At 39.3% G+C, this 123944-nt stretch overlaps 4 protein-coding genes across 69 annotated transcripts; 2 read left to right on the top strand and 2 right to left on the bottom strand.

Moving 5' to 3' along the window:
• Window positions 1–19619: 19619 nt before the first annotated feature.
• CLHC1 (clathrin heavy chain linker domain containing 1) lies at window positions 19620–73924 on the bottom strand. 32 transcript variants are annotated; one of them, XM_085019273.1, is made up of 12 exons: window positions 73614–73924; window positions 68799–69055; window positions 63822–68699; window positions 59805–59938; window positions 54038–54239; window positions 53811–53923; window positions 53345–53429; window positions 51897–52003; window positions 35453–35627; window positions 28068–28270; window positions 21789–21968; window positions 19620–19930 (listed from the first exon to the last, which is right to left on the bottom strand). In XM_085019273.1, exons 3-12 carry the CDS (start codon window positions 64016–64018, stop codon window positions 19734–19736), a joined length of 1593 nt encoding a protein of 530 aa, XP_084875399.1. In that variant the 5' UTR covers window positions 64019–68699; window positions 68799–69055; window positions 73614–73924; the 3' UTR covers window positions 19620–19733. The 32 variants fall into 32 exon arrangements, 27 of the variants coding, with proteins under 27 accessions (XP_084875399.1, XP_013851612.1, XP_020943191.1 ...); XM_013996158.3 differs by having other exon boundaries at window positions 63822–64009; XM_021087532.2 differs by having other exon boundaries at window positions 19620–19885; window positions 63822–64009.
• Window positions 73925–74315: 391 nt separating this feature from the next.
• Window positions 74316–76912, top strand: RPS27A (ribosomal protein S27a). The gene is made up of 6 exons (XM_003125136.6): window positions 74316–74348; window positions 74446–74510; window positions 74980–75034; window positions 75454–75539; window positions 75902–76033; window positions 76729–76912. Exons 2-6 carry the CDS (start codon window positions 74463–74465, stop codon window positions 76876–76878), a joined length of 471 nt encoding a protein of 156 aa, XP_003125184.3. The 5' UTR covers window positions 74316–74348; window positions 74446–74462; the 3' UTR covers window positions 76879–76912.
• Window positions 76913–77660: 748 nt separating this feature from the next.
• On the bottom strand, window positions 77661–118915 carry MTIF2 (mitochondrial translational initiation factor 2). Of its 35 annotated transcripts, none has more exons than XR_014841924.1 (18): window positions 118658–118915; window positions 117506–117591; window positions 111101–115342; window positions 110331–110654; window positions 109852–110020; window positions 107817–108042; window positions 107348–107459; window positions 100264–100435; window positions 98832–98992; window positions 97816–97992; window positions 95281–95420; window positions 92311–92435; window positions 87704–87806; window positions 86368–86620; window positions 84904–85044; window positions 82847–83011; window positions 78632–78772; window positions 77661–78098 (listed from the first exon to the last, which is right to left on the bottom strand). XR_014841924.1 is itself a non-coding variant. In XM_085019205.1 (18 exons), the coding sequence occupies exons 7-18, from the start codon at window positions 102573–102575 to the stop codon at window positions 77926–77928; spliced, it is 1893 nt and encodes a 630-aa protein (XP_084875331.1). In that variant the 5' UTR covers window positions 102576–102665; window positions 107348–107459; window positions 107817–108042; window positions 109852–110020; window positions 110331–110654; window positions 111101–115342; window positions 117506–118915; the 3' UTR covers window positions 77661–77925. The 35 variants fall into 35 exon arrangements, 21 of the variants coding, with proteins under 21 accessions (XP_084875331.1, XP_084875326.1, XP_084875332.1 ...); XM_085019205.1 differs by lacking the exon at window positions 87704–87806 and adding exons at window positions 87241–87445; window positions 102536–102665 and having other exon boundaries at window positions 117506–118915; XM_085019200.1 differs by lacking the exon at window positions 87704–87806 and adding an exon at window positions 87241–87445 and having other exon boundaries at window positions 117506–117748.
• Window positions 118916–118988: 73 nt separating this feature from the next.
• On the top strand, window positions 118989–121178 carry LOC100514282 (prolyl-tRNA synthetase associated domain-containing protein 1). Its single transcript, XM_003125134.7, has 2 exons — window positions 118989–119100; window positions 120664–121178. Exons 1-2 carry the CDS (start codon window positions 119017–119019, stop codon window positions 121093–121095), a joined length of 516 nt encoding a protein of 171 aa, XP_003125182.3. The 5' UTR covers window positions 118989–119016; the 3' UTR covers window positions 121096–121178.
• The last annotated feature ends 2766 nt before the right edge of the window (window positions 121179–123944 follow it).

Genomic DNA, 123944 nt, shown 5'->3' with positions numbered 1-123944 from the left:
ACTTTCTTGTGGACCACGGCTGGTTTAGTTAGATAATCCAGTAGATAATCCAGGCATCTACTGGGTGCCCACGAAGGTGTCCTACTAGGAAATGAATGGTGTAGGAGGGTTGGTTATTAACTGACAAAGGAACAACAAAATGTCACACGCTCGGAGGAAATGGGTCCAGGACAGGGAGGCAGGACTAACTGAGGAGGGTTCTCCTTCAGGACAGGCTGCCAGAACTCTGAACTTCCCCACCATGCAGGAGGACCTCTTCTTCTTACCCTGAGGTTAATGTCCTGAGAGGACAGCCCCAGGGTTATTTTTTTGTTTCGTTTTTTTGTTTTGCTTTTTAGGGCCTCACCTGCAGCATATGGAAGTTCCCAGGCTAGGGGTTGAATTGGAGCTGCAGCTGCCAGCCTACCCTACAGCCACAGCAACTTGGGACCCGAGCCACATCTGCAACCTACACCACAGCTCTTGGCAACACCAGATCTTTAACCCACTGAGCAGGGCCAGGGATCAAACCCATGTCCTCATGGATACTAGTCGGGTTTGTCTCCACTGTACCGCAACAGAAACTCCGATCCCAGAGTTTAATAACCAAGCCATGTGTGCCTTTCTCCACGCTGGAGCCTAGCCTCCTACGTCCCTAGCAAGCAGAAGTTACGGAAAATGCAAAGTCTCCTCTGATGAATAGCATCCTATTAGCCCTGCTGATACAGCCCTACTGAGTGTATGCATCACACCTGCCTCTCTTCCCCTTTCCCTACCTCACAGAATGGGAAAGGGTTTTTCTGCTGAGCCCACAGCTGATGAGCTTCAAGGTGTTACATGACATTGAACACTGCATGGTTGCCATGGCACCCTGCAAGGCCACTCAGCTTCCTGTGCACACCCAGCCTGCAGCTTTTTAGGCAAAAAAAGGCAGAACATCATTAAGACTGGAAATAATGAGCAGGAGCATTGAAATCCCCCTTCAACCAATATATTCCTCATCGACCTCGACAAGCACCCAGCTTCCTTGTGTGCTCCCTGTCAACCCTGGAGAGCAGAGGTTAAAATAAAACCTCTAACAGGCAGGACTGGTGAATGGAGAAGAGCACTCAGAGCACCCTGCCAATCCATAAGGAGGAAAATAAGTCCCTGGCTCATGGCAGGTGTGCAATAAATATCTGTTCAATGTGTAAATGAATGAATAAAGGCAGCATGAGTATGTTTAGGCCTCTTGAGGGCCATTTACTGAAAAGACACAGTTGGTATTAATAATTGGTACACGTGATGTGTCATTTTCTGCCTTCCAAAATGCATTCTTGTGCTATCACACTTGGTCTCTGCAGCAAGAAATGGCACTAGGGCTGCTGGGCTGGGAAGTCATTTCTATCATGCTGTTGAGAAAACTAAGGCACAGAGAGGTGACCGAGCTGAGTGACCCAGACCCTTGGGGGAAGTCACTCCTGGGCGGGGAAGCTCTCTCCCACCTCCTCTGACGGCTCAGCCACAGGCCCTCCCCCACCCCCGGCAGGAGACTCGGGTGTGCGCTGAAGTTCTGTCCACGCCTCCACTCACTTGACGTCGATGATGAAATATTTATTTGGTGTAAGACCTTGCCCTTCAGATCAGATGGCCACTCTGGTCTGGATTTCCTTACAATAAAGTAGACCCGTTGTCAGTGTCTGCTGCCTGCTGCCCCCAGTTGCTGAAGGGCCGTTCCAGCTTGCACCTGAGCCATGGAGACCAGCTCCCCACCCCTAGCCTCTGGCAAGGAAGCAGAACCACCAGGAGGAGCCCTTTGTCCCCAGCCACAGCCCCTCCTTAGGACACATTGGTTTCTGGGTTTTCTGCTTCCCTTTCCTCCCTCAATGACAGCTCCTGGGAACCAACCTGATCTTCCTGCAAACCACTGCCACTGCCCACAGCAACCCACCAGATTCTCTCCCTGTAGGACTGCTGTTGAACCAAAGACAATCTTCTTACTTTGGGGAAACATTCAGGATAAAAAGCACAAACTGCACAGGCTGAAGAGAGTGGACAAATTGCCCACAGTCACTGTTGCAGGGACTTCCTGTCAGACTAATGTCTAGAGCCCCTTCGGCCTTAGGCTCCTAGTGATGGGTTTCAAAACACTTCCCTCTTCGCAGTTTACCAGCCCGAACACGCCATCAGGCACGTGTGTGCCCTGCACACGAGTTCTAGTATTCTGAGGAGCCCCACAGGCTCAGCCTGCTATAGAGTAACTTGGAGGATTAAATGAGATAACATGTAAGAAACGATATGAATGTAGCTAGAGGGGAATCAGGTTAGTTGTCAGTGCAGGGTTTTTCTCCATTGACTCACCTCCCTTGAAGAAGTCACCATTCCGGGCACCCTTGTGGGCCAGCTTTTGGTTTGGTCAGTGGGAGGCACCAGCAGGAATAAGGGGCAGGGATTTCCTCGCCACTCCTCCCTGCCAGCTGCCCTAGGTCTGGAGGCCCTCTCTCCACAGCTCCAGTCCCACAGGGTCAGGCACCCAGACTTCAATCTTCCCTCTGCACTCGGGCCTGAGGGGGTAATGGCTCCCACTGATACAAATCTCTGGGTATCTCAACATTCTATTATGTTCCCGTAACTCTGCCCGCGGCTCGGTTAATCCCTGTATTAGTCTTTCTATTTGAAGCACCTGAGATAAATTGTTTCCCTGCCAGGCCCCCAATGGATAAACTCAGAGACATCCACATCTGTGTCTAATCAGCTGAAAGGGCAGCCTTGGCCTCATTCATCACTGGGAGCAGAGAAATGACAGTGTCCTCGGCTGGTTAATGTATCTTCAATGCAGAGCTTCCAAGCCCCCCAGTAGAGCCAGCTGGCCCTCGCTGCCTCTTCTCTTCTAGAGGCAGTGGCCTAGCTGCACATTCTTATGAAGCAGCTCAGCGTGGGCTGCCAGCAATCTGACATCAGGATGGAAGAATACAGAGGCCTCAGAGGTTCTGCATTTTCTGGAATCTAATGATTCTGCTGACCCTCTGGTGTTTGGCAACAGCAATTTCAATTTCAAGATGCTTAAATCACTTCTTTGTTCTTTCTGCTGTGTAACTAGGGCATCACTATGAGTCTGAAGCAATTGCTGTTTGGGGTAGGCGTCTTTTATTGGGGGGAGGGAATTGTGTGGCTTGTTTTGGTGTTTTCCTTTTTCTGGAGAAGTAAAACCATGCACTTGGGAAAAGGGCAAGTTTGTTTGGGATCTTCTGCAGTAGGTCCACAGCTGACCCCCTTCTTCAAATGGTGCTGCTTCTGTCCTTTCTAACCTTACTTCCTCTTCTGGCTTCAAGGTGGGTGTCTCGTTAGGGAGCTCAAAGTCCTCTCCTCTTCTTTTCTATTTACCTCCCTCCAACTTCCAGGTAGTTGTATGCTTCACTGCCAAATGCCATTCAGGACATGCCCATTTATTGAAGGCTGGCCAGGTGCCAGGTGAGACACTGGACACCAGGGAAACAATGGTGACCAAACACTGTCCCTGCCTTCCAGGACCCGACAGCATAGCAAGAAGGGAAGAAAAAGTTCAGGGAATCAACAGGAGCACCCGGAGGGGGAAGAGGAGAGGGGCTCAAGGAGAGGGGCTCTGCCTCCTGACTCTGAGCATTCTAAGGCCCAGATCAGGTTCACAGCTAGCCTATTTTCCACACCTCAGAGGAAATGTGCTTCATAAATAAGTAACCACACCTGAGTTACTATGCAAATAAGCTCAGCTCAGCTCTTAAACAGCCAGGTTCACTTTTCCACTAGCCTTTCCGCTCCAGCTTCTCTGCTCTGTGCTATATTTATTCTGTGCAACCCATTTATCACAGTCTGTCATTACTGAAAGAGTGCCATCCTGGAAAAGAAAGGACAGTTTGAAGGGTCTTTACCTGGCCCCCCCTGAGCCCGAGTTCCTTTCAAGGGCCAACATTTACCCTGGCTCCCTCTGGTGCAAAAAACAAACAAAAGACAAAGGCTATAGAAAATACCAACAGTGATAATTAAATCCATTGAGACTGAGAAAAGGGGAGGGAGGCCAGTAGAAAGAAACCAGCAGGAACCCACTCTGGCTGCAGTGGACTCCCAGAGCATTTCAAATGCAGCTCCACCCAGCTCCAGATTCACCTTCACTCACATTACAGGAGAGCCTCACAGGCAGAAGCTAGGAGCAGCTGCAAGAGGGACTGTGAAGAATTTTCTAATTTCAGTTCAGGTTTCCAAAATGGTCTGGGGATTCTAAACCTCCACTCCCCCACACTCTCTAGACAAGGCCATAACTAATTCCCCACCTTGCATTTATTTGGGAAAGGAGGCTCCAGTCTTCCTTGTGGGTGCGATAGGAAGTGAAGACAAAGTAGGGAATCTGGCCCTCTTTTAGGTCCCATTTTCCTTTGTGAAAATCCTTCAAATCAAAAAGTCACTGAATACACTAAGAGATGTAGGGGATCACTTAGTCCAGTGAGCTCTCCTCGCTTTAGACAACTAATTCACTATATATTTTTCTTCCTTTTTGGCCGTGTCCATGGCATGTGGAAGTTCCTGTGCCAGGGATGGAACCTGCGCCACAGCAGCAACCCAAGCTGCTGCAGTGACAATGCCAGGTCCTTAACCTGCTGCACTGCAAGAGAACTCCTTTAGACAGCTAATTGAGAAAACAGGCTGTGATCAAAGTCTCACAAGCTCAGGGCTGAGCTAACCCAGGCTCCAGGCCAGCCACACCACTATCCTGGGAATTCATGCACAAGGTATTGGCAGAGGGGAGTACATGGCCACTAAGGGAATAATGGAAAAACTCCAAAGAAGAAGAAATCAACTGACATTTAGCTTGCCATCTAGGCTGGCTGTCACGAGGCTTAAATTGGAAGCAGGTGAATGCCTGATGAGTGCTAAAGGAGGGAAGTGAGGGAGGGGGGAAAGACATTTCAGAAACAACAGAATCTGACTCTGCATTTACTCTGTGTACAGGGGTGGCAAGGGTAGGACAGGGAACAAGAGTAAGAGACATATGTTCCTGGAGGAGGGACAATGCCTCTTCTATAAATAATAAAGGGTAAAGGCAAGTCTCAAACACAAGTAGAAGATAAGGAAGACTGCCTGTGGTGAACACAAAGATGCACCCCCAAAACCCCTTTCCTGAATGGAGGGTTTATTTCCCCACTTGATGGGAATGCTGCTGGAAGAAGACCCCCAGCTGCCAGCCCTCTTTGGGGAGTACCTGGGCTAAAGGAAGCTGCTCTGCCCAAGGTCATGCATTCTTCAGGTGGCAGCCCCCATCCAGTGAGTCATCCATAGGCGTATAAATGGCCGGGCCCTCTTACCCCAACTGGGGACACTTGAGAAGAGCCATCCCAGCCTCAGAGTTTTCTATGTGGTCTACTGAGTTCTTTGCTGGGATTTCTTCAGAGCTCACCTTCTCCCTCTGTCCAATCCTACTTTCTCCCCAGCCCATCTTGGTTGATACCAAAAGCGCCCCCTAGCGAGCAGCCTGTACACAAATCTCCAATCTCAGAATCAGCTTGGGGGAACCCAAGTAGCAACACCGCTTATCTAAGGAAAAACACAGAGCTCCACTGAAGGCACAGAGAGAAACTCCATCTGTTGAATGTGGCCAAGTAACTCACAACTGGGAAAGCACATGGCCCAAGCCCTGATTTAGAGAATAAAGTTAAGGCTCTGTCACCTCATCGCCATTCAAGAGCAAGAGCAGTGAGACTCAAGAAGCCATTCTTTCCCTTGCAGGACCACAGCCTACCTGAGGCAACCAGCCAGAATCAAGTTCAGGCAATTTTTAAAGACCTTTAGAGAAGATTCCAAAACCACCCTTGATGGTAAAGTTTATAAAACTTAATTATCAGAAATGTTGCCCTGCAATAGATTTAAATTCTTCACACCTTGTACATATTAAGGTTTTCTGCTATCTTAGGTAGAAGGAGAAAACATAAGCTTCTTTGTTTAATGACACTTCATGATTCATCTTCAATCTTCAAGGTGAATGATCCTATTTCCATCAGTTTTTTTTTTTTCCCCAAAAGGTTATACTTTTGATTCTATCATCATGTCTGTGGCTTTCTGTAAAGGCCACAAAGGAATCTCTTTCAAATCTTGGTCAATTTAACGGCTATGTCAATTTCTCATCTATTGGAGTGTGTTTTGTCATCCTGCATGGCAAATAGCAAAATAACAAGGCAACCTCTATGAGCCAGCAAGGACACTGTCCTTGATTTCTACTCTTCAAAGCTAGCATTCCCATAGCCTCAAGAACCCAACAGAGCCTCTAACAGAGAGGTAAAAAAGGATCAAGAGGTGGAAAGAGGGAGTTCCCTGGTGGTCTAGTGGTTGGGAATTGGCACTTTCACAGCTGTGGCCTGGGGTCAATCCCTAATCTGGGACCTGAGATTCCACATCAAGCTGCTGCACCTTGTGGTCAAATAAAAACAAACAACAACAAAAAAGCAAAACAAAACAAAAAACTGAATCACTTTGTTGTAAAGCAAAAATTATCACAACATTGTAAATCAACTATATTTCAATAAAAATTTTAAAATAGGGGAAAAAAGGAGGTGCAAAGAAAAAAAGGTAAACCCAAGGCCACATGGTTCATGGGAATAAAGAGGCCACTGTGCTCCCCAATAATGGGGAGGGGGAAATTCTGCAGAGCTTAAACAGAGGCAGGCAACTCACGTTTGGGGCTTGTGCACTTCTGCCTATGAGAGGAATCTGAGCACATTAGTTAATTATTTCTTGCCAAAAACCCTTGAGATATTTAGATTTCTGAGTAATGAAACGGAAGTGAAATAAGCCCTATTTTATTTGCTTGTTTCCCTGCACTTATCCCAGGAGGCTTTCTGGATCTGTATGGTAGAAAACAATTGATGTAGAAGAGAGAAGTAAAGGAGGTACATTCGCTTATTTGGCTCTCTTTGATCCACCAAATAACTATTATGCATTACTGTGCATTAATAGAGTTTTTATACTCTTTAGGAAAACACACCAGGTCTTTTCAACCATTTGGCAAGGCCTGGAGACATTTCTGCTGATCCTGACTGATTGTTTGGGAGCAGGGAGGGCTACCGCCCTCTAGTGGATAGAAGCCAGAATGCCGCTTAACATCCTGCAAGGCAAGGACAGTAGCGTCCAAACTCAGCCCTGGGATTGAAAAAGTCTGACTTACAAATAATGCCTTGTCCTCCTAAATGTATTTATTTCTTCAGAAAGCTTCAGGCATTGTTGTATCTCCTCCTCTCCACACCCAAATGGCCTGGAGAAACTATAAGCTGCTTGACCGACAAGTTCACTTTTTTTTTTTTTTCCATTTTAGGGCTGCATCTGCAGCATATGGAAGTTCCAAGGCTAGGGGTCGTATCTGAGCCACATCTGCAACCTACACCACAGCTTACAGCAACACTGAATCCTAATGGATACTAGTTGGGTTCTTAACCCACTGAGCCACAATGGGAACTCCTTCACTGTCTTATTTTTGATGGAGCTAGAGCTGAGGAACAAAGACAAGTGAAACCCCAAATGTGAGGTAAAAGCAAGTTTGACCTTGGCTCATGGACTTTGTGAGCCCAAAAGCCTATGTGGATCTGTGAGCAGATAGGTTGAGTCAGAAAATAACAAGGAGTTGTCAATTACTTCCTAGGTCAGGTTCCTATTCAGAGGCACCAAGAGATGCCTCTTGCTTTCAACTGTCGTAATCTCATCTCCCTACTTTGAATCAAGGATCGAACACTATGGGGAGTGTCTGTTGTGGCTCAGCAGGTTAAGAATCTGACTAATATCCATGAGGATGTGGGTTTAATACCTGGCCTCAGTCAGTGGGTTAAAGGATACAGCATTGCGTCAAGGTGTAGTGTAGGTCACAGACAAGGCTCGAATATGGCACTGCTGTGGCTGTGGCATAGGCTGGCAACCCCTAGCCTGGGAACTTCCATATGCCACAGATGTGGCCTTAAAAAGATAAAAGGAAAAAAAAAAGGATTGAACACTGTGTAAGCAGAATAACCAGGTACTCTTTAATTGGTTTTGAAACCATCTCAATGCTTTTGAGAAAACAGAAGACAGACTCTCTGCAATCTGGCACTAAATTGACCAGCCTGGGATATTTTTATGTATACACTTCTTACTTTTCTGAAAAATAGACTCAAATTTTTTCAAAGCTTAACTTTTAGTATAAGCAACAACTTTGTAGGCAGCCTGTGCTTCAACCTGGAATAGCAGAAACAGTGAAGTTGGCCAGGCCACAAGGGCCTGGTCACTGGATAATGGGGAGGATCCCACTACAATATGGCCTTTGAAATGTTTTGAAAAACAATCTTATGTCTAGAAAACAAAGCCCTCTACCCTAGGCCCAAACGCACCCCACCCTCATTCCTACTTAAACGGAAAAGCTTAAAAAGAAAAATTTAAAACATTTCAATGTAGAGTAACTTTTTTTTCTTTTGTGTTCTCTAAGAATACAAATCCTCCAAGAGTAGTCCTCAAGTAGGCTTCTGGGAAGATGGCAGATTAGGGAGCACCAGGAATCTGCCTCCCCACCTTGAGGACTCTTGCACCGGCAGAACCTGCCAGATATAACCATTTTAGGACTCTGGAGTCTACTAAGGGATCACAACTTCCCAGGGAAGGTTTGGACAGTAAAGAACAGTTCATTTTGGTCAATTTTAGCTCTTAGTACAGTAGCAGCTACCCATCCCACACCACTGGGCCCATGGCGGGCGGCTGTGCACCTGTTCCTGGAGAAGCCTGCACATAGCTTATAGGAGCCAGGGTGGACAAGAAGAACCCTGTGCTCCAAATACAAGGGACCTGCGCTCTAAACACTGATTGCTGCTCCTGATCTCAAAAAAGAGATGCTGGGCGTTCCCGTCGTGGCGCAGTGGTTAAGGAATCGACTGGGAACCATGAGGTTGCGGGTTCGATCCCTGGCCTTGCTCAGTGGATTAAGGATCCAGCATTGCCATGAGCCGTGGTGTAGGTCGCAGACGCAGCTTGGATCCCGCATTGCTGTGGCTCTGGTGTAGGTGGGTGGCTACAGCTCCGATTAGACCCCTAGCCTGGGAACCTCCTTATGCCATAGGAGTGGCCCAAGAAATGGCAAAAAGACCAAAAAAAAAAAAAAAGAGAGAGAGAGAGATGCCAACAGGAGCTCTCCTGTGGTGCAGCAAGTTAAAGATCTAGTATTGTCACTGCAGTGACAATGGTTCCTGCTGTGATGCAGGTTCATCCCTGGCCTAGGAACTTACAAATGCAGTGGCTTTGACCAAAAAAAAAAAAAAAAAAAAAGGAAAGAAAAAAAAAAAAAAAGATGCCAACAAAGAGATGTTGTTGCAACTCCCTCCATTGTTGCAAATCCCTCCCGCCTCTTGCTGAAGTGACTTTCAGGGGATTTAAAGGACCAGCACTTGTTCTTTTCCTCCTTCCATTTTTCTTCTTTTCCTTTTCAGAGATGAAAAAATAGGACATTCAAAAACAACTCTATATACAGGTGAAATTAGAAAGTCATCATGCACACTCAGAGAAAAGTGTAGGCCCAAAAAATATCTGATAAGTACTTAAGTTTACCTTTGAAACAGATCCCTACCATAGACACAGCCTACAAAAATAGAAGAGGGAGGGGAAGGAGGAGGGGAAGAGGAAGAGGAAGAAGAAGAGGAAGAGGGGGGAAGGGGAGAAGCGGGGGGGTGGAGGGGAAACCCAGAATATCCAGAGTTCCTATCATGGCTCAGCAGGTTAAGGATGACAGAGCATCTGTGACAATGCAGGTTCGATCCCTGGCCTCCCTCAGTGGGTTAAGTGTTGCTGCAGGCTAAGGTGTATCACAGATGTGGCTTGGATCCCACATTGCCATGGCTGTGGCATAGACCTGCAGCTACAGCTCCAATTTAATCCCTAGCCTGGAACTTCCATATGATGCAGATGTGGCCATTAAAATTAATTAATTAATTAATTAATTTTTTTAAAAAAACAGGAAATCCTGGGGAAGGGAAAGAAGCTGATTTCTCGAGTTACCAAGTTATTACATTCAAATGTCCAGTTTTCAACAAAAAAAAAATCACAAGGCATATAAAGAAATAGGAAAGGAATTCAAAGGAATAAAACAGGAGTTCCCATCGTGGCTCAGTGGTTAACGAATCCGACTAGGAGTCATGAGGTTGCGGGTTCGATCCCTGGCCTTGCTCAGTGCGTTAAGGATCTGGCGTTGCCGTGACCTGTGATGTAGGTAGCAGACACGACTCGGATCCTGCATTGCTGTGGCTCTGGTGTAGGCTGGTGGCTACAGCTCCAATTAGACCCCTAGCCTCGGAACCTCCACATGCCGCAGGAGCAGTCCTAGAAAAGGCAAAAATACAAACAAACAAACAAACAAAAAAACTGATACCAGATCTACCAGGCAAAGAAAGATAAGCAAATGATGGCTGAACAAAATGGAAATATCAATAAAGAGAGAAAACCTAAAGATAAAACAAAAAGAAATTCTGGAGTTGAAAAGTACAATAACTGAAATGAAAAATTCACTAGAGGGATTCAAAGGAGTCAAAGGATTTAGTAGCAAATAGAACAATGAAAATATCAAGTCTGAGGAACACAAAGATAAATAACTGAAGGAAAAACACAGCAGGAGGGACCCGTGGAACACCATTAATAGGAGGACCAACATACACACTGTGAGGGTCCCAAAAGAAGAGAGAAGAAAAAGATACACAGACTACTTGATGAAATAATGGCTGAAAACTTCCCAAACGTGATGAGAGACACGAAATAAACATCTAAGAACTCAGGGAATTCCAAACCAGATGAACTCAAAGAGATCCACAGTGAGACATACTATAATCGTAATTTTGAAAGCCAAAACCAGAGAAAATCTTGAAAGCATCAAGGGAGAAGTCATTCATCATATACAAGGGATCTTCAATAAGATTGTCAGAAGATTTTGCACCAGAAACAAACGTGGGAGGCCAGAGGTAGTGCTAGTCAAAATGGTAAAGGGAAAAATAACTGTCAACCAAAAATCTTAGATCCGGGAATTCCCTCTTTGGTGCAGTGGGTTAAGAATCTGACTGAAGCAGCACAGGTCACTCCAGAGGTGAGGGTTCAATCTCCAATCCAGTGAAGTGGTTTAAAGGATCTGGTGTTGCTGCAGCTGTGACTCAAATTCAATCCCTGGTCCAGGAATGACATATGCTATGGGTGTGGCTATCAAAAAAAAAAAAAAAAAAAAAACAATCCTAGGAGTTCCCGTTGCAGCACAGCAGAAATGAATCCGACTAGTGACCGTGAAGTTGCTGGTTCGATCCCCGGCCTCACTCAGTGGGTTAAGGATCCGATATTGCCATGAGCTGTGGTATAAGCCGACAGCTGTAGCTCCGATTCGACCCCTAGCCTGGAAACCTCCATATGCCGCAGGTACTGCCCTAAAAAGCAAAATCATCATCATCCTAGATCCATCAAAACTGTTCATCAAGAGCAAGGGAGAAATTAAAACATTCTAAGGCAAAGAAAAGCTGAAAGAGTTTGTTACCACTAGACCTTCCATGAAATAAATAACTCAAGGAGTCCTGCAGGGTGAAATAAGATACTAGACAGTAACTCGAAGCCATGTGAAGAAATAAAGATTTCAATAAAGGTAAACATATAGGCAATTATAAAAGTTCGTATTATTTTAACAATGATTCGTAACTCCTTTTGTCATCTACATGATTTGAGACAATGTTTTTTAAAATTATTAGTCTAAACACTAGTATTTTTGCGACTTTGGTTTGTAACTAAATTTTGTTTTCTATGTCATTTAAGAGACTGATGCATTTAAAAGAATTATTAGTTTATGGTCTGGGGCACAATGTGTTTAAAGTTGACATCAACAACCAAAAGGTATGTGGACAGAGCTGTTCATTGAGCAAGGTCTTTTTTAATTTAGTATCATTTTAAAAGTATAGTATAACTGGCTTATTTCATTTAGTATAATAGTGAGAGCAATCCTGATTTTCAGTGTACTGTGTAGGATAAACAGAACACATCTACAGACTAAATCTGACTTACGGGCCACCAATTTAAAACCTTTTTCCTAAATTCAGGAGGCCAAATTTAATTTCTTGTTTCCATTAACTTTATTGCTTTTGGGGGAGGGGGGGCACACCCACGGTGTATGGAGGTTCTCAGGCTAGGGATTCAATCGGAGCGACAGCTGCTGGCCTACACCACAGCCACAGCAACATCAGATCCGAGCCACATCTGCGACCTACACCCCAGCTCATGGCAACGCCGGATCCATAACCCACTGAGCGAGGCCAGAGATCAAACCCGAAACCTCATGGTTCCTGGTCAGATTCCTTTCCACTGCACCAGGAGAGGAGCTTCTCCATTAACTTTAAATGAAACTTTTTGAATGGTTAAAGAAAGTAAAGCCCTACCACAGCTTGTCATTCAGAAAAAGCTACCACAGAATGCCTGATTTCCTGATGCCCTGGCACTGGAAGGCAGGATTCTTTAACGTACAGGTGCAGCTACTATATGTATTGCTTGTCCAGAATGGAGGCCAATTTGATTTCTTTTTTTTTTTTTTTTTTTTTTTTGTCTTTTGTCTTTTGTTGTTGTTGTTGTTGCTATCTCTTGGGCCGCTTCCGCGGCATATGGAGGTTCCCAGGCTAGGGGTTGAATCGGAGCTGTAGCCACCGGCCTACGCCAGAGCCACAGCAACGCGGGATCCGAGCCGCGTCTGCAACCTACACCACAGCTCACGGCAACGCCGGATCGTTAAGCCACTGAGCAAGGGCAGGGACCGAACCCGCGACCTCATGGTTCCTAGTCGGATTCGTTAACCACTGAGCCACGACGGAACTCCCCAATTTGATTTCTAATGGAAAAGAATTTGGAAAGTAAAAAAGGCATAATTTGTGTGTAGAAAGAGGAAAAGATACATGCTCCTTAAGTAAATTTGATACCTTTTTCTCTGGCACTAAAGAATTCATTTATCGCTATTCTTCAACACTACCACCAGTAAAAAGGCAGTATTACAGTTTTTAAAAAGAAATTGCTAAGATAAATTTTGAACATTTTCCTAAATGGTTCCTTGTTTCTATTCAATTAGCCTACACAGTACTCCAAAAACCAGGATTACTCTCACCAAACCTACAATTCCAGCTTCTGATAAGTTAATTCTGAATCCATAATACTGCATGATTAAATTGTCTGGAACCTATCACAATTTTTCCTTCTAAAAATTCCCTACAGGAGTTCCCACTGTGGCTCAGTGGAAATAAACCCAACTAGTATCCATGAGGATGTGGGTTTGATCCCTGGCCTCACTCAGTGGTTTAAGGATCCAGCGTTGACATGAGCTATGGTGTGGTTGCAGAAGCGGCTCGAATCTGATGTTGCTGTGGCTGTGGTGTAGGCTGGCAGCTGCAGCTCTGTTTCGACCCCTAGCCTGGGAACTTCCATATGCCACACTTGGGGCTCTAAACAAACAAACGAATAAATAAAAGTCCCTAGATCTCCCTATGTCTGACTCTGAAACATCTCACTCATTTACAGTAGGTCCAGGCCTCTGCAGATACTTGAAAGTGACCCTTTGTTTGGAGTCTAAGAAAAGATCATCAAGGAGAAATTGACATGGATTCCCAAGATGTGGAGGGTACCTGTAGATAACTGACAATAAAAAATAAGCAAAAGGAAATTGCTACATCAATAATAGCATTTTTATAATGCACCAATTTTTTTAAAATTCAAGAACACAACAAATTGCAACTACAAGCAAATTGACAACTTTCTATGGTTCAGCAGTACTATGGTTTAATTTAGTTAAAATGCTGTTTTTTCAGAGAAGGAATGAAAAAAAATTATGAGCTTTCTGTAAAATGGAGAAAGTTTAAAAAATAATCATGAGGGCTATACATTGATTTTAACTTATGCTTTAGCAATCTAACAGAATTAAAAGCAATTGAAAAAAGGTATTTTAATCTGTTAAGGTTAAAAAAGTGGTGGAACATAATGGTTATTTCTTAATTACTCAGGATATTTTTAAAAGTTCCAAATGTTAAGAACATTCTTTCATTAAATATATTTTGGAAAATCTCTCAACCTTTCCAAGTGAGTGAAATTAATGGAAATTCATTTTGATAAATGCTTGACCAAAATAATTAAACAAAAATGTAACTAGTGAAGTTAACTCTTAAAAACTCTGGAAGAAATATTTTCCTCCCTTCCACTGGTATGGTGGAAAGAACACCTAATTTGAGTCAGAGAAACTGAGTAAACGTGGTCCTTGCTTTGTGATCTTCAGCATGTTGCTTCGCCTTCTAAATTCCCTTTTCGGAGTTCCCGTTGTGGCGCAGTGGTTAACGAATCCGACTAGGAACCATGAGGTTGCGGGTTCGGTCCCTGCCCTTGCTCAGTGGGTTAACGATCCGGCGTTGCCGTGAGCTGTGGTGTAGGTTGCAGACGCGGCTCGGATCCCGCGTTGCTGTGGCTCTGGCGTAGGCCGGTGGCTACAGCTCCGATTCAACCCCTAGCCTGGGAACCTCCATATGCCGCGGGAGCGGCCCAAGAAATAGCAAAAAGACAATAAATAAATAAATAAATAAATTCCCTTTTCTTTACCAGTGAAAATGGGGATAATAATTATTTCACAAAATTGTTGTGGGGAATTAATAAGTATATTAAAATAGTTAACAGTGTCTGGCACACATAAAACACTTTCAAAATATTTGTTCTCCTCTTACATGGCAGGCAAAGAGGTGCCTTGTATGAAAGTGAAAAAGGCCATGGGATATGAATAGGTAGAACACAGAGGACTTTTAGGGCTGTGAAACTAATCTGTCTGATACTATAATGGTGGATACATGTCATTATAAAATTGCCCAGTGGGTTAATGATCCAGCTTGTCCAGTTCCATTCACCCCCCCCACCCCAGTTCTCAGCAGATGTGGCTTGGATTTGATTCCTGGCCCAGGAACTTCCATATGCCACAGATGTGGCCAAAAATGAGAGGGGACCCTTAATTAATTAATTAATTTAAAATTTGTCCAAACCCACAGAATGTACAACACCAAAAGTGAACCCTAATGTAAACTATGGACTTTGGGTTATAATAAGGTCACTGTAGGTTCACCAATTGTAACAAATGTACCTCTCTGGTGGGGGATGTTGACAACAGGGGAGGCTGTGCATAGGTGGGGGCAGAAGGTATATAGGAAAACTCTATACCTTCTCAATATGGCTGTGAACCTAAAACTGCTCCAAAAAATAAAATCTACTTTTTAAAGCCATGAGTTTAGAAAAATATGACGAGTTTTGGCTATTTCTAACCCAATGGAGAATATCTATTATAGCCCTCATGAGAACAATGTCATAAATCAAACATTAATACTGAAAATTATAGCTTTAGTATGACCTAACACACATCCATCAACATACAGCCTCAAAAATAAAGCAGGAATCCAAGAGAAATGCACACATATGTTTGTATATAAGACATGTACAAAAGTGTTGATGAAGGTACTGTGTGTATGTCCCACACTGGAAACAACATAAATGGCCATCAGTGAGAGAACTGTGGTATACTTATTCAAGGGAATAGTAAATGATGATGAGAATAAACAACACAGGACATGAATGAACATCATAAAAATAATAAAGAATTAAAGAACCAAACACACACACACACACACACACACACACACAAATACATTAAGTTATAAGCAGTCAGGATAGTGGCTATCTCTGAGAGGGGAGAATAGTGACTGAAAGGGAGCTTCTAAAATTGCAGAGGTGTTCTGTTCCTTCACCTGGGAGTTGGTTACAAAAATAGGTTGACTTTGTGAAAAATTATTGAACTTTGCGGTTATAATTTGTGCACTTTTCAGAATGTATTACCGTGTACGTGTATATTTACCAATAAAATTTACAAAAAAAAAAAAAAGAGTAAAGCTAACTCACAAGATGGACATTAAAAGTCCAGCCTGGTATATTCATTCAACTGAAATTACTTTTGTACCCAACACTGTTTAATTTTGGTGATACAATGGTAACTGTTATGGGTTGAATCATATGTGTCCTCCCAAATATCATACCTTGCAGCCCTAAGTACCTCAAGTTGTGACCTTATTTGGAGATAGGGTCTTTACAGAGTTAAAATGAGGTCATTAGGGAGGGCCCTCGCTGAGATGAATAGTGTACATACAAGAAGAGGACATTTGGACACAGTCATGCATAGGGAGGGATGACACAAGGAATATTGAGAAGATTGCCACCTATAAGCCAAAGAGAGAGGCAGAGGCCTGGAACAGATTACTCCCTTATCGTCCTCGAAAGGATCTCACCCTACCAACACCATGATTTCAGGCTTCTAGCCTCCAGAATGGTGAGACAATATGTTTTTGTGGTTAAGCCATTCAGTTTGTGGTCCTTTGTTTCAGCAGTCCTAGCAAATTAACACTGTAACCCTCCCCCATTTTCCACACCTCAAAATGTGCTATCCTTGCCATCAATAAAAAGTGTTATCCCTAACCAAAACCATAATAATGGCAATAAAGGACAGCCTAGAAAAGAGAAAAGCAGCGTAATTAAGGAAGTCATAAAAGGCTTCCCTGAGGAATTTTTAACCAAGCTAAGACCTGAAATAAAAGAAATTATTAACTAGGTAAAAAGAAAGGGATGAGCCTGCTAGGTAGAGAAAAACAGCCTATTTTCAAGCCTCTTACAAAAAGAACAGAAAAAAGGCAAGTGTCTGGCTGAAATTAATAAGTAATATGGTAGGAGATGAAGGTGGAGAGGCAGCTGAAATGTAGATTATGCAGAATTTATTAGGCCATGTTAAGGATTTCAGACTTTGCCTCAAAAAGCAATGATATTTAGTGCATGATAACATGATGAAATGTGACATACGCAGCATCACCTATGAAGCATCCTTGCCAAGATAGCTGAACCTAAATCTAGTCAAGTCTTTTTAGCTAACTTCCATTTACAGGAAATATAGGAAATAGAAAAACAAGTTACATAGTACCATAAGAAAGCAATTAGACAAATCTACAATGTGAAACCGCAGCAACAACCAAGCCAGTCCAATCATTCAATGGCAAGAGAGAAAAAAAGAAATGGGAGGAAGAATATACTAGAAGCAGAGATACAACAACCAAACAGGATACATGAACCTTGTTTAGATCCTAACAGGAACAACTCAACTGTAAAAGGGCATTTTTAAGCAATTGGTAAAATTGAATATAGACTGGATATTAGATGATACTAAGGAATTATTATTAGTTAATTTTAAAAAGATGCTGTGTCTTCTCACTGAAGTCGTAATCTTGATAGCAGAGACCATACACAAAACAAGTATACAGAATATGTCATTGATGCTGAAGTTGTCTCTTGGTATTTAAAACTGAGGCAGAAGGTCAAAAAGCACTGGGAAATCATTTGTACCTTTGTAGAGTTACTGAATTTTTGAGTTGTAAATGACAAGAGGTATTATCCAGTCAAAATTAATTTATGAGGAAAAGTACCCAAAGCTAGATTGTGGTAACCGATCTAGAACAAAGGCTCCTATGCCACGAGGTTCCTGTATCTTTCAGCACAGCTTAGAGGAAGGTTCTCACCACTTTCAAACGCTACATAGCTCACGAGTCAACTCTCCTTCCTTCCTCCTTCCCCCACTTGACTTTATATTCCTGCTCTTCCTCTCAACTCCATCTCCAGGCATTTTAATTTATATTCACTTAACAAGTTTCACTTTCCTTGAACGCTACCAAAGGCAATGCTAACAAAGAAGAATGAGCAGAGGAAAAACATTTTAAAATCAAAGTATAATTAGCAGTAATAACAACAACAGCTGCTCTGTTTCAAACTTTTTCCAGATTTATGTATGTACTTTATCCCCCTGGCTTTCTGGAATATTTTTTTCCAAGTTCTGTCTGTGGATACACAGTAGCTTTCTATCAAACATACAAGACTCAAAGAAAAAAATGGTAAGCCACTGCACATAAAGAATCAATGCTGGAAGTTCCCATGTGGCACAGCAGGTTAAGGATTCAGCGTTGATGCAGCCATGGTATAGGTCACAACTGAGGCGCAGGTTCAATCCCTGGTCAGGGAAGTTCCACATGCTGCAGGTGTGGCGAAGAAAAAAAGACATGCTACAGAAATACCCTCTCTCCTTCCCTTCCTTTTTTCCATCCTTCATCCTTTCAAAAACCACAGCTAATGTGAAGGCCAGAAATAAAAATACTGTGAGTTGTTATAATCCTTTTACTTATATTGCTTTTAAATTGTGCACGTGTATTACTTTTCAAAATATTACATTTTAGGAGTTTCCTGGTGCCCTAGCAGTTAAGGATCTTGTGTTGTAATTGCTATGGCATGGGTTCAATCTCTGGCCCAGGAACTTCTCTGCATGCCAGGGGCACAGCCAAAAAAAAGTTATCAAAATACTACATTTTAGAAAATTGAATTATAATTATCTAATACTGTGTTTTGTGATATATGCAAAACTTGAGAACTTGGCCAGTACTCTTCTGGATTTATAAGACCAGCAACCTAATATTAGTATAAACAGATAGCTTTATATAGGCAATGAGGTGTGTTGTATCAAATACTCCAAAGAGGGATAATTATCCAAGTACAAATGGATAGATACGTTGGACTTCATAGGTAGAGGGATATGTGTTTATGGGATCTGTTACATCGAAATAAGAGTTATCCTCTATTAAGTTCCTCTATTGTGTAATACACCACACATATATATCACTAAACCTTTAGGGGAGGTATTACTGCCCATATTTTACAAAGAAGAAAAGGAAGAATTTGAATTTGAATATGAAGCAGTCTGATACCAAGTTCACATTCTTCCCTTTTAAAATAAAATATATACATTCGATTTAAATTTAGGAGAGTAAAACATGCTCTTTTATTCTTTCTAATAGCAGCTCATTTTTACCATGTTCCCTGATCAAGGCTGATATTCAGCTGGTACATTCTGGTGTGGCATAAGGGCTAAAAGCTGTTCTAATTAGTTAGGTAGCTATTCTGTTTGACTGGTGCCCATGCCATGCTGATCATCAAATATTCTGAATAGCACACCTGTCCATGACACAGAACTCTGAGTTTTTAATCAAATACTTACTTGAGACATTTGAAATTATTCAAAACAACTTCTTATGACATTTTCCATGTCTACAAGTATCCGGGTCTACTTCTTTGCAAAATTTGACTGGAACTCTCTCTGGATAAGAACATGCTGAAATTCCCAAGTTTTATAGAAGAAGCTTAACATTCATGCATGAAGCACAGATTTGAGTAACCAGTACAAAATTACTATACTCTGGGTTTCCATTAGTGAGTTCAACTGTGAAATGATATCCTGCCCTTGTTAAGTCAGGCTTATAGCATTTGATGTTTGGGAAATAATTTTGATAGGATACTACCCACGCCTTCTTCAGTTCTTGCTATTAAATTCGATCACCAGAAAGGACTATATCTAGATAGATGCCCTTAGGTAGAACTGCCTAAACTGAGATTTACAAAACTTTCATTCTTGGATTTTATCAAGATTCAATATACAAAATTACCATATAGGAAAAAAGGAAGCAATGGTATAAATATTTCAAGGATAAATCTAAATGTTATCATAACAAAAGCAGCATGACTTATTTCTGAACTTTTACATGCTAGTTTATTTTTAAGTTAGTTATACCAAGATCAGTTTGCCCAACCAATATACATAAAATGTTGCACAGGCTCCCTCAGCTGGTTAAAATGTAGAACTACCAAAAAACATGCTGCATTAAGTTGACTGTATCATCCTCTTCAGAAATTTCTGTAACTCCAGCCTGAGATCGAAGAACGGACATGATGTCATTAGACAATTTGTCAAAGCCATTCTGTAAACATATATTTGCCACTTCTTGCCACTTTTCTAGGGAGCAAAATGGATCATTTATCATAAGATGTTCAATTGCATCTGAGGAAATAAAATACAATATTTTCGTATAGCACTTATTTGATAATCTATACTTAGCAATTGTTCAAATATAGAGATATTATTTCAACTCAGTTATTATTAGAACTGATAAGTGTAATGTGCAATGTGGAGTGCCTAGTTGAACTCATGGTGAGTACTCAAGTATTAGATCTTTCTTCTCCTCCTTTTCATTAAACTTTTCATGTCTCAATTCAACTCTCCACCATTTCTCACACTCCCTACTCCCCTACTCATCTCCTTCTTGGTAAGGTCAACAGATGTTGAAGGTTAGAAGAAAGGCAGCTCAGAAATTGAAGGATGTAGGCTCAGCCTTATTCACAGAGTCTATAAGGCACCACAAGAAACTATCAAATAAACAAGGGCCTAACAGGTTATTTTCATGATCCTTCGAACACTTTTATAAATGTCCCAATAGTGCATTCTAAGGGTTTAAAAAAGGTCTCTGCCAAAATCTCCATTGTATCTCTAGATAGGGACCTCTTACTGACAGAGCTTCTATAACAGATATTTTTCTAAAGGAAATAAAAGATTTTATCTATTAAAGAAAACTAATGATATTATTTACTTTTGAAAGTCAATTATAGTGACCCTCTTTGGGACTATTTATGGTACTCATTTATCTATTACCTGAATTATTTATAATACTTCTGATGAAAGAGGGTCTCTCTTCAGGATATTGTAATCACTATTATTTTATTTCTACCATTATTATTCTATCAAATAAAATATTTTAGTTGATATCTGCAATGATCATTTCTAAATTTTTTTCCCAAGTATGTTTTCATGTAGTTTACTATTCATTTTTTGGCCCCATGTGAGAATTTAAAATCAAGTTGTCTGCTCGAATTTCTATATTGAATTAGAGAAAGGAAAGAAAAAAGTGAGACTAATTAGTTATTCTTGATCCCACTGCAGAGTTAAGTTCAGAGTAAATATGTGTAAATACATTTTTTGGTTTAGGACTAAAAACATAAAATTGGCCTAGACGTTTAAATACATATATATAGGGAGTTCCTATCTTGGCACAGTGGAAATGAATCTGACTAGGAACCATGAGGTTGAGGTGAGCTGTGGTATAGGTTGCAGACACAGCTCAGATCTGGTATTGCTATGGCTGTGGTTGTAGGCCAGCAGCAACAGCTCCGATTAGACCCCTAGCCTGGGAACCTCCATATGCCGCGGGTGCAGCCCTAAAAAGAGAAAAGACATATATATATATGTCTTAGGGTTAGGGTTAGGGTTAGGGTTAGGGTTACTAAATATACACATTAATATATATAAAGTTTTTAGAGTACTTAGCTATTATAATTATTATGATGGCCCCTCAAGCTTTATAAAGAGTGTCTCTTTATCCCAATCCTCTCAAGAAATACATACTCTTGGGAGTTCCCACTATGGAGCAGTAGAAATGAACCCAACTAGGATCCATGAGGATGCAGGTTCCATCCCTGCCTCACTCAGTAGGTTAAGGATCCAGCGTTATCATGACTGTGGTGTAGGTTGCAGACATGGCTCAGATCCCAAGTTGTTGTGGCTGTGATGCAGGTGGGCAGTTACAGCTCCAGTTGGACCCCTAGCCTGGGAACCTCCATATGCGGCCCTAAAAAGCAAAAAAAAAAAAAAAAAAAAAAAAAAAAAGAAAAGAAAAGAAAAGAAAGAAATATATACTCTTGCCAACATAATATTTTGACTTGGTAATCTTTATATTTATAAACTCCTAAAGTTAACTCTTGACAAGAAGGAACTCTTAGGAAGTTAACTCAAGCATAATAATCTTGAACCTTTCCCTAAATAACCCACTGGTATTTTTTTCACAACAAAATTTTACTTTGCTTACCTTTCCCACCTTTATTTATTTCTTGAAGTAGCTTAATGCCAACTTTTTTCATATCTACAGAAAACAGGTAAAGTAGAGCAAGACCAAAAGATAAAGATGGTGGTTTCCCATTCCATTCTTTAGTGAGACACTGGATTAATTCAATGTGGGGACATAACTTTATTAGCTGCATCAGGTCATCTGAAAGCAAAAAGGAAAAACTATGTCTCAACATCCTAATATGATATTATCAACTAAAAATTCAGACTAGCCAATCAACTCTCTTTTTTCCAATCCTTCCAAAGCCCTCATTGAATTCAACCTTACTATCTCCAATTAAAAAAAAAAAATCATGCTCAGCATAGCAAAAAACAAAGGAAAACTACCCAAACAAAGAGTACCAGGAAAAAAATTTATCAAAGAACTGTTATGAAAAGAAATGTGGTATAGGAGTTCCCGTCATGGCTCAGTGGTTAGCAAACCCGACTGGCATCCATGAGGACTCGGGTTCGATCCCTGGCCTGGCTCAGTGGGTTAAGGATCTGGCATTGCTGTAAGCTGTGGTGTATGTTGCAGACAAGGCTTGGATCCCACATTGCTTTGGCTCTGGAGTAGGCCAGCAGCTACAGACCCCTAGCCTGGAAACTTCCATATGTCGCAGGAGCAGCCCTTAAAGACAAAAAAAAAATCAGAAATGTGGTATAATAAAAAGAATCAGGTTGACAACCAGGAAATGTGAATTCTAATCATAGGTCCACAACTTAGTGTTCTGGATCTCAGCTTTTACATCTTAAAGAGCTAGAATTGGTATCTCCAATTTCTAAGCTTCCACCTAATACTACATTATATTTGTCTATATCTTGTTGCTCATTTTGAAGTCAACTTCCAGTGAGTATATCTTTCTTTCTGTGCCTTGCACAGAAAAGAAACTCAGTAATTTTTTCCTAAAAGTATCAAGTATTTAGAAACTCAAAAATGAAAATTTTAAGAAGCTATATCTATTTCAAGTAGCTAGAGGTTAAGCCATATGAAGTGGCCTACTTGTGACAATTTTTGACTTCAAAAAAAAGGAATTCCATATAATTTAATCTATATAGAATCTATAGTTTTATCACTAGGTAGTCTAAAGCTACAATCATGATTTATATTCTTAAATTTAAAAACTTTGTGTTAACTTCCTAAATTTTTTAAGCAAAAATATTCTTCTTGGGCCACAACAGAAGTAATTTTCAGAATAATTTCTGAGAGTCTTTCAACAACTACCATAAACTCTAAAAGTTAATACAAGGTAATCTAGTGTTTATTAAACAATACTTATTGCACTGGGAACTTACATATATTATATTACTACATTTAATATTCAACATAAGTCAGATACTATTACTCTCACATTACAAGTGAAGAAAACAGGCTTAGATAAGTTCCCGGAATTATATACATAGTCTAAATTAGAACAGTTCATCTGCCCCCCCAGACCATGACTTTACAATCTATGGTGCTGCTCCTCCAAAATAATAAATATGTATGTGTGTGTGCATTGTGTGTGTGTATGTATATATATATATATGCATAGACATACCGAGAGAGAGAGAAACAGAGAGAGAGAAATAGTAAAAGATGAAGGAATAGAATATAATTCTATATCAATAAAGTCATATAATTTTTTTTCTTTCTATGACATACCTACAGCATTTGGAAGTTCCTGGGCTAGGGGTTGAAAGAGAGCTGCAGCTGCTAGCCTATAACACAGCCATGGCAACACCCATCTGAGCCGCATCTGTGACCAAGGCCGCAGCTTGCCGAAACACAGGATCCTTAACCACTGAGCAAGGTCAGGGGTTGAAACCATATCCTCACAGAGACAACGTTGGGTTCTTAACCCACTGAGCTACAACAGGAACGCCCAAATAATTTTTTTAAACTTTCCCTGGAGAAGAAGTAGAAGCTTATGATTTGGGTCATTCAATCTGGCCTCCACTAAGGTGAAGCTATGAATTATATAGTAACGCCCAGCCTCCAACATTTCGTAACTTAGCCGTTTCTCTCTATTTCATTCAATCAAGTGTTCAAATACCCTTCTCCATTAAATGATTAGCAAATTTTTATTCAATTAAGTGCAAGAGATGGTCTCTGACTAATTAGAAAGAACAAAGTTCAAATCCTATGATCTTACCTCTTTGCTTACAACACTTCAGAATCCATTTCCTTTCCTTGGTTTGACATATTATAGTCATTATTTATCTCATATATGTTCTGTTCGAATAAGGTTATAATAATCTATATACAACTAGAGTATTGTTTAACTCACAAATACCCAGAACAGTGGTTCTCAAAATACGACCTAGGGTCAATAAACACAGAACTATTTTCATAAAAATACTAAAATTTGCCTTTGTCATTCTCATTCTCTCACAAATATACAGTGGTATTTTCCCAGAAGCTGACATATCACAGCAGACTGAATATGGGATCAGATAAGGGAAGCCAGCTATCTTCTATTAAACTAGGGATTTGCAAAAATATAAAACAATGTAACTCTTTTCCTGAAATTGTTTAGTTTGAAAAAGTTATTTTTCATAAAAATATTTTATTTATGACAACATAGTGAGTTTATTGTTGTTATTTTAAAGGAAAAATAACTAATGAATTTGCGCCATTTGCAGCAACATAGATGGACTTGGAGAGCATTTTGCTAAATGAGGTAAGTCAGACAGAGAAAGACAAGTATTTCATGATATCACTTATGTGTGGAGTCTAAAAAAATATGACAGGAGTTCCCGTCGTGGCCCAGTGGTTAACGAATCCGACTAGGAACCATGAGGTTGCGGGTTCGGTCCCTGCCCGTGCTCAGTGGGTTAATGATCCGGCATTGCCGTGAGCTGTGGTGTAGGTTGCAGACGCGGCTCGGATCCCGCGTTGCTGTGGCTCTGGTGTAGGCCAGTGGCTACAGCTCCGATTCGACCCCTAGCCTGGGAACCTCCATATGCCGAGGGAGCGGCCCAAAGAAATAGCAAAAAGACCAAAAAAAAATAATAAATAAATAAAATAAAAAATATGACAAATTAGTAAATATAGCAAAACAGAAGCACACTCACAGATACAGAGAACAAACTAGTTGTTACCAATAGGGAGAGGGAGGGGGGAAGGGCAATATAGGGAATATAGCCAATATTTTATAATTTCTATAAATGGAGTATAATCTTTAAAAATTGTGAACCACTATATTATACATCTATAATTTAGAATACTGTACATCAGTTATACTCCGATAAAATTTTTTCTCATTTAATTTTTAATAGGATAAATATCAAGTGATATAACCCACATAGATAAAAGCTCTTTGGGATCATCAGCACTTTTTAAAAGTACAAAGGAGATCTGAGACCAGAAGATCGGAGAGCCTCAGATCTAGAATAACCCAGTTTCTAGGCTCAGATTCTAGACTTCCAGGTCTAGAATGTTACCAGATAGGTACATTCACTTGTTTAATGATAATGGAGAAGGTTAATGAATAATTTCAGGCTTTATTCTAGAAATCAATAGAGGGGTTAAAAAAGAAAAGAATATTTCCTCTTAAAACAGATTTTCTATTAGTCAGATTTATGCTTTTAGAACAAAACACTTTTTTAGGACTTTACTATTTGTTTTGCTTCTTTGACTTTAAATGTAAAGATGATAGTCTAAATCTAAAACATTTTCTTCTGAAACCAGAAAGTATTAGCAAACTGAATCTGTTCCCCGAGGCCAAGGATGATACTTTGGAAAGACGAGGTTGTTTCTTATTAAAAAGTAAAATAAACAAAGTAATTTTTCAAATAGTCTACCCCTTAAGCTTAATTTTTCTCAGGTTATTATTTTCATCTTATGATATTGTGCTAAATAAATTCTGATGATAAATATCAAGGTTCTAATTAATATATATACTTTTTGTCTTTTTGTCTTTTTAGGGCTGCACCGCAGCATATGGATGTTCCCAGGCTAGGGGTCTAATCGGAGCTGTTGCTGCCAGCCTACACCACAGCCACAGTTATGTGGGATCTGAGCCGCATCTGCGACCTACACCACAGCTCACGGCAACACCGGATCCTTAACCCACAGAGCAAGGCCAGGGATCAAACCCATAACCTCATGATTCCTAGTCAGATTTGTTAAGCACTGAGCCGCAATGGGAACTCCAAGGTTCTAATTATATTGGAGTGTTATTATTTCTTAAATTTTTACAATATACACTTGTCCTTTGGTGTCCACTGGGGATTGGTTTTAGAACCTCCTGCAGATATAAAATCTGAGGCTGCTGGTCTCTTATATAAACAATCTGTTTTACAAAATGGCATAGTATTTGTATATAGCCTATACACATCCTCCCATGTACTTTAAATCATCTCTAGATTACCTAACACAATGTAAATACTATGTAAATAGTTGTAAATGCAATGCAAATGTTATGCAAATAATTGCTGATGCAGAGCAAATAAGTTTTGGTTTTTTCAGCATTCTGCAATTTTTCTTCCTCATATATTTTCAACCTGAAGTTTGTTGAATCTATGGATATGAAATCCATGGATATGGAGGGCTGACTGTATATTTAATTATTTTATAGTGTACTGCTCTACTGGAGGAAGAGAATAATATAAGTCATTCATGTCGCCATGTACTCATGTGAGGCAAATTTTACAAGCAAAAAAAGAAAGCTCTCATTTTAGTCAATAAAAATTCCAAAAGTAGGAGTTCCTGTCGTGGCGCAGTGGTTAACGAATCCGACTAGGAACCATGAGGTTGCGGGTTCGGTCCCTGCCCTTGCTCAGTGGGTTAATGATCCGGCATTGCCGTGAGCTGTGGTGTAGGTTGCAGACGCGGCTCGGATCCCGCATTGCTGTGGCTCTGGCGTAGGCTGGTGGCTACAGCTCCGATTCAACCCCTAGCCTGGGAACCTCCATATGCCGCGGGAGCGGCCCAAGAAATAGCAACAACAACAACAACAACAACAAAAAGACAAAAGACAAAAAAAAAAAAAAAAATTCCAAAAGTAATTAAAACACATTCCATCTAATGTGTTTAGTCTAAACCCTGACTAAAATAAACTGATGGAAAGATGCTGAATCTGTATAACTTAGATAATAATAATGAAATATATAATTTATTCAACAAATGTTGGTAGTAACTACTCTGCCAGATTCTGTTCCATTGCTATGAGTATATAAGCAAATTACTTACCTCTCTGTGCCTACAGCCTCTCTGTAGTTATTTTTCATCTATATAATAGGGATAATAACAAAATGTACTTCAGGAGTTCCCACTGTGGCACAGTGAGTTAAGAATCCTTCAGGGGCTCGGGTTGCTGAGAAGGAGCAAGTTAAATCCTTGGCCCAGCGCAGTGGGTTAAAAGATCCAGCATTGCTGTAGCTGTAGCTTGGATTCAATCCCTGGCCCAGGAACTTTCATATGCTGCAGGTGTGCCCAGTGTGACATTAAAATTAAAAAAAAAAGTACTTAATAGAGTCAACATATGGATTAAATGAGAAGGCATATAAGAAGCTGAACTATTCGCTATTATTACATTAATAGTACCAGGTATGCTGTTATATAATAAATGAAAAAATTAATAACTTTAGAAAATAGATTCTAAGTACAAGTCAATTTACTCTTTGAAAATGATCAGATTCACAGCCATAAAAGATTCTTTTTCCTGGAAAAATATAACCAAAAAGTGCTATGTTTTGTTCCATCTTGCAGTTGCTTAGAACCCAAATGCACAGCTTGAAAAATCAGGATTGACAAAGGCCAGGGGTCTGGGGATATGCCAGGACTGCCCTATATTAATGTTACTGCTGAACCAGACTGTAGTAAGAGATCAGCTCATTCAACTAGGGTTACCCTAAGGCCAACGATTCTCTCAGATCATTGCCTAGCTGCAACCTAGATGTTCCAGACTTTTAAAATCAACATTACTTCACTAATTCTTCATTTCTGATGTTTATATAATAGTTCAGAACAATATGTATGACAAAGAAGTTCAGGGTTTTTTTTAATCCTTTAAAAAGCATGGTCTAAATATCTGCAAGTTTACTAAATGTTTATGTATTGAGGATATATATATAATGTATTTGAAGGTCTAGCATCAAAATTAATCTGCTTCAGCTTTATCTGTGTTCACTAAAAATTACAAAAGAAATCTACTTACTGGTATATATAAAACAAGCTTTATAATGTAAATCCAAACTACTACTTATTACCATGGGTGAAATTACAATTCAAGTCCAAAATTCCAATGTATACAAATAAGTCAGCTTTTTTACTTACCCGAAGTAAAGTCCTTGAATTGTTGTATATATTCCATAGCCCCATGAATTTGACCCTGTTTACACAGGCAAAGAAGTGCTTTCTTATGCAGGCCACATTCACTATAGATAATCTGAGCTAAAGCCAGGCATTTGGACTTGTTATAAGTATCCTGCTCCCCATAATCAAAAATCACATCTCCAGCCTCCTCAGAAAATGTCAGCCTAGAGCAAGAAGATCAATAGAACAAACATCAGTGAGTTCTTGATGAGTGGATGAGGATGAAATGTTTGAAAATTTAGCGCAGTAGAAGTGGATTTTCTATGGTTTATAAAAATTCCAAGTTAGTAGACAATTCATGAAATTAAACATATCTAAGATTTAGAACAGGAACAAAAACAATCAGCATGCCTTCCTTTGAGGGAAATCATTTTGGTGAAAATGAGCTTAACTTTTAAAAAATCTACAAACAAAATTAACTCTCTTGGAGTTCCCTGGTAGCCTAGTGGTTATGGATCCGGCATTGTCACTGCTGTGGCACAGATTCAGTCCCTGGTCTGAAAACTTCTGGATGCCATAGGCATGGCCAAAACAAACTTTCCTAAAGAGACTGGTGGGATTTAAACTTTAAGATAAACAAAAGTTCTCTCATAATTGAGGCACTCAAGGTTCTTATTTGTTATCTAGACTCCAAAACCCTATAGAATGCAAGAACTAACGAAGTGTTGGTTAAAGATGGTGACAAAAACTTTAGCTCAAAATAAGTGACAAATCTTGCAGGCATTTGTACTAAAAGGAAAACAGAGAAAGTGTGACCATAATGTTTTGTGGGGTTTTTTAAAAATTGTTACAAATCTGTAACAAATGACAGGGGGAGTATATGGATATAACTGTGTCTATTAGGAGAGACTTAAGAAGCAGTTTGAGATGGTTCAATTGAATAGATCTCACTTTTCATCAATTTTAGTGCACCATCTTCATACACAATTGAAAGGAACCATCTGTACTACACAGTGATTCTACCTATCAGTACAAGCCAAAAAACATTTGAGTATGATTAAAGATATCACTTCTAATTACTGGCTATATTGACATGGTGCTTTAGCTACATTTTTAATTAACAGCTGCAGAATAACAACAATCACATAATATTAGTATCTGTATACATATAATAAAATGCCAATAACATTAAAATGAAACCCTAAAACACCAACAAAATGTCTCTACTGAAAATACTGAAGTAGATAAAGTCCTCTGTGGGGTGGACAGCAGACAGTTCTAAAATCAAGAGGCAGCTTCTGTGTACAAATCATTAATTTAGTCAGCAACTCCCTGGCTTCCACATTTCAATACCAAATTATTGGTTTGGGTAGTCATTATTTCAGTTGTTGTAATGACTGTATTACTGGAGCAGCATGAAAATACCAGTAATTTAGTATTTATTTATCTTGTTAATACCATTATGTTATTATTTTTAGCGGTCATTCTCACATGCTGTGCCACCTCAGAGATGGCCAGAGTTGAGACAGGTTGCTCTATCTTGACTTGTCACTTTCCAAAAGGATGATGAGAAGAAAGAGTAAGATTTTTATTTATTTTTTTAGGGCCACACCTGTGGCATATGGAGGTTCCCAGGCTAGGAGTCTAGTCGGAGCTATAGCTGCCAGCCTACGACACAGCCACAGCAACGTGAGATCTGAGCAGTGTCTGCGACCTACACCACAGCTCACGGCAATGCCGGATCCTTAATCCACTGAGCAAGGCCAAGGATCAAACCCGCAACCTCATGGTTCCTAGTCAGATTCGTTTCCGCTGCACCACTACGGAACTCCAAGAGTAAGATTAAAAAGAAAATTATCCAAAGGGAGGAGGAGGATCAAGCCCCAAAAGAATGGAATTGGCCCTGAAGGAAAAAGGGGGAAAGAAAAACAAGGATTCTAGCCCTGGAGGTAAAAGGTAGTCAGGTACCCTAGATCAGGCTGGGAAATGAGCCTAGGAACTTCCCTCCCCTTTTTCCCCTAATGACCTCATCATACCCTCTTTATGGACCCCTAACGTCCCCTTCTTGTCTCTCCCCTCCCTGGCTTCCAACACTAAGAAGGCATTTTCAGAGACTTCTGAAAGTGAACCTGAGACCGGACTGGCTCTGGAGAATACACAAGACATAAATAAAAGAAAATATGTCATGTCATGTTTAACTCTACTAGTAAATTAAGGCATATCTGATTATAAACCAGACTGCAGACTTTTAAAATTCAAAATAAAAGTAATATATAACTACTAAATCTATGTAAAATATTCATTTACTGTTATTTTATAGGATTAGGTTGCAAAGTTAATATTTTAGAGGATATTTTTTCCTTTTAGAAGCAATGTTAGGAGTTCCCCTGTGGTGCAGAAGCTTAAGGATCCAGCATTGTCACTGTAGCAGCCCAGGTAACTGCTGTGCTGCAGGTTCAGCCTCTGGACTGAAAATTTCCACATGCCACAGGTATAGCCAAAAATAAAATAAAATAAAATTTAAAATAGAAGCAATGTCTGAAATTTAGAGACATTAATACCTGTCAAGCATCATTTCTTAAATTTAAGCTTTGTGGTTCAAGTAATTAGACTTTTCCCAGGTAAGAATAACTAAGAGAGCCAACTTTAGACTATAATCCAGGCTGCTTTAGGCTGGTTCTGTGCTGAACTTTAGGAAAAGGACTGAAGAACTTTTTAAGGTAGCTATGCAGTAGAGGCCCAGGTCATCGGAGTCAGAGATCAGGAGACAGAGGCTAAGAATAAAGAATGTAATTTGCTGTGAGTATTCTGTTATACCTGGATCCTTAAAAGTAGTGGTATTTTAATAATTTATGTGCTCAGGGAATGCATAAGAGTTTAAGTTCTTACAACTAAGAGAAAGAATGGGCCAAGTGCATGTAAGAAAATTTATCTTGTCTGAAGTGTCTTTGCACTAAATAACAGGCATTAGTAATTAATGAACAAGCACTTTCTGATGATGTTCTCACGCCTGAACCATTTCCAGTAGTACCTGACAAGTACTTTCCCTGACTATCCAAAATCGTTCAAGGAAATGTCAATTTGAAATGGGTGACAGCAGGTAGCAGTATGCAAACTTGCCATCTTTATGTCTAGAACATTTCTAAGTCATGGACTTGTTATTTAGGGATTGCTTACATTTGTCCATCTACTCCCTTATGATATGATATACATCTTAAAGATGAGAACTATAACTACCCTCTAATATGTAGTCTATGTCCCTATGAATTTAGATCCAAGTAAGCACAGACCTTATGCTGAAAAACAAGCAGGCCATGGCAACTAGAGCGATGATAGGGAGGCCTTTCCTCACTCTGCCTTCCAGTACTCACAGCTTAACCCATGCCCACACAGACGCAGCAAAGGCATCTGGTATCTATTCCAACTAATCTTCATATGCTGGTAGACAGTTTTGATGCCTCACCCGGCTCCCCTCTACTAGACCAGTGCCCCTTCTCCAGCTAACTATTGACAGCTCATAGCTGCTCCTTTCTCCAAAGAATTGCTCTCAGCTGACTGGAGCCACCTCACCCAGGAAATTATTCCTATTTTTCAAACCCCTAGTAATCTAGAGCTAACGACTGACTAATAAAGGATACAAGAAGCCAGTCCCATAGCGAAGGAGAAACAACTCTGAAGTATGGTTTATGCTCCATAGTTCTCTCCCTATAATACTGGCTAGTACTAGACTTTACCTGAGTTTACATCCTTGCTTGGCTCTTTCCCTGCCCCCCATCTCTCACTCCTTCCCTCACCAAACTTCCCAAGGAGGAGTAAATGACACACACCCAAACCCAGATATCACGCTCTCTTAAAAGGAATAGGGAACCCAAGTGTCAAGCATATTCCCCTTTGCTCCACTGTCTAGCAACAGTCCTACCTTCTCATGATAATTAGTCAGGACCTCCAGACTCAAAGAGCCTAAAATTGCAGGGATGGGAAGCACAAACTTGCTGACGATTAACTTTGTGTGTCAACATGATTGGGCTGTGGAATGCCCAGATATTTGGTCAAATGTTATTTTGGATGTGTCTGTGAGAGTGCACTTGAAGAGAGGAACATTTTAATGGCAGAATGAATAAAGCAGATTGCTCTCCTGAATGTGGGTGGCTCTCACTCAATCAGTTGAAGGCCACTGTACAAAAAGGATGACTCTCCCTCAAGTAAGGGGGGGTTCATCCTGCCTGACTACTTAGCCAGGACTTCAGTCTTTTCCTGCCTTTGGGTCTCAAAGCTGCCAGCTTTTGGATTTGAACTTAACACCATTAACTCTCTTGAGTTCCCAGAATGCTGACTGTAGATCTTGGGACTTCTCAGCCTCAATAGTCATAAGAGCCAATTTCTTAATTGATATACAATTTTTCTGTTTCTCTGGAGAATCCTGACTAATACACTCTCCAAGCATGCTCCTGGGAGTGATACTGAGCAGGGCCACTCTTTATTTCCCAGACTCAAGTATTCTATATGTTGGGAATACAGCACCTATAATTACACTTCATCCTGAGAATGTTCCTCCATCATCCTAAGAGGGAATAACAAACTGGCATCACCTGGACACCACCTAAACTTCCCATGAACCAAGTTTGGAATTGTTTTTCTTCCTCTGACTGGTGGTCTTAGGTAACCCACCCTTGCAAGAGCCCAAAGGTGTGAGCTGTGGAGGTAGTATCCATCAGGCAGCAGTAGTTAACATGGGGTCTGGGCCACCTTTTTTTAATTTTTTTGGCCTTTCTAGGGCCACACTTGCAGCATATGTGGAAGTTTCCAGGCTAGGGGTCAAATGAGAGCTTCAGCTGCCAGCCTACACCACAGCCACAGCAACACCAGATCTGAGTCACATCTGCAACCTATATCACAGCTCATGGAAATGCCAGATCCTTAACTCACTGAGCAAGGCCAGGGATGGAGAACCCACATCCTCATGGTTACTGGTTGGATTCTTAGCCTACTGAGCCACAACAGAAATTCCCTGGGCCACCTCTTCGTAAAGCTTACAGGTGTGCTCTGGATCTGCTTGAGGATGCATCTTGGTTGTACCTGATTTTGGATTGACTTTTTTGAGCCCACATGACCTTATGACTTGCTGAATCCATCAGAATATAGTTAATGATGAGCATTTTGTGTTGTACAGTCAGTGATGTTCCATGGATAAATACTCCCACTTTAGCAGGACCCAACAGCTGTTTTTCAAATGGTACATTACTGTCTGTTACAGGTGCAGATGATCTACAGAAATATCTCTGGGTAGTCCCATGTCAACTAAACACTGTTAGTGGGTAAATCAATAACCATGGTTTGATAAAAGCATAGTAATCACAGTCATCCTGCCAGATAAACCATCAAGACCAAAAGAAGTATAAGAAGAATCTAAAATGGGTAATGAAGGAAAAAGATAATGAGTACTAGTATGTGTGAATCTCAAAATAATTATAAGTGAAAGCAGACCAAGCAGAAAAAATATACAATGTGTGATTCCATACATATAAAATTCTAGAAAATGAAAACTAATCTAGAGTAACAGAAAGTAGATTAGTGGTTATCTAGAGATAGGGAGGGGGATGGAATGAGGTGGTAGAAGGAAAACGGCATTACAAAGGAAATATCTGAGGGTCATGGATATGTTTATCATCTTGATTATGGTGATGATTTCATGGTACATATGTCAAAATTCATCAAAGTGTACACTTTAAATATATATGGTAATTATATGTAATTATATCTCCATAATGCTGTGGGTTTTTTTGTTTGTTTTGTCTTTTTAGGGCCACACTCATGGCACACAGATGTTCCCCAGCTGGGGTTGAATCAGAGCCACAGCCACCAGCCTATGGAGCAATGCCGGATCCATAACCCACTGAGTGAGGCCAGGGATTGAACCCGCATCCTCATGGATATCAGTCCGGTTCTTAATCCACTGAGCTACAACAGGGACTCCCTCCATAATGCTGTTTTTAGAAAACTCATCAAATTTTACGCTTTAAATATGTATAGGCTATTGTATGTAAATTATCATCTCAATAATGTTGTAAAAAAAATTACAGCCCTAGCACCTAGCAACAAGGGCTATCGTTCATCCCACTAACCCTCCTCTTATATGTTTCCCCAAGAATTAGGGCCACAGAATTCTGGAGAAGCTGTGCCTGGATGGAGTGAACTTAATGTGAGAAGCAAATATATCTGTATCATGCAAATGGATAATTAAGGCAGATAATGTTTTGGTGTCCTTACTGGCCCAGCGTAGCCTTCCCTAATGGCTCTAGGTATTGGCCACCAGTGGCTCACAGGTCCTTTCCTTCCATAGGGAACTGCCCTTGACTAGTGGGAGCCACCATGCTCAGAAAGTTACATTCTCCCACCCCATCCAGGCAGTCTTCTTGACTGACTGACAGAGAAGCATGGAAGGCTGGCCCCTGGCCTCAAGGGGGAACGGCTCTGTGATATGTTTTATGCTTCAGAGCCATTCTTCTATAATACGGCCAAGGTTAGAATTTGCCTGATGTCACATCCTTCCTTGGCTCTTTCCCCTTCCCTATCCTGCTTCATTCAGTCCCTTTTAGGATTTTCTTGAGAAGCCCTCCTTCTATCAATCATGTACACCATAAACGTCTATGCACCGTTAAGTGGTCATGAATCATCTTGTCAATTCCCAATCCAGGCTCATTGTGACTAGCCTCATTACTCCATTCATGAATGCTTAGTAACTAGCTTCTGAATTATTAACTGCAATAGAGGTCTGAAATAAATGCTTAAGTAATTTATTGATAAGAAAATTACTAAAATTTTAGGAGTTCCCATTGTGGTTCAGCAAGTTAAGGACCTGACATAGTGTCCATGAGGATGCTGGTTCGATCTCTGGCCTCACTCAGTGGATTAAGAATCTGGCATTGCAGGAGCTTCTGTCGAGGCTCAGCGGTTAACGAAACTGACTAGTATCCATGTAGATGAGGGTTCCATCCCTGGCCTCACTCAGTGAGTTAAGGATCTGGCATTGCCATGAGCTGTGGTGTAGGTTACAGACGTGGCTCAGATCCCACATTGCTGTGGCTGTGGTGTAGGCTGGCAGCTACAGCTCTGACTCAACCCCTAGCCTGGGAACCTCCATATGCCATGATGAGGCCCTAAAATAACAGAAAAAAAAAAAAAAAGAATTGGGTGTTACAGCTTGGATCTGGTGTTGCCATGGCTATGGCATAGGCCTGAAGCTACAGCACCAATTTGACATCTAGCCTGGGAACTTCCATATGTCGCAGGTGAAGCCATAGGGAAAAAAGAAAGGAAAAAAAAAAAAAGAAAATTATTAAAATTTTGAGAACAAAAACTTTATTAACCAAATTTCAAAATAAAGTTAAAAGCTCAGTTTTGCTTACCTTTCTTGGGTGACCCAATTGATAACTAAATCTAAACGTTTCTCAGATAATCCACATTTGATTCCTTCCAGAGTTAGTTCTGCATCAACAGGATGTCTAAAAGCATGACTTATGCTAAAGATAGCTTCAAAAAATAAGAGCAATGGGAAAGGTTTTCCCCTAATTTTTCCAACAGCTATAAAAGAGAAAAAAGTTTTTGATCAATTTTAATTAATAGTTCGCTTTTTCTTAATATTATTTTAATGTCATTGCATTTTCTAAAAATTTGTATCTAAAATTATACTTTTATAATGTTAAAGTTTATGGATTAAACTTTATATTTTGGATAATGACTAAATATCATACACTATGTGAAAAGCAGAGTGATATATATGTAGATTCTTTTTTTTTTTTTTTAATAATGTGTTTGAGCCTATATGACTATTAGGCTAAAGCAAGCAGATACAGGAAGGGGTAAACATACTTAAAAAACAGGGCAACCCCAAATCAAAACATAAAATTACATTCACAAACACTAAAGAGAAAAGTACACAAGCAGAAAATAAATGGAAATCATCCAACCAAAAAAAGGAAGGAAGAAATGGGAAACATAGAATCAACTGGAAAACAGGTTTAAAATGGAAATAGATACATATTTATCAATAATTACTTTAAATGTCAATGGACTGAATGCTCAAATCAAAATACAGAGAGTGGCAGATTGGATCAAAAAGCAAAAACCTACAATCTGCTGTACACAGGAGACTCACCTCAGGGCAAAGAACACATATAGATTGAAAGTGAGGGGATGGGGAAAGATATTTCATGCGAATGGACAAGATAGGAAAGCAGGAATTGCAATACTCATATCAGACAAAATAGACTTTAAAGTGAAGGCCATAAAAGATAAATAAATAAAATTAAGTCCATAAAGAAAGATAAAGAAGGACACTATTTAATGGTAAAAGGATCGATTCAAGAAGAGGATATTACAATCATCAATATATATGCCCCTAATATAGGAGCACCCAGATACCTACAATATAACAGACATAAAAGGAGAAATTGATGGGAATACAATAATAGTAGGAGACTTTAATACCCCCCTCACATCAATGGACAGATCCTCTACACCAAAAATCAATAAGGTAACAGAGATTCTAAATGACAATAGAAAAAATTAGACTTAATTGACATTTTTTGGACATTACATCCAAAAAAATCAGAATGTATGTTCCTCTCAAGAGCACGTGGAACATTCTCAAAGATTGATCATATACTGGGACACAAAGCTAATCTCGACAAATTTAAAAGTATAGAAATTATTTCAAGTATCTTCTCTGACAACACTGACATGAAAGTAGAAATCAACCACAGGAAAAGAAATGAGAAAAAACTATGTACATGAAGACTAAACAACATGCTACTAAAAAACCAATGGGTCAATGAGGAAATCAAGAAGGAAATTAAAAAATACCTCGAGACAAATGATAATGAAGACAAAACCACTCAAAATCTATGGGATGCTGCAAATGCAGTGCTCAGAGGGAAGTTCATAGCAATACAGGCTTTCCTAAAAAAAGAAGAAAACTTTCAAATTGACAACTTAACCCACCACCCAAATGAATTAGAAAAAGAACAAACAAAACCTAAAGTCAGCAGAAGGGAGGAAATCATAATGATCAGAGAGGAAATCAATAAAATAGAGATTCAAAAAAAAAAAACCAGAAAAAAATCAATAAAACCAAGAGATGGTTCTTTGAAAAGGTAAACAAAATTGACAAGCCTCTGGCTAGACTCACCAAGAAGAGGAGAGAAAAAAACCCAAATAAACAAAATAAGAAATGAAAAAGGAAAAGTCACAACAGATACTGCAGAAATATAAAACCATGAGAGAATACTATGAACAACTGTATGCCAACAAATTTGACAACCTAGAAGAAATGGACAACTTTCTAGAGACTTACAGCCTGCCAAAACTGAATCAAGAAGAAACAGATCAACTGAACAGACTGATCACTAGAAATGAAATTGAATATGTCATAAAAGCACTCCCCACAAATAAAAGTCCAGCACCCGATGGCTTCACAGGTGAATTCTACAAAACATACAAAGAGAAACTTATACCCATCCTCCTTAAACTTGTCCAAAAGGTTGAAGAAAGAAGACTCCCAAAGACATTCTAGGACACCACCATCACCCTAATGCCAAAACCAGACAAAGATACTATCAAAAAGAAAACTATAGGCCAATATCTTTGATGAATATAGACACAAAAATTCTCAACAAAATTTTAGCCAACTGAATCCAACAACATATAAAAAAGATCATACACCACAACCAGGTGGGATTCATCCCAGGTGCACAAGGATGGTTCAACATACACAAATCAATGTCATACACCACATTAACAAAAGAAAAGTCAAAAACCACGTGATCATCTCAATAGATGCAGAAAAGGCACTTGACAAAGTCCAACATCCATTCATGATCAAAATTCTTACCAAAGTGGGTATAGATGGAACATAGCTTAACATAATAAAGGCTACTTATGGCAAACCCACAGCAAATACAATACTTAATGGAGAAAAGCTGAAACCCTTCCCAATAAAATCTGGAACAAGATAAGGATGCTCATTTTCACCACTTTTATTCAACATAGTATTAGAAGTACTAGCCACAGCAATCAGACAAACAAAAGAAATAAAAGGTATCCAAATTGGAAGAGAAGAAGTAAAATTGTCACTGTATGCAGATGACATGATACTATATATAGAAAATCCTAAGGATTCAATCCAAAAACTACTCGAACTGATCAACAAATTCAGCAAAGTAGCAGGATATAAGATTAACATTCAGAAATCAGTTGCATTTCTGTATATTAAAAATGAAATACCAGAAAAGGAATACAAAAATACAATACCTTTTAAAATTGTACCCCCCAAAAAATCAAATACCTGGGAATACACCCAACCAAGGAGATAAAAGACTTCTGGCTGAGAACTATAAAACATTCATCAAGGAAGTTAAAGAGAATTCAAGGAAATAGAAAGATATTCCATGCTTCTGGATTGGAAAAATTAATATTGTAAAAATGGCCATACTACCCAAAGCAATACACAGATTCAATGCAATCCCTATCAAATTACCCATGGCATTTTTCACAGAACTAGAACAAACAATCCAAAAATTTATATGGAACCACAAAAGACCCAGAATTGCCAAAGCAATCCTAAGGAACAAAAACTGAGCAGGAGGCATAACTCTCTCTGACTTTAGCCACAGTAATCAAGATAGTGTGGTGCTGGTACCAAAACAGACATACAGAACAATGGAACAGAACAGAGAACCCAGAAATAAAACCAGACACCTATGGTCAATTAACCTTCGACAAAGGAGACAAGAATATAAAATGGGAAAAATATAGTCTTTTCAGCAAGTGGTGCTGGAAAAACTGGATAGCCATATGTACATCAATGAAACTGGAACACATCCTCATACCATGCACAAAAATAAACTCAAAATGGCTGAAAGACTTAAATGTAAGACAAGACACCATCAAACGTTAATTCTCTGACATTAACCTTACAAATATTTTCTCAGGTCAGTCTCCCAAGGCAACAGAAATAAAAGCAAAAATAAACCAATGGACTGAAACTGACAAGCTTTTGCATAGCAAAGAAGACCATTAAAAAAAAGTTACAGAATGGGAGAAAATAGTTTCAAATGATGCAACTGACAAGGGCTTAATCTCTAAAATATACAAACAACTCAACAGCAAAAAAGCCAATAATCCAATGGAAAAATGGGCAAAAGACCTGAGTAGACATTTCACCAAAGATACACAGATGGCCAAAAAGCACATGAAAAAATGCTCAACATCACTGATGATTAGAGAAATGCAAATCAAAACTACTATGAGGTACCACCTCACACCAGTCAGAATGGCCATCATTAATAAGTCCACAAATAACAAATGCTGGAAAGGTGGAGAGGGTGTGGAGAAAAGGGAGCCCTCCTACACTGTTGATGGGAGTGTAAATTGGTAAAACCATTATGGAAACAAGTATGGAGGTACCTTAGAAAACTATATAGAGAACTACCATATGACCCAGTAATCCCACTCTTGAGCATATATCAAGACAAAACTTTCCTTGAAAAAGACACATGCACCCGTATGTTCATTGCAGCACTATTCACAATAGCCAATACATGGAAACAATATGAACGTCCATAGGCAGATGAATGGGTTACCAAGATATGGTGTATGTATATATAATGGAATTCTACTCGGCCATAAAAAAGAACAAAATAATGTCATTTGCAGCAACATGGACGGAACTAGAGACTCTCATACTAAGTGAAGTAAGTCAGAAAGAGAAAGACAAATACCATATGATATCACATATCTGGAATCTAATATATGGTACAGAAAAGAAAATCATGGACATGGAGAACAGACTTGTGGTTGCCAAGAGGGAGGGAGTGGGATGGACTAGGAATTTGGGGGTAATAGGTGCAAACTATTGTTTTTGGAATGGATAAACAATGAGATCCTGCTGTATAGCAGTGGGAACCATATCTAGTTACTTATGATGGAGAATGATAATGTGGGAAAAAAGAATGTATATATGTATGTGTGACTGGGTCACCTTGCTGTACATTAGAAACTTGACAGAAGCGTGTAAATCAGCTATAACGGAAGAAAATAAAAATCATTAAAATAGAAAAAATTCAAAGTCTAAAAAAAAAGAAAGAAAAGAAAAAGCAATCCAAATATAACACCAAAGACAGTCATCAAACCACAAGAGAAGGGAAGAAAAAAAGACCACCAAAAACAATTAACAAAATGGCAATAAGAACATACATATCAATAAGTACATTAAATGTAAATGGACTAAATGCCCCAACCAAAAGACACAGACTGGCTGAATGGATACAAAAACATGATCCACATATATGCTGTCTTCAAGGTATCCACTTCAGTTCTAGGGACACATATAAACTGAAAGTGCGAGGATAGGAAGAAAATATTCCATGCAGACAGAAATCAAAAGAAAGGTAGAGTAGCAATACTCATAAGACAAAACAGACCTTCAAATAAAGAAGGTTATAAGGGACAAAGAAGGATATTGCATAAAGATCAAAGGAAATTCCAAAAAGAAGATATAACAATTGTAAATATGTATGCACCCAATATAGGAACAGCTCAAAGAAGAAATTGACAACAACACAATAATAGTGGGGGACTTTAACACTCCACTTATGGAAATGGACAGATCACCCAGAGAAAATCAACAATGAAACACAGGCCTTAAATGTTGCATTAGACCAGATGGACTTGATATATATTTATAGAATATTCCATCCAAAAGCGGAATAACATTCTTCTCAAGTGCACATGGAACATTTTCTAGAATGGATCACATTCTGGGCCACAAATCAAGCCTCATAAATTTAAGAAAATTGAAATCATATCAAGCATCTTTTCTGACCATGACACTATAAGACTGGAAATCAACAACAAGAAAAAAAATTGCAAAAAAGCCCACAAACACTTGGAGACTAAACACATGGTACTAAACACCCAATGGATATCTGAAGAAATCAAAGAGGAAATTCAAAAATACCTAGAAGCAAACAACAACAAAGACACATCACTCCAAAACCTATGGGATGCAGCAAAAGCAGGTCTAAGAGGGAAGTTTATAGCAATACAAGCCTACCTCAGAAAACTAGAAAAATCTCAAATAAACAACCTAACTTTATACCTAAAGCAACTACAGAAAGACAGACAAAACCCAAAGTTAGCAGAAGGAAAGAAATCATAAAGATCAGAGCAGAAATAAATGAAATAGAAATGAAGAAAACAATAGTAAATATCAATAAAAACTAAAAGCTGTTTCTTTGGAAAGATGAACAAAATTCATAAACCCTTAGCCAGACGCATCAAGAAAAAAAGAAAGAGGACTCAAATCAATAAAATTAGAAACGGAAAAGGAGATTTTATGACAGATATCACTGAAATACAAAGGATATGATCTACTATGAACAACTATACGCCAATAAAATGGACGACCCAGAAGAAATGGACAAATTGTTAGAAAAGTACAATCTTCTAAGACTAAACCAAGAAGAAATAGAAAAGATGAACAGACCAATCACAAGTAATTGAAATTGAAACTGTGATGTAAAAACTTGCAACAAACAAAAGTCCGTGACCAGATGGCTTCACAGGAAAATTCCATCAAAAATTTAAAGAAAGAGCTAACACCTATCCTTCCGAAACTATTCCCAAAAACTGCAGAGGAAGGAACACTCCCAAACTCACTCTATGAGGCCACCACCACCCTGATACCAAAACCAAAGATACCACAAAAAAAGAAAAGAAAACTATAGGCCACTATCACTGATGAATATAGATGCAAAAATCCTCAAAAAAATACTAGCAAATTGAATCCAGCAATACATTAAAAGGATCATACACTGTGATCAAGCAGGATTTACCCCAGGGATGCAAGGATTTTTCAATACTTGCAAATCAATCAGTGTGATACCCCATATTAATGAACTGAAGAACAAAAACTATATGATCCTCTCAATAGAGGCAGAAAAAATTTTGACAACACCCATTTCTGATAAAAACCCTCCAGAAAGTGGGATTGAGGAAACATACCTCGACATAATAAAGGCCATATATGAAAAACTCACAGGTAACATCATTCTTAATGGTGAAAAGCTGAAAGAATTCCCACTAAGATCAAAAATAAGACAAGGATTCTGCTCAAACCACTTCTATTCAACATCGGAGAAGAAAAAGAAATAAAAAGGAATCCAAATTGGAAAGGAAGAAGTAAAACTATCACTATTTGCAGATGACATGATACTATACCTAGAAAATCCTAAGGACGCTGCCAGAAAACTGTTAGAGCTCAATAATGAATTTGGTAAAGTTGCAGGATACAAAATTACTAGTCAGGTTCATTACTGCTGAGCCACAATGGAAACTCCTCAAATTAATTTCTATATACTAACAATGAAAGATCAGAAAGAGAAACTAAGAAACAATCTCATGTACCACTGTCTCAAAAAAAAAAAAAAAATACGTAGGAATAAACCTATCTAAAGTGAAAAAAAGAACTGTACTCTGAAAACTATAAGAGGCTGATGAAGGAAATCAAAGATGATGCAAACAGATGGAAAGATATACCATGCTCTTGGACTGGAAGAATCAATATTGTCAAAATTACCATACAACCCAAGGCAATCTACACATTCAATGCAATTCCTACCAAATTACCAATGGCATTTTTCAAAGAACTAGAACAAAATATTTTAAAGTTTATTTGGAAATGCAAAAGACCCACAATAGCCAAGGCAACTCTGAGAAAGAAAAAATGGAGCTGGAGGAATCAGGCTCCCTGACTTCAGACTATACTACAAAGCTATAGTTATCAAAACAGTACGATACTGGCACAAAGACAGAAATATAGATCAATGGAACAGGGTAGAAAGCAAAGAAATAAACCCATGCACCTATGGTCAACTAATCCATGACAAAGGAGGCAAGAATATACAATGGAGAAAAGATAGCCTCTTCAATAAGTGGTGCTGGAAAAAGTGGACAACTACATGTAAAAGAATGAAATTAGAACATTCTAACAATGTACTTAAAAAATAAACTCAAAATGGATAAAAGATATAAGACTGGATAGTATAAAACTCTTGGAGGAAAACACTCTCTGACATAAAATGCAGCAATATATTCTCTCAGATCCACTTCTTAGAGTAGTGATAATAAAACCAAAAATAAACAAATGGTACCTAATTAAACTTAAAATTTTTGTACAGCAAAGGAAATCCTAAACAAAACAAAAAGACAATCCATAGAATAGGAGAAAATATATGCAAATGAAGTGACTGACAAGCAGTTAATCTCCAAAATAAATAAACACCTCCTACAGCTCAATATTAAAAAAAAAAAAAAAATCCAATCAAAAAATGGGCCAAAGACCTAAACAGACATTTCTCCAAGGAAGACAGAGAGATGGCCAAAAAGCACATAAAAAGATGTTCAACATCACTAATTATTAGAGAAATGCAAATCAAGGAGTTCCTGTTGTGACTCAGCAGTAACAAAGCCAACTAGTATCCACGAGGATTCAGGTTCAATTCCTGGCCTCGCTCAGTGGGTTAAGGATTCAGCATTGCTATCAGCTTCAGCATAGGTCACAGATGCAGCTCTGATCCTGAGTTGCCATGGCTGTGGTGTAGGCCAGCAGCTGCAGCTCTGATTCTACCCCTAGCCTGGGAACTTCCATATGCTGCAAGTGTGGCCCTAAAAAGCAAAAAAAGAAAAAGAAAAGAAAAGAAATGCAAATCAAAACTACTATGAGGTACTATCTTACACCATCCAGAATGGCCATCATCAGAAAGTCTATAAACAATAAATGCTGGAGAGGGTGTGGAGAAAAGAGAACCCTCTTACACTGTTGGTAGGAATGTAAATCGGTGCAACCACTATGGAAAACAATATGGAGATTCCTCAAAAAACTAAAAATAGAATTACCATATGATCCAGCAGTCTCATTCTTGGACATCTATCAGAGAAAACCATGACTCAAAAAGATACATGCACCCCAATGTTCATTGCAGCACTATATGCAATAGCTAAGATGAGGAAACAACCTAAATGTCCACTGACAGAGGACTGGACAAAGATGTGGTACATATATACAATGGAATATTACTCAGCCATAAAAAGAATGAAATAATGGCATTTGCAGCAACATGGATGGACCTAGAAATTATCATTCTAAGTGAAGTTATCCAGACAGTGAGACACAAACATTATATGCTATCACTTATATATGGAATCTTAAAAAAGGATACAAATGAACTTATTTGCATAATAGAAACAGACTCACAGACTTTGAAAAACTTAAGATTACCAAAGAGGACTGATTGAGAGGGAGGGAAGGACTGGGGCTTTGGGATGGAATCTTCTAAAATTAGGTTGTGATGATGGTTGTAGGACTATAAATATAATACAATTCATTGAAAGAAAAAAATTTTTTTTTCTTTTTAGGGCCTCACCAACGGCATATGGAAGTTTCCAGGCTAGGGGTCCAATCGGAGCTACAGCTGCCAGCCTATGCCACAGCCACAGCAACATGGGATCCAAGCCATGTCTGAGACCTACACCACAGCTCACGGCAACATCGGATCCTTAACCCACTGAGTAAGGCCAGGGATTGAACCTGCAACCTCATGGATCCTAGTCGGGTTCGTTAACTACTGAACCACAAAGGGAACTCCAAGAAAATAAATTTTTAAAAAGAAATATAGTATGTCTATCCTATGGCATAGGATAGACATCTAGAGCAAGAGAATAGAATAAGAGTCTAGAAATAAACCTCAAACACTTACAATCAATTGATATCTTACAAAGGAGCCAAAATAATTTAATGGGCAAAGAAAAGGTTTTTCTGAATTCTCTAGTGGCCTAAGGAATTGTCACTGCTGTAGCTTCATCCCTAGCCTGGGAACTTCTGCATGCCATAGACATGGCCCCAAAAAATAATTGTTTTTCACTTTTAAAAATTTTTTAATTTTTTCCCTATAGTTAATTTACAATGTTGTACCAATTTCTAGCGTACAGCAAAGTGACCCAGTCATACATATATATATATACATTCCTTTTCTTATATTATCTTCCATCATGGTCTATCCCAAGAGACTGAATATGGTTCCCTGTGCTATACAGTAAGACTTCATGGCTTATCCATTCCAAATGCAATAGTTTGCATCTACTTAACACAAACTCCCAGTTCATCCCACTTCCTACCCCCTCTCCCTTGGCAACCACAAGCCTGTCCTCTATCTATGGGTCCATTTCTGTTTCTGTTTAGTAGCATATTTTGTTTCTGTTTGTGGCATATTTTAAATTTCACATACAAAACTTTTTAAAAAAAATATTTTTCAACAAATGATGTTAAGAAAACTGGATATCCACATGCAAAAGAGTGAATTTGGACTTCTACCTTGCACCATGAACAAAAGTTAACTTAAAGTAGATTATAGACCTAAATGCATAAAACTTCTAGAAGAAAACATAGGATCTTAGGTTAGGCAAAGAGTTCTTAGACATAACACCAAAAGCCTAGCCATAAAAAGAGAAGACTGGTAAATGGGACTTCATCAAAATTAAAAACTGTCATGCCTCAAAAACACCAACAGTAATACAAAATTATTAGTCAATTATACTCCAGTAAATTTATTAAAAAAGAAAAAAACCAACAAGAAAGTGAAAAGACATGGAGTTTCCATCGTGGCTCAGTGGAAACAAATCTTACTAGCATCCGTGAGGACACAGGTTTGATCCCTGGCCTCACTCAGTGGGTTAAGGATCTGGTGTGGCTGTGGATGTGGTATAGGCCAGCCTCTACAGCTCCTATTCAACCTCTAGCCTGGGAACCTCCACATGCTGTGGGTACAGCCCTAAAAAGACAACAACAACAACAAAAAAAAAAAGTGAAAAGACAATCCAGAGCGGAAGAAAATACTTGCACATTATCTACTTGATAAGAGATTTTTATCTGGAATAAAAAAGAGCACTTGGCAACTCAATAATTAAGAACACAAATAATACAATTTTCAAATGGGCAAAGGATAGAATCCAGAAATTCTACTCCCATGTATCTAACCAAGAGAAATAAAAACATATCCACACCTAAACTTGTACAGAAATGCTCACAGCTGCATTATTTGCAACAGCCAAAACATCAAAACCCAAATGACCATAAAGTGATAAACAAAATTCAGTATATCCATAAAGTGGAATTTGTATATATACATGCAATTTGACCATAAAAAAGGGATGAACTATTGATACATACTACAGCACAAATAAATTTTAAAAACATTATGCGGCGTTCCCGTTGTGGTGCAGTGGTTAACGAATCCGACTAGGAACCATGAGGTTGCGGGTTCGGTCCCTGCCCTTGCTCAGTGGGTTAACGATCCGCATTGCCGTGAGCTGTGGTGTAGGTTGCAGACGCGGCTCGGATCCCTCGTTGCTGTGGCTCTGGCGTAGGCCAGTGGCTACAGCTCCGATTTGACCCCTAGCCTGGGAACCTCCATATGCCGAGGGAGCGGCCCAAAGAAATAGCAAAAAGACCAAAAATAAATAAATAAATAGATAAATAAATAAAACAAATAAAATAAAATAAAAACATTATGCTAAGTGAGTGAAACTAGTTACCAAAAACTATTGTGCAATCCTATTTACATGAAAGGTCCAAAATAAACAGATCTATATAGAGAGTAAGTAGATCAGTGGTTACTCAGGGTTTGGAGGGGGAGCAGTAGAGGATGAGGAGTTAATGGATACAAGGTTTATTTTTGGAATATTGAAAATGTTCTAAAATTATATGGTAATGGCTATACAACTCTGTAATTATAGTAAGTTTATTAAATTCTGTGGCATTTTTCCCCAGGAAAGCAGTACATTATATTAATATGCTAGAGGACCAAAAAAAAACAAAACAAAACAAAAAAACATGATCATCTCAATAAATGTAGAAAAAGTATTCAATAAATCTAACATATATTCTTGAAAAAAATTCTTACCAACCATAAATAAGTAGAAGGGAATTTTATCACCCTCAAAAAGAGCATCTATGGGGAATTCCCGTCGTGGCTCAGTGGTTAACAAATCCGACTAACATCCATGAGGACTCTGTCCGATCCCTGGCCTTGCCCAGTGGGTTAAGGATCTGGCATTTCGGTGAGCTGTGGTGTAGGTTGCAGATGTGTCTCAGATCTGGCGTTGCTGTGGCATAGGCTGGCAGCTACAGCTCCAACTGGACCCTTAGCCTGGGAACCTCCATATGCTGCCAGTGCAGCCCTAAAAGACAAAAAAAAAAAAAAAAAAAAAGCGTCTATGAAAATTCAACAGCTAATATCATACTTGATAATGAAAAACTAAATGCTTTATCTCTAAGATAAGAACAAGTCAAGGGTATCTTCACCACTTCCACACTTCCACTGAAATGGAAGATCAATCCAGTGAAGTAAGAAAATAAAAAGAAATAATAGGTACTCATAATAGAAAGGAATAAGTAGAACTCTTTATTAGCAGATGACATGATCATCTATGCAGAAAATTCTACAAGATCAATATACAATTCAATTGTATTTCCATGTACTAGCAAGAAACAATTTAAGAAATTTAAATAAAAATTACAATAGCATAAACAATAAAATATTTAGGGATAGACCTGACAAAGGATGTACAAGAACTAAACAGTGATTTAGAAAATCACTTAAGTAAACAACAACAAAAAACCCACTTAATTACCTGTGCTCCTATGTTCCTTATGAAAAAATAAATGCTTTGTGGTACAAACCTCTCTGTCACCACATTCTTCAGGCTTTGGCTATTTTAGAATATGCCAATTTAAATCTCAGACTTATAAAAGTTACTGGTTTAACATCCAAAACACACCGTGTCAGCATTCATGATATAAGAACACTTTTGGGAGTTCCCATCGTGGCTCATCAGAAACGAATCTGACTGGTATTCATGAGGACGCAGGTTCCATCCCTGGCCCCACTCAGTGGGTTGAGGATGCAGTGCTGCCATGAGCTGTGGTGTGGGCTGGATCTGGCATTGCTGTGGCTGTAGCCTAGGGCAGAAGCTACAGCTCCAATTCCACCCTAGCTTGGGAACTTCCATACGCCCAGGGTACAGCCCTAAAAAAAGACCAAAAGGAAAAAAAAAAAAAAGAATATTTTGCAGTGTAACATGATTTGATAATCGCTCAGTTTTTAAATTGTAAATAACTGGAATGGTTCCTGACTTCAAGTCCAGTGAATAAAACTATAAAATTATACTCCGCTTTACCATGCACTAGGATGGAATACTGAAAATCGTGTAGCCAAAAATATGAGATAGACCAATTTGCACCCAATTCATAGACACGCCATCTCTATAAATACATGCTTGTATACACTATGTGTAAAACAACAGATTTTCTGTGTTCATTTTTTTGCCTTTTTTTTTTTGAAAACTGTACCCTCGGCATGTGGAGGTTCCCAGGCTAGGGGTCCAATCAGAGCTGCAGCTGCTGGCTTATATCACAGCCACAGCAACATGGGATCTGAGCCACATCTGCAACCTACACAGCAGCTCATGGCAATGCAGAATCCTTAATCCGCTGAGCAAAGCCAGGGATTGAACCTGCGTCCTCATGGATACTAGTCAGGCTCATCAATTACTGAGCCAAGGCGGGAACTCCTCTGTGTTCAGATAACAGTAAAAAGATATGCTTTTTTCAAATTGTTGAATTTAAAGGATTTTGGAGAAATTTATTTCAAATAAGCTACACATATACGACATCAAAAATCTCCACTTAGGGAGATCCCGCCGTGGCACCTTGGAAATGAATCCAACTAGGAACCATGAGGCTGCAGGTTCGATCCCTGTCCTAGGTCAGTGGGTTAAGGATCCAGCATTGTGGTGAGCTATGGCACAGGTCACAGATGTGGCTCGGATCTGGCATTGCTGTAGCTGTGGCGTAGATCAGCAGCTGCAGCTCCAATTTGACCCCTAGCCTGGGAACTTCCATATGCCATGGGTGTGGCCCTAAAAAGCAAAAAAAAAAAAAAAAAAAAAAAATCCACTTAGCAGTTCCTATTGTGGCTCAGAAGTAACAAATCCAACTTGTATCCATGCGGATGTGGGTTTGATCCCTGGCCCAGCTCAGAGGGTTAAAGATCTGGCATTGCCATGGCCTGTGCTGTAGGATGCAGATGAGGCTCAGATCTGGCATTGCTGTGGCTATGGCTTAGACAGGCAGCTGCGGCTCCAATTAGATCCCTAGCTTGGGAACTTCCATATGCCGCAGATGTGGCCTTAAAAAAAAAAAAAAAAAAAGGAAAAAAGAAAAGAAAAAAAAACGAAACAAAACAAAAAATTTTCACTTAGAACTAAAATAGTAAAACAACGTATTCCTTATATTTGTAAGTTACACCTAGTATACTTTCCCTGTGTTTATACCTCTGCATTTCCTTCTGGGCTTCTCATCTTTTAAAAATGCAGCTCAGGTGTTCCTGTCGTGGCACAGTGGTTAACGAATCCGACTAGGAACCATGAGGTTGCGGGTTCAATCCCTGGCCTTGCTCAGTGGGTTAAGGATCTGGTGTTGCTGTGAGCTGTGGTGTAGGTTGCAGATGCAGCTCAGATCTGGCCTTGCTGTGGCTCTGGTGTAGGCCGGCAGCTACAGCTCCGATTAGACCCCTAGCCTGGGAACATCCATATGCTGCGGGAGCAGCCCTAGAAAAGGCAAAAGACCAAAAAAATAAAAATAAAATAAAATAAAAATGCAGCTCAGTTTTAAAATAAAAGAAAATTTTGCAGAGTTCCTGTTGTGGCTCAGTCGTTAGTGAACCTGACTAGTAGCATCCATGTGGACATGGGTTCAATCCCTGACCTCACTAAGTGGGTTAAGGATTTGGCATTGCCGTGAGCTGTGATGTAGGTAACAGATGTAACTCGGATCCCACGTTGCTGTGGCTGTGGCGTGGGCCAGTGGCTGCAGCTCCAATTTGACCCCTGGGAACCTCCATATGCCACCAGGCAGCCCTAAAAAGACAAAAGACAAAATAAATAAATAAACAAATAAATAAAATAAGTTTAGAGTGTGATTCTAAGCAACACTCAGTAAGTATCATCAGTCTGGTACTGGTGAATTTCTCCGAATAAAGTCCACATACCTTGAAAATGAACAAAGTTGGCTGCTTTCCAATTTCACTGGTAATTATATCTACTTAAGCATTTATTGCAAGCACTGACTTTTACTGAAACTGCAATCCATACTTTGAGTAGCCCAAATCAAGGGGAGAAGGATAAATAAACCCAGGTATATAGTTATCACTTTTAACATACTGATTTCAGAGCTTATCCAAAGAAAGAGTTTCTGGGTATTTGTAAGATGTATAAAAAATTTTGAGTAAAATATTAAACATTCCATGTCAAATAAAAAAGAGAACTGAACACTAAAAACTACAAAATATTTCTGACAGAAATTTTAAAACACCAAAAAGCTGGAAAGATATACCATGCTTATGGGTTCATTGCAACAGAAAATCCAGTATTGATCAGTGTCTGTTCTCCCTAAGTTGAACTACAGATTCAATACAAATCCCAGCAGGCCTTTTGGTAGAAAGTTATGAGTCTATTTCAAAAATGTAAACAGAAATACAAAAGAACCAAACCAAATTTGGTAAAGAACAAAGTATGAAAACTAACACTACCTGATTTCAAGACTTACTATAAAGCTACAGTAATCAAGACAGTGTAGTACAGCATCGAGATAAAAAAATAGATCATTTAAATAAACCTACAAATATATGGACTACTGATTTTCAACAGAGATACAAAAGCAATTCAGTGGAGAAAGCATTTTTAAATAAATTAACCTGGAACAACTGGATAGCTGTTAGCAAAAAAATAAAATAAACTTTGACCCATACCTCACACTGTATATAAAAATTAATTTAAACTGGATAGAACTCAATGTAAACCTAAAACTATAAAATCCTTAGGGAAAAAAATAGAAAAATCTCTGAGGATTAGGCACAGATTCTTAGGTCAACACTAAAAATCTCAATCCATAAAAGAAAAAAAACTTGTAAATTAGATTTCAACAAAATTAAAGATTTCTACTCAATAAAAAAAAAGAATGAATTCTTGATAGATGCAATAATATAAATGGACTTTAAAATAATTATGCTAAGTGCAAGAAGTCAGTCAAAAAAAGAATACCTACTATACGGCTCTATTTTATAAAATTCTAGAAAATGCAAACTAATCTTTGATGACTGAAAACAGATCAGTGGTTGCCTGGGTACTGGAGGGAAGCTGTGGAGGGAGACAGATGGGAGGCATGAGAAGCAGAGAGAGAGAGGGGTCACTGAGCAGATGAGGGAAATTTTGAAGGATACATACATCAAAACTTAACAAACTGTATACTTTAAATACGTCTTTTGAGGGCCACACCCACGGCATATGAAGGTTCCCAGGCTAGGGGTCTAATCGGAGCTGCAGCTGTGGCCTACACCAGAGCCATAGCAATGCCAGATCCCAGCCAAGTCTGCGACCTACACCACAGCTCATGTCAACGCTGGACCCTTAACCCTCTGAACAAGGCCAGGGCCTGAACCCACATCCTCATGGATACCAGTCAGGTTGGTAACCTCCTGAGCCAAGATGGGAATTCCCATAATTTAATTTAGAATACCTAATCAATCAAACCCTTAATGTTACAGGTAAGGAAACTGGTAAAAGCAGAGATAGGGCTGGAGCCTAGATTTTATTTCCCAATTCAATGCTCTTCCCATTCTATCAGGGAAAAAAAGTATAATCAGCATACATATACAAGGTTCAGAGAGAAAAGCTTACCCTTAAATTTATTCATTGTTCCAATATTTTGAAGAATTCTTCTAGGACTGTTCACTGCAAAATAAACTGCCTTTTCATATTCCCCAAGTGAGATTAATTCATTGAACCTATAGCCATTCCATTTCATTATATAGTAATACACGAAAAAAGTAAAGAAAACGGATTAGAAATGTCCGATACTAAACATAGTAGAATAGTAATACAGAAAAGCAATTATACTAAACCATAACTAGATTTGTTCACTCTGTAAGATATTCTTTCACTTCTATAATATTCTGGGGATGGGTTGTTTGGTTTTGTTTTCATTTTTGGTTTTTTTTGGAGTCTCAGCCAGGTGACTTGAACCTGATCTTGGACTTTATTCCTGTAATACTTAAGAGCAAGCCATAGAAAATGGAAAGAACTTCAAGTGAATTTATAACGAGCTCAGATTTTTTTTCTCTCTCATATCATCTCCAGAAGAAAAGGAGTACCAGGGGAGAGGAAGGCAATCTGCTTAAAGGCTCAGCCTAGGGGAAATATTAACCAAAAACAAAAATTGCCAAGCCTAAATTGCTCTGCCAGCAATCAGACTCCCAACTGACACAGGAAGAAATGATAACTTAACCTTCTAATTCTCTGCCTAGGGCAAAACGTCTCCAATTCAGTCCATAACTCACAATTAGTCAAACTATGGAAAACAGGATTTACGGAGTGTTGCAAATGAATGCAGAACCCCAGAGAAGAAAAATAGCACCATAATATTAAGCAAAATACATAAAACCTTTATCTTCAACCAGAGTTTTTCTCACATATCCAAAGCTGGTAGACATAGAGAAGTATATACAGTGCGAGGAAATACCCAGTCTTTGGTGTCCCACAAAATGATTTTTATTGTTTCTTTGTACCATACCAACAAGCAAATCAACAGTTGAAAACTATTTAATACATAGACTAGGAATATTACATATGTTCATTATATATTGGACTCATGGCCTATGAATTAAGCTCTTAAAGAATACAGTCTTAGATCCTCTATTATACCTATACACTACTATACAGTATATATAATAAGCATTAAGGAGAAAGATGCCTTCTTAATATGTCATAGGATGGCAATAATGAGGAAAAAAGGATAACCTAACTTAAGAATGCTCTCAAAAACATTTTGCGTATCAAGTTGATGGTTACGGAATACAGGAAAATATAAATAAAACTTAAATTAACACTACAATTTACCTCTGTCCTCTGAAAAGTCTCTTACATTATCAATCTGGTATTTTCCCCACAAAGAATCTATTATTTTAAATTCTAACTTATTTTCTACTTTATCTACTAGAGCAGAATTTTAAAGATACAAAAACTAAAGATGCTAAGTAAATGAAAAATATTTAGTAAGTATTTAAATAAATATTAAATAAATGCTACAACATCTTAACAAAGAAAATCAAATCTTTTTAAATATTTACCTTTCAACATAGTAAAGCAAAAGTTCAGCTTCTTTTGCCTTGCCAGGATCATCTTCAAGGATTTCCTCAACGATGCCTTGTTCATCTATAAATATTGAAAACACCACTAGATGATATTTAAGGTTATCAATCAAAAGAAAATAATAAATATATAAATTTTAATACCAAAAACTTAATGATAAGGTTTCTAACAGCACCAACTGCTTCCTAAACTGAGTGGCTTCCCTGTCCCTTTCTTCCTTATCTTCAGGTACATTTTCAGGTATTCTCGCCTTGGCTAAGTCTACTGTACCAATTATTTGTCAGCTGTTGAAGGAAGAAGCCCATAAGGTAACACAGACCTAACAGAAAAATGTACGTTTTTGCTTTCTTTACCTTCAGCCTAGGGAAATTACCACTGTTTAGCTTTTTTGGGGAAAAAATGTTTTCCATTATTCACATTAATTAAAAAATATAGGTCATCTACCATGAAAATCTTTAGTTTTCCGAATTTGCTCCACAATGTCTTGAAATGATCTGCTCATATCAGATTTTATCCACAAAGTAAGTGCCTGTGAAATAATCTGCAGTCCTTGATGACTATAAAGATAAAAAATAGTAACAATATACTGAACCTAAAATCAAATAGTGGAATATTGGAATAAACACAAATAAAAGTTTCAAACTTGAAAAATATATATTCAACTTTCATACCGAAACTGTAATTCTTTGTTCAGATTTTCAGCTAAATCTCGACGTTCTAATACCACAATCATCTCCTCCTCTAAATCTGCCTTCCTCTGAGCTGGTACATATTTTTTTGATATAAGCTGTTCAACTTCTGCATATTTATCTTCAAGATGTTTCAAGTATTTAGTGAGAGCATCTAAATTGACAGATTCTTGGAGAGTCATACCTAAGGGAAAAGGAAACAAATAAACAAGCCAAGCCATGTGTGGGACTCTTGCGCTCAAACAGCAAGTTTTAGCGAAATAGGTCAGGTGGTTGACTATGTTAAGAAATAATTAAGAAATGGTAGCATGAACTTGTAAGATTACTGAATATCAACAAAATTAGCATACATTTTAAATGGCTGGCAGTTTTAAACAAATCATCAATGAAGACTTAAGACATTTTCCTGGATTTCCTGCTGTGGCACAGTGGGTTAAGGATCTGACGGCAGCAGCTTGGGTCACTTTGGAGGCGCAGGTTTGATCTCCAGCCCAACAAAGTGGGTTGAGGATTCAGCATTGCCGCAGCTGTGACCTATGCCACAGCTGTGGCTCAGATTTGATCCCCCTGGTCTGGGAATTTCCATAAGCCAAGGGTTCGGCCAAAACAAAAAACAAAACAAAAACTGTTCAAACCTTAGCATTTTAAGAAAAAAAAATTTAATGACTTCATCACCATATCTTGCAATCCCCTAAATATCAATTATACTTAATAATACCAAGAACTTCTGCCTAACAATTCAGGATTTCTGCTGAATGATTTTTCTCTAACCAAATCTCCCATTAGTCTACTACAGCGAACCCCAAGGTAATCTTATTTATTCTCTCCAATGCAGAGTTTACATATGCCTGCCAAATTTTCACTCCTTCAACAGACATCACAGAAATACAAAGGATCATAAGAGACTACTATAGGCAACTATATGCCAATAAAATGGAAAACCTAGAAGAAATGGACAAATTGTTAGAAAAGTACAATCTTCAAAGACTAAACCAAGGTGAAATAGAAAAGATGAATGGACCAGTCACAAGTACTGAAATTGAAACTGTGATTAAAAAACTTCCAACAAACAAAAGTCCAGGACCAGATGGCTTCACAGGAGAATTCTATCAAACATCTAGAGAGGAGATAAACCTATCCTTCTGAAACTATTCCAAAAAATTGCAGAGGAAGCCACACTCCCAAACTCATTCTATGAGGCCACCATCACCCAATACCAAAACCTGACAAAGATAACACAAAAAAAAGAAAATTACAGGCCAATTTCACTGATGAACATCGATGCAAAAATCCTCAACAAAATACTAGCAACCTGAATCCAGCAACACATTAAAAGGATTGTACATCATGATCAAGTGGGATTTATCCCAGGGATGCAAACGTTCTTCAATATCTGAAAATGAATCAGTGTGATACACCACATTAACAAACTGAAGATTAAAAACCTTATCATCCTCTCAATAGACACAGAAAAAGCCTTTGACAAAAATCCAAAACCCATTTCTGATAAAAACCCTTCAGAAAGTGGGCCTAGAGGGAACCTACCTCAACCTAACAAAAGCCATATATGACAAACCCACAGCTAACATCATTCTCCATGGTGAAAAGCTCAAAGAATTCCCACTAAGATCAGGAACAAGACAAGGATGTCTGCTCTCACTACTACTATTCAACACAGTTTTGGAAGTCCTAGCCACAGCAATCAGAGAAGTAAAAGAAATAAAAGGAATCCAAATTGAAAAGGAAGAAGTAAAACTATCACAGTCTGCAGATGACATATACTATACCTAAAGAATCCTAAAGATGCTACCAGAAAACAGTTAGAGCTTATCCATGAATTTGGCAAAGTCGCAGGATACAAAATTAATACACAGAAGTCAATGGCATTTCTATATACTAACAATGAAAGATCAGAAAGAGAAATTAGGGAAGCAATCCTGTTTACCATCACATCCAAAAGAATAAAATACTTAGGAATAAACCTACCTAAAGAGACAAAAGACCTGTACTCTGAAAAGTATGAGACACTGATGAAAGAAATCAAAGATGACACAAATAGATGGAAAGACATACCATGCTCTTGGACTGGAAGAGTCAATATTATCAAAATGACTATACTACACAAGGTAATCTACAGATTCAGTGCAATCCCTATCAAATTACCAAGGACATTTTCCGCAAAACTAGAACAAAATATTTTAAAGTTTGTTTAAAACTAGAACAAAAGACCCAGAATAGCCAAAGACATCCTGAAAAAGAAAAATGGAGCTGGAGGAATCAGGCTCCCTGACTTCAGACTATACTACAAAGCTACAGTCATCAAAACCATACGGTACTGGCACAAAGAGAACTATATATCAGTGGAACAGGATAGAAAGCCCAGAATTAAACCCACACACCTACAGTCAACTAATCTATGACAAAGGAGGCAAAACTATACAATGGAGAATAGACAGACCCTTCTATAAGTGGTGCTGGGAAAACTGGACAGCCATATGTAAAAGAATGAAATTAGAACACTTCCTAACACCATACACAAAAATAAACTCAAAATGGATTAAAGACCTAGATATAAGACCAGATACTATAAAACTCTCAGAGGAAAACATAGGCCAAACACTCTTTGACATAAACAACAGCAACATCTTTTCAGATCCACCTCCTAGAATAAAGAAAATAAAAACAAAAATAAATGAATGGGGCTTAATAAAACTTTAAAGTTTCTGCACAGCAAAGGAGAGCCTAAACAAAATGAAAAGACAACCCACAGAATGGGAGAAAATGTTTGCAAATGAAGCGACTGACAAGGAATTAATCTCCAAAATTTATGAACACCTTCTTCAGCTCAATACCAAACAAACAACCCCATCAAAAAATGGGTTGAAGATCTAAACAGACAATTCTCCAAAGAAGACATGCGGATGGCCAAAAAATACATGAAAAGATGTTCAACAGCACTCATTATTAGAGAAATGCAAATCAAAATCACTGTGAGGAACCACCTTACACCAGCCAGAATGGCCATCATCAAAAAGTCTACAAACAATAAGTGCTGGAGAGAGTGTGGAGAAAAAGGAACCCTAGTACACTGTTGGTGGGAATGTTAACTGGTGCAACCACTGTGGAAAACAGTAAGGAGATTCCTCATAAATCTAAAAAAACAAAATTACCATTTGATCCAGGAATCCCACTCCTGGGTGTCTATCCAGAGAAAACCATGACTCAAAAAGACACATGTACTCCAGCGTTCACTGCAGCACTACATGCAACAGCTAAGACATGGAAACAACCTAAATGTCCATCAACAGAGGAATGGATAAAGAAGATGTGGTACATATACACAATGGAATATTACTCATCCATTAAAAGAAAAGAAATAACGGCATTCACAGGAACATGGATGGACCTAGAAATTACCATGCTAAGTCAAGTCAGTCAGACAGTGAGATACCAACATCGAATGCTATCACTTACAAGTGGAATCTAAAAAAAAGGACACAATTAACTTCTTTGCAGAACAGATAATGACTCACAGACTTCGAAAAACTTATGGTTTCCAAATGAGACACATTAGGAGGTGGGGGGACGCATTGAGGATTTGGGATGGAAATGCTATAAAATTTGATTGTGATGATCGTTGCACAACTATAAATGTAATAAAATTCATTGAGTAATAAAAATAAACAAAATTCACCACTTAAATGTATAGTTTAAGTATATAATTAAATGTATAGTTCCGGAGAGTCATTCAAAAAAATAAAATAAAATAAAATAAAATAAACATGGTGGATTTAAAAAAAATTTTTTTTCAGTTCTTTCCCTCTCTCACACAGTCCTCTCTATTCATTATATTTAAACACACACACACACACACACGCTTCAAATGACTTCCCTTCTCATTCAGACCAATTGTTGACTTCAAAGGTATACCTCAAAATTCCCTTCCAGATATCATCCTGGATTAATCCTACTCGATTTCCCTTACCCTGTTACCTGCAGTGACCTAAGCCACTGCAGTGACAACACCGGATCCTTAACCCTCTGTACCACAAGAATCTTCTTCTGTACCACAAGAAGATTCTCAGCATTTAATCAATTTGTCAGTTATGGTGTACTTATTCACATGTATCTTATTTGTATTCTGCTAGTCATAATTTTATATTTGAAAGTGAATCTAGTCCCTGCTTCCACCAAATATAGGATGATCATTCAACCTCAGTTAAAATCCTTCAGTATGGAGTAGTTCATTATCTCAAGACATGGCTTCTTCCATTGAAATCAAATCTGACTTCCTAAAATTTCCACTTATTGATTCTGCCTCTGTATAAACATTAGTTGGAATCTTTAAAAGTTCTGAGTACACTTATCTATTCTCAAAGTCTTTCTTTTCTCCAGGATAAATTCCAGGATATACTCCAATTTCTTAAAAAATGGCTTAGCTGAAAATGAGGAACCAGAGAATGTTGACATCAACACAAAGCAACAATATTCACTACGGAGTTCCTGTTGTGGCTCAGCACATTATGAATCTGACTAGTATCCCTGAGGATGCAGGTTCAATCCCTGGCCTTACTCAGTGGGTTAAGGATCCAGCGTTGCCGTGAGCTGTGGTGTAGGTCACAGGCACAGTTTGGATCCTACATTGCTATGGTTGTGGTGTAGGCCAGCAGCTACACCAATTTGACCCCTAGCTTGGAAACTTCCATATGTCACAAGTGCCGCCCTAAAAAGACAAATACATACATATATACTTATATTCACTATATATATCACCAGAATTTAATATACCACAGTTTTTTTCATATACACTATGGGTTCTCAAACTTTATAAAGTGCATCAGAATAACCTGGAGAACCTGTTAAAACACTGAACATTGGGCTCCACCACTACACACACCCCAACTCCCATCCCTGGAGTTTCTGTCACAGTAAATCCGTAGTGGGACCAAAAATTTGTGTCTCCAACAGGTTTCCAGAAAATGCTGATGTTGATATAGGAACCACACTTTAAGAACCACTATACTATACTTTATATAATCCAGGCAGACTGGAACTCTTTTAATTTTTTTATTTTTTGTCTTCTTAGGGCCACAACCGCAGCATATGGAGGTTCCCAGGCTAGAGGTCGAATTGGAGCTGTAGCGTATAACACAGCCACAGCAACACTGGATCCAAGCCATGTCTGTGACCTACACCACAGCTCACGGCAACACCAGATCCTTAACTCACTGAGCAAGGCCAGGGATTGAACCTGCGTCTGCATGGATACTAGCCAGATTCGTTTCTTCTGAGCCATGCTGGGAACTCCCTTGAACTCTTTTAATCTTTTAAGGTTAAGTTTTCTCATTCTCTTGTACGTATCTAGAGACCAGGCTAAAGTTGTTTGTAAAGTCTGGCTAAAGTCCTGGTACATTTGGAAAATATACATATGGTAAAATATATTTTAATTTTTGTAATAGGTAATAACTGGAAAGAGTTGGACTTTCTCTCAAATATTTTATTATTTATAGAGCTAAGTTTTATTTGGGGCAAAATTAGGACTTAAGCCCAGAAGACAACATCTCAAACAACCCTAAGAAAACTGCTCTTATTTGTTTATTTATTTATTTATTTTTTGGCCTCATCCACAACATATGGAAGTTCCCAGACCAGGGATCAAACTCACACCACAGCAGTGACCCAAGCCACTGCAGTAACCCTCTGAACCACAAGAGAACTCCTCTCAAATATTTTAAGTAAAATACTGTACCTGGAATAGGTTTTGAAGGATCTTTGCAGAAAGTACAAGATTGTACTTCTTTTGCGTCATACTCCGCCCTAAGTTGTTTAATTTCATCTATTTGCAATTGAATCTTTGAGGAATTATTTTCAATATGCTTCATCCTGTAAAACATAATGGCTTTTTTATGTTTCTTTCAACTAATTTAATTCCATAATCATACAATTCAAAGTAAAACAGGTTAAATTACTGCTTCATTTTGGCTAAATATCCTTTTGTACCATTATTAACTTAGGTGGAAGTTTATAAAACAATGACCAGGAAGGTAACTAACCTCATAAGTGAGGAAAATTTTTCTTTCAAGGCATCAATAAAATCTTATACTGCCTATGATTCATAACCTTACTGGAAATTTTTGTTTGTTTGTTTGTTTGTTTTTTGTCTTTTTCCTATTTCTTGGGCCGCTGCCGTGGCATATGGAGGTTCCCAGGCTAGGGGTCGAATCAGAGCTGTAGCCACCGGCCTACGACAGAGCCTCAGCAACTCGGGATCCGAGCCGCGTCTGCAACCTACACCACAGCTCACGGCAACGCCGGGTCGTTAACCCACTGAGCAAGGGCAGGGACCAAACCTGCAACCTCATGGTTCCTAGTCGGATTCGTTAACCACTGCGCCACCATGGGAACTCTGAAATTTTTAATGTTAAATAATCTAGCCACAAAGTACTTACTCCCTCTAGTTGAAAAAGACCTTCACAATTTAAAAATTATTTTTGTTAAGTAATTGTATCAGTTTCCTGTGGCTGCTACGACAAATTACCACCAACTTGGTGGCTTAAAACAACAGGATTCGTTTTTTCACAGTTCTGGAAGCCAGAAATCCAAAATTAGTTTCATTGGGCCAAAACTTCTGTTTTCAGAGTTATGCTTCCTCTAGAAGTTCTAGGAGAGAATCTGTTCCTTGCCTCTTTCAGCTTCTGAGGGCTGCTGGCCTGCTGTGGCTGCATCTGAGGCCACAATACCTTCTCTCCTTGGGCTTGTGTCAATGTTCCCTCTACCTCTCAGCTATAAGAATACCTGTAGTGGCATTTAGGGCCCACCTAAATAATATAAGATAATCTCCCTATCTCAAGATGCTTAATGTAATATGTGCAATGACCTCTTTTCCAAATAAAGTAACATTTACAGGTTCCCAGGATTAGGATCTAATTGGGGGGGGGGGGGAACTATTATTCAATCTACGCTATCAATTTTGATCCTAGAGTTTGAGGAATGATAGCACAGAGTTCATCCAGAAAGTGGGGAACTGAAAGACCAAGAAGTAGAGATAAACTTCTTCTAAGCCTTACTTGAAATTTATTTCCTAGTTTATCCCCAATATTTTGGCCCAGGGAGGAAATAATACATTTAATATTGGTTAGATACATAAATGTCATGGGGTTTTTGGCATAGTTAAAAACAAGCCTGTTGGTAGATAACTGCTGCCTGAGTCTGATTGTAGAGAGCTCTTGGTAACTACAGGTGGCTCAGAGTACGATCTTGCAGTATTTATGAAAATAAGAGTGACTGTGGAAATAAAATATCCTTGGTTTTCACCCAAATAGTTCTGCTTTGGGAAAAAAGATATGTTAAAAGTAAAGAGACTTTCAAAAAAATTGAGGAGTTCCCATCGTGGCGCAGTGGGTAACGAATCCAACTAGGAACCATGAGGTTGCGGGTTCGTCCCTGCCCTTGCTTAGTGGGTTAACGATCCGGCGTTGCCGTGAGCTGTGGTGTAGGTTGCAGACGCGGCTCGGATCCTGCGTTGCTGAGGCTCTGGCGTAGGCCGTTGGCTACAGCTCCGACGGGACCCCTAGCCTGGGAACCTCCATATGCCGAGGGAGCGGCCCAAGAAATAGCAAAAAGACAAAAAAAAAAAAAAAAAAAAATTGAAAGCAGGGACTTAAACAGATACTTGTACATGTATGTTTATAGTGGCACTATTCACAATAACCTAAGGTGGGAAAAAAACCCAAAGACTCATCAACAGATAAGTAGATGAAATATGGTACATACATACAATGGAATATTATATTCAGCCATAAAAAGGAATTAAGCTCCAAAACATGCTACAACATGGACGAGAACTTATCTAGCTGTTGCTCCTTACTATAGCTACTTTTTTTTTCTTTTCTTTTTTTCTTCTTTTTAAAATAAAATTTTTACTTTATTTTTTTGCTATTTTAGGGCCACACCTGTGGCACATGGAGGTTCCCAGCCTAGGGGTCAAATCAGAGCTATAGATGCCAGCCTACATCACAGCCACAGCAATGTGGGATCCAAGCCATATCCGAGACCTACACCATAGCGCATGGCAACACCGGATCCTTAACCCACTTAGTGAGGCCAGGGATCAAATCCACATCCTCATGGATCCCAGTTGGGTTTGTTAACCACTGAGCCACAAAAGGAACTCCTATAGCTACTTGTATGATATCTTAATCTTTAACAATTTCACTACAATAAATCTAACTAGTTCTTATTGCTTATAACAGTATTCTTACTCTTCCTGCATTTCCGAATTGCTATCTTTCACCAGTTCGAGAAAATTATCAGCCATTTTCTATTCAAATATTGTTTCTGTTCCATATTCTCTTCTGAGTTGTGATTAGACATAATAACTTTCTCGCTCTATCCTCCATGCCTTTTTTTATAATAGCTTTATTGAGATATAATTCATAAACTTGAAAATTCACCCTTGTAAAGTGTATATATAATTCAGTGAATTTTAGCATATTCAATTTTTTCTTTTTTCCTTCTAGGGTCACACATGTGGCATATGGAAGTTCCCAGGCTAGGGGTCAATTCGGAGCTACAGCTGCCAGGCTACACCACAGTCACAGCAATGCAGAATTCTTAACCCACTGAGCGAGGTCTATGCCACAGCCACAGCAATGCCAGATCCAAGCCACGTTTTTGACCTACACCACAGCTCATGGCAATGCCAGATCCTTAAACCCACTGAGCAAGGCCAGAGATTGAACCTGCTTCCTCATGGTTAGTAGTCGGATTCATTTCTGCTGAGCCTAAATGGGAACTCCTTATAGTTTCAGTTTTAATAAATGCTCGCAGGGCCCAAGAAGCTTTAGTGCTCTTCTTATCTTTTGTTATGATTTTGCCCTAATATATTTGTCACTATCTTGTCAGCTTCCTGTTCCTTTTGGAAAAAAATTTTTTTCTTAACTATTTTATGTAGCATTCTGCCCCAAGAGGAAAAGCTATTCCAACGTCTAGCCAGCAACACCACCACTGAAGGTCAAACATTATATCATCTTCCAGGTTGACCTGAAATAATCTATAAGAATAATTTAACCATCATTTACTAAATGGAACACTGAAAACCTGAGAATATTCAACAAGAGTGAGCATTTTATCCTGTCCCACTAGGTTACTTACCTTTGTGTATCACAGGATTAAGTGCTCTAATTCAGATGGTAATCATGAAATTGTACTACTAAACCTTCCATACAAGAAATTACCTGGAGCAGTTATCTGCATCCCTAATTTTATGATTCTACAGTGTGCCTCCAATTATCCTAAAAAATATTATAAAATTCTCAAACAGAATTTCAATAGGAAAGGTAACATAAAAATATGGTTTTAAAATAAAATTGAGGAGTTCCCGTCGTGGCGCAGTGGTGAACAAATCCGACTAGGAACCAGGAGGTTGCGGGTTCGGTCCCTGCCCTTGCTCAGTGGGTTAATGATCCGGCGTTGCTGTGAGCTGTGGTGTAGGTTGCAGACGCGGCTCGGATCCCGAGTTGCTGTGGCTCTGGCATAGGCCAGTGGCTACAGCTCCGATTGGACCCCTAGCCTGGGAACCTCCATATGCCGCGGGAGCGGCCCAAAGAAATAGCAAAAAGGCAAAAAAAAAAAAGAAAAAAATAAAATAAAATAAAATAAAATTGAAATTCAAAAAGACTAAGAACCATTTGTTATAGCTACCATGGCTAGTTAACATAACCAAGTAATAATTATCACCTTTTGAGGTACTTACTAATATACTTACTTTTCTTGAAGTTGGAGTATTCTTTTCCTGTGATATATCAATGCCGTGGGCTCTCCTGCCAAAACTTTAAGTCTTCCATGAAGAGAGAATGCAGTTCTTTGGTCTTTCTTTATAGTTTCAATAAAGGCATCATATTCTTTTTTGATTGAAGTTAGAATGGACTTGTATGCAGTGACATACTCTATTACCTGAAACATGATTTTTCTGCCTATGGTACTGAATTTTTTTTTCTAGAACACTATGGATCAAAAGCCTTGCAAACAGCATTATAAATTTTTTGATGAAATATGTGCAATTAGAAGTCTAAAATTTTACAAATTTGAGCTTCACTAATATTCAATATGACTGGCTATTAAAGACAGTTAAGGTATGCTCTTTGTGAATCATAATTCTGTGAGTTTAATATTAGAGAGAAAAAAAAAACAGAGTTTTTCCTCTACTAGTTATTAACACATACATTATATGAGATCAGTTAAAACCAATACCAGGTCTAATTATTCCAATTCTAGATCTCTTAAATATAGGGAATAGATGTGAGCAATCAACAATTTTGTCTGAAAGATACAATTACACTTTCTACCCCTGCTACATCTCTAGTCTCTGGTATTCCCCACTGGTTTTCTGTTAGCTAGAAAATACCTAGAAAATATTATTCAGGAAGACATCTGGCTTATCAAGAATTATACAAGGAGGAGTTCCCGTCGTGGCCCAGTGGTTAACGAATCCGACTAGGAACCATGAGGTTGCGGGTTCGGTCCCTGCCATTGCTCGGTGGGTTAACGATCCGGCGTTGCCGTGAGCTGTGGTGTAGGTTGCAGACGCGGCTCGGATCCCGTGTTGCTGTGGCTCTGGTGTAGGCCGGTGGCTACAGCTCCGATTCAGCCCCTAGCCTGGGAACCTCCATATGCCGCGGGAGCAGCCCAAGAAATAACAACAACAACAACAACAAAAGAGAGAGACAAAAGACAAAAAAAAAAAAAAGAATGATACAAGGAGATAACTAATCAAAGCCAAATACCAGGAAAGGATTTGAGTGGAAGATACAGGTCATCTTTTTGACATGACCATACTACCTATCTACCCAAATCAAGATTGCTACCTAGGAACTTTCAATAAAATAGAGGCCATTAATCTACAGTTTTCCAAATTACACACCCACTGTTTTCAGCCATCCTCCATGCCACAAGGCTCTGTGATGGGCTGGAACAATCCAAGACAACTCAGATATGTTAGTGGATAGCAAACAGACTTATACTGACATCATGATTAGCTCCCACATGGGTTTGCTAGAAGAAATATATCCTGGAAAAGCACACACTGAAATCTTTAAGAATGCACTGAAAATGCATTAAAGTAAAAGAGGTAAACTGTATGCCAGAGATAGAATAGCATGACCCACAAAATATTATAAAATTTAGGAAAATTCACCCTAAACCCACATTTTCAGCTTCTCTTGTAAACTCTAAAAAACCTACCATGATGGGGAGTGCCCACTGTGGCTCAGTGGTAACGAACCCAACTACTATCCATGAGGATGCAAGTTCAATCCCTGGCTGGCTTCCCTCAGTGGGTTAAGGATCCAGCATTGCCTTGAGCTGTTGCAGACACAGCTCCGGTCTGGTGTTGCTGTGGCTATGACGTAGGCAGGCAACTACAGCTCCAATTCAACCCCTGGCAGGGGAACTTCCAGATCTGTGGGTGTGGCCCTAAAGACAAAAACAAACAAACAAACAAACAAAAAAACCACGACCCTGTAACCCCCCCCATTGATTAATGGCAGTAATCAGCTGGAGCTTAAGATTAGACTTGTTCTTATCTCTATCATACCGCTAGTGACATTTTTCATAGAATAGGACAAACTATTCAAAAATTTATATGGAACCACAAAAGACCCAGAATTGCCAAAGCAATCCTGAGGGAAAAAAATGAGCAGGGGGCATAATTCTCCCACACTTCAGACAATATTACAAAGCAACAGTAATCAAGATGGTGTGGCACTGGTACAAAACAGACATACATACCGATGGAACAGAATAGAGAGACAGATAAACCCAGAGACCTATGGTCAATTAACCTTTGACAAAGGAGGCAAGAATATAAGATGGGGAAAAAGACAGTCTCTTCAGCAAATGGGAAATCTGCACAACTGCACATAAATATTCCTTGCTTACTAAGTTCTTCACTCTCTCTGCAACTTAACCCCAACTTTTTTTTTGGTCACGCCCATGGCATGTGGAAGTTCTCAGACTAGGGGTCAAACCAGAGCCACAGCAGCAACCCAAGTCACTGGAGTGACAATGCTGGAGCCTTAACCCACTGCGCCATAGGGAAACTTCTACCCTGAGCACTTGTTACACGAATTTTAGGTCCTCCTTGATTTTATTCAGGCATGGTTCTCTAGGCCAAATCCTCATCTTTGATTTTAAACAGAATTCAGTATTTGTTCTCTGGTTCTAAGTACTCAGATACCTTCATCTTCTGCCCAACAAGATCCTTCCCAGAGGGAACAATGATTAAGGAAGACAGGCTTTAAGAGTTTATTAACAATCAAATGGGTTGGAATAACATGAAAATGGAAAGGCAGATTATCTTATTGAGAAAGTAGAAGGGAAGTTTCTCTAAGTACCAAATGATTTCTATTCCAGATCCCCTCTCAGTCCTGAAGAATTGGATTCTTCACAATGTATAAATGTATACTTTATAACTATACAACATACAAAGAGTCCAAATGGAAATCTTGAGGGATAGGGAGAAAAGGACTAAAGACATAGAAATTATCTTTTATTTAGGAGTTCCCGCTGTGGCACAAAGGGACCTCCGGCATCTTGGGAGCATTGTGATGCAGTTTCGATCCCCAGTCTGGTACAGTGGGTTAAGGATCCTGTGTTGTCGCAGCTGTGGCTTAGATCGCAACTATGACTCAGATCTGAGCCCTGGCTGGGGAACTCCACATACTGTGGAGTGGCCAAAAAGAAAAGAAAGAAATTATCTTTTATTTGATCCCATGCCTTTTCTCTAAGAATTAAATTTACTAATACCTCCTCCAAAGACTTTAGCATATTTATACTAATTTAAAGCAGATAGCTTTTCATGTAAGAAAACTTCTGACAATTGTTAGCATTTGGACCTGCAAAGATAAGTATGTTACAGTTATGATAACTTTCCTTTGCTATTTCACACAAGTAGAATCTCAGCATGATATTTATAAAACCAATTCAAAATACTACCTTTAAACATTCACCTAATATGTTCCTTAATGACTAACACACCAAAGCAGTATCATCGATCATAACAACTTATAAAACGAAGCTAATTTACCACCTGTCTAACTTGCCAATGTTCTAAAAGATAGGTTTTCTAGATAACTTAAAAGGAGGAAAAGGAGTTCCCTCTGTGATGCAGTGGGTTAAGAATCTGACTGCATAAATTCCTGTTGTGGCTTAGCTGCTTAAGAACCCAGCATAGTCTCCATGAGGATGCAGGTTGAATCACTGGCCTTGCTCAGTGGATTAAGGATCGGGTGTTGCCATGAGCTGTGGTATAGGTTGTAGACACAGCACGGATCCCGAGTTGTTGTGGCTGTGGTGTATGCTGGCAGCTGTAGCCCAGGTCTCTGTGGAAGTGCAGTTTTGATCCTGGGCCTGGCACAAAGGTTTAAAGGATCCAACGCTGGCACAGATGTGGCACAGGGATTCAATCTCTGGCCCAGGAACTTCCATACACCAAGGGTGTGGCCTTAAAATTTAAAAAAAAAAAAAAAAAAAAAGGGAAGATTCTTTTTTTCTATTTTATACTTTTATGGATATGCATCAATTTTCTTAATTCCATCTGTATGTATACATCACTACTTAGTGTTCCCTTTTCCTTAGAGTGAGGCACAATATTTTAAATTAGAGGAGAAATAAGACTCAGTGCACAATGCTCAAAAATTACAGAAAACACTGAGTTCCTATTTTTCCTATGACTATTTTACTCAGAGACCAGTGGTTTACAGAATTCTTAACCTAAGCAATTATTTCTTTGAGATAAGGAGGAAAGGGTGCTAACTTGACTTATTTTACTGTCAGGTCATCTTCCAACGGGGGTTAAAAAAAAAGTGAGGTAAAAAAATGAGGATTGGTGGCCATATTGCATTTGTTTATAAGGAAAAACAGGTATTTCTAAAACCTTGAAAAGCAAAATCAAATGTTACGTTAAAGCCAAAGCATTTTCTGACCTCCCTATTTCCAAAGTTCAGTCCAGTCTAACATTTTGTTTACTGTGCCTATGGAGACCTCTAACCTACAAGAGGTCTCAATTTAATATGCTAGATCAAATCTAAACCAAGATTTTAATGATACCACAAACCAACCCAAAACAACAAGGAATTACCAGGTTCCTGCTTACAGCCCAATTCCTAACAAATCAGATAATACTTTAAGATGGAGGGTCAAAATAATGTAGGAGGACATAGCTAGGTTGTTGCTCAAAAACTAACAGCCTGAGAGTTCCCGTCGTGGTGCAGTGGTTGACGAATCCGACTAGGAACCATGAGGTTGCAAGTTCAAACCCTGCCCTTGCCCAGTGGGTTGGGGACCCGGCATTGCCGTGAGCTGTGGTGAAGGTTGCAGACGCGGCTCAGATCCTGCATTGCTGTGGCTGTGGTGTAGGCTGGTGGCTACAGCTCCGATTAGACCCCTAGCCTGGGAACCTCCATATGCCGTGGAAGCGACCCTAGAAAAGGCAAAAAGACAAAAACAAAAACAAACAAACAAAAAACTAACAGCCTGCACTTAAGCTAAAATAATTGAAACACTCATTAACTGCCGAGTAATATAAATCCAGCATTGCATTTTTCCCATTCATTTCTTTCTGACAAATTAGATGAACTTCTCAAAACTGAAAAAAAGAACATAGTCAAATAATCAGGGACATTAGTTGTCACGACAGACAATTTCTACCACATAAAACCTCCACTGTCTGAGAGCATTATGATACCTTATCAAAAACGTTTCGGTATATGATATAATATTCATCAGCAGGTCCTTCCTCATTACAGCCCACTCTTTGAGTTTCTGTGATTATGTATCTTTGCATTCTTTCCAAAAATTCTTTGTCACTTCTACTAATGATAGGAGGGAGGACTGCATGTTTATTTATTCCTTGGACAGACATATGTCACAATCTGCACACTTGTTCACAAGAGAAGTTAAGTCTTGGCCTGCTTTTGCAACAAAACTAAAACTTGGATAAGCCTGAAAGAAAAGAAAAAGCCATCAATTAACCTAAAGTTTAAAATAAATTAAATATTGATCTAAAAAATGTCTATTCGTTTCAGAAAAAAAAATGTCTCGTGGATCTCCAAGATAAATATTTCAACCTATGAATTAAAAGGTCTAATCTATTCTACCATATGTTGTTATACCTTTGGGATAGAAATAGCCAACACCAGTCAATAAAGAGCTCTTTTCTTATTAAAAAGTCATATGTAACATATGATCAGTTTCTTATGTTTAACTCAACACTTTCTAACGGAAGGTTTATTAGCATTTTGTTTATTTGTTTCATGTGGGAAAACTAGTTTGGAAGCGTTCTGATGACACAAACAAGGTCAAATATTTCTCTACCCATGTACCTAGCTGACCCGGTCAGTCATCCACACACAACAGCTATAAATGATTCATGAACTTATTTTGACAATGAACATTACTATAATTCTTATCTTTAATATGCTAAATCTACACATCAATGATTTAAAAGATAACAAACTATATATTCCACTGCTCTTTTAGTAAAGAATCAATATCCAACTAGAGTTGGATACAGAAGTTGGCTCCTGAGATCTATTTACATTAACATTAAACAAAACCATGATTTGCTTAAACATGTATGGCAAGGCAAAGCTTTTTTTTTTTTGGCCGCATATGGAAATTTCCAGGCCAGGGGTCAAACCTGAGCTTCAGCTGTCACCTATATCACAGCTGTGGCAACACCAAATCCTTCAACCATTGCACTGGGCTGGGGATCAAATTCACATCTCAGCAGCAACCCAAGCCACTGCAGAGTCAACACCAGATCCTTAATCTGCTGTACCACAGTGGGAATTCCCAAGGCAGAATATTAACTCCCTTCATTCCCATTACAGGAGTATATATTCATGGTATAAAATTTGGAAAATATAGGAGTTCCCATCGTGGCTCAGCAGTTAACGAACCCGACTAACATCCATGAGGAGGTGGGTTCAATCCCTGGCCTTGCTCAATGGGTTAAGGATCCCGCGTTACCATTAGCTGTAGGTCTAAGACGTGGCTTGGATTCCACATTGCTGTGGCTCTGGCATAGGCTAGTGGCTACAGCTTCAATTCGACTTCTAGCCTGGGAATCTCCATATGCCACAGGTGCAGCCCAAAAAAGACAACAAAGGCAAAAAAAAAAGGAAAATACCAACAAAAGAAAATTAATACCAAAAAACCCAGAATCCCACCACCCCAAAATGACTGTTTAATATGGCATATTTCCTTCTAATTTTTATAATTTAATTACAGAAGTTAGGTTAACACTTTTATTCCATTTTCAAGTAATGATACAAGACATACAAGTAAAAAAAATAGCACAATGGATGGGGTAAGATGTATGGGGGAAAATAAAAAAGGGAAAAGGGATAGAGAGTAAGGAAGATGGGAGGGTACATTTTTATATAAGGCATTAAGTAAGGAAAGAGGAGAACGCTCACTGATAAGGTGACATTTCAGAAATCTGAAAAAAAAAGACCTAACGTAGTGGTCGAGGCAGCGAGATCTAAAAGCCCAAAGGCCTCAAGGCAGGACAGCATATCTGACAAATAGCACGAAGGCCAGTGGGACCAGAAGAGAATGAGAAAAGATGAGAAGAAAGATCAAGTCAGAGAGATAGCTGCCAGATCATGGAGAATATAGGGCTTCAAAGGCAGGACCTTTATCAGCCCATGGGACACTTTTGCACAGGTTAGAAAAAGACGTCCCTTTCTCTGGGCAGATTTGGCAAGAGGAGCAATGAGCTAGATTGCGGCCTCTAGTCATTCCAGTGTGGGAATGACAGCTTTGCTTACAGGAACTTAGGCTTAACTCTGAGTGACATGGGAAACCATTAGAGGGATTCAGTGTGGGTATCAGAGAACTGTCGACAAGGACCATAGAGTTTTTGGCCTCGGCAACTGAAAAGATGGAAATTGCCATTTATGAGATTCAAAGAGCAAGTTCATAAGATCAGGAGTTTGGAACTGCTTATTAGAGATGTTAATTAAACAGCTGGATGTGTGAAGCCAGAGTTCAGGTGAGTGAGTCTGAGTGAGAAATAAGTTTATAGGTCATTTGCATGTAAATGATATTTTAAAATTATTTCCAATCTTAAAATTTTAAGTATTTTTAAATTAGAGAGAATGGAAAGACATTTGGTAAATACATTCAAAGCAGAGGTCCAAAGACTGGGCACTCAAAAAAAAATTAAAAAGAAAAAGAAGGTGTTCCCATTGTGGCACAACAGAAATGAATCCAACTAGTAACTATGAGGTTGTGGGTTCGATCCCTGGCCTACCTCACTGGGTTAGGGATCTGGCATTGAAGTGAGCTGTGATGTAGGTCACAGATACAACTCGGATCCTGCATTGCTGTGGCTGTGGTATAGACTAGTGGCTATAGCTCCGATTCGACCCCTAGCCTGGGAACCTCCATATGCCACAGGTGCGGCCCTAAAAAGCAAAAGAAAAAAATACAAAGATCATGCACTCCAGAGTTTAGAGGTCTGGTAGATAACCAGGAAGAAGCAAGAAAGCCTATAAAAGAGTGTCCAGGGGAGTTCCCTCATGGCTCAGAGGGTTAGGGATCCAATGTTGTCACTGCTGTGGCTCAGGTTCAGTCCCTCACCCAGGAACTTCCCTGTGCCACTGGTTGGGGTGGGATGTGGGGAGGGGAGGAATGTCCAGGGAGAGAGAAGAGAGATGGAATTAAGTGAAGAAAGCATTTCAAAGAGGAAAGGAGTGATCAACTGTGTCAAACACTGTTGAAAGTTCAAGTAAGATTAAATGACCATTGAATTTAGCTACAAGGAGGTGATTAGTAGCTATAAGAGCCATTCTGATTGGAGTGGGTCCAGTCAATGGAAGGAAAAGAATTAGAGACAATGAGTATAGACAATTCTTTCAAGAAGTGTTGTTGTAAATGTGGAGATTAGTTGGTAGAACATGGGTTGTAGTCTTCCAAGGAGAAGAAATGGAGTCTTTAGAAAGTGCCAAAGTAGGGAGTTCCTGTTTTGGCTCAGCAGTAACAAACCCAACTAGAACCCGTGATGATCCGGGTTTTATCCCTGGCCTCATTCAGTGGGTTAAAGGATCAGGTGTGGCCGGGAGTTGCAGCGTAGGTCATAGCCACAGCTCAGATCTGGAGTTGCTGTGGCTGTGGCATAGGCTGGTGGCTACAGCTCCTATTCGACCCCTAGCCTGGGAACTTCCATAGCCATGAATGCAGCCTTAAAAAGACAAAAAAAAAAAAAAAAAAAAAAAAAAAAAAAAGGAAGAAAGAAAGAAAGAGCCAAAGTATGAAAGAGCATATCAGGAACTTTGATTACTTCAATGTTAATAAAGTGGTGTAAAGTGAGTAACGGTAATGGGTTTAGCAGATTAGGCTGTAAGGAAGAGGCTGAATATCACATTAAGAAATTTCGCTATGTGGGAAAGGAATCTGAAAGAGAATGGCTGTTTGTACATGTATAACTGAATCACTCAGTTGTACAACAGTAATTATCACAACCTTGTGAATCAACAATACCTCAATAAAGCTTAAAAAAAAAAAAAAGAAAAAAAGAAATTTGGAGTTCCCATTGTGGCTCAGTGGGTTACAAACCCAATTAGTATCCATGAGGGTGTGGGTTCAATCCCTGGCCTTGCTCAGTGGGTTGGGGAATCTGGAGATGCCATGACCTGTGGTGGAGGTCACAGAAGCAGCTCAGATCCTGAGCTGTTGACGCTGTTGTGTAGGCAGGCAGCTCCAGCTCCCCAATTCAACCCCTAGCTCGGGAACTTCCATATGTCACATGTGTGACCCTGAAAAGCAAAAAAAAAAAAAAAAAAAGGAAAAAGAAATTTGGATTTCATCTTGAAGGTGAATTAAAATAATGACATAATCATTTTTTTATTTTTTAGAATATTTTGGAGGCAACAGTGAAGGTAGGTTAGAAAAGAAAGACTGGGAACAGAGAAAATTAAGGAGGACCTACTAGTCACTTATGATGGAACATGAAAATGTGAAAAAAAGAATGTATATGTGTATGTGTGACTGGGCCACCTTGCTGTACAGTAGAAAACTGACAAAACACTGTAAACCAGCTATAATGGAAAAGGTAAAAATCATTAAAAAAAAAAAATTAAGGAGGACCTGAACGTGGGGATGGGGATGCAAAGGAGAGGGCACAGAGAAATAAAGTAATTAGACAATAGGAGGGGTGTGTATAAGGATTCTGTGGTTTGTACAGCGGAGAAAGGCCAGGGGAAGTGCTAACCCGCCCGCCTCGCCGGGAGAGCGCCCCACATTCTTCAAAAATTTCCTCTTAGGATTTTCACCACAATTCCAAAGTCTAAACTTGGAAACTCTACAATAAAGAACCATTCCGCAGGTTTCTTTCCCCTATGGCTTCATTAGAAAATTTGAAAACTTCTGACGTTTTTCAACATATTAAGCCATTGCACACCTCGAAGTGACACACTAGACAGAACCTTCTCAGACTAGGGGAGCCTAGGGGGTTGAAGGTGGGGAGGGGCTATAGGCCGAGAAAAAGACCGACCCAAGGTTTTAGGAGCATCACCTATTCAGCTTGCCTGGAGTTGGCCACAGGAATGCCCTTCCCTTGAAGAACCGGGAAGCGTTCGGTGGTAGATGGCTGATCCTCCGCCCCTCACCGCTTATGTAAGGGGATGAACAACACTTTGGTTCCTCCACCCTTTTCCAGCCTCCTAACTTTTCCTCCTAACCATTTCCAAGCCATTTACACTTTCCCCGAAACCATTACTGCGCTTCACCCTTGCTCCCACCTAACCTTAACCACCTTCAGCAAACCCCAACTCCAGCGCTAGGCTGTAACTAGGTATAGTAACCAGGAAACCCGGGCGTGTGGAACTGCATCTCGGGACAAGAAGTCCTAAAAAAAAGAGAAAGCGTTGGAAAACTACAGTTCCCAGAAAAGACTTCTACTTCCTCCCTTTCCCTCGTGAGGCCCCCCCCTCAACCCCACCCCCTTTGAAAGACCCTCTTGGCCACGTCAACTAGAGGGAGAAAGCTTTTTAAAAACAATTTTTGAGTTGTTTAAGTCTACTACTTAGAGAGCACTCTGGAGGTTAAAATAAAAAGTAAGCCAGGCTAGAAAAGAGAAGCTAGGTCACGACTTGGTCTGGCATGTGGTTGGACAGCCGCTACGACAGCGCTCAGGCATTGCATGGACGCCTAGGAGGCGGGGCCTTGGGGGACGTCGGGAAAGCCTTGGACCGTCGGAGCGCCCTTCCTTTCGGATCCGCCATCTGTGGTGAGTGTGTGCTCTAGGTCTTTCTCCGCCCCGGGGCCCGCTGTAGCCCTTCTTTGTACCCAAATCTCACTCATTTTCTTCTTTTCCTCACGCTCAGGTGGAACCGCCGCCAAGATGCAGATATTCGTGAAGACGCTGACGGGCAAGACCATCACTCTCGAGGTACGTGCGAGGCAGAGGCAGAAGGCACGGCCTGAAGGAGGGGGGCTTGAGGCGGATTTCGGCACTCGCGCTGTATTCTGCTTTGCAGTACGTTTCCGAGCCTGCCCTCTGAAACCTGGCTTTGAAGTGAGCGTTGTTACTGCTGAGCAAGGGCTTAGGGCAGGTTTTCGGTAAAAGGTCCGAGCCTGTCACCTCGTCCCGGCCAGGTAGCTGAAGCCGGGTTGGCGTGGCGGGAGGGAGGCGTCCCCCGCAGCTCCGCGCGAGCACGTGTGGCTCGGCTGCCACCGCCGTGGCCCGGGCTGGGGGAGGAAGTGTGCGTGCCTGGGAGCCCGCCCAGTGTAGAGAAATCAAGAGGCGTGGGTGACTTCAGTCCCCAGAGGCTGCGTACCTGAGCAAGCTTCAAGTTGAATTGAGCGTTTATTTTAGTTTCTTTTGTGTTACTAATATACTTGCATTTCAAAACTTATAGGTCGAACCCTCGGATACAATAGAAAATGTAAAGGCTAAGATCCAGGATAAGGAAGGTAATTTTTTAAAACTAATCTCAATATGGATTAATATAATCATTTTAAAACTCATCTGTAGAGGCTCAGGCCATTAGACATAAATGCTTTTGGTGGGGTGGAAGAGGTCAGGTTGACAAAAACGCTTTTGAACTAAGACAGTAGACAAATGTTTTGGCATGGGGCTAAGCTGCAGTACCTTCACAAGTGTGAGTTTAGATGAACTAGTTAATTTACATCTGTTATCAGCTATAAAATGATCATGTTAACCCGTATTAAGATTAAATAAGATAAAATTAAACATTTACTTTAGACATTGTCTGTAGCAAAAACCACTGATGACTATTAGTACCATTTATTTGATTCAGGATTGTAAATCTTGAGCAGATATGCTTGATTTGCAATCACTTAATTTTATTTATTTATTTTAATCTAATTAGGGATTCCTCCTGACCAGCAAAGACTGATCTTTGCTGGCAAGCAACTGGAAGATGGACGTACTTTGTCTGACTACAACATTCAAAAGGTCTGTATGGCAGAAAGAACAGGTCTTAGTTTGGAAATTTTGACCAATAACAAAAGTGAGAAGAATAGCATTAGATTAGAGTAGGTTCCCAGGTGCTTCCTACACTGACAATTGAGAAATGCTGCTACAGTCTGACATTTTGGGTTTTGCATGTTGTATCACAGTGTAATTTAAAGTATTCCTTAATCTTTCTATAAACTAATAGTTTATATAGAAATCAGATATCTTTTTTTCCTGAGACTCCATCTGTGAGTATATTTATGTCACATCCAGTTAGAAGATGCATGATGTTGGTTGTCCGTTTTCAATGGAGCAATAGCATTGATAGAATAATTTTTAAAGCCTATTTTGTTCAATAACAGGAGTCCACTCTTCATCTTGTATTGAGACTTCGTGGTGGTGCTAAGAAAAGGAAGAAGAAGTCTTACACCACTCCCAAGAAGAACAAGCATAAGAGAAAGAAGGTTAAGCTGGCTGTCCTAAAATACTATAAGGTGAGCCAATTTAAAATAGGATTTAATAGACTTAAAAATTTTGCTTGTGTAATTGGTTTTAAGCTCTTTAATATAAAGGTTTGGTTTTTTCCTGTTTAGTATTCAGATGAGCTTTATATAATGTGGTGTATTTACCATTTGCTTAGTTATTGCAAACTAAGGTTCTGAATTTGAAGTTAGATCCAGGTTCGGGTCTTAAATCCATCTACCACTTGGAAGGCTGGACTTTTAAAACCTCTGAAATTTCTGGAGTAATTGAGGATTTGGGATACCTGAGTTCCTAAGTACAAAGTACTAAAAACTACTGCTGTCATGTAATTAAAAGACTGATTGTTTTGAGTCATTTAAACTAGATTTAAGAACGTGTTATGTGGAATTCCCTGTTATGTGGAATTCCCGTCATGGCTTGGCGGAAATGAATCCGACCAGGAACCATGAGGTTGCGGGTTCAATCCCTGGCCTTGCTCAGTGGGTTAAGGATCCGGTGATGCCATGAGCTGTGGCATAGGTCGCAGACGTGGCTTGGATCTGGTGGCTCCTATCTCGAGTTGCTGTGGCTCTAGCATAGGCCAGCAGCAACTGCTCCGATTGGACCCCTAGCCTGGGAACCTCCATATGCTGCAGAAGCGGCTCTAGAAAAGGCAAAAAGACCCCCCCCCCAAAATTTATCTTAACACCAAGTTTATGCTTTTTAGGTGGATGAGAACGGCAAAATCAGTCGTCTTCGTCGGGAGTGCCCTTCAGATGAATGTGGTGCTGGAGTTTTTATGGCCAGCCACTTTGACAGACATTATTGTGGCAAATGTTGCCTGACCTATTGTTTCAACAAACCAGAAGACAAGTAATTGTATATTGGTTAATAAAAGACATGAACTAACATTTAATTTGTTGAATTTTATTTCAGTGATATAAAGAGTGATTTTTAAGCATCAAATTGATTGCACTTCTTTGGTAACCTATACTTGGCCGGATTCATATTAGCTGTCTAACTATAAGCCAGTTTGTCAGCATTGTTTTTTGACCTCAGCACTACTGACATTTGGAACTGATAATTCTTTGTTGGGTTCTGTGCATCAGAGACTGAATAGCATCTTTGATGCCAGTAGTACACTACACCTCCCCAGGATCAAAAAAACCCAGAAGTATCCATACATTGCCAAGTGACAGCTGAAGGTGAGGAAGAACTCCCACCCCCACCCCTTGAGATCTTGACACTGGTTTCTGTGAATTGGCCTAAATAACCTGGCCTTAAAAGAAGCTATACAATGTACTTGTTTCCTACAAAGGAAGTTTAAAGATGCTGTAAAATTCATTCCAAATGCCTTAGTTTGGGATGCTCAGTGTTTGCTATCTGCCTTAATAGGGGAATTCACTATTGTCCAATGTTAAAGTGCTTTAAGTTTATTTAGCTGGTTTTTAGATTCAATGATATACCAATAATTAACAAATGCCCTTTAACCATATTTCCCTGCTCCAGTTGGAGGTATCCTTAAATAAGGTTTTCTGGTTGTGTAGCATTTGACACACATAGTAACATTTGGTAGAAGTTTTTGTCCACTAGAGGTGAATTATGACTTTGAGTAAAATAAAAATAGCTGCTGCTCTATAATAAAGAACATTCAAACACTACACTTTTTTTTCTTTTATTTTTTTTTAGGGCCACACCCACAACACATGGAATTTCCCAGGCTAGGAGTTAAATTGGAGCTGCAGCTATGCCACAGCAACATGGGATCTGAGCCACATCTGCAACATAAACCACAGCTCATGGCAATGCCAGATCCCCAACCCACTGAGCAAAAGCAGGGATAAAACCCATGTCCCCATGGATACTAGTTAGATTCGTTACCACTGAGCCATGACAGGAACTCATTTGTACTTTCAATACAATTTTAAAATCCTGGATCCCAAGAAGTCTTGGCTGGAACTTCTTTTTCTTCATAACAAACAATACCATCTCCCACTTTAAATTCTATCTTTTCTTCATCCAAACTGAGACCACAATCCATTCCAGTTTTGATGACAGAAATATCATCTTTATGGTGTTTCAGTGAGATCAATGAGCCTTAAAAGAAAGTTCATATATTCAAATAAATAGTTATTGTAGCACAGTGTTTAGAAAATTACAATGAAATTATAGATTTTACAGTTCTATCATGTTAAATAATGGGACTAAATACCAGCAAAACCAAAGGAAAATGAAGTTTGCTTAATACAAGGTGCAATTTCTGTCGAAAAATACTAATAAATCTTCCTTTTCAAAGGTAACACTTGGCAGAGGATGGGACTGTACTCAGGACTTGACAGATAAACCAGGATGAAGAGATGGCAGGCAAAGGGTCCTTAAAGGATGGAAATAATTAAAATAATGTAGATCGAGAGTAGGAGATATGGCTGGAAAAGTAGCTTGGGACCAATTTTTAAAACCTTACAAGACTGGGGAACTGACAATTTTGGAAGACTCACTGGGACTGGAGACCAGATAGGACTTAGGAAGAAGTGGCTGAACAAGGATCACAGGAGCGAAAGACAAATATTTCAGATGGTTACGTAGGATCATCAGGTTTTGGTGACTGGATGTGGTACGACATTGCTTACCCTTCCAAATGACATGCCCATTACGGATTAATTTAAATTTTTTTTGCTTTTCCAACTGTCCCTTTTGGACTCTGCAGCCAGCAACAGGAATCTTCTTCTTCCCTTCTGTTATGGAGAAGGTAGCTAGTATAGAAGCCTCACCTTAAGGAAGAAGAGAACATTAATATAGAGAAAACAAAAAATTCTGAGAAATAATTTCTGACATTCTGCAGGGCAAGAATTAAAGGTGTGAGAGAAATGAGAAACACATGCATAGAGGTCCTGATTTTCTGGCTCCACCAACTTCATTGTCCTGACCAATATCAGAAATAAAAGACCAACAAGCACATGAAAAAATGCTCAACATCACTGATAATTAGAGAAATGCAAATCAAAACTACTATGAAGTAACATCTCACACCAGCCAGAATGGCCATCATTAAGTCCACAAATAACCAATGCTGGACTGAGTGTGGAGAAAAGGGAACCCTCCTACACTGTTGGTGGGAATATACATTGGAATAACCACTATGGAAATAAGTATGGAGGTACCTTAGAAAACCATATATAGAGCTACCATATGACCCAGTAATCCCACTCTTGGGTATATATCCAGACAAAAATTTCCTTGAAAAAGATACACGCACCGGTATGGTATGTTCACTGCAGCACTATTCACAATAGCCAAGACATGGAAACAACCTAAATGTCCATCAATAGATGAATGGATTAGGATGTGGTACATATACACAATGGAATATTACTCAGCCATTAAAAGTTTTCTTGTTTTTGTCATTTCTAGGGCCCCACCCGTAGCATATGGAGGTTCTCAGGCTAGGGGTCTAATCAGAGTTGTAGCTGCCAGCCTATGCCAGAGCCATAGCAACACAGGATCCAAGCCATGTCTGCAACCTACACCACAGCTCAAGGCAATGCCGGATCCTTAACCCACTGATCAAGGCCAGGGATTGAACCTGCAACCTCATAGTTGCTAGTCGGAACTAACCACTGAGCCACGATGGGAACCCCATAAGCCATTAAAAGAAAAGAAATAACAGCATTTGTAGCGACATGGATGGACAAAGAATATGCTAAGTGAAGTCAGACAATGAGACACCATCAAATGCTATCACTTACATGTGGAATCCAAAAAAAGGACACAATGAACTTCTTTGCAGAACAGATACTGACTCACAGACTTTGAAAAACTTATGGTTTCCAAATGAGACAGGCTGGGGGGTGAGGGGATGCACTGAGGGTTTGGGATGGACATGCTGTAAAATTTGGTTGTGACGATTGTTGTACATCTACAAATGTAATGAAATCCATTAAGTAATTTTTAAAAAAATCATAAAAAAAAGATGTGGTATATATACAAAATGGAATACTACTCAGCCATAAAAAAGAACAAAATAATGACACTTGCAGCAACATGGAGGGAATTAGAGACTCTCATACTGAGTGAAGTAAGTCAGAAAGAAAAAGACAAATGTCATATGATATCACTTATATCTGGAATCTAATATACAGCACAAAGGAACCTTTCCACAGAAAAGAAAATCAGGAACTTGGAGAACAGACTTATGGTTGCCAAGGGGCCGGGGAGTGGGATGGTCTGGGACTCTGGGGTGAATAGATGCAGACTATGGCCTTTGGAATGGATAGGCAATGAGACCCTGCTGTACAGCACTGAGAACTATATCTAGTCACTTATGATGAAGCATGATAATATGAGAAAAAAGAATGTATATGTGTATGTGTGACTGGGTCACCTTGCTGTACAGTAGAAAATTGACAGAACACTGTAAACCAGCTATAATGGAAAAAAATAAAAGTCATAAAAAAAAAGAAAGAAAAGCATGATGTGTTTGATTGGATTGCTTTGTTACACAACAGAACTTAAACACTGAAAATCAACTATACTTTAATAATAATAATAATAATAATAATAAAAAGGCAATACAACTTTCAACAGACTCTCTTAGGACACTTGCTTTTAGAATCCAGCCATCATTCTGTGAGGAAGCCCAGACCATATGGAGAAGGCCATGTGGGGAGGAAAAAAAGCCCCTCATCCTTAGTCCCAGCCAAGCTCCCAGCCAATAACCAGTGCCTACTTGCCAGGCATATGAGTCATCTCGGAAGTAACACCTCTGCCTTCAGTCAAGTTGACACTGCATGAAGCAGGGACAAGCCCTCCTCACCAAGCTCTGCTCAAATCACAAACTCATGAGCAAAATAAAATAATAGTTGTTGTGGCCACTAGGTTTTAGTGTGGTTTGTTACATAACAAAAGGTAACTGGAACATCAGTCCTATGGTGAGAGCACATCAGGATAGCTAATTTTGCTTTCTAATTGGTTCAAAAGGAAACTTAGAATGTGCAATGCATTCAAACACTTTCTAACTCAAAAATGTTTGTGATGATAAAAAATAAAAAACTTTTAAATAAAAATAAAAAAGAAATAAAAGGATGAAAATCCTTGGGTATTCTTGGAAAAGAAAATCACAAAAATGTGCTCACCAAAAGAATGAATCAAAGAAAAATTTTATTCTTCGGCTGAATAAAATGCAGTAGAAGATAATAACAATTGGTAAAGTTAGTATAATTTCTGTCTGCTCCACAAAAACCTAGTTTTCCTCAATATATTTCCTAGAATGGCTCATTCAATGATTTTTTTTTTTCTTTTTTCTTTTTGGTCTTTTTAGGGCTGAATCCATTGCATGTGGAAGTTCCAAGGCTAGAGGTTAAATCAGAGCTGCAGCTGCTGGCCTACACCACAGCCACAGTAATATGGGATCCAAGCCACATCTGCGACCTATGCCAAAGCTTGCGGCAATGCTGGATCCTTAACTCACTGAGCAAGGCCAGGGATTAAATCTGCATCCTCATGGATATGAAGTGATTCTTAACCTACTGAGCCACAACAGGAATTCCTACCTGATTTATTTTTAATCTCACCGTTGGTAATTTATATCTCAATTCTGTTATTGAGCTTACTTTTTTTACTGACTGAAAATTAAATTCCAATAATAACAGGGTATCACACACTATAATGTACCAACTTTCTATGGTTAGTGTTATTTGATGCTTGCTTACTCCTAGAAACCTTCTCATGTCTCACAGTTTTCCAAAATGCTCTAAGCATAAGAACATACAAATCTCTTTGTGATCATGTTTAGGTCAGAAAAGTCTAAAATCTGTATTGTGGACCAAAAATGCAAATACTGAGTCTCATTATAAGGAAATATGAGACAAATCCTAATTAAAGTACATCCAGCAAAGTCACTAGCCTACATACTTCAAAAATGTCAAGGTCAAAAAAGACTGGAGAACTATGATCTGTGATCCTGAACTGAGGAAAAACTGTATGCTTGTAAAGTACGTTTTAGGAACAATGAACAAAATTTGAAATGGACTGTAACTTAGATAAGAGTATTAATGTTAAACCTCCTGAGTTTGAGACTTGTTCTGTGGAGAGAACATCCTTGTGTTTAGGAAACGCAAGCATTTAGGGGCAAATGAAAACAGTATCTCAAATTTACTATCAAATGGTCCATCAAATGTGTGCGTGTAATGGAAGGAAAGGGAGGACTAAAGCAAATGGGGCAAAATGTAAACAACTACCGTACTAGGAGGGTGCTCCTTATACTTTTCCAGTAATTCTTCTGGAAATTTAAAACTATCATCAAAATAAAATGGTAACCTAAAAAAAATCTGTATGTGGGAAGGAAAAAGAACAGATAAAATGATTCAGCCCATCTTAAATAAATTTAGCCTTAAGTCTGGCCAATACGTTAGAAAAAATGTTTTTAAATGCTTAATATTTAAATGTAAAGTGAATTTTCTTCTCAGGGTGGATTTCTCTGCTAGCTGCAGTACAAAATCAACTGTCCTTTCACAACACTGTTAGTAATCTTTATGCCTCCCATCCCAATCTACTCTGTACTACAATTATAGTTTTTTATATCTAGCTTGAAGGCAACTTCTCGCTGCCTTATTTACCTTTGTATCCTCACTGCCAAAACACATCTTGCAGAGGGGCAAGTGTTTGTAATTCATATGAAGTTTCACTGAACTCTTATCCATAGTAATTTTTTCTAGAACACAGGATATATGTTGGAACAGTGAACATATTTAAACAATGAAATATGTTTCCCTTAAATTTTGCTTTCAAATGTTTTTTACAGCAGATAAGATATGAATGTTTAAAGGGAATGTTCAGTGAACAATTACCTATTATGTGCTCTTCCACAGCACAGGGCAATCTGCTGCTCAGTTCCTCCTGCACATCTTCAATAAGACGGTAAATGATTTTGTGAAGTTTAATTTTTACTCCTTTTTTTGCAGCTGACTGCTGGATAACATTGCTTGCATTCACATTGAAGCCATATATAACACCTGGCAAGCAGAAATACAATCAATAAAGTAGCACAAAAACTGCATTTAATTTGTCTTGCAAGCAGAAACTCAAATCTAAATTATCTCCTACGTAAATTAAAAGCAAGTGGGAAACATCTCACTATATCTCACATCTCACTAAATTCTATAGTTTGTTCTCATGAAAACTAATTACTATTAATAGTAAACTTATTATTAAATTCTGTTATTAACTACAATCTTATAGTCTGCAACTTTTGTGGTTTACACTTAGGTACTCGACTGTCCAAAAGATGTTAAAAAATACAGCTGATCCTTAAGCAGCACAGGTGTTAGGGGTGCAGATGTTCCATGTAGTTGAAAATCTGAGTATAACTTATACTTCACCCTCCACATAAATGTGGTTCCTCCACATCCGAGGACTCAACCAACCTCAGAGTGTGTAGTACTATAGTATCTACTACGGAAAAAAATTCACATCTAAGTGGACCCACTGTTCAAACCCCTGCTGTTCAGGGGTTAACTATAGTTACTTAATTGAAAAAGTTCAAGAGCTATTTAAGAAATGAAAGAAGATCCATGGAACTGACCATTTTACCAAAGAACAAATAATGTATTTAACTGCAAGTACCATGGGGTGGGAGTGGAGGAAGCAAAAAAAAAGCCCCCCACTCTTGCCTTAAACAAGTGGAAAAAATTAATGCAAACAGTTTAATCACCTTGAAAATCTTATCATTAAGAAATCATTCAAGGGGAGATCCCTGGTGGTCTAGAGGTTAGAACTTGGTACTTTCAACTGCTAAAGCCCAGGTTTGATCCCTGGTCTGGGAACTGCAATCCCACATCAAGCCACTGCACATCGCAGGCAAATTAAAATTAAAAAAGAAAGAAAGAGACCATTTAACATACCACATTACCTACATTACATAGTATAGTCAGTGCCCATAAAATACTTTGAATTAACCAGCATTACTGAAAACAGCTTTTCAGTAGTAGATGTAACATCTAATTCTAATCAAGTTAGGTCATGAAGGACCTCCTTCCTAAATGATTAATTACACAATAACATTGGTGCTTTGCCTAGATGTTAAACTAGTTAAATGACAGTCATGCAGATACGAGTACCCTTTCTGTGTATGCTAAGTTTGACTAATAAACAGTCCCTCTGCCTTCATGACATTTAAAGCTAAAAGGTTTGATCTAAGAAAAACATGATTTGTAAAACTGTAAGTGAACAGGAGTTCCTGCTGTGGCTCAGTAGAAACAAACCTGACTAGTATCTATGAGGATGTGGGTTCGATCCCTGGCCTTGCTCAGTGGGTTAAAGATCCGGTGTTGCCATGAGCTGCAGCATAGGTCTCAGACAAAGCTCAGATCTGGCATGGCTGTGGCTGTGCAGGCAGCTGCAGCTCCTATTCGACTTCTAGCCTAGCAACTTCCATATGCCACAGGTATGGCCCTAACAAGCAAAAAAAAAATTAAAATAAAAATAAATCAATAAAATTATAAGTGAACAAAACAAAAGTAAAAGATGAAGGAAAGTTCTGAACAGACTGATTACAGGTTTAGGAGTACTCAAAAGTGTGAACCAAACTTGGGTTTGGTGGGGAACTGGGAGAGCTGAGGGGGCAGTAATGGTACCTTGAAAAAAAAAAAAAAAAAAAAAAACAAGAAATGCTAGTGGGGTTTGCAATAGTTCCCCAAGGTTTCAGTACAAGAATGACAAGCAAAGCTGTGGCTGCAATACTGAACATCCGGTTTGCCTTCAATCACTATCAGAGACTGGACGTCAAGAGGGAAGGAGAGGCTGATGGGAGTAAATGTCAGATGTGACTAGCCAAGCAACAAAAGACAGAAGGTTCACAATGTGTTCCAGGGAACACAGTTAAACAAACAAGAAACGGAATCCTTACCATTAAATGTTTCAGCAAGGTTAACATCATTTTCACTAATATCACCCACACCGAAATGTACTAATTCTAGTTCGCACTCATGTGAAGCATCATAGGTATCCATAATGTTTAAAATGGCCTCAAGAGAACCATCAACATCACCTAAATACAGCAAAAGTTTAAAATTACTGGTGTTATAAGTTAAGCATTAACAGACAAAAAAATAACAGTAATCTATTTAAAGCAATAATAGGAATGGCATTTACCATGAAATCCATTTTTCTTTAGGTTTAGCATTATAAGTATCTACTTAACTGAATAAAATATGATAAACCACATGTACATTTACAACAAAATCCACAAGAGAAATGTTTACTGGAGTTCTCTTGTGACCCAGTGGGCTGGGGATCCTGAATTGTCACTGCAGCAGCTTGGGTGGTTGCTATGGAACAAGTTTGATCTCTGGCCCAGGAACTTATGCATGGGGCAGGAGTAGCCAAAAAAAAAAAAAGAAAGAAAGAAAGAAAAATGTTTACTAATAAAATCTCCCAGAGTTCCCGCCATGGTGCAGTGGGTTAAGAATCTGATAGCAGCAGTTCAGATTGCTGTGGGGGTACAGGTTTGATCCCTGGCCAGTGCAATGAAATAAAGATCTGGGGTTGCCAAAGCTGCAGTATAGGTCACAGCTGAGGCTCTGATCCAGTCCCTGACCTGGGAACTTCCATATGCTGCAATGTGCAGCCAAAAAAAAAAAATTTTTTTTTTTTAATTTTAAAAAGGAGTTTCCACTGCGGCACAGCGGAAACGAATCCAACTAGGAACCATGAGGTTGCAGGTTCAATCCCTGGCCTCGCTCAGTGGGTTAAGGATCCGGTGTTGCTGTGAGCTGTGGTGTAGGTCGCAGACGCAGCTCGGATCTGGCATTGCTGTGGCTGTGGTGTAGGCTGGCAGCTGTAGCTCCCTAGCCTGGGAACCTCCATATGTCACTGGTGTGGCCCCAAAAAAAAAGATGTTGAAAAAAAAAATTTTTTTTTTAGTTCAAAAATGAAAATCTCCCCTCATGGAGGGCGGGCAAAAAGGGTGAAGGAGGTCAAAAGGTACAAACTTCCAGTTATAAAATAAATTTGTCATGGGGATGTAATAAACAACATGGTAACTATAGGTAATAATAAACAGTATATTATATACTGAAAGTTGCTAAGAGATTAAGTTTTAAAAGTGCTCATCACAGGAAAAAAATTTTTAACTATGCATGGTGACAGATATTAACTACACCTATTGTGATCATTTCATCATATATACAAATATCAAATCATTATGAAACTAATATAAGCTTACATGTCAATTATATCTCAATTTTTTAAAAACTCCCCCTCAAATACTGAAATAATACTGGCTTAAATTTAATGGCCCAAGTTAATTTGGGAATGGTGAAATAGATATAATCCCAAAATGAGTTGTAAAGTAAAATCTTTTAAAAGTCACCTTTAATAATTATAGGAAGTACATCTGAATCTCTTTCTACTTTTTCTTTTAGCTTTAAGGGTTGCTGCTGTTTTTTTTCTTTGTACTTTATAAACGATCTCTCCTTCCAGGACAAAGTGCCGTACTTCTCACGGGCTTTCTGATGTGCTTCTTGGTGTTCCTTTCGCTTTTCTTCTATTAACTTCAGATCCTCTTTACTTTTCTCCTGTTCTTGCTCATATTTCCTCCAGTCAACAACTTCACGTGCCCTTGCCTTTATAAGGAAAAAAGTGGGACTTATTTAACTAAATAGAAACCAGTAACTGCTAGTTTTTTCCCTCCACTATGAAATTAGCTTAACTCATACATGAAACCACTAATTTTAAAGTTTTGAGAGCTTATAAAACTTTAATATGGAGGCATTGTGTAAATGTGAAATTACTTAAAAATCTTATCTCAAATTCTTATAAATTCTATATCCAAACATTAGAATGACATCACTAGTCCCCCTCATATTCCCCCCAACCCGCTTTTTTTCCATTTTAGGGCCACACCCATGACATATGGAGGTTCCCAGCCTAGGGGTGGAAATCGAAGCTACAGCTGCCAGCCTACACCACAGCCACAGCAACACAGGATCTGAGCCTCATCTGCGATCTACACCACAGCTCACGGCAATACCAGATCCTTAACCTACTGACCAAGGCCAGGGATCAAACCCGAATCCTCATGGATCCTAGTTGGGTTCGTTAACTGCTGAGACAAAGAGAACTCCCACATCCCCTTATATAATACTGAATTGTTTATTAACATCAATATACTTACACATAACTATAGACTAATATTTTAAATCATTATATCATATCTACTGTATAGGAATTAAGCTTGATATACCTCAGATTCTACTTCAAGAATTTCATCTCCTGCAGAAGGGAGATCTCTCCAGCCTATAATTCCTACTGGCATGCTAGGACAGGCCTCATTGATTGTTTTTCCATTTTCATCAAACATTAAGCGTACTTTTGCCCAACTCTTTCCAGCAACCAGAATGGAGCCTTTTTTCAAAGTTCCTCTTTGAATTATAGCTGTAGTAACAGGACTAATATGAAAATAAAAGTATATATTCTTAATCCATTATTAGGATGTTATAGTACTTTCTTAAGTAGAGCAAAGATACCTTTATGAGATTAAAATATATATAATATGTACACACAGGGTTAATTCCACTACTTCTCAACTTCTCAAGCAGTTTTCCATACTATAAAACTATTTCTTCACAATTGCAACCTAAATGTCCACCAATGGAAGAATGGATAAAGGAAATACAGTATATACATAGAATGTAGTATTATACAACCTTAGGAAAGAAAATCCTGGAGTTCACTTGTGGTGTAGTGGATTAAAGATCTGGTATTGTCACTGCTATGGCTTGAATTGCAATTGTGTCTCAGGTTTGATCCCTGGCTTGGCAATTTCCGCAAGCCACAGGTGCAGCCAAAAAAAAAAAAAAGACAATATTACATGATTCCACTAATGTGAAGTGTCTAAAGTAGTCAAAATCATAGAAGCAATTACTGAACTAACTAGGGAAGTGTAGCTGCCAAAGGCTGGGGTAGGTAAAGGGGAAATTAGTACTTCATGGGTATAGAGTTTGTAAGATGAAAAGTTCTAAAGATCTGTTGTACAACATTGTGAGTATATTTAGTGAACAGTATGTTTAAAAATGGTTAAGATCAGAGTTCCCTGGTAGCTCACTGGGTTAAGGATCCAGTGCTATCACTACTGTAGCTTTGGTTATTGCTGTGGTAAGGGTTCAATCCCTGGCCTGGGACCCTCCACATGCTGTGGGTACATCCAAAAAAGTAAAATAAAGTAAAAATTAAAAAATCTTAAAAAATCGGAGTTTCCATGGTGGCTCAGCAGTACTTGATTAGTATCCAATCCCTGGCCTCACTCAGTGGGTTAAGGATCTGGTATTGCTGTGAGCTATGGTGTAGGTCAGACATAGCTCTGATGTAGTGTTGCTGTGGCTATGGTTTAAGCCGGCAGTTGCAGCTCCAATTCGACCCCTAGCCTGGAAACTTCCATATGCTGCAGGCACAGCCCTAAAAAAAATAATAAAAAATAAATAAATACATTTTAAAAAACGGTTATGATGGTAAATTTAGTGTTATGCAACTTTTGCCACAATAAAAAAATACACAAAAAACATTTCTTGTAAGGTTACTGTAGTAAAGGGTGCAGACAGCTGAGTGTTCTGAGAGAATCTCAGTCCCCTTTCTATAATTTGTTCAGCAGTGAAAAGACCTCTTTTGCTGATACTGTGGGAAATTAAAGAGAACACTATTCCAAATATCTTACTATATATTATATTAATGGGTAAGGACATAAAGAATTTAGAAACCCTGGGAGTTCATGTTGTGGCTCCATAAGTTAAGAATCCGCCTAGTATCCATGAGGATGAAGGTTCAATCCCTAGCCTCGCTCAGGGTTAAGGATCCAGCTTTGCCACAAACTGTGATATAGGTCACAGATGCAGCTTGGATCTGGCACTGCTGTGGCTGTGGTGTATGCCGGCAGCTGCAGCTCCAATTCAGCTGCTAGCTCAGGAACTTCCTATGCTGTGGGTGCAGTCCTAAAAAGACCGAAAAAAAAAAAAAAAAAATAATAGAAACCCTAAAATGTACCAACTACTATTTTATTCCAATTTATGTTAGACTATAAGGCTTCACCAATTCAGCTAAAAAAAAAGTCAAAATGAACTACTAAATCAACTAAATATGACTACTAAATGTACACAGATAATTGCTATGGCCTACTGATAACTGTGTTTGTGTTCTGTGTGCTAGTGCAATAAAATACTTTCCAAAACAAATGCTTTGAAAATATTGTTCATGGATTTACAATAACATGCAATAAAAACAATATATTGTTATATGTCAATGAATTAGACAACCTTGAAGAAATGGACAACTTTTTAGGGACATAGAGGCCACCAAAACTGAATCAAGAAGAAACAGATCATCTGAACAGACAGATCACTAGAAATGAAACTGAATATGTAGGAGTTCCCATGTGGCTCAGCAGTAATGAACCTACTAGTATCCATGAGGACAAAGGTTACATCCCTGGCCCTGCTCAGTGGGTTAAGGATAAGGCATTGCTGTGAACTGTGGTGTAGGTCACAGATGTGGCTCAGACCTGGTTTTGCTGTGGCTGTGGTGTAGGCTGGCAGCTTAACTCCGATTTGACCCCTAGCCTGGAAACTTCTTGCAGGTGTGGCCCTAAAAAGAAAAAAAAAAAAAATTGTCACTGTATGCAGATGACATGATGCTATATATAGAAAACCCTACGGACTCCATACAAAAACTACTCCAACTGATCAACAAATTTCAGCAAAAGAATAGGATACAAGAGTAACATTCAGAAATTGGTTGCATTTCTGTATACTAAAAATGAGATACTAGCAAAGGAATACAAAAATACAATGCCTTTTAAAATCACACCCCAAAAAATTAAATACTTAGGAATAAATCTGACCAGGAGGTAAAAGACTTACATGCTGAGAACTATAAAACATTAATCAAGGAAATTAAAGAGGATTCAAAGAAATAGAAAGATATCCCATGCTCCTTATTGGGAGAATTAATATCGTTAAAATTTAGGCCCCACTACTCAAAGCAATCTACATATTCAATGCAATCCCTATCCAATTACCCACAACATTTCTCATAGAACTAGAACAAACAATCCAAAAATTTATATGGAACGATAAAAGACCCAGATTTGCTAAAGCAATCCTGAGGGGAAAAAAACAAAGCAGAGGGCATAACTCTCCCAGACTTCAGACAATATTACAAAGCTATAGTAATCAAGACAGTGTGGGGAGTTCCCACTGTGGCTCAGTGAAAAGGAATCTGACTAGCATCCCTGAGGATGCAGGTTCGATCCCTGGCCTCACTCAGCGGATTAAGGATCCAGCGTTGCCTTGAGCTAGGTTGTAGGTTACAGATGCAGCTCAGATCTGGCGTGGCTGTGGCTGTGGCATAGGCCAGCAGCTACAGCTCCAATTCAACTCCTAGCCTGGGAACCTCCATATGCTGTGGGTGCGACTCTTAAAAAAAAAAAAAGACAGTGTGGCACTGATACAAAAACAGACATCCAGATCAATGGAACAGAACAAAGAGCCCAGATAAACCCAGATACCTACAGTCAATTAATCATTAAGAAAGGAGGCAAGAATATAAGATGGGGGAAAAGCCAGTTTCTTCAGCAAGTGGTATTGGGAAAACTGTACAGCTGCATGTAAATCAATGAAACTAGAACACACCCTCACACTATTCACAAAAATAAACTCAAAATGGCTTAAAGACTTAAACATATTACAAGACATCATCAAACTTCTAGAAGAGAACATGGGTAAAACATTCTCTGACATCAACTGTACAAATGTTTTCTTAGGTCAGTCTCTCAAGGCAACAGAAATAAAAATAAAAATATACCAATGAACCTAATCAAACTTACGATCTTTTGCACAACAAAGGAAACCATAAAAAGTGAAAAGACAACCTATAGAATGGGACAAAATAGTTGCAAATGATGCAACCAACAAGGGCTTAATCTCCAAAATATGCAAACAACTCATACAGTTGAAAAAGGGGCCAAGGACCTAAATAGACATTTCTCCAAAGACATATGGATGGCCAGCAGGAACACGAAAAAATGCTCAACATCACTAATTATAGAGAAATGCAAATCAAAACTACAATGAAGTACAACCTCAAACCCATCAGAATGGCTATCATTAATAAGACTACAAATAACATGGAGTTCCTGCCATGGTGCAGCAGAAACAAATCCGACTGGGAACCATGAGGTTGCGGGTTCGATCCCTGGCCTCATTCAGTGGGTTAAGGATCCAGCATTACCGTGAGCTGTGGTGTAGGTCAAAGATGCAGCTCAGATCTGGCATTGCTATGGCACAGGCCATCAGCTACAGCTCCAATCAGACTCCTAACCTGGGAACCTCCATATGCCGCAGGTGAGGCCCTAAAAAGACAAAAAAAAAAAAAAAAAAAAAGAAAAAAAAAAGAAAGAGAAAGAAAAGGACTACAAATAACAAATCCTGGAAAGGTGTAGATAAAAGGCAACCCTCCTACACTTTTGGTGAGAGTGTAAATTGGTACAACTACTATGGAAAACAGAAAGGAGGTTCCTCAGAAAACTAAATATAGAACTACCACACAATTCAGTAATCCCACTCTTGGGCATATATCTGGACAAAACTTTCATTGAAAAAGATGCATGCACCCCTGTGTTCACTGCAGCACTATTCACAATAGCCAACACATGGAAACAACCTAAAAGTCCATCAAACAGATGAATGCATTAATAAGTTGTGCTACATATACATAATGGACTACTACTCAGTCATAAGAACAAACCTAATGCCATTTGCAGCAACATGGATGCAGCTAGAGCTTCTCATATTAAGTGAAATAAGTCAGAAAGAGAAAGACAAATACCATATGATATCACTTACATGTGGAACCTAAAATATGGCACAAATGAACAAATGAACCTATCTATAAAGCTGAAACAGACTTAAAAGACATGGAGAGAAGAACAGTAGTTGCTGGGGCCGGCGGCAGGGGGAAGGAGTGGGATGGACTGTGAGTTTGGGGTTAATAAAGGCAAACTATTACATTTAGAATGGTTAGACAACGAGGTCCTGCTATATAGACAGGGAACTATATTCAGTCACTTGTAATAGAACATGATAAAAGATAATATGAGAAAAAGAGTGTATATATAAGTATGACTGGGTCACTTCGCTGTACAACAGAAATTGACAGAACAATGTAAATCAAGTATAATAAATTTTTAAAAATATATTGTTATATAATCAAGTCATGAAAACAATAGAATAAAATCATTAGAAAGCAATCATTTTAACAGACCTACCCTCTTCCTTTGTCTGTGAAAGATTCTATTACTGTTCCTTCAACTGGACCAGTAGGGTCTGCTTTCAATTCTAACATCTCTGCAAGAGCAACTGTTGCTTCTGTCAAAGCCATCATATTATCACCCTTTAACACACACGCAAAAAAAGGTGTTAATATACGTTAATAAACATTACCTGTAAATGTAAATACTAGGGTCAGAAAGCCAATAATCCTCAATAGTCATACTTTTAAGCATTAGAAATATGACTTACCCTATTATCCTATTACAAGGAAGGAAGCTTCGGAAGAAGGAAAAGGAGGGAAGGAAAGAAGACTAGCAAGAAAATCTGACTCGGGGCAGATCTTGCAAGGAATAGTGGCTATACATACATATAATAATATATACAATATACATATTTATAAAATATGTATATATTTTTGTAACATATATATAAGGATGGCCACTAGTGCTTATTAATACTCTTGAATAAATACATGCTTAACTGTCTCCTCCATCTCTACAATTGTTTTCTTCCTCTTTCTTTATAATGCTACTTTACACTGAAGTTCTATCCAATTTCATTGATTTCATTTGATCCACTCAAGAATCCCGCAAAATAAATAAATCAAGCACTTCTTATTCTTTTTTTTTTTTTTTTTTTTTTTTGTCTTTTTAGGGCAGCATCCATGGCATAATAAGGAAGTTCCCAGGCTAGGGATCTAATTGAAGCTATAGCTGCAGTCTACACCTCAGCCACAGCAACACCAGATCAGAGCCGCATCTGCAACCTACGTCACAGTTCATGACAACGCCAGATCCTTAGCTCACTGAGCAAGGCTAGGGATCAAACCCACATCCTCATGGATACTAGCCAGGTTCGTTAGCACTGAGCTACAACGTGAATTCCCACTTCTCACTCTTATTAAACAAATAAGGAGAAAAAGCACTAACTAGACTCAGGCTGTATGCTACATTCTAACCACCCGGATGTGCAACCTTGGAAAATCACTTCACTTCCCTGGCTTTCCTTTCCTTTCCTCAATTGTAAAATGAGGCAGCTAGATTAGATGATTCTTTCACCTTTAATAATCTGTGTTTACTATGCTTTCTAGGGCTCACAGATCATGCAGCTGATTAAGTGGTGATGGAACTGGAACTGATGGGAAAGGGATTCTTTCATTTTCCATGTCTGTTAAGAGATTGCTCACAGTTATTACAGAGTACAAAACGACAGACACAACCGTAGACAAAACTGACTAAACTCTCTGCTTACCCATCTACTTATTCCTAGTATTTACTCCAATTTACAAACTGCTACTCTGAAAAAGCAGAGCTTGGGTTGTTTCTTTGCATGAAGTAGTCCTCTATTCTTACCTTGAAGGAAGCTCTATCTTATTTCCCTGCCACTCTCTTACCCTCAATTCCTCAGAAATCATCTCTTCATGCCTCTAAATTTGCCTAAGCAGCTTTACTCATTTATCTATCATTTATCTATCTATCTACTCATCTGATGGTACCTGGGCAAAAAAAAATGGTCATGTCTTCAAATGTTCTAATCTTGCCATGTGGCTTCCAGAGCACAATGACAATCAAGGTTTATCAGAAAGATAACAAAGTAAGGTAGCATGTTATGAGTTTTAGAGAAAAAGAGGTATAGTTTTACTATTAAAGGAGGCACAACTTCTAAGCATCCTGGAGAAAACAAATTTAGGAAAAGTAAAGATAAAATGAGACTTAATTGGAAGAAGGTGGTCAAATACAGTACAATCCCTTTAGTGAATGATCAGAAGGAAAAAAATCTACATTTTGAGTAAACTATAGAATACCATAAGAATGGACAAAAAAAGAAATTGTTACTTAGCAACAACCTATATAGGACAAGAGAATTGGAAAATGCTGTCACAAAGTAGGTTCTGAGCTTCCTTGGTGTTTTTCACACCCCCCAAAAAATTTTTTTTGTAATTTAAAAGAAAATGAAATTCATAACAAATAACATTATAAAACTCAGAGTTCCCATTGTGGCACAGCAGAAATGAATCCAACTAGGGACCATGAGGTTACAGGTTTGATCCTTGGCCTCGGTCAGTGAGTTAAGGATCTGGTATCGCCATGAGCTGTGGTGTAAGTCGCAGACGCAGCCGGATCTGGCACTGCTATGGCTATGGCGTAGGCCGACAGCTATAGCTCCGATTCGACCCCTGGCCTGGGAACCTCCATATGCTGCAGTGCAGCCCTAAAAAGCAAAACGACCAAACAGACAAACAAAACAAGTATAAAACTTACAGCAGTTTAATTCATAGAAACGTTGAGTCAATCAATAACAAACTGAACGCAAATGTTTCAACACTGTATCAGTAAACGTTGTTTAAATCGCTCTTAAATACCCTAAGACTTACTCTATAGGGTTTTTTGTGGTTTTTTTTTACTATTAAAAACAAGCACTTTTTATTACCAACTGGATTTCATTTCTGCTTAAAATGGTCTTTAGCCTACTATTATCCTATCCCCAGAGCATTTACCACTTACTCTCTTCATTCCAAGTGTCTCGTAGTAAGAAAAGCATTAGTTTCCCCTGGATTGGTGACTGACCTTTCTGAGCCTAATTTCTTTTTCTTTTTAGGGCCATACCTGCGGCATATGGAAGTTCCCAGGCCAGGGGTCGAATCAGAGAGGCAGCTGCTGGTCTATGCCACAGCCACGGCAACACCATGCCAGATCCCTAACCCACTGAGCAAGGCCAGGGATTGAACTGGCATCCTCATGGATCCTAGTTGGGTTTGTTACTACAGAGCCACAACAGGGACTCCCTGAGCCTAATTTCTAAACTGCCAAACTAGGGCAATGGTACCAGGTTGTGGAGTACTCAGAGAATTTTTAAACAACGACAGAAATTATGTTTGTCAAAATTTCCTCTAAGTATAACATTCTATGTGCATTATGCGTAGCATTCCTATCTGAACACACAGGCCCTGCAATGCCTGCACTTACCGTGAGTGCAGAGACATGCACTGCTTGAACGTCACCTCCATAATCCTCACAAACCACATCATAAGCTAGAAGTTCTTTTTTCGCTTTCTCAGGATCGGCCTCAGCTTTGTCACATTTGTTTATGGCAAGGACAATTGGTACTGAAAGAGACAGAGTTAAGAAGAGTACAAATGGTGACACTTCAATTCCAGGTATTTACAGTGAAAGACACCAACCTTTTCTGGCGTTCTCTTGACTCAGTGGATGTATTTCTCCAACAAAAGACCTAAAAAGACTCCCTTTAGACCCACCCTTCTCTGCTTTCTACATGTAACGAAGGATTCCAGATGAGAGATGTCAAAACTGCAATTATAAGAATATTCTGAATTAAGAATAGACACCTGTGATGATTAAAAAATAAAAACAAAAAAAGAATACACCACAGTATTTAGGGAAAAGAAAGGCCTATCCTTAATCCTGAAAGCAAAACCAGCAACTACACTAGAAATAATCTCCAGGAAAAAAAAAAAAATCAAGAGAAAATTCTAATTCAATTCTATTATCACTAGATCATTTGCCTCTTCTTTTCAGGAACTATTGACTCATTGTTAAAACCCAACATCTCACCCTGGGAGTGAACTAAGTATCATTACTGTTAACTATTTTTTAGGATATAGAGCAACTCTTTCTTCACACATAGCTCAGTGACTGATACATAATAGGTTCTCAGTAAACGTTTACTTAATGAATGAACCAAATAATCTTATAATTTACTTGTTCTTACTAAACATTTCCTCTCATTAGAGAACTCACACAAAATTCTAGGAGATAATTCTCTGGATGGTTTCACCAACTCTGCAATTTTCTCAGGTATCAAAGGGAAAGAAATTGAAAACACACACAAAAAGCTATGCAATCCACAACCCACTATTATGAAAAAGTCATTCCAAATTGATAAGCGGGAATGTAAAAGGACCCAGAGAATAGGTACAGAAAGCATGCATTCCATGATGTAAGGAATTTATACTATCTCAGCCAATTGCTCTGTTACAGTATCCTTGACAAATTTATCACTCTTATTTTTGTTAGAGTCCTTAAGATCATTAAGAACATAGCCCATTCCACAAAGGCAGTTTTGAGGAATTAAAAGAGAGGAACACTGAAGCTAGAAGACTGTATTCCAAATGCAGACATATTACAAATTAACTATAACTGGGGGAAGTTCCTGCCACCCTCTGGGTCTTAGTTGTCATGCTGTGAGAAGAAAAAAAGAAAAACTGGACTAGATCAATGATTCTCAACCTTTTTTTTTTTCTTGCCAGCAAACCTAGGGGAATATGATGCACTCCTTCAGGCACATTTTCTCAAGAAAACAGTATTTCTTCTCAGTGAAAGTAGGGTCATATCAGAATAATAATAATGTACAAATTATGAATGTGGTATTATTATAATTTTTTAAGTGAAGAAATAAGGGATAAGATAGCCAAGTAATTTTGCAAAAGTTTCAATTTTATACCTTTGACCAAATAAGAATTTTTTTTTTTTTGCTTTTTAGGGCCACACCCAAGGCCTATGGAGGTTCCCAGGCTAGGGGTCTAATCGGAGCTACAGCTGCCAGCCTACACCACAGCCACAGCAATGCCAGATCCAAGCTGCATCTTCGATCTACACAACTCACAGCAATGCTGGATCCTTAACCCACTGAGCTAGGCCAGGGATTGAACCCACAACCTCATGGTTTCTAATCAGATTAGTTCCCGCTTCGTCATGACAGGAACTCTAAGAACTTATTTAAAGCAGATGAGAGAGTCTACTTACAGAGAAGAATTCCAGATAATAAATGAATTGGGAATAACAATTAGAATATTACCACTTTGCAACTTATTATGAACTTAGGTGTTGGGTACATAGAAGTTTATTATTCTAGGCTTACTTTTATATCTGTTTTAAATTTCCATGAGAAGTTTTTAAAAAGGCATTTGAGGAATTCTCATTGTTCCTCAGTGGTAACAAACCCAACTAATATCTATGAGGACACACTTCAATTCCCAGCCTTGCTCAGTGGATTAAGAATCCAGCATTGCTGAGAGCTGTGATATAGGTTGCAGACACGGCTTGGATCCTGCTTTGCTGTGGCTATAGCGTAGGCCAGCAGCTGCAATTCCAATTTGACTCCTAGCCTGGGAACTTCCATATGCCACAGGTGCAGCCATAAAAAAAAAAAAAAAAAGACACAAAATTTAAAAAAAAATAAAATAAAATGGCATTTGAGACTGCTAAGTTGTTACACCATGCCAAGTACATAAACAGGAGAAGAAAGACTATATCTGTGGTCACAAGTCCCAAGTTGAATCCTACTACACCTTTCTTAGTAGTTAATGTCTGTGGGAAAAAAATTCAACTGTCTTTCAGTCTTATCTGTAAAACAGGTATAACTGTGAAACTGCCAGGAAAATTAAATGATCAAAATGTAGTAATAGCTAATCTATGCAGTACAGTTTTTTTTTTTTTTTTAAAGCCACTTCATTTCTGATACATAAATCAGCTACACAGTACCTTGAGCATCTTTGGCATGCTGAATGGATTCTACAGTTTGTTTCATCACTCCGTCATCTGCAGCTACAACTAATATGATAATGTCAGTGACCTGGGCACCTCGGGCTCTCATTGCTGAGAAAGCAGCATGTCCTGGAGTATCAAGAAAGGTTATCTTTTCCCCAGAAGGCAGAGAGACTGTGGAAATAGAAATCCAAGGACATTAAAGGGCTCAAATATGCACATCCTAAATACGAAGAAATATACACGACATAATCAACTAAATAATTCTTCAAAATAATTTTATTTTTTCTATTAATCTTAATTAGAACAACACAGACCATCATTCCACAATGCAAAGTGATAATACACCAGTGAGACTTTTAGAGTTTTCTTTTCCATGTAATAATTTCAAACAACAACTCTTCCTATTTCTAGAATATAACTACTTTCATAAATGTACCAACTGGTATCTATTCTACATAAACAACAGACCAATAGTTGTATAGGCAGCCACCATTCCATTAACAAACACCAGCTGCACAACTGCCTTGTACAGCAGGCAGAGGTAATTTAGTACACAATGAGAAGCTCAGGATATGAGTCTCACAGCTTTGGGTTTAAATCCTGGCTTTGCCACTTACTAGTTGTGTACTTTAAGAAAGTAACTTAACCTAAATAAGCCTCAGACTGTTCATATGTATGTAGGAATATTATTATCTACCTCATGATATTAGCTGTTCAGCAAATGATAGCTGTTATTTAATTATGAGTAGTAGCATTACCACAACCTAGCACTGAAGAATCTTAGACTCATTCAACCAAACTAAGAATGGGCTCAAATAAAAAAGGTTTACTTTTCTTCTTATAGAATGTACAAAATAAACTTTATTGACCACTTGCTCTACACTTCATCAAACCAATAGCTTTAAGCTTTAGCCTTCATTTTACTTTGTTTACTTTATACTACAACACTTAGTTTAAGAAAATATCATGTGGGATTCCCAAGCACACTGTAAGGCAATTTGTGTTCATACCAAGAAAGGCACCAATGTGCTGAGTGATGCCTCCAACTTCCATTGCTGCCACTTGAGTTTTTCTCAGTTGGTCAAGTAATGTTGTTTTCCCATGATCAACATGGCCCATTATAGCAACAACTGGAGACCTTGGGATTAATAAAGCTGGATCTCCCTGGGGCCTATAATTAACAGTAAAGGATTTTCATTTCTTAAATATCAGAAACACTTTATAGCCAGTAAATTTGTTTGCAATTACCTCTGTGAACTACCATTAACAATAAAACTCAACATTCAGCTTTGATTAGACATAGCAATTAGCAATTACCTCTGTGAACTACCATTAACAATAAAACTCAACATTCAGCTTTGATTAGACATAACTATTGTCCTCTTCAGTACACATGATGACTTATGATAAAACATATAGACTGCACGGCTATTACTGGCATCTTCATAGCAACAAGTAGAATTGAATAAAATTTTTAAATTCAAGTTGCAGACGTGGCCTGGATCCCAAGTTGCTGTGGCTATGGTGTAGGCCAGCGACTATAGATAGCTCTGATTGGACCCCTAGCCTGGGAACCTCCATATGTTGCGGGTGCAGCCCTAGAAAAGACAAAATAAATAAATAAATAAATAAATAAAATTTTAAAATTCAGGGTCAGGGAGTTCCCGTCGTGGCGCAGTGGTTAACGAATCCGACTAGGAACCATGAGGTTGCGGGTTCGGTCCCTGCCCTTGCTCAGTGGGTTAACGATCCGGCGTTGCCGTGAGCTGTGGTGTAGGTTGCAGACGTGGCTCGGATCCCGCGTTGCTGTGGCTCTGGTGTAGGCCAGTGGCTACAGCTCCGATTCGACCCCTAGCCTGGGAACCTCCATATGCCGCGGGAGCGGCCCAAAGAAATAGCAAAAAGACAAAAAAAATAAAAATAAAAATAAAAAAAATAATAATAATAAAATTCAGGGTCAACATATACATTTGGCAAAATAAGAAAAATGACTCAGTTTCATAATAACCTCAATATACTTTTTGATGTTTCAAGCACTTTGAAGAAAAGTTTAACCTATGCTCACATATCATTTTAATTGCTAAAGGAATTTTAAGGTAAATCTTTCCATTTAAAAGTGTAAAACAGGAGTTCCCATTGCGGCGCAGCAGAAACGAATCTAACTAGGAACCACAAGGTTGCAGGTTCGATCCTTGGCCTTGCTCAGTGGGTTAAGGATCTGGCATTGCCATGAGTTGTGGTATAGATTGCAGACACAGCTCGGATTCTGTGTTGCTGTAGCTCTGGCATAGGCCAACAGCTACAACTCTGACTCCCCCCCTAGCCTGGGACTCTCCATATGCCGGGGGTCCAGCCCTAAAAAGCAAAATATAAATAAATAAATAAATAAAGTCTAAAACAATACAGTCTCATTCCTTTAACAAATATACAATCAAGTTTTACCTTTTTACAGCATCTTTATTTTCTCTGACTTTGTCCTGTTTTAATTTACTCCATTTTAACTTCATCCCTGACTTCTTTATCACTTCTTTGATCCAAACTTCATCTAAATGTGAGTCTGCTTCTAGTGAATCTATGTCAACAGCAGTGTTCATTAAAGATTCATATATAAAATCTGAGTGGAATAAGATAAAACCTTTTAGGATCATGAATTAAATGTTCAAGAAAGTGACTTCTATTAATAAATGTCTGTATAAAAATACACTCAATAAGAAGAATAATTATATAAGCTGTTTCTCTAATGTTAACAAACCAAAAAAAGCTGAAAAGAAAATAATCTTTAAAATATTATAGGACTCAGGTTTGATCCCTGGCCTCGCTCACTGGGTTAAGGATCCAACATTGCTGTGAGCTGTAGTTAGTGTAGGTTGCAGACGCGGTTTGGATCTGACATGCTGTAGCTGTGTCGTAGGCCAGAGGCTACAGCTCCGATTAGACCCCTAGACTGGGAACCTCCATATGCCATGAATGTGGCCCTAAAAAGCAAAAAATAAATAAATAAATAATTAAAGTAAAAAAATAAAATATGATATATTTATATTAACTGATATCTCTGCAATTTCATAAATATTTGAATATTTACTATGTATCTTATGAACCACCTGAACAAGTAATAAAAACATTAAACTGCATGTCAATTCTCATTATTCAAGGTATTGTTTTATAAACTCACTGGGAACACTGAATTAGCAAGTACTGAATCATTGATCCGAGGGGAAATAGAGAAGTTATATTCCTTCGGCCTCAGGTCATAATATTTTCATCAGCTAATCATATCTTGTTTTATGTGTTTCTGTTTAAAGATAACTTATTTAATGCATATTTTTGATTCACTAACAATATACTTATGTTCAACAGCACTATAACTAACACCTCAATAAAGTTTATCTACCACATGTATTTTCTCTGTAAGGTACATTATAGCCTTTTTGTAGTTAGTAAGACTAAACAGCATTTCAGTAACATGCTAAGGGACCACTTTAAACAGAGAAATCACCAACAAAAAGCACAAACTGAAAAACATATAACACTAAATAAATCACAAAAATGACACTCGTTGATAGTATGAGAGTAGCAAAGGCAGAGCGCTGTCTTATTGAACCTCAGCTCAGACTGTATGACCAGGTCAGGCAATGCAAATTTTTCACCACCCTGTGCATGTATAGGAAGGACGACAAAAGTATTTCCAAGTATCAATTTTGGGGACTCTGACAAACCAGAATAAGTTTAGGGAATTTGACAAAACAGAACCCCCAAATAACTATATATACATATAGACACACACACAAATACATGCACACATACATATGCTGTATCACAGACTACACACACACAACTTATTTACTTATGTATCTATTTAGGACATACAAAACTCATGAGACGTAGGAAAAATATTTGTTCTTTTCTTTTTTTTTGTCTTTTTAGGGCCGCACCCAGGGCACATGGAAGTTCCCAGGCTATGGATCGAATCGAAGCTGCAGCTGCCCGCCTATGCCACAGGCTTAGCAATGCAGGATCCAAGCCATGTCTGCAACCTACACCACAGCTCATGACAACACTGGATCCTTAACCCACTAAGCGAGGCCAGGGATTGAGCCTGAGTCCTCGTGGATACTAGTCAGATTTGTTTCCACTGAACCAAGGTGGGAACTCCCTGTTATTTTCATTTTATTTAATGTGCTCTGTTTTAATTTTACTCATATTTCCCTGTAGGTAATAAATAAATGTACAGCGATGATAATGAAATAAGTAGTTTTATAATTCCAGACTTTCAGTCACTCTATAGATATATATTTTGAGAGACAAGGTATAAAAAAAGAAAAGCATCTTCAAATAAGAACATTACAGCTACAGAACTTTCTATTCAGCAGTGTGTTAGTAAATATTTACTCACAAGGCTCCCTAAAAAAAAAAGAAAGAAAAAGTCCCTGATTTATAAGCATTTCCCAATTTCCATAGTGCAAATACTTCGAGCATCCAATATGGATTCATTGAACAGACAGAGAAGGAAAGAGATGTGCAACAGCACAATATTAAATAGTATTTCCACCACAGAGGTATAATAAATGTAAATAACCTCAAGAACACAGATTAATAGTAAAACATAGTAAAATAATTAAGACGAGGAAAAAAATTTTTTTTTCTTTTTACAGCTGCATTTGCAGCATATGGAAGCTCCAAGGCTAGGGGTTGAATCAGAGCTGCAGATGCTGACCTGCACCACAGGCACAGCAACAACACAGGATCCAAGACATATCTTCAACCCAAGTCACAGCTTTCGGCAATGCCAGATCCTTAATCCACTAAACCAGGTCAGGGATCGAACCAACATCCTCACACAGGAACTGCAAGTGAAAATTGTAATGAGTTTTATTACCTCCGTATATGATTTAAAGTTTTAAATGACTGTGTTTAACCACCAGCTCATCTAATTCCTTATAATTTACCAATTGGCTCACAAAATGGTGTAAGCCAGCCTCAGTACCTCATGGAGCCTACTCCATAATAATGCCAAGAAACCCTTCCTTGTGCATCTCCGCACATCTTTTCCCAAGAAAACACCTTTTAAAAAAAGATACAACACAAATTTTCTACATGGATATGCTCTCAGAGAACAAAAAAAAAGTCTTTCTAGGAGTTCCTGCTATGGTGCAACAGGATCAGAAGCGTCTTGGGAACACCAGGATGCAGGTTTGATCCCCAGCCTGGTACAGTGGGCTAAGGATCCAGCATTGCCACAGCTACAGCTTAGGTAGCAGCTGTGGCTGGGATCTGACCCCTGGCTTGGGAACTCCACATACCAAGGGATGGCCAAGAAAGAAAAAAAAAAAAAAAGGAGTTCCCCATTGTGGCTCAGCAGTAACAAGACTGACTAGTATCCATAGAGGACACGGGTTCGATCCGTGGCCTCACTCAGTGGGTTAAGGATCCAGTGTTGCCATGAGTTGTGGTGTAGGTCACAGACGCAACTCAGATCTGACTGCTGTGGTTGTGGTGTAGGCCAGCAGCTACAGTTCCGATTCAACCCCTAGCCTGGGAACCTCCATATGTCGCAGGTGTGGCCCTAAAAAGACAAAAAAAAAAGTCTTTCTAAACATAAAAATTAAAATAAGTATATTCTCTTTCTAATAATGCTAAAAATCCCTAGTAATTCAATAATTATAGTTTTCTAATATGTTATTCTAACCTTTGAGAGGTAGCTTATACAAAGATAGTTTTTTCCCCCTCTACATTAAATGAGTATGGTATCAACATATTATTTTATCATTATCTAAGATGTAAATAAACATTTATATATAGAAGAGTGCCCAAAGCATTTCAACCAGAAATATTACATCAAGTTATTTTAACTGACCTGAGGGGCTGGAGGGGGGTGTACGTACTTTGCTAATATAGTAGTTAAAAATATTCACCATGTATGAGTTGTCTTGTGGAGTGGTAGGTTAAGAATCTGGCATTACCACTATGGCACAGGTTTGATCCCCAGCCTGGGAACTTCCACATGCTGCTGACATGGCCAAAACAAAAAACAAACAAAAAAATTCACCATGTGGGAGTTCCTGTCTTGGCGCAGTAGAAACGAATCCAACTAGGAGCCATGACATTGCAGGTTTGATCCGGTGTTGCCATGAGCTGTGGTGTAGGTCACAGATGCAGCTTGGATCTGGCATTGCTGTGGCTCTGGCATAGGCCAGCAGCAACAGCTCTGATTAGACCCCTAGCCTGGGAACCTCCATATGCCGTGGCTGCGGCCCTACAAAGACAAAGGACAAAAAAAAAAACTCACCATGTGAAAACTATCTTAAATTCAAAAGAGGTATGAATATAATATTAAATAAGCTTCAAATACACTTTTATTTAAATCATAGCAAATCAGTTTTGGGTTTAGAGCACTGATCCATGGGATTAAACTTATATTTAATTGTTCTATTTATTTGGTGATACAAAGGAATTATATGGTTATGGGTGTGTGTGTGTATGTATCAAAGTTTTAAAAAAAATCATCTTTAGTGATATAGAAGTATGTAAAGTTAAATTATACATTAGTAATTGTTGGAGTTCCCATCATGGCACAGTGGTTAACGAATCCGACTAGGAACCATAAGGTTGCAGGTTCGATCTCTGGCCTTGCTCAGTGGGTTGGGGATCCGGCGTTGCCGTGAGCTGTGGTGTAGGTTGCAGACTCGGCTCGGATCCTGCATTGCTGTGGCTCTGGCGTAGGCCGGCGGCTACAGCTCCGATTAGACCCCTAATCTGGGAACCTCCATATGCCGAAGGGGCGGCCCAAGAAATGGCAAAAAAAAAAAAAAAAATTGTTGTCACTGGCTTATGTATACAGTATGCTCAGTATTCCATTCTTTCTGCTTTCATACATATCTGAAAAAAGCCACTAAGACGAAGCTCTAAAAGTCAAGTCTGTTATCAGCATCATTTATAAAGTCATATCAATACCATTTGCCTTGGAGAAATTCTGAATGATATGGCCATATCCGTTTGTTCTCTTAAAGTTACCTAGCTATAAAATGACTATGTAATCCAATTGCAAAGTTAAAAAAGCACAAGACAGAGTACTAATTTTCCGTTCTTTGTAAAAATGTATATTCACAAATAGTGGTTACGCTTTCAGGAACGATAAACAGTAAAGCTCTAGCTCTGCTACAATTTACAAAATAACACTTCCTGAGAGATAATTTGGTCTGTGACTACGAGCACCGGCTCTAGAGCAATACTCCCAGAGTTCAAATCCTGGCTCTACCAGACACTAGCTGTGAAGGCCTGGGCAATTATTTAACCTCTCTATGCCCTGGTGTTTCAGTCTATAAATGGGGATAATAATCATACCTGTTTCTACAGCCCTGTGAGAATTACATGAGTTAATACATATAAAGTATTAATATATAGTAACAGTTCAATAAAAATGAATTATTTACAATTCTTTCGTTTTTCCAATAATTTCTTCACTTGTTACTTTATTTTGCTACAATAATAGACTATTTCTTTTTCGTTTTAGTGTTATTGGCATATAGTTGATTTATAATGTATTAATTTCTCCTGTACAACAAAGTAATTCTTTTTCATATTCTCTTCCATTATGGTTTATTATAGGGTATTAAATATAGTTCTCTGTACTATATAGTAGGATCTTGTAATCCATCCTATATATACTAGTTTGCATCTGCTAATCCCAAACTTCCAATCCCTCCCTCCCAATATTAGGCTATTTCTTGTTTAAGGCATTTTAATATCAGTTTATAATGAAAATAAAATGAAATCTTTGTTCCAACAATCCTAAATTGTTAATAAATTCAGTAGCTCCTCAGTATATGAAGGGATTGGTTCCAGGATGCCCCCCACTCCAACATACCAAAATACATTGACTTATATGCATAATAACTCCCTTATAGCGAGCTCCCATTGTGGCTCCGTGGTTAACAAATCCAACTAGGAACCATGAGGTCTCAAGTTCGATCCCTGGCCTCGCTCAATGGGTTAGGGATCTGGCATTGCCGTGAGCTGTGGTGTAGGTTGCAGACGTGGCTCGGATCCCGAGTTGCTGTGGCTCTGGTGTAGGCCAGCAGCTACAGCTCCGATTAGACCCTTAGCCTGGGAACTTCCATATGCTGCAGCAGCAGCCCTAGAAAAGGCAAAAAGACAAAAAAAAAAAAAAAAAAAAAAGTCCCTTATATAAAGATGGCATAATATTTGCATATTACCTACACACATCTTCCCATACACTTTAAATCACCTCCAGACTATTTATGTAACTAAACAATGTAATGCTAAGTAGTCACTGACACATGGCAAATTCAAGTTTTGCTTTTTAGAACTTCCTAGAATTTTTTTTTTAGTATTTCTGATTCCCAGTCAGTTGAATCCACAGATGCAGAACCCATGGATATAAAGGGCCAACTGTACATCAATGATGCAATGAAGGAATAAAAAAAGATAATGTTGCTATACATTTCTAATTAAAATATTATTATTAAAAGTTGCTGGGAGTGCCCGTTGTGGCTCAGTAGGTTAAGAACCTGACTAGTATCTATGAGGTTGCTGGTTCAATCCCAGGCCTCGCTCAGTGGGTTAAGGATCCAGCATTGCTGTGAGCTGTGCTGTAGGTCAGAGGTGTGGCCTGGATCTGGCATTGCTGTGGCTGTGGTGTAGGCTTATAGCTGCAGCTTCAATTCAAGCCTAACCTGAGAACTTCCTTATGTCGAAAGTATGGCCCTAAAAAATAATTTTTTAAAAAAAGGTGTAGTGTAGTTATTACTACAAATATTTTTCTGTAAGCACAACACTACAGATATCGACAAAATGAGTGCAAAAAAAAGGAAATTAGAGAATTATAGAAAAACAGAGGAAAAGTAAATGAGTATAAACATGGTCTCTCAGTCCACAAACATTCTTTGGACTTATTCTAACAGCCCACAAAACTTCCTCTTTTTTTTTTTGCTTTTTAGGGCTGCACCTGAGGCATATGGAGATTCCAAGGGTAGGGGTCTAATTGGAGCTACAGCTGCTGGCCTACACCAGAGCCACAGCAATGCCAGAACTGAGCTGCATCTGCGACCTACACCACAGCTCACAGCAAAGCCAGATCCCCAACCCACTAATCGAGGCCGGGGATCAAACCCGAAACCTCATGGCTCCTATTCAGATTCGTTTCCGCTGCACCATGACGGGAACTTCAGCCCACAAAACTTCTGATAAAGAAAGGTTAGTTCAAATTTAAAAATGTTTTCCACTTTTATTAAGAGCAAAATCTTAATAAACTATATTTGGCAAAGAGCCAAGAAACTAGGATTTGTCACCTACAGTGAAAAATATTGGAATTAATTATTTTTATTTGTTTTGTTTTGTTTGTTTTAGCTATGCCTGCAGCATGTGGAAGCTCCTGGGCAAGGGATGGAATTATCTAACACCATCTACCACTCTAATTTTCATCGTTGAATGCCTTAATCTCATTCCAAGTAAAATACCATGTATTTCCATGTTTCCATATTTTTCCTTATAAAATTATCTGGCTCACCTATGTCTTTCTCCATTGCTCTGGCCAACTCCTCAACAGTCATTCCAATCCATACCTCCACCTCCTTTTTAGATTTTCTTGAAGACAACTGAGACTTCTGTGATCTTTCTTCCTATTAAATATTCAGAATGCATAAAGAAGAGGGAAGAACAAACTCTGAATGACAACTGAGATTTATTCTAGAATACCTATCACAGTCATGAAGCTGCTAAACCTTAGACTAAAATTTAAATTCCTGTATCCTTAATTAACTGTTATACACTGATATAAGTAATCAAATTCATCAACATTACTAGGCAACTAACTAGAACTTCCCTTCCTCACAGAGATTTATCACAAAGATTTACTGCCTGGAGAGTAATATTCAGGCATAGAGATTTCCTAAATGATGAAATACTCAAAATGGATTTCTACTCATGACTCTGGGCACTTTCATCTTAAGAGCAAATTAAGAGAAATCTGTAACTACCTTCTTTGTTGCCAGAAGCCTCTGTTGAGATAAAGCAGCCCTGATGAGTACATCTGTTTGCCCGGAGTGTGCATACAGCTGAGCCGTCCATGCAGGGTAAGCAGATGAAAACACGTGCCTCCACTGTGCTAACATTCTTCTTTGACACAGGCTGTGCAGCTGCCTACAAACAGTGTGAAATCGTAGCAAGTTCTCCAACTTCAGAATCTTCTGGTTCATATTTCTCCTAGGAAAAAAAAAAAGGTTTAAAATATTATTTTGGTTAATATTGAAATCAAGTTAGCACATATTAATTGGATATGTACTACATGCAAAGCACTGTGCTGGAGTTAAAATAATAAGTAAACTGGCTTCCCACCCTGAAAGAGCTCACAGTCTATTCAGAGATGGGATTCAATATTAAGTACTCTCTAAATATTAGCTAATACTATTGTTAATGTTATTACCTTAATAACACTGAAATAACAACAACAAACTTATAAAGGGTTCTTTTTTCACTCTGGAAATATCAACTCACTAGATCACAACTAGATTAACTTTTTTTCAATGGCCACACTCACAGCATATGGAAGTTCCCAGACCAGGAGTTAATTCCAGGCAATGCTGGATCCTTTAACCCATTGTGGTGGGCAGGGGATCAAACCCACATCTCTGAAGTGACCCAAGTCACTGCAGTAAGATTCTTAAACCACTGTGCCACAGTGGGAATTCCAGAGTGATTTTTTTTTTTTAATTGCAAATCTGAACTCATCAACTCCTTGCTAAACACCCATTAGCCCCAGCTTAATATACAGCTTCACAACATGCTATGTGAGGACTTATTATCTGCCCTCCATTAATCTCTCACTTCGTCTCTTACACTCTTATAGTTTCCTTCATTCCTACCGCCCAAATTGTTGTTATTCTGTCCCACCTGTAATCTCCAATGGGTTGTCTTCTTATCTTTGAAACTTTACATATGCTCCCTCTACCTGGAGCTGTCTTTCAACCCTGACATTTTCCCTTCTTCTCAATCCCCTCCCAAAGTAGATGCTTCAGAGTGGGAAGAAGGCATCCAATAAATACCTGCTAAATAATGCCAGTAAATATCTACTGAATGATGCTAATAAATACCTACTGAATAACACGTTTTGAATACTACTCTCAGGATGAAAGAAGAGTTTGAAAGAAAACCACAATAGAACTCAAAACTCAGCAGTACACTCTTTTTCTCCTGGAGTCTTATTTCCTCTGATCACAAGAATTTTACAGCTTTGCTTTTAGGTGTTTAAGGAGTAATTAAAATAAGAAGGATTTCCCCTTGTGGCACAGTGGAAATGAATCCGACTAGGAACCATGAGGTTGCGAGTTCGATCCCTGGCCTTGCTCAGTGGGTCAAGGATCTGGCTTTACCGTGAGCTGTGGAGTAGGTCGTGTGTTGCTGTGGCTCTGGCCTAGGCCGGCGGCTACAGCTCCGACTTGACCCCAAGCCTGGAAACCTCCATATGACTCGGGTGCCGACCTAAAAAGCAAAAAAAATAAAAAATAAATAAAATAAGAAGCACAAATTTCCTCTTCAGCAAACATTTCCTGAGCACCATCTTCCAGGCACTGCATTTGAGGTGGTTAATTTGAAGTTTAGTAAGTCAAAGTCCCTTCCTTCCGAGTTCACTGTCTTTAAAATGTTCCAATATAATGATTCATAAACACCTCAAGAATTGTACATTTAAAAAATCTTTTTTAGGTACATTTCTGTGGACTAAGAAGTAAAGAGTGCTCAGGAAACACAAGATTCCTTAAGAAAAAAAAATTTTAATTAGTCTAAAACCAGATTTAACAATGACACAGATTAATAGAATGAGAGGAAAGGTCCTACATGGACTTTAACCAAGCACAGATATGTCATTGAGGCAGGAATTCAAAAAAGATATTGGAGGGCAATAAGCCAAACATCAAAACTGGAAGGAATCTTATTTGCTACTTATTCCAAGCCCCTAATTTTCCAGAAAAGGAAAATAGAGTCCAGAAAGATCAAAAGCCTTCTCCAGTGTCATACCGCTAATCGATGACAATAAGGTCTAGAATCTAGGCTTTCCGACTCCGATTTCGGTGTTCTTTGGTCGCTGGGATATTCTTATCATGGAATCTGAAAAAGGATGCTGAAAATAATGTATTCGAGTTGGTGGAAACGTCTGACTGAAACAGTTGGAAGCCTTGGAAGTTATCTGAAAGGTAAAAAGAAGTCACTGTAGAAGAATTAAGGATCTAGGGTGGCTTCGCCTCCAACCCTTTCCCAGAAAGCCTTGGGCAGAGGCAAGGCCAGGTGTAAGGAACACCTGCTACGGAGCTCGTGGAGAGGAAGCAGCCGGCGGCTTCTGGTTGGTAACACAGGTTTTGCTTTAAGTCGGATCACTCAGGGATTAAGTACATCGTCAAATGCTCCTGAATGCACAATGTCTATCATTTGAGCCACTAACACTTTAGCCCAAACAATACACGCGCCCCGGAACGACCCGGATAAAACACTCCACTTACACAACTCCTACATGGCGCCTGGGGCGTCCGGATTCTGAAGCAGGGCGGAGATCACCTTCTGGGCCCGGGAGGACAACCTGCCAGCCGGTCCGATCCCGAAAGGGTCCCCGTCAGGCTTCCGGTGCCGCCGGAAGCGGTTTTACCCGGAAGTCAGAAGTCGGATTTCTGAATTGTAACTGTTGCCGCTAGGGCAATCGGGGATGTCCTTGGTATTTGACTGCGCAGCGTCGGTAATTGTTTCCGCAAATCCCTTAGCTTTCTTGAAAGTAAATTACTGCTGCTCTGGGGCTGTGAGCGGCCTTGGCGCCTACACTCAAGGGAAAGCTAAAACAGGGAAATGTTATATCCTTAAAAGACATACTAACACGAAGGGAAATTTTTAAGGGAACAAGGCGATAAAGCCATTTAGTACTGGGCGAGGAACTTTTTCTTTTTTCAAAAGTCGCCTCGTGTGGGTGGCATTGGCAATAATAAAGCTAGAGTGGGTTCCAATTCAAGCTCATTCCCAGCTGTATAGTCTTGGGGATGTTATGTAAACTTTCTGTGCCTCATTGTGCTACTTAACAGAATAGCGGTTAAGTTTATAAAGCAGCTGGTTCATAATAAGGGTTTGCAAGGCCAGAGATCGAAGGTGCAACCTCATTGATGCTAGTCAGGTTTGTTAACCTCCGAGCCATGATGGGAACTTCCTATCCTGAAAAATCTTTTTAATAAACTTAACACATTTAAAAACTATTTAAGTACATTTCAATTGCTCTCATTTTACTTACCTTTCACAAACACTCACTGAAGTGCAGCTTCTGCAAGAAATTATTTGTTGGTCTCTTTTCCTTGCCAAGCAGTAGACAAGCAGAAATTGATTGGTGGAACATCGAAGTAGTGGTCATATATTCCCCCCTCAATGTTAAAGTAAAAATAACCAGTACTTTTCTAGTCAGAAAGATAATATATACTATCTTTTTGCTGGAAAATTCAAGCAATACACCAAAATATAGAAAGTGGCTCTTTTTAAAAAGGGAAGAAAAATAGATGAGGGCCGTTAAAGGAATAGGTACCAGGAATTCCCACTGTGGCTCAGCTGGTTGAAAACCTAACCAGTATCCATGAGGATGTGGGTTCAATCCCTGGCCTCTCTCAGTGGGTTAAGGATCCTAAGTTGCTGCAAGCTGCGGCATAGATTACAGATGGAGCTTGGATCTGGTGTTGCTCTGGCTGTGGTGTATGCCTGCAGCTTCAGCTCCAATTCTACCCCTAGCCCAGGAACTTCCATATATGCCATGGGTGCAGCCCTAAAAAGCCAAAAAAAAAAAAAAAAGAAAAAGAAAAAAAAGAAAGGAATAGGCACCAATCTGAAAGAGCCAAAGCTGGAAACATGTGAACAACAAAATAGCATAGTATTATATTTTAACCCAAATATCAGATAAGTATGCCTGGCACAGTGGGTTATGATCTGGCATTGATGCAGCTGTGGCATAGGTCACAATTGTGGTTCAGATCTGATCTCTAGCCTGGGAACTCCATATGCTGTGGGGCTGGTCCAAACCAAAACAAAAGGAAGAAAAAAGTGTACACACGTGTCTGTATGTAAACAAACAAATGGAGGAGAAGGAACAAATCCTCCTTACAGAAGAATTTCACATAATATATGTGTATAACTTCTACTAGGAGTTTAAAGCTTAATTTCCTTCCCCTTGAGTGTGGATTGGACTTAGTGATTTGTTTCCAAGAATGTGGAAAGGGAAAAACAGTACCTTCATAATGAAGAAACCTGGCAGACACCACCTAAACCAACTAAACAAGGTAAAAATATCATCAGCAATGGCATGTTGATATGGACCCCCTGATATTCCTCCCCCAAACCAACAATACTGCTCTAACCATGGGGGAAACATCAGACAAAACTCTTCAAAACTGTCAAGACCATGAAAAATAAGAAAAGACCAAGAAACTATCATAGATCAGAAGACCTTATTAATATAACTCTTAGGGAACTGTTGACCAAAACCATCTGCCTTGGCCAGGCATGATAATAACCACTTGCATGAGTTGTCTCTCAACAGGAGGTCCCAATAAGAAATGCTGAAAACTGACCAGGAGAATTTGGGAAGAGCCAAAAGGAAGGAGGAGATACCAGCCCATAGTATGTCCTGCCAGCCTCCCAGAAACCCTCATGCTGAATCTGTCTTGACTGAGAGATGCACACCACCAGGGAGGGCCCTGAGGCAGACCAAAAGAGCAGGATGACTAACCCAAAACAGCCTGGAAACTAATGCCACCTCCATAGAACCTGAGATTGCAAGCCACATGGTAGAGCAGTTCTCCTTGCTTTCCTTATCCTGCTCGAATGCCCCCTTTCCACTGAAGTCTTTTGCTTTATCAGTAGATGTGTCTCCTCTGACAACTAATTCCAGAGTGTTAGACAAGAGCCTACTCCAGTAACATGAATAGCTATATTACTTGTATTCTTTTTTGTTTGTTTGTTTGGGGGTGTTTTTGTTTTTGTTGTTTTGTCTTTTTTAGGGCCACACCAGCCGCATATGGAGGTTCCCAGGCTAGGGGTCCCATCAGAGCTGTAGCCTCTGGCCTACATTTCAGCCACAGCAATGCCAGATCCGAGCCACGTCTGCGACCTAGACAACAGTTCACGGCAACACCATATCCTTAACCCACTGAGCAAGGCAAGGGATGGAAACTGCGTCTTCATGGATACTAGTCAGATTCGTTTCTGATGAGCCATGATAAGAACTCCCTATATTGTATTTTGTCTATTTTACAAGATTATTGTTTCTTTCATTATCAGATGTGTGACTAAGCCGCAGATAAAATTAATGATTATTACACTAATTGAAAGGATTGATTAGAGTTCTACAAGATCAGTGATTATAATAGTGTAATTCTACATATAGAAAGAAGCAACAAGAGAGAACCATTTCCTGGACCATAAGAGACTAGTAAGATAGGCAGTCCAGGGGCTTTTGTTTACTGCTGTCAAACAGGGTTTAGTCCAATAATAGCATGTTGGGTGGCTTATCAATTAAATCCTCACCTGACCTGGGAGTGAGCATTCCTATAATTCCAATAATGAGTATATTGCCATTAAACTAGTCATGAAATGTCTCCCAAACCTTAGTCAAAATTAAGACCGAAAAAGAGGCGACTGTCAAATAGAATGTTACCCACCATTCAGTTCTACAAGAATCAAGTCATTAGCCACTGACACCATACCCACAAAGGGATTTAGGGCTGATATCAGGATGAGACACTTGGTACACTGGAAAACTAACAGAAATGGCCTATCGAATGATTCGATCTTTTCAGGAGAATATTTTATTTTATCTTATTATTATTTTTTTTGGCCACACCCACAGCACATGGAAGTTCCTGAGCCAGGAATTGAATCCAAGCTGCCACAGAAATAACACCCGATCCTTAACTGGATATGCCACAGCAGGAACTCCTTATTTTATTTTACTTATTTTATAGCCACACACATGGCATATGGAAGTTCCTGGGCCAGGGACTGAATCTGAGCCACAGCTGCAATCTACACTGCAGCTGCTGTCAACACTGGAAGCTTTAACACACTGTGCCGGGCTGGGGATCAAACCCACAGCTCTGCAGTGATCTGAGCCACTGCAGTCAGATACATTTTTTTTAATGGCCACACTGATAAGGATAGAGTATGACAGTTACACAGGTAGTTGTAGAAATCCCAGTAGGGGACCACAGATAGGGAAACCTAGGGAACACTGGAAGAACACTTGCTCCAGAAAGTTTTCAGAATCTTGTAGAAAGAAGCAGGCTTGCTTAGCTATAAAACCATAAATAAAAGCATGAGATATGCCTCAGGTCATTAAGTGAAAAGATAAAAAGGAGGCCTGAACTCAAGTTCAGCTAGATAATGATCCTTAGGACCAAGGATAGGAATTTAAGGGGAAGATGACATTCCCAAGTAAGAGATCCTCATTATATGGAAACCTGATGATTCAACATATCTTAGCATATGTTATCACCCTTCTGCTGATTTGAATAGCACCATGACAGTCCTAGTTTGACCTCATAGGGTCAAATACTTTCTTACCTGATATGAAGGAAAACTAGTGATATAAGACTGCCATCTACTCAAAGAATGAGGAAGAAGGGGGTCTTTTCCCACTCCCCACTTTCCTTGGATTATAAAATGTAGTCCACCCAATCCTCAGGGCAGAGCCTCCTCACCTGCCTGCTTGTATCTTCTATCTGAATAAACCTATTTCTTGCCTATCACTTTGTCTCTCCCTGAATTCCTTCTGTACTGAGACCCAAAGAATCTGAACCTCAATAAATCCAGACACCAGGTAAGTGATTCTAATTAAAAAAAAAAAAAGTGGGTTGAAGTCCCATTTTTGGTTTAGGCTGGATTCGAGTCAGAGGTGTTTCAGGTTCAACACCCAGGGCATATGGAAGTTCCCAGGCTAGGGTTCAAATCAGAGCTGCAGCTTCTGGCCTACACCACAGCCAGAGTAATGCTAAATACGAGCCACATCTGTGACCTACAGCACAGTTCACAGCAACACCGGATCCTTAACCCACTGAGTGAAGCCAGGGATTGAACCTGTGTCCTCATGGTTCCTAGTCAGATTCATTACTGCTGAGCCACAACGGGAACTCCCCTTAATATCTTTTTTGATCCATCTCTTAGAGCAATAAAAACAAAAATAAAAATTGAAAATTGGAACCTAATTTAAAGGTTTTTGCACAGGAAAGGAAACAAAAAGACAACACACAGAATGGTTGAAAATATTTGCAAATGAAGTAACTAACAAGAGATTAATCTCTAAAATATATAAACAACTCATGCAGCTCAATATATATATATATTAAAAAAACACACAAAAACCCAAACAACACAATAAACAAATGGGCAGTTGTTCCCTTGTGGCTCAGCAGATTGAGGATTTTGTGTTGTCACTGCAGCAGGTTGGGTCACTCCATGGCATGGGTGCAGTCCCTCGCCAGGGAACTTCTGCATGCTGTAGTTGCAGCCAAAAAAGAAAAAAAAATTTGTAATGGGCAGAAGCTCTAAATGGATATTTCTTCAAAGACATACAGATGGCCAGCAACCATTTGAAAAGATGTTCAACATCAATAATTTTTAGTAAAATGCAAATCAAAACTATTATGAGCTACCACCTCCCACCAGTCAGAATGGACATCATCAAAAAGAGTGCAAACAGGAGATCTCTTGTGGTCCTGGGGGTTAAGGGTCTGGTGTTATTACTGAAATTGCTTGGGTCACTGCTGTGGTGAAGGTTCGATCCCTGGCCTGGGAATTTCCACATACTGTGAATGTATTAGAAAAAAAAAAAAAAAAAGCCTACAAACAATAACTGCTGGAGAGGGTGTGGAGAAAAGGGAACCTCTCCTAGAAGGCTGGTGGGAATGTAAATTCATACAACCACAATGGAAAACAATATGGAGGTTCCTCAAAAAACGAAAAATAGAACTACCATATGATCTAGTTATCCCCTTCCTGGGCATATATCTGGACAAACTGTAATTCAAAAAGATACATGCAGAGTTCCCATTGTGGCATAGCAGATACGAATCTGACTAGGAACCATGAGGTTGCAGGTTCAATCCCTGGCTTTGCTGAGTGGGTTAAGGATCCAGCTTTGCTATGAACTGTGGTGTAGACATGGCTGGGATCTGCCACTGCTGTGGCTGTGGCGCAGGCCGGCAGCTGTAACTCCAATTAGACCCCTAGCCTGGGAACCTCTATATGTCACAGTGTGGCCCTAAAAAGCAAAAAAAAAAAAAAAAAAAGATACACGCACCTCTATGTTCATAGCAGCACTATTCACAATAGCCAAGACATGGAACCAACCTAAATGTCCATCAAATATACCATCAAATATTACTCAGCCATAAAAAAGAACAAAATAATGCCATGTGCAGCAACATGAATGGACCTAGAGATTATCATTCTACCTGAAGTCAAAGACAGATATCAAATGATATCACTTATATGTGGAATCTAATTTTAAAATGATATACATGAACTTATTTATAAAACAGAAACAGATTCACAGACTTTGAAAACAAATTTAGGATTACCAAAGAGGAAAGTTGAGGGGGAGGGATGGACTGGAAGTTTGGGATTGCCATATGCACACTATTGTATATGGAATGTTCAAAGGGGACCTGCTGCATAGCATAGGGAAATCTACCTAATATTCCGTATGGGGAAGGAATTCTAAAAAAGAATGGATATGTGTATGTGTAGAACTGAATCACTTTGCAGTATAGCAGAAATCAATACAACATTGTAAATCAACTATACTTCAATAAAATTTTAAGAAATGAAAAAAAATGTTGCTGATATATGGCAAATTCAGCTGGAACTTTCTGGAATTTTTTGGGAGGGAAATTTTTTTACCTGCTGTTGTATTAATCTATGGATTCAGAACCTGTGGATATGGAGGGACAACTAAACTTTGTGGTGTCTTCTTAAGAGGCTTCTTCTCCAGGCCTTCAATTTGCACCCCGGATAACCTAAATATATTCCTACTAGAGTATACGACATCCCTAGGAATATCTACGTTTCAGCTGGGTTCTATTACTGAGTTGGTTGACTAGACCTGCAATGGGAATCTAGTTTGTCTCAGCTAGAGAGGTTTCTTCCTTCCTTCCTTCCTTCCTTCCTTCCTTCCTTTCTTTCTTTTTCTTTCTTTCTTCCTTTCTTTTTTTTGTCTTTTGTGTTTTTAGGGCCACAACCCGCTGCATATGGACGTTCCCAGTCTAGGGGTCTAATTGAGCTGTTGCTTCGGCCTACACCAGAGCCACAGCAACACCAGATCCGAGCCACGTCTGCGACCTACACCACAGCTCACAGCAACACCAGAGCCTTAACCCACTGAGTGAGGCCAGGGATCAAACCCACAACCTCATGGTTCCTAGTCAGATTCTTTTCTGCTGCACCACAACAGGAAGTCCAAGAGAGGATTTTTTCTGATCAGATTTCCACAGCCAATAACGAAACTGATGCTGAGATAGCAATGGATAAACAATGCAGAAGGGGGAACCTAGTTTGCAAATTAACTTCTCTATGCAATTCAGGCAGACATCATATATCTTGGAGGGTTGATGTAAAAGGGAGGAAACTGGAAAGAGTGGGAGGAATATTCATGACTTACCTGAGAATAGGGGGTGGTTTGGAGCCAGACCACTCCTTTTCAGTCCTTGAGTGGGCTTTTCCAGTTGTTGTCATGGCAATTGTCAACTGTCAGGGACAATTGGTGGGTGCCCTCATTTAGCATGCTGATGTATTACAGTGAACATACAAAGCCCAAGGTCTACTGGAATTAGATCTTCTGCCATCTTGCGCCTAGTTAGTTCTAACAAGCACTTATTTTTCTTTTTGCAACTTCCTCCTGAAACTTGGATAAGAGTTTCCATTCAAGGGAGAGGCAGGTGTGTGATTCTGGAGCATTGGTAACAATGAGGCTTAATCTAAATCCATAAATTAAACTCTAGTGGAATTTTAGGCCTCATTCAAGCAGGGAGTGACAGTTTTGCAGGATAGTGTAGCAGCCCACAAAGAGGTAGGCAGAGTGTCTCTGAAAGAGGTGAGTTGTGGCTGTCACATTTAATTATTTCAAAGGAGAGGAGGCGTTTCTGTGGTGGCTCAGCTGTTAGGAACCTGACTAGGATCCATGAGGATGAGGGTTCGATCCCTGGCCTCTCTCAGGGTTAAGGATGGGCGTTGCCTTGAGCTATGGTGTGGGTCACAGATGCAGTTCAGATCATGCGTTGCTGTGGCTGTGGCATAGGCCGTCAGCTACAGCTCCAATTCACTCCCAGCCTGGGAAATTCCACATGCCTTGGGAGAGGCAAAAAAAAAAAAAAAAAAAAAAAGGCTAGGGATTTTGTCTTCTTTTGTCTGTAGATTCACAACCTCAGGGAGTTTCCCTGGTGAAGGTCGTCCCCCCCACCCCTCCCACCACCACTCCTCCTAGGAGGGCATAGAAAGACGGAAGAGGCTGGGCAATACAAGTTGGTGGGTGGAAGTTTTAGTAAGTAAGGGAATTTATATAGGTGGTCTTTCTTGGGCGCTCACCCAGCAGAATCTTAAGGGTTTATAAAGAGGCCTTGAGGAGGAGGTGTGCGTGTTTAAGCTACCTCAAAACTGCAGGTAGTTTCAATAACACAGGCTGCATCCTCTCAAGACAGAATCCTTCAACTAGTACCTGGCACAGAAAATACATTACAAGGACAGAGGAAGGGGTAGGAGCCTCTAACTGCCTTGATAAACCTGCTATGGCGTCCAATCCATGCCCAGTACTCACTGAACTGAATTGTTAGCTGGCTGTGATTCTGTTTAAATGGAAGATATGCTGGAAGTAGGAAACCGAGATTATCGAGGGCTGTGAGAATGCAGGCTCCTCCCTCTGCTGGGACACGCGGTAAGGAACCCTTCAGATTTGGTAAGGCTGTCCTTGCGGACCTGGATGATTTCCAGGAAAAAGCCAAAGCCACAGAAAAGAGCGAAAACGCCGCAACCCCGCCTCCGGAAGGTGCCTGCTCTCGGCTGGCAGCACCGACCCGAGTCCTTCCAGGCACTTCCGCTCGGCCTGCAGCCCGCCGGGTGGGGGAAGGCCACGCCCAGTTCCTCTTCCGGGTCTCTAGCTACTGCCACGAAGGCAGCATGTCAGGCTCAGAGTTGCGCGCGGCGCTGGAGCAGCGGCTCAGTGCCCTGGCCATCCGCACAGAGATCGTGGAGCACCCGGAGGTGAGGCGCTCTCGGTGGGACGGCTGCAGGAGTGGGTGGGCTCCGCTGCAGCGTCTGTCCCGCGAAGTCGCTAAGGCTAGTTGGCCCAGGGGTAGTGTACCTTAGAAACGTACGTTTTAAGGCATTTGCCGGGATCCAGACTACATCAAGGGACCAGAATGCAACATCAAAGGCCTGTCCACGTGGGCCTCGTATTGTAAAAAAGGTTATGTTTTCCTCTTGGAGTGACTTGATTTTCTGTGGAGAACTAGTGCAACATATTAGGAACTCGTGTGGAACTCGTTAGGAACTGGTGTGGGATGTTAGTCAGTGTGTCCACTTTATGGGTAGATACATTTGCCCAGCAGTAAACTGCTTCTCCAGTGGCTATGATGTATCAGGCATCATGCATACATGACACCAAGATATTTTTATTTATTCATTTGTTTTTGGGGCTGCACCATAGGCATATGGAAGTTCCCAGTCCAATGGGAGCTAGAGCTGCCAGCTACGCCACAGCAATGGCAGGATCCGAGCCACGTTTGGGACCTACACCACATCTCCTGCCAATCCGGGAACTCCAACCCACTGAGCGAAGCCGGGGATTGACCCTACATCCTCATGTATACTAGTCAGATTCCTTTCAGCTGCGCCACAACGGCAACTCCAGAGTTTGGTATTTTTAAACATAATTTAGTGTATTGATGGGCAGATACTCTGCAAATATCTCACCTAGCCAATATGTAACCTGAGTAGTGTAGGGACATAAAAGTTTTTGCCGGAGGCTTGAGTAACAGCTAAATGATAATTAGCTAAATATGGTGATGGTTTTTAAAGGGTATAGAAATACATTAAAACTGTGTCATTTTCCATGACCCTTCCCTTTCCCTTATTTTGGCTTTCTCTGGCCACATTTGTGGCATATATTTCTCAGGCTAGGGTCCAATTGAAACTACAGCTGCTGGATTACAACACAGCCACAGCCACATCCAACATGTCTGCGACCTACGCTGCAGCTCACAGCAATGCTGGATCCCTAACCCACAGAGTTCGTCCAGGGATCAAACTGGCATCCTCATGGATACCGGTTGGATTCTTAGTCCGCTGAGCCACAACGGGAACTCCCTTCCCTTCCCTTATAGTCCACATACTCTTCCTGTTTTTTTACTTTGTATATTGGGCAGGTGTTCCTGCCCTCTCACCTCTGCAGTTATCAGTAGAGGGGAGTTTGTCACATGGTCTGGATGTAATGGAATGCCAAGAAATCGGAGTCTGGGCTGCTATAAACTTTACCAAATTTTAAGGGAAAAACAAAGGATTTTAGGAATGTGAAGGCGTGGCCTAAGAGAACTGGCTTAGAACAGAGAATAGAGAACTGGCCTAGGAGAAGTTGCTTAAAGTCCTGAGATGAGATATTATTGGGTAATGGACTGGGAATAGGTCTCTACCAGTGAAATCCAGGGCACTTGAGTAACCTGGATTTTAACCTTGCTGTTTTCACCCATCAAGCAAAATACATACAAGTGTAGTGTGCAGTATGTATATACATGCATGTTTTTAAACTTCTCATGTGATATCTTACAGGTGTTTACAGTTGAAGAAATGATGCCTCATATCCAACATTTGAAAGGAGCACATAGTAAGAACTTATTTCTTAAAGACAAAAAGAAAAAAGGCTATTGGCTGGTGACAGTTCTTCATGATAGACAAATCAATTTAAATGATCTTGCCAAGCAGTTAGGTGTTGGGAGTGGAAATCTGCGGTTTGCTGATGAAACAGCCATGCTAGAAAAACTGAAAGTTGTCCAAGGCTGTGCGACACCATTGGCACTCTTCTGTGATGATGGAGATGTGAAATTTGTTCTGGATTCTGCTTTTCTGGAAGGTGGACATGAAAAGGTATACTTTCATCCAATGACCAACACTGCAACCATGGGACTGAGCCCTGAAGACTTTCTCACATTTGTAAAGAACACAGGACATGATCCCATAATACTAAATTTTGATAAAAACTAATTAGGCTAATGCTTAAAATACATTTATTCCTGAAAGGTGATTTTCTTGTAATTTATAAAGAGCATTAAAAGTCATATAATATATATAGCACCTTGATTTGGGGACTACCTAAACTATTTTAGGGGCAATATTTTACTTACTTTTTTCTAACGGCCTCACTTGCAGCATATGAAAGTTCCCAGGCTAGGAGTTGAATCTGAGCTGCAGCTGCTGGCCTACATCACGGCCACAGCAATGCCAGATCCAGACTGCATCTGTGACCTATACCGAAGCTTGTGGCAATGCTGGATCCTTAACCCACTGAGCAAGGCCAGGGATCAAACTTGCATCCTCATGGATACTAGTAAAGTTCTTAACTCACTGAGCCTCAATGGGAACTCCCATCACTGTATTTTTTTTTTAAGATTTTTTTTGGCCACGCCTTGGACATGGGCCAGGGACTGAACCTGAGCCATAGCAGTGACAACGCTGGATCCTTAAGCTTCTGAGCCATCAGGGAACAATACGAACATTTCCTTTTAAAAAGATGTATTAAGCTAGTTTTATCCAGCCCAGAGTCTCTACCCTTCCCATCCCCCATGATAATTATTCATTACAGGAATGCCTTCAACAATTAAGAATAAATTAACTAACATCAAAACTAAAATTGGGAGCTTCTGTTGTGGCTCAGCAGGTTATGAGCCTGACTAGTATCCATGAGGATGTGGTTCAACCCTGACCTCACTCAGTGGGTTGAGGATCTGGCGTTGCCATGAGCTGTGGTGTGGGTCACAGATGTGGCTTGGACCTGGCAGCTGTAGCTCTAATTCAACCCCTAACCTGGGAACTTCCATATGCCACACGTGCAGCCCTAAAGAGCAAAAAACAAACAAAACAAAACAAAACTAAACTTAGTTCGAGCTTCTGCTGTGGCGCAGAGGGCTAAGGATCCAGTGTTGCCCCACAGCTGGGATTCTTCCAAGATCCCTGATTCAGGGACCTCCATATGTTGCCATGGCTGTGGCCAAAACAAAACAAAGATTAGTTAACTGCCTAAGATTAACTTACGTCTTCTATAAGGTATTTATTAGAGTTGAAAAAATTGCTGGAGTTCACTGTCGTGGCGAAGGAGAAACGAATCCCACTAGGAACCATGAGTTTACGGGTTCGATCCCTGGCCTCGCTCAGTGGGTTAAGGATCCAGCATTGCCCTGAGCTGTGGTGTAGGTCACAGATGTGGCTTGGATCTGGAGTTGCTGTGGCCGTGGTATAGACTGGCAGCTGTAGCTCCAACTAGACCTTTAGCCTGGGAACATCCATATGCCTCAGGTGGGGCCCTAAAAAGACCAGAAAAAAAGAAAAAATGAAGTTGCAAAAACAGCATATATAAAATTATACATATGATAGTGTACATACAAGGAAAAAAATCACAAGGAATGTGGGAAAGGCTAGGGGTCGAAATGGAGCTGCAGCTGCCAGTCTCCGCCACAGCCACAGAAATGCAAGACCCGAGCTACATCTTCAACCTCTGCCACACCTCATGGCAACACCAGACCCTTAACCGACTGAGTGAGGCCAGGGAACGAACCCGAATCTTCACAGATGCTAGTTGGGTTTGTTACTGCTGAGCCACAAGAGGGACTATGTTGTTGATAGAGATTATATCTTTGAGGAATAAGGATTAAAGAATAAGAGTTCAAGAGTTCCTGTTGTGGCTCAGCAGGTTGAGAACTATGTGGTGTAATCTGTGGCATAGGCTGTAGATGTGACTAGCATTCCATGTTTATGTAGCTGTGGCATAGGCTGGCAGCTGCAGCTCCAGCAACAATTTGACTTCTAGCCCAAGAACTTCCTACGCCACAGGTATGGCCCTAAATCAAGAGTTCCCTAGTGAGATAATCAAACAGAGGCAAGGGCAAAATCTATCACTGCATGTTTGTTTCTAAACCATTGATCTTTTCAGTGAAAAATAAACTTTTTATAAAATTCTATCTTTAGAAAATTTTAATTTAGAAAAACAGCACAGAGATGGAAGATGTTCTGTTATCATTATACTAATGAAATTACTTTTTTTTTTTTTTTTTGTCTTTTTAGGGCTGCACCCGAGGCACATGGAAGTTCCCAGACTAGGAGTCAAATCAGAGCTGTAGCTGCCAGCCCATGACACAGCCACAGCAATGGAGTATCTGAGCCACGTCTGTGACCTACACCACAGCTCACGGCAACTTTGGATCCTTAACCCACTGCATGAGGCAGGGGTTGAACCTGCATCCTCATGGATACTGGTCAGGTTTGTCACTGCTGCTGAGCCAAGATGGGAACTCCTGAAATTACATTTTAAAACTCAGTAGCAGAATATACACAAAGAAGGTCTTTGTGCAGAGGTTAGAAATGTGAACATGCCTGAACAAGTTTCTTCTGTCCTCTAGGCTGTATTAAATTTTATTCATCCCCTCTCAACTATGGCATTCAAAACACTATAAGAACCCAGGGTTATATATTGTCAGTTGTCACATAGAAGCTAGTTCAAAAACAGAGGAAAATTTGATTCACTTTTTACCTCACTTAAACAAAACCCTGACTGAGGGTCTGACGATAACATATTTTCCTAAAATTGAACACTCAAAAAATAATTGGCATCTGGTAGAGATATTGTACTTAATTTGGGGCAATTTGCATTACTGAAAGGCAAAGTAAGAGTAAAACCTGTTGTTTTTGGATATATATATATATATATGATTAGAAATTATAAGTCTACTTATGACAGAATTTTATATAGAATGGATTTAAGAGATGAGTTAGTAAATAGTTTCCACAAATGATAACCTTATTCTGAGGTGCCATGTTAGTTTTTATTTACTTTGTACTGT

The sequence above is a fragment of the Sus scrofa genome, chromosome 3 (genome assembly GCF_054392235.1).
Source record: "Sus scrofa isolate SSC_HxYL_T2T_F1_AM1 chromosome 3, Sscrofa_HxYL_maternal_Yorkshire_Landrace_v2.0, whole genome shotgun sequence".
Lineage (NCBI taxonomy): Eukaryota > Metazoa > Chordata > Mammalia > Artiodactyla > Suidae > Sus > Sus scrofa.
This window is presented reverse-complemented; position numbering and strand designations above follow the sequence as displayed.

Coding starts and splice junctions, on each gene's coding strand:
- CLHC1 (XM_013996158.3), bottom strand. CDS start 68,975: ATGTCTGTCCAAGGAATAAATAAACATGCAGTCCTCCCTCCTATCATT. Junction 54,240..59,804: donor TCCTTCAAAACCTATTCCAG/GTACAGTATTTT, acceptor CTTTTCCCTTAG/GTATGACTCTCCAAGAATCT. Junction 21,969..28,067: donor ATTCAAGGACTTTACTTCGG/GTAAGTAAAAAA, acceptor TTTTGCTTTCAG/ATGACCTGATGCAGCTAATA.
- RPS27A (XM_003125136.6), top strand. CDS start 74,463: ATGCAGATATTCGTGAAGACGCTGACGGGCAAGACCATCACTCTCGAG. Junction 74,511..74,979: donor GCAAGACCATCACTCTCGAG/GTACGTGCGAGG, acceptor CAAAACTTATAG/GTCGAACCCTCGGATACAAT. Junction 76,034..76,728: donor CTGTCCTAAAATACTATAAG/GTGAGCCAATTT, acceptor TATGCTTTTTAG/GTGGATGAGAACGGCAAAAT.
- MTIF2 (XM_085019200.1), bottom strand. CDS start 108,035: ATGAACCAGAAGATTCTGAAGTTGGAGAACTTGCTACGATTTCACACT. Junction 78,773..82,846: donor TGTGGAAGAGCACATAATAG/GTAATTGTTCAC, acceptor TTCTTCCTTAAG/GTGAGGCTTCTATACTAGCT. Junction 78,099..78,631: donor TGGGCATGTCATTTGGAAGG/GTAAGCAATGTC, acceptor CTTTCTTTTAAG/GCTCATTGATCTCACTGAAA.
- LOC100514282 (XM_003125134.7), top strand. CDS start 119,017: ATGTCAGGCTCAGAGTTGCGCGCGGCGCTGGAGCAGCGGCTCAGTGCC. Junction 119,101..120,663: donor AGATCGTGGAGCACCCGGAG/GTGAGGCGCTCT, acceptor GATATCTTACAG/GTGTTTACAGTTGAAGAAAT.